The 144,179-nt window shown below is 39.6% G+C and overlaps 1 long non-coding RNA gene across 1 annotated transcript; it reads right to left on the reverse strand.

Annotated features, from left to right (window-relative positions):
• Positions 1-28,828: 28,828 nt before the first annotated feature.
• LOC113619646 (uncharacterized) lies at positions 28,829-84,704 on the reverse strand. Its single transcript, XR_003432484.1, has 3 exons — positions 84,654-84,704; positions 58,359-58,494; positions 28,829-28,876 (listed from the first exon to the last, which is right to left on the reverse strand). It is a non-coding gene; the product is annotated as an uncharacterized LOC113619646 (long non-coding RNA).
• Between the last annotated feature and the right edge of the window lie 59,475 nt (positions 84,705-144,179).

The raw sequence follows: 144,179 nt of genomic DNA on the forward strand, positions 1-144,179 counted from the left end.
AAAGATGGCCACATTACATCTCTGCGGTAATAAAAATCAATCAAATCCAGCCTAAGTCACTGGGTTGAAGAAAAATAATGTATCCAATAAATTCACATAAAGGCCTATATCTTATTAAAGTTATTGATAGCCTTGTCTTACTAAAATTAATAATTATATTTTATTCATTTTATCAAACGTTTCTATTTCTTTGTGAAAAAACTATTTGAAGAGTATACCAAATTAAAATTGAAGAGTATTCCAAATTAAAAAGAGAGAGAGAAAAAGGATGGGGAAAAAGAAGGAAAAGGGAAAGTACAATATTTTGAGCAGTAGATAAGTCACATTGAGAGAAGGACTCATTTGCAGTCTTACACAACAGACCTCTTTGGTTGCATTTTCTAGAGAGTGGAAATCAGGTCAGACAGAGTTATAAAATAACACCAGATGATAACCAGAGGCAATGACTAGGTGTTTTTAATAAGAAGCAAATTAGGAACCACAGCTAATAAATACATACACATACATTAACTCACCAAATATTTATCATGAAATGCGATAGACAAGACACTGTTAGATTGGCAAGTGAGGGATGGAAAAGGTGAGAAAGACATAGTACCTCTCCTCACAAACTTGAAATGTAGTGGGGATGTCAGATAAGTATACAAGTGAAGGAAATAGAAAAGAGAAGAGAAGAGGAGGGGAGGGGAGAGGAGGGGTGGGGAAGGGAGGGAAGGGAAAACAGATGGAGAAAAAGATACTGAAGAACTGAAATTTCCTGACTGAGTGAAGAAATGTGGTATAGCTGAGATCTGAAGAAGCAGTGTTTTAAGGCAAAATTAAGAATGTCTCCACTGTCTGGGCAAGATCATACTTTGGATTATGATGAAATGGAAATTCAGGGTACTCAGGGAGGAAAACCATAAGGTTTTACGTGCTTTTATGACCCATCCAATGCAGTGCCAAGTCATCCCCCGTGATTACTCACAAGGTTTTCTGCACTCTGCCTGAAAGCAGGCTTCTTCATTTCTACAAAGGCTCTGGGCCCCTGGCCTTGCCTGGCTTCCTTGGCCACCTGAGGCAGAGGCAAAAGAGGGCGGGCCTTGCGTAGCATGAGGCTTTCCAATAACTACTCTCCTGTCTAATCTGGAATACCATGAACAGGTTTCTCTTTCCTCTTTCAGAGACACAAAAAGCAAGCAAGCGGAGTTTATACGCCAAAAAGACCTTTTAATAGGGAATTTGCCAATATTACACATTCTGTCCTCGGTGCAACATGTAGCCCGACTCTTATACACCTACAGTGTAATGGTGAAAAGAATGGATTTGGGAGTTAGATAGTCTGTGTATAAATTTCGGTTCTACCACCTATCACTGTGTGATCTTGGACAAGTTTATTAACTTATCATCAGATTCCTCACCTATAAAGGGGAGATAATTGTAGTACCTACTTCACAGGGTCATTATGAGAATTAAAAGAAGTAAATAAATAAATTAGGAGTTTGGGATTAAAATATACATACTACTATATATAAATTAGATAACCAAAAAGGACCTACTGTATAGTGCAGGGAACTATACTCAATATCTTGTAATAACCTGTAATGGAAGAGAAATTTAAAAAGAGAATATATGTATATATGTATGTAAAAAAAAAATATATATATATATATATATCTGAATTACTTTGCTGTACACCTGAAACTAACACATTGTAAATCAACTATATTTCAATAAAATTAAAAAAAATTACTAAAATTAAGACGTAAATAGATGCAAATAATTTATAATGATACCAGGCCCACAATAAGAATTCAGTAAATGCTGCTCATTAATAACATTGCTTTAGAAAAATAGCTAAAAATAATATCATGCTAATTCCTAATGCTTCCCATGAGAAGAAAAAATTATGGGTGTCAGGGCATCTCATGTCCCTTGGAGGAATCTTCCTGAGTCAATAATAGCCCATAGGCAAACACTGAGTCAATAATAGCCCATACACCCAGGAATACAGTCCTGTTTTCTCTAGAAGGCTGGCATCATAAGCCCAGATTCTTTCTCTCCAACAAAATATCTTATACATCACCATCAGAGGAAGATAGTGGCCCTAAGCTTGGATGCTACTATTTCTCTGGCTACTCCCAACATGTTATCCCTGATTTTCATTATCCAAAAGAGTGACAATTTATCCCAGATCTGTGTCATAGAAAGTTGATGAGCATTCTTCCCTTTGCATCTTTATGCAGGTTATTGATAAAATATCAGACAGGATTTGGTCACAGACAGACGTGGATTTCTCTACAAGTGTTATTAAGTCCTTCATGCTCCGCAGAGATGCTATTACTTCCCTTCTATCAAAACTCCCTCTCTCCCTCTCTCTCTTTCTCCTCCCTCTTCTGTATAATTTGAACCCATTAGTTCATGACATGTTATCTTATTAGTTTGTCCAAGTTTTTTTTTTAATCACCATACCCCAACCTCCCCACAAAAGCAATTGCTCTCACATGTTTAATGGATTTGTGTGTGTGTGTGTTGGTAAGTGTACTTTCGAAATGTGTGTGATTTTTTTCATGTTCATGTATTATTTGAATACATGATTGATATTGTGTTATCTATCCCATCCTATTTCTTTTTTTTTTCACTCAGTACCAACTTTTTTAGTTCTATACAGGTTGTTATACCTACATCCAATCTGCAGTTTCTAATGACTGTATGATGCTCCGTGGTATTCAACCACCACATTTTGATTATCTACTTTCCTCCAGTGGACACCTTGGTTGCCTCCAATTCCCTACCACCACCAAAACACCTGCAATAAATCCTTATGGACCTGTGTAAGACTCTCTGAGATGTATATCCAAAAACCAAACTGCTGACTTCTCAAAAAACATATAATAAATCTAAGAGCTGTCACTTTGCTTCCCAGCATGGTTGCACCAGCTGGAGTAGTCTTAGTTATCACACTCCATAGTACACATCACAGTCATGAGCCCCGTCCCTCTATGTCATCAACTCATGTTCATGAAATCACATTACCACTTAGTACTAAATGTTCTATTAGTTTGTACCCATTCTTTATGCAGTGGGGTACAGACTAAGTCAGAGCTATAAATTTACTTATTGATTCTCTTCCCTGATGTTTTCTTGTTAGAATAACTGAACAATTTGTTATGTTTTTTCCAACGTCCTACCAGTTAATCACCAAATTTTACAGCTTTATCTATACTTTTTTTTTTCTCATTCTCATTCATATTTCAGGTTAAACCCTTTTGAACAGGTTAGGAATTCTCCAGTCAGACACAGTTTTCCTATTCTCATGGGTTAGACTTCATCCCTTGCCAAGGCTCAGATGTTCTGGCATGAAAAGACATGGTCTAAAACACTTTAAAACCATTTCTGTGGCCAATGGTTCACTTCCCCAATGCCTCTTTCTCTTTCAAATGCTTCAATTTGCAGCCTGGACTTCAAAGTCACCAGCAATACATTCCAGATTTCTTTGGCTCTTGTATTATTCATTCCCAAAAGATCAGCAAAACAGCCAAATAGTTGGTGAGTTTGAGGAGAGAGTCAATTGCTGCTACTTTTTCAGAAGATTCCATCACCCCTTCCTGAGTCACTTTCTCTATACATTAACTTCTTGATATTGGCTTCAATTCCATTTGATTGCTTGGGATAATTTTTCCTCCTGACTTCTCCCTTGGATTACTTTCTTCATCCTGTAGAAATATATGATGTTTCCCAATTACAACTGTCCACATAACTCAGTATTTTAAAAACATAGTTTGTTTCATAACTTTATAACTTTGTATAATTCATAACTTTGTTTCATGAATCTTGTGATTCCAAATCCCCATCTGTGATGATGGCAGAAAACTAATTCAGCCACTTTCAGATACTTACTCTTATCCAGTCAAATTCAAAATTATTATCTCACGAACAGTCCAGTTTACACAACTGCTTCTTTCTCTTCTTCCCCAAGCCAATTTGGGGTTAACTGCCTTGGAGAGAAGAGAGGGGAGTACCTCACTTTCTCATATCTGTCCTGCACTATCTCTCTGCAGTTTCTCAAGTCTCACATAGTCTGGTCCTGGGCTCAGCACCTGACATTGACTAGCAGGTGAAAATTGTCTGGCTGTGACAGCCATTTTCTTTCCAAGAAGATTTTTGGCTTCAGTTGATCCCAGACAGCTATTTCTGTCTCTTCCCCCAGGTAGAAGTCAGAGAGCATCCTCAGGTGTCTCTCTGTCCCATTGGTTGCCCAGGCAGCCTTTTAGAGTTGATAAACGAATAAACACCACCAACTAACATCAAAGGCTTTCTGAAGCCACTAGGAAATTACAAAGTCCCCCAACTGCCAACCTTGGAGGGAAAGTGGGAGTGCCAAGTTGGAGAACCTTTGCTCCCTTTAAGCCTAGATACCCTGCTTCCATGTGGCCTGCAGTTCTCGGGCTGTGCTCAGCAAAATTCATCCAGGGTGTGTTATTCCCTATCTACTGCTCTTTGCAGAGAGACCTTTCCAGTAATCACCCCCGCCCCCGCCTGAAACACACACACACACACACACACACAATCACCACCTCCACCACCACCACCACCACCACCAACTCCCCTCTCTGTTTTACATTTTAAAGCACTTTGTCTTCAGCCTTCTCCTGAAGCTTGGCAGTGTCTCCTTCCAGGACAGGACATGGAAGGGCAGGCTCTGATTCCAAACAAAAGCAATAAGACATCATCTCTCTTAAAAGTTTGAAGAAATGTCCAGATTTTTAATAATTTAATCCAAATAATTTGAATTAATTCTTTTTACTGAACTTGTCATTTTCCTATTTGATATAGATTTTAAATATCTTTGTTTATATTAACATGCACTCCTATGCACTGAAGGAGGCATTTATGGGGTTTTAAAAATTCATTTGTTATGAAGTCCAGTACTTCCCCTTATTAGGAAAATTTGTAAGACTTTTAAATGGACAGAGATTACTAGGTGTTTCTATTTGTTTTCTCTTACTATTGTAATAAGTCACCCCAAACCTAGTGGATTAAAACAACACAAATTTATCATCTTATACTTCTGGAGGTCAGATGTCAGAAATGGGTCTTATTGGGGGGCTTCCCTGGTGGCGCAGTGGTTAAGAATCCACCTGCCAATGCAGGGGACACAGGTTCGAGCCTATTGAGCCTGCACTCTAGATCCCATGAACCACAACTACTGAGCCCATGAGCCACAACTACTGAAGCCCACGTGCCTGGAGCCCATGCTCCACAACAAGAGAAGCCACTGCAATGAGAAGCCCACACACCGCAATGAAGAGTAGCCCCCGCTCGCTGCCACTAGAGAAAGCCCACGCACAGCAACGAAGACCCAACGCTGCCAAAAATAAATAAATAAACTAATTTTTTTTTTAATTAAAAAAAAAAGAAAAAAGAAATGGGTGTTACTGGGCCAAAATCACGGTGTCAGCAGGGCTGGGGGATCCAGAGGGGAATCTGCTTTTTCCAGCTTCTGGTGGTCACAGCATTTCTTGGCTTGTAGCCTCTTCCTCTCTCTTCAAAGCCAGCAGCCCAGTATCTTCAAATCTCTGACTATGATCTCCTCCTCCCCTCCCTTTTCCACTTTAAAGGACGTTGTAGTTCCATTGGACCCACCTGGATAACCCAGGACAATTTTCTTATATAAAGTCATCTGATTAGCAAACTTAAGTCTCTGTGCAATCTTAATTCCTCCTTTCCACATAACATAAGATACTCACAGGTTCCAAGAGTTAGGACATGAGCATCTGGGGCAGGGGGCATTATTCTGCCTACTACAGTGTCCTTTCAATGGAATGCTCATTGTTATCTATCTACTGGACACTCGGGTTATCTGATTTTATACGAATATTCTCCTTGTCTTTGACAAGGCTATTTCACAACTCTGTAAACTGGAAAAACTGAGAGCAGTGCAAATAATTCTTCTCTATAGAAATACAAATGAATTATATCTAGTAGATATATAATTTATTTCTTCCCTGTAGAAAAGATAATTCCAAACTATATCTCATTGCCATATAGATATTAAATAGTTCTACATCAATTAGTAAATTAATTTTAGCATTGCTGAGTACCTAGATATGTCTGCTCTTCAGAGTTTCCTTTGAATCAGTTTTAACATCTTCTCATTTCTTATTAAATCTTTGACAGGTATTCATTTTTTATCAGTATGAGAATGACGATTTTATCTTTTAAAAGTTAAATTTTAACACCCTTGAAATTACCCAATAGCTGAGAACTATCTGTCTGGAAAATATACCAGAAGCTGATACTGTTTAGAATAGTATTTTCCAATATGTGCTCAATCTAACACTAACTCTGCTAGTGTTAATAGATGTTCACCGAAAAAAGGGTTTCATTTTAAAATAATTTGGAGGAAGATTTTTATTTACAGAGCCTCTCACAGGGCTAGTATTCCATGTCAAACATTTCAGATAATTCTATTTCAGATTATTGGATTTTTGTCACATTGTAAGCTAATAACAAACCAGTAGCCAAGACTCTCATAAAATTATAATGTTCATATCAAAACAAAAATTTATTTTCTCAGTTCCTTTGCCTCAATTTACCCAACTTCAAAGTGCTCTTGAGAGTGTTTAACTAAAACCTGCTTGCAATCAGGAGGGTTGTTGGTATTGCAGGTATATCTCAGAAGTGAGGCTATCTCTGATTTTCGTTTGATCTGATTTTTTTAGATATTCAAGAGATTAAGGTTGGAATTAGAGTGCCAAATTATTGATTTTTAATAAACCATCAGTGACTCAAAAACTCTTGTTCATTATCCAAACTTCCACCTTCCTGCTAACAGAGGGCCTGGTAGCTGATAGGCAGATAACTCCTTGGTGACCATGAATGAGAGAAAGGTGAGGCATGTAGTCTTTCAGATCAATTAAGATAATAAACACTAATATCATTAGATGTTTACCATTTTCCAGGCCTTGTGCTGAACACTGCGTATAACTTCATTTAATGTCTGAACTTGTAATATCCTTATCTTGCTAAAGAAGAAACCAAACCGTGAAGCCAGTAAGTCACTTGTTCCAAGTCACATGACATGTGAGTAGCTGAGCTGGGATTGAGGCCCACACATATACAGCATCATGACACACAGACCCCCAATCCCTTAGCTGATTGGGGCCAGATGTAGTTCAGATTTCACAATTTTTAAGATTTTAGAGAAGTAAAAGTTCATTTGCTGTATATGACAACACCCCTAGCTAGCGGGGTTGGGAAGCAGCTCACGATCAAACACATGAATGTATCTACAGCACAACATAAATATATTCATGCTGAGATGAATGGAGGCTATAAATTACCTTATATCTATCTACTCAGGTCACATTTCGTTGCCAAAGGAATTGTAAAACAGCTTCCATTTTCGGAGATTTTTGGATTTTAGGGCTGTTCATAAAGGATTTTGGACCTGACTTCTTTTCAAGCGCCCATCTCTGTTCACTAAATTTAGTATCTCTCTCTTTCCTGGATAGTGCGGACAGAACACTGCTGATTCTTACCGTTTTATTTTAAGTTTTGTGAGCCACCAGCCCTCTAACACCAGGTTCCTTTTTCAGTCAGGGTAAAACGCAATTAGCCTGTAAGGGGAGCTCCAGGCCTCCAGTTTCATTCCCCTTCTTCACCACACCCCAGTGCACAAGCATCTGGATGTGTCAAGAGGTCTTTCATTGAGCCACTGTACTAAGGCTGTGGTCTCTTTGCCCCAGTATATTCTTTCTGGGGAGTCCGTCTTGCCTCTGCATACCTGATGCTCCTGCCTGTGGCCCATCCTGCCCTGAGAGAGCACGGGGTGGGGAGCTTAAATAGATCAGCCTCCCATAGCCCTTAAGGAGATGCAGACTGGCCCTCCTTTTTCCTTGGCAGGCTCTTGTACTGCCTTTCCTTGCTGTCGGTGTGGTACACTTGAGAAGTCAGAGGCATTAATCTAAGCCCAGAAGAACATGGGCAAAACAGATCTTCATTAAATGTAGCAGAGAGAGGCCTCCACATCCTCAGCCTGTTTCACCAGGTCACCCCATTGGCATCTGGGATACAAGTTCACGGAAGCAAGCGTATGTGTTCTGGTCTTGTCCTTGATGCATATCTCTCACATGAACTTCAGAGGGAGGTGGCCATAGTAAGACTGTTTAGTTAGGTCCCCCGACAAACACTGTTTCATTATCATTTGGACACAATTTATAAATATGGTTCTCTAGGGGTGGGCTTTCTTAGTTTCAGTCACATTCCAGGCCTGTTCCCCTCTGTTACACCTTGAATTTGGGTGTTTTCATACTTTCTCAGGCCTACGTTTATAGGATCGTTCTGGGGTTATTTCTGAAGATAGCTCATTGCATCCATTTATGTCTTATATTTCACCAGTTTAGCTTTCAGAGGGTAACTGTGCACCCAGAGTTGGTATTCAAAACCCTGAACAACTGGAATGGCACAGGCACCAACCAATCAAAACAGACAACAGATACAAACAACAGAACGGGCTGTGCTGAGCTGCGCTGGTGGAGCCTCAGCCTGGCTCATGTGTGTCTGTATAAGAAACTAGCCTATGATTCTATTCTAGTTTCTACTCCTTATTTGGCCCACTTGTGAACTGTATCTTCAAGTAACATTGAGGAAGGGCAGTCAGAGAAAATTTCTATGGCAATAAAACCATTCTAATACATGCTGCAGTGGGAAGAAATAAATAACAAGCCAATGACAGTGCTAATTACTCTTTCTACCCACTTATGTGTAATAAGAAAGGAACTCTTTTCAAGTAGAAGCTGATATCTCTCTGAAAGGCAGGCTGTGGCCTCTAAGAATCCGCTTTTACTTCTAAAAGGACAGGTCCTAAGAGACTGCATCAAGCCTTCAGCTCACAAAGAATTGCTGCTTTCACCATTCAAATTATTCAGTCTAGAAAGCTCCCCCAATATATTTCCTAAACCTGCTGACTGTAACTGTTACCGATCCTCCTGAGTTGGTCCCCAACAATGGTCCTCCTGCCCAGTGCCGCTCGTGCCAACAGAACGAGACAGAGTTTGGTTCAGAAGCAAAGGACAGCTTTATTCTTTGATCAGAGAATGGAAAGATGCGACCTCTCACCCTCGAGCATTTGCCCTCCCCTCTGGAAGGCCGTGGGCGGGGCTGCTTTATCAGGACGCCAGCAGCGGGGAGGGGGCTGAGCTCTCGCGGGGCTGCGCTGCGCTCCAGACCGCAGGGCGGGCAAAGCGTGTCTGCACACGGCCGCCTCCGCCATCTTGAACTGCAGTGTCGGGTCCAGCCGTTTCGCAAAAGGAAATCTGGTGTGAAGCGCCGCAGGTGAGGCGTCTGCCCGTGGCACCCTATGAGCAAGTGAAACTAGACGAAGCACTGAGGAAAGAAAAAAGGTTAGAACCAATTTTATTATCTAGTTTCTTTCTTTCTTTCTTTCTTTCTTGCGGTACGCGGGCCTCTCACTGCTGTGGCCTCTCCCATTGCGGAGCACAGGCTCCGGACGCGCAGGCTCAGCGGCCATGGCTCACGGGCCCAGCCGCTCCGCGGCATGTGGGATCTTCCCAGACCGGGGCACGAACCCGCATCCCCTGCATCGGCAGGCGGACTCTCAACCACTGCGCCACCAGGGAAGCCCTCTAGTTTCTATTTTTATTCCCCAGGATTTGTTAATAGGCTTGGTCAGTGACAAATGTCTCTTCTGTCTTTCGCCCTGTGCCTCCGTCTTGAGGAGTGCTGAGGGGCGAAGGTCCATATTCTGTAACTGGTTCCCGCTGATTTGGGGTGTCAGCCATCGTAACCTTGGGTAGAAGAGCAGAACTTCTCCCCAGCTGCCTTTAGATATGTTTCGTTGTCACCAGGCCGGAGCCCAACTCTTTGTGTCCCTGAGCACCGCCATTTGGAGTTTTATAGTTACTCATGGCCCAAATATTAGCAAGAGAATAATGGTCTTAAGGGACCCAGGAAAGGGAAAAACCACGTGATACCAGGGAGGGCCTGTTTTACCCAGCTGCAAGTTTGTTCAGTCAAATGAGGCTGAATAGCTTGAAGTCGAAGCCGGTGTCACTGGCCACCATTGCCACAGTGCCTGTTACCTTTTTTATGGTGATAGTGTGATATATGGTTCCCCCCGCCAAGGTCACTAGCACCCCTATAAGTGCAGTGTTTCCTGCAATTAGGAGTCCTTTCCTGTTTTAGGTTGGGTGTGACAGATCCAACAATCAGTGAAGTTCCATCCTTCCTGAATATCCCTGGTCACATTTTTGTTGTTTTTCGGAAGAGAAGCTTCAGGTCAGAGGGAGGTTCACACAAGTAGTCGTGGGGGTCCATTGCCCCAGGTTGTCTCTCCGGAGGTTGGGGCTGGGGAGGCCCCTTCACTCGAATGTGATGTGCCCCTGGAGTGATCCCCTGCAACTTCAGGGCAGAAGGGGTGGTTAGGATACCCAAGTGGGGTCCGTTCCACTTAGGAGTAAGCTGATCTTGTGGGCTGCCTGTTTTCCAGGTTTTTAGCTTCACCCAGTATCCTGGCTGGAAAGAGTGGAGGGCCAAATTGGTGGGTGTGGGCAGCACCTGGTTACCATATTCTGTGAGAGCTTTCATGTTTTCTCCTACCTGGAGGGCATACTGAATTGTTCCATTTCAAGGGTGTTAAGGTGTCCCTTCTCTCAGGCTTGGCAAATGGGTCTACCACATAAATTCAAGTGCACTTAACTTTAATTTATCCCTTGGGGCTAACTGCAATTGAGAGTAACTTAATCCAATTTTCTTGAGTCTCCTGGCATAGTTTGACTAAGGTTCATTTTAAGGTCTGATTGGATCTCTCTACTTTCCCAGACAATTGGGGTCTCCAGGCTGAGTGCAAGGTGCATTTTAAGCCCAGGGCACTTGTTATCCGTTTTGTCACTTGACACACGAATGCTGGGCCATTATCAGTTTGTAGGGATCCTGGGAGCCCAAACCTGGATATTATCTCTTTTAGTAATACTTTAGCCACTTTGGCTGCCATTTCACTTCTAGTGGGGAACACTTCTACTCACCCTGAAAATGTATCCACTAGCACCAAGATATACCTGAAGTTGCCTGATGCACTTGGTGTGACAGTGAAATCAATCTGCCAGTCTTTCCCAGTCTGATGGACCTTATGTGGAGGCCTCTGGGGGGTCTGGTATTGGGGTTGTGGATTGTACAGATGGGGCATGTCTCAACTAACTGATTGATAATGCTTTTCGTGCCAGGAGTTACCATGACCTCAACTGAACAATTATATAGGGGTTCCTTCCTGTAGTGAGTTCCTTGATACAACTTCCCTGATGGCTTGACAAGCTGCAGTTTGGGGAAAGAAGGATTGCCCATATTTATTAACTAGCTATCCAGGGTCTCCTAGATCTCTACTGAAGCCCTATTTCTGGGCTGTGTCTAATTCTTCCTTTGTGTAGACTGGGGAGTAATTGGCTGGATCTGGCCTTTTAGGTATGAAGGGTAATTGTCAACTTACTGGTTCTAGGGCCACCCTTTCAGCCCCTACGTTGAATCACTACCACTGTTTTTGGAAGCTGCACTGCTTCTAGGGATCTCAATATGTTTAAGCCATTTTTTACCTGCTTATTCTCTGCAGTAAGCATACCTCTTTCTTTCCAAATAGGCTGTGTGCATATAGGATGGCATACACATACCGGGAATCTTCATAAACTTTTAAGATCTTCCCTGGGAGGTCACTGCATATTCCGCTAATCTTTTTCCCTTTCTCATAAAACTGTTCCCATCTGTGAACCATTCCTCATCAGTGTTTCGAAGAGGCTCACTTCCTAGGTTGGGGCAACTGGAATAGATCATGTCTGTGGTTTCTATACAATCATGCTCCATCCAGGAGCTCCATTTCTGTGGGTAGCAGGGTGGCAGGATTTAGCATGTGACAAGTTCTTATGGTAGCCACCGGGTTGTCTAAAAACATAGCCTGAACTTGAATTCACCTTCCAGGGGATAGCCATTCTGTCCCCTTAGAACTTACTAAAGCCTGAACCTGGTGTGGAGTCCATATAGTGATTGGCTGACCAAAAGTTAACTTTTCAGCCTCTTTTAGTAGGGTTGTAGTAGCTGCTACTGCCCGTAGGCAAGGAGGCCATCCCTTAGTTGTTTGATCTAATTGTTTATAGAAATAAGCAACCACCAGAGTAAGGGGTCCTGGTTTTTGAGCTAATATCCCAAGGGTGATTCCCCTTCTTTCGTGAATGAAAAGCTTAAAGGGTTTAGCTAAATCTGGGAGGGCCAGGGCAGGGCCCTGAAGTAATTGCTTTTTCAATTCTTTTTTTTTTTCCGTTGGGGCAGTAAAGACCAGATAATTTATCTGGTCCCATTTATAATGAAGAGACAGTGGGTTCACACTCATAAGACTTAATTACAAAGTAACATACCGACAAGGAAAAAATTGTCCATCTGCCTATCTATCTATTCATAAAATCACTTAATCTTTGTTTTTGGTGGAGACCTTAGAAGTCTTCTGTCCCAACCAGGCACACAAAACATTTTTTTTTCTTTTCAAACACACTTGACAATTTATTTATTCAAACATATCCTGTTTCTACTTGAATGTTTCCGATTAGGGGCAACTCACTTCTTTTCAAGAAAACCTAGTTCAGCAGCCAGCACATATAGACAGCCAGTAATGTTTGCTGAATGACTACTTGAAGTAACTTACAGCCTTTTAGGGTTTTGCAGCGGGAAAGGACCATAGAGTGTGGAAAAATGAGACTTATATTGGTTAATGAGATGTATGTTGTTATTTAGTTATTAGTGACAGGTTGGAATAACAACTCCGGCCTCTCATTTCCGGAGAGACAAGGAGAAGCCAGGAGAAAAAAAGACTTCCTGGGGTGAATGGGCGTCATGTAGAGAAGGGATTCACCTAATTTTGACTTGTTCCAGAGAGGGCAAAGCCAGGGGTAAGAAAACTGGTAGTTGCTTATAAGCCAATTTCAGCTGAATTCAGGGAAGAGGTTTTTAATTGTTAGAATTGCTTTTTCAATTCTTGAAAGGTCCCTTCGCATTCTGAATTCCATTCAAAAGGATCATCGTCCTTTCCTTTCAACTTTTCATATAGACGTTTAGCATAATTAGAGATCCAGTTGGGCAAAACCTGGCCGCCCCCAGGAAACCCCTAAGCTGTCTTCTAGTTTTAGGAGCGGCAAGGCTGCAAATGGCTTCTTTCTTCTCCTGAGGTAGGCTTCTCTGGCCTGCGAGAATGAAGCCTGGATAGGTCACCCTATTTTGTGATATTTGAGGATTTTTCTTGGACATCTCATATCCTTTATCAGCTGAGCTGTTCAGAGTGGTTACAGTGTTTTTGTCAGAGGCTTCCTTAGTAGGGCTGGTGGTCAGAATGTCATCTACATACTGAAAGAGGATTCCCTTCTCCAGATGTATAACTTTTATGTCCTTAGCTAAAGTTTCCTCAAAGATGGCAGGGGAATTTTTGAACACTTGGGGTAAGACTGTCCAGCAGTGTTGTTTTTGTTGTGTGTTTGGTTCCTGCCAAATTTTTCAAAAGCAAAAATTTCGTGTGATTCTGGGGCTAATGGAATACAGAATAACAGAAGAAGGCAATTTTTAAATCTAATAATACAGAATACCAGGTCCTGGTGGATGGTAGCGTGACCAGCAGGGTATAGGGATTAGGGACAACTGTATATATATCCCAGGTAGCTTCACTGACTGCCCTGAGGTCCTGTATTATGCGGTATTCCCCACTGGCTTTCTTTATGGGGAGAATTGGGGTATTACAGGCTGATTGGCCTGGTCTAATAAAGCCTTGATCAGTTAGGCCCTGTATAACAGGGACAATGCCCAACAAGTTCTCCTGATTGCCATGTATGTCCAGGTTTTAGTTGGACTATCACGAGACTGGCTTCTACAGTTTGTCCCACACATCCATGGGCCTGGGGAGGTCAACTTGCTCTGTCCAGGGAGGTTTGTCCTCAGCCATTAACATTATCACCTTGTGCCTTTTTTCTGATGCCGATCTCCAATTTGTCTCCCATTAGGTGGATAATAGTTCTCAATTTATGTAAGGTATCTCTTCCTAACAGGGATGCAGGGCATTCAGGAATGTATAGGAAGGAATGGCTGAGAGTATGCTCTTCCAATTTGCATTCTAATGGCTCTATGAATGCCCATCCTTGGGCTTTCCCTGATACCCCCATAATTTTACCACTCTTGTGACTGGGTTTGCCTGATCTGATATTCAGAACTGAGTAAGTGGCACCAGTGTCGACTAAGAAGTCAACAAGCTTTTCCCCTATGTCCAGCGTCAGCCAGAGCTCCTTGGGGGTCAATTGGAGTGTCAGATTAGGAGACCCCTGGCTCCATCATTGTTCATCTATTTGGACCATCTGCCTTTGAGGGTAGTGGCCAGGATCTGCCATTTCCAACCCCCTCCAGGGGTGGTGAAGCCATTCTCCCTTCCAGTGTTCCTCTGGTTTACATATGACACAGTGATTGGATCCTAGTTTCCTTGGCTTGCTATCCCTTGGTGGGGACCAGTGTTGACCCCTGGAAGTCAGCAGGAGGGCAAAGAGCCATGGTGCAGCTGCTACTGCCTTGTACAGGGGTCAGGAGGATAGTGCTACTGGTGAGACAGTGGGCAAGATTTCCTCGGCTTCTTCTTGCCCACAAGTTCCCATCACCCCTGGGCCGCCTGGCACTGCGGGAAGGCCAGCCAGAGGCAATGGGCAGGCAGGCATGAGTTTTAGTCTCCAGTCCCCAGTGATGGCACAGTATGATTCCCTCAAGGGGGCACAGTCCAGATGACCCTGGGGGCTATGCAGTGTGCGTACCGCTCCCGACTATCAGGTTGTTGGGCAGAGTCACTCTGAATTCAGTGGAAGGCTGCCACCATTCTACCCTGTCAGAGTGTACCCAAGATCAGAGGCAATCATTCCCATGCAAATCTCCAAAACGTCCACTGTCCTCCAGCTGGATCCAGAGTGAGTCTGAAGCCTAGTAGGTTGGTATAGGCAGCAGGGCCATGGTCAATACCATCTGGGCTGCCAAAAATTTGTTACCGAACTCCCTGAATTGGTCCCCAGTAAGGGGTCGTCTGCCCTGTGTTGCTTATGCCAATAGAACAAGACTGTTCAGAAGCAAAAGAAAGCTTTACTCTTTGGTCAGAGAATGGAGTGGTTCAAGCCTGTGCTCTAGAGTACATGCTCTCCCTGAAGGACCCTTGGCGGGGCTGTTTTATAGAGTCCTTATGGGGGTGGAGTTCTTGTGGGTCAGGTACAGCTATGCTGGTCACTTCACTCCAGATAAAAGTGCTGGGTGCAGCATCCCTGCACACGGTCCACCATGCTGAAGTGTCGGCTGCAGCCATTTCACACTAGGAACTCTGGTCTGAAGGGCCAGGTGCAAGGCCTCTGCACGCAGCACCCTATAAGCAAGTGAAACAAGACTAAGCACAAAGGAAAAGAAAAAAAGGTTGGACTTTATTTTATTACCCAGATTCTATTTTTATTTCCCTTGAATTGTTAATGTGCTTTGCCAGTGACATAACCTGCCCAGCAATGGAGAATACCAGGAGCCAAAAATACACATTTCATCTAAACAGTCTTGAACTTTCTGAAGTGTCAGCTACCAAGCTGCCCTTTGTACATGACCTATAGTGTCTCACTCGGGAGTTTTTTCTGCACACATCAGTCAGTGGCACCCTTTGACAAAGTATGACACTCCACTGTGGATCTATGATACGTCCTAAATAGTAGAAAAAAGAAGAGACCTAAGATATGGGAGTTGTTGCAAGAAAACTCTATTGTGAGCAGTAGCAAGAAAACAGAATTGGAAGAGAGGCCCCCTGGCCAGGAAGATGCAGCCAGGAGCTCCCACCAGAAAGATTCCTCTGGTTCATTACAATATTCAGACATGGGGTTGGCTTCCAAGGCAAAAGCACAAAGCATTAACATCAGAACAAACATTAATATAGCCTCCCACTCTACAGAGAAGAACACAAATCTTTCAACTTCATCTCAATTTCCGTTAAGTCCTTTAGAGAAGTTTTCTGATGAATCTGCATAAAACCCGCTTTATAAAAATTGGTTTAATGGCCTCTTTGATTGGGACATTTCTGTTGCATAAAACATGGGATGACTGCCATTGGACAAAGTGTCCCCTTTATATTTCTCAAGACTAGAGAGAATAGAGTACAAAGTATGAAGAACTTTTTCTCCTCTCCCATTCTCTTTCCTTCAAGTGCTTATTTTAGGCTCATATTTATAGGTTGAAGGACAGCTCTGTACAGAAATTTGAAAATCCTAACTCCCCCAATTCCAGATCTCCTAACCCAGCACTATTGAAAGTATGTTCACATACCACTGCTGACTTTTTTTTATCAGTCCCTGACAAGATTATACAGCAATTGAGAATAGCATTTAGAAATTTTTTCAGCCATTTGTCACAATAATTTTAATTTTCTTGAAGCTAATCATAAAAAGAGAGGGGCTTATATTTTGAGTATTCATCCATTAAGCAGTGGGAATTTTTAAAAACTGGTTTTTTGTTTTTTTTACTTCTAGATAGTTTGATAAGCACTATCCTGACTTGTAGTCTTTCCAGTTGCCATGCCCTAATCCATAATTATGACCTTCCAATTAGCAATGCCTAGAGTGCAAAATCAGATACAGTGTCCAATAAAAATAATCCATCACCTAACATCAGTATACTTTTTGTTTCTGTTTTTTTAACCTTGAAAACACATTAGCTCATTTTAATTTTTGCAGTCATATGAGATGGGAAAGAAAATATTATCTGCATTTTATATGTGATTCTACTGAGCTCAGAAATAGTGTGCCCTGTGTGAATGACAAGCTGGAGAGGACCAGGAGAGAGTAGAAAGACTATTTATTGTGTTAGTGACTGTGAAGAAATTGCTTAATCTCTCTGAGGTTTACTTTCCTTATCTGAAGCAAGCAGATAATAATACCTTGCAAGTTGAAGACTTGATGAAAAAAAAGAGAAAATATGGTAATCACTTAAAAAATTGTGTTATTTGGACTTGTTAAAGATCTCTTCACTAGAACTACAGGTAAAACAATGGTATCTCACAAAAGTAGGACAGTTTTTCCAGAACCTGGCACAAATCTAATTTTCAATAAATATTAGTGGGATGAATGACTAAATGAACAAGCACAGATTTTTTTCCTTCTGTACTGAATCCTTTCTAATGCTCATAGAACTTAACCAAGAGGGACATAATCACACCAATTTTGTTCCTTATTACTATATCACTTAGGATTTCAGGGGCTGTGTCCAAGTATACATAGATTTTTGGATACTCAGTTTAGAGATCTTCAAACTCATTCTAATTAAAGAACTCCTTTCTCCAAACTTTTATCCAGAATTCCATTTTTAAAACAAACAATAAATATTCTGTTGGCATAAATAAGGTGGTCTGGTTCCTCACTCACTTAGCCTCCCTCAGGCCCCACAATAGCCCTTGAGACACCTTCTTAGACCCGTAGGGCACAGTCTGAAAACCACTGTCTTTCTAATAATGGTGACTGGGTGACCAGAACTGACAAGAACTTAGTAAGTTAGAAAAAATAAAGGGTAAGCATATAGACTTTTAGGAGCATAACTATCTCTCCTGAAAATCTCCAAGAAGTGGCCAAGAATCAATTACTACATTTACCTTTGAAAGTCCAACCTATAGTGAGTTACTCATAACCTTCCATTGTTCCACCCAATTATGCTTGCTATATGCTTTGAGAGAAGTGCAAAATTAACTGTTGGGTACAGTGGTTTTAGTTGTTTGGTTGATTTTGTGATCATCCAGAGTCAGCTTTCCTCGAATTCAAAAACAGGAAAACACAAGAAATCAATGAAGAAGTTACAAACCTCTTGATAATCTTTGGCTCTTACAAGGGTCAGGTTGTTGCAAACACTGATCTGATGAATCAGAAGAAGTGTACTTTTGGGGAAGTAGAATGAGACCTCTTCAGCAAAAATATTTGAAAGAACATGCTGCAACCTCAGGTTAGGTTCTGGGCAAGACATCAGAGGTCCCAGGAAATTTGCCTTGGCTACAGTGGTTGGTACTGCATGGGGAGCTTGGGCAAATAAAGACTGAAAAGGCAGCATCCCAAGGGCCCGTCCACAATTCAGAGTGGGTTCTTATTCCCCTTGGGTCAGCTGTCAAGATGAGGAGCTTAGCTTTAGCCTTGTTGAATTCATAGAGAAGGTGGGGTATGTAATTCATTCAAGAAAGTGCCAAAATGTTGAAAGAATCACAGCCTTTTGTTCTGGGTTTCCTGGTTGAGTTCTCTTGTCTACACGGTGAGAGATGCCCCAATGTGCTGCCAATTAGTATGGTTTGAATTAGCAGCTACTGCACCAAGGTATTGTCATTCCATTTGTCCTCCCCCATTGATTCCTCTCTCTCGCTCTCTCTTTTGTAATTGAGGAAACTTTAATATACAAATTGGAATATTTTAATCTCTCTATAGACAAATTTTTGAGTCCTGGAGAGAACGGAGGAGGTGGGTAGGAGGACACAAAATACTCTAACGAATCTAGGAGGACATCTCTTTAACGTTTGAGGTAGCAGTTACATTTGACTTTGTTTTTCTTCTGCTCCAAAGGAATTTTTCCTTCAAATCACGTGGACTTGTACATCTTAGAGCAAAGCTGTACAAAGTGACTTGTGAGATAGAGACAGATAATAAAGGAGTCCATGATTGCCACATGAATTTCATCTAGAATAATCTCAGTGCAATTTACAAGGTCTGTATCACCTTCTAGCCATAGGTTATAAGTTAAACAATAATACTTTTGCAATAGCAATTTAGAGAGAGATAACCTCAACATTTCACATAAGAACTTTAAAATCACACGTTTGAACATCAACTCTGACGTTAGTAAAGAAACTTGACAAATACGTTCTTAGTTTGAAGCCGTAGGATATTTCATTGAGACTCTAGGAGGGGCTGAAGACTATTTTTTTTTCCGTTTTATATGTAAGCAAAATTTAGGCCCAGAAATGTTAATGGCTGTTGTAAATTCTATGACTAGACCAAAATTTCCACATTACTGACTCTTGAACTAGCCATTAAGTCAAGCCTTTATTCTAGTGGGATTCTTTGCAGAAGTAAGATTTTTTCATAGTCTTTCATAGCAATTAATTTTCTGAGCCTACATACAGAATCAAAAAGCAGGTAAAATTAGACATATTCTAGGACTAAGAAAATTGAACCAACTTTCAGTGTGTGGGGGTTTCCAAACCAAGTCTACACTGTTCACAGATTTTCTGCTACCCATAATATTTTTGAGGAGAAGAGCTTTTAAATTATTAGCTGTCTTTTTGGATTATTCTTATTTCAACTAGAAGAACTAGAAACTGCATGTGGACTCAGTAAAGACCCCAGCTGCTGCTAGCCCTATAATTGAGAGTGTTAGAATTTTTAAATCATTTGACTTTGATTAACTCCCTGGGAAAGATGACATGGGGTGAGATAGAGAGATGTGTAGGTCACAGGGTCATGATAAAATGTTCATTTCCATATGGACAGCCAGAAGATGGACACTGGGAAGAAGTAGTGAACGGCTTGATGGAATATCTTTTTTTTGTTGTTGGAATATCTTTCATGGAAGCAATGTGTCTGTTGGGCAGTTGGTAACCTGAGAGGAAGTACACTCAGGTGGAGCAGAGAAGAAATCCGTAAAGATCGTGTGAATTTTATTTTCATTCTCCTAGGCCAAGGGAAAGGAGCCAGGAAGGGAAGAAGCAAACTGAAGTTTCCTCCACTAGAGTAAAGCAACTCATGCTGCAAATTATGCTGCAAATTTTTGATTACCATCATATAAAAAGATCTGTGTACTTTTGATGAAAGCCTAGGATGGGCTTGGGGTCAAAGAGAGGTGAAGACTTTGGGATTCTTGTCAACCTTTATGCTCCCCTCCTTTGGATCACAGTCTCTAAAGCCAAGAACTAATACGTTTTGCCAAAACTAATTCATCTTGAATAATAATGGGTATGAAACCCCCAAATTATGACTTTCTAGTGGCTTTCCACAGCCATTATTTAAAATAGGATAATTATACCATATAGGCAAACTAACCAGGGTTTATACTGTTAGATTTCAGTTTGTAATATGAGCAACATGATCAGAAGTCTTTTCATGAAAGACAATATTCTTCGTATTAAATTGCTTTAAAAAGTGTTCAGATATCACAGTTGTCTGTTTCTAGTTACTTCAGTGGTTTAGGGTCCCAGATTAATTAGTGCAATATCAAAAATTTGATCTCAGAAGGTCTTTCTTAATTCCATGTCATTGCCAGGGTGAGTAAGAACTGCTTGGCCCTAAAATATGTATAGTTTTTGCTTCCTTATAGATCAGCTGTCCCATAATTAATACCCATAATTCTAGCTAGACGTTTTGCTTATGCATTTATTCAACAAATATTTATTGAGCAATATGCTTGGCATCATGCCCAGTACTGAGGATTAGAAGATAAATAAGAAAAAAGGAAACAAACATTTAAGAACCTAGGCTGTCCCAGGCATTATGCCAACCAATTTACATGTAAAATGTCTTTTCATTCTAAATCAACCACACAGTGTACACATCATGACTTTTTTCCTTTAAAAATAAAACTCATTGTTTTGAAAGTTATGAGTAATGTATGATCATTATAAAGAATATGGAAAATACAGAAAGGTACAAAGAAGAAAATTATTATCATCTGTAATGGCAATCCCTAGAGATAATTATTATTAACTTGCGGAATCTTTTGTGTATGTGAACTAAGACTGTTCTGTGTTTGAAAAATTGTAGTGTGTCTTGAGGAGGTGTATTTTCTGGCAGAGGTGCTGAGGGGATTAGAAACAGAAGGCTTAATGCTAACTTTGCTGTTTATATGAGACTTTGTGAGATTCATCCTCCTCCCCACTCTCACCCCACTTCATCCTCAGCTGGACAATTGCTCATCTTCCTTTAAGTCTAAGGACATATTTCCTCTAGGAGCTTTTCCCTGACATTTCTTCCACACATTCACCCATAAGTTAGGTTCCCATTCTCTGCTCTTGGGGCACCCTGACTTCTTGTATGTTGCACTCTTATAATTGTAACAAAACAGTCAACTCCTATTCATCTAATGTACACTTCTCTCTTATTTATTGTTACAGCTTCACTCCTAGCAAAGTGTCAGGTATATAAAATATTCTTTGGATTAACTGAATGAATGAAAGGTTATGGTGTAAAGACCAAAGGTTTTATAGGAATTCTGTCAGCACCAGAGGCTGTGAAAGTGGGCTAGGACCTGCTGCTCTAAACTTGGGTTCATATGTTGATGGGGGCAGAGGAGTGAGGGAAGTGCATGCCAGGATGAGGAGCAACATGACACAGAAGCTTGCTGTGGAACCTTGGGGAAGAGACTAAAGGATATGCCAATGAGCCTAATTTACACAATAGATTAACTTCTGAAATTTCACTTTTGTTGGCAATTGATTCATTTTCCTGTTCATATACACTAAATTCCAACACATGGATACACACATACACAGACACACACACAAAGATGTAAAATTAGCATTTAAAAATTGTATTTAAGAATGCCTAAAGATTTTCAAATACAAGAGTATCTGAAAATAATACTGTAATAGTCTTAATCTCATACAGTCAGTCAAATACTTGAGCAAATAGTCAGCAACACAAAGAGCCTAGAAACTTCCTGGAATTAGGAGGTGTGGAAAAGAACAAATTTCTTATTTGAGACACACTTAGGACATTTTTTATTGTTTACATCTTTATTGGAGCCTAATTGCTTTACAATGCTGTGTTAGTTTCTGCTTTATAACAAAGTGAATCAGTTATACATATACATATGTTCCCATATCTCTTACCTCTTGTGTCTCCCTCCCTCCCACCCTCCCTATCCCATCCCTCTAGGTGGTCCCAAAACACCGAGCTGATCTCCCTGTGCTATGCGGCTGCTTCCCACTAGCTATCTATTTTACGTTTGCTAGTGTATATATGTCCATGCCACTCTCTCGCTTTGTCACAGCTTACCCTTACCCCTCCCCATATCCTCAAGTCCATTCTCTAGTAGGTCTGTGTCTTTATGCCTGTCTTACCCCTAGGTTCTTCATGACATTTTTTTTCCTTAAATTCCATATATATGTGTTAGCATACGGTATTTGTCTTTCTCTTTCTGACTTACTGCACTCTGTATGACAGACTCTAGGTCCATCCACCTCATTAAAAACAGCTCAATTTCGTTTTTTTATGGCTGAGTAATATTCCATTGTATATATGTTCCACATCTTCTTTATCCATTCATCTGATGATGGACACTTAGGTTGTTTCCATCTCTGGGCTATTGTAAATAGAGCTGTAATGAACATTTTGGTACATGACTCTTTTTGAATTATGGTTTTCTCAGGGTATATGCCCAGTAGTGGGATTGCTGGGTCATATGGTAGTTCTATTTGTAGTTTTTTAAGGAATCTCCATACTGTTCTCCATAGTGGCTATACCAATTCACATTCCCACCAGCAATGCAAGAGTGTTCCCTTTTCTCCACATCCTCTCCAGCATTTATTGTTTCTAGATTTTTTGATGATGGCCATTCTGACTGCTGTGAGATGATATCTCATTGTAGTTTTGATTTGCATTTCTCTAATGATTAATGATGTTGAGCATTCTTTCATGTGTTTGTTGGCAGTCTGTATATCCATTTTGGAGAAATGTCTATTTAGGTCTTCTGCCTATTTTGGATGGGTTGTTTGTTTTTACGTTATTGAGCTACATGAGCTGCTTATATATTTTGGAGATTAGTCCTTTGTCAGCTGCTTCATTTGCAAATATTTTCTCCCATTCTGAAGGTTGTCTTTTCATCTTGTTTATGGTTTCCTTTGCTGTGCAAAAGCTTCTAAGTTTCATTAGGTCCCATTTGTTTATTTTTGTTTTTATTTCCATTTCTCTAGGAGGTGGATCAAAAAGGATCTTGCTGTGATTTATGTCATAGAGTGTTCTGCCTATGTTTTCCTCTAAGAGTTTGATGGTGTCTGGCCTTATATTTAGGTCTTCAATCCATTTTGAGCTTATTTTTGGGTATGGTGTTAGGGAGTGAACTAATCTCATACTTTTACATGTACCTGTTCAGTTTTCCCAGCACCACTTATTGAAGAGGCTGTCCTTTCTCCACTGTACATTCTTGCCTCCTTTGTCAAAGATAAGGTGACCATATGTGCATCGGTTTATCTCTGGGCTTTCTCTCCTGTTCCATTGATCTATATTTTGTGCCAGTACCATACTGTCTTGATTACTGTAGCTTTGTAGTATAGTCTGAAGTCAGGGAGCCTGATTCCTCCAGCTCCGTTTTTCATTCTCAAGATTGCTTTGCCTATTCGGGGTGTTTTCTGTTTCCATACAAATTGTGCAATTTTTTGTTCTAGTTCTGTGAAAATGCCAGTGGTAGTTTGATAGGGATTGCATTGAATCTGTAGATTGCTTTGAGTAGTAGAGTCATTTTCACAATGTTGATTCTTCCAATCCAAGAACATGGTATATCTCTCCATCTATTTGTATCATCTTTAATTTCTTTCATCAGTGTCTTATAATTTTCTGCATACAGGTGTTTGTCTCCTTAGGTAGATTAATTCCTAGGTATTTTATTCTTTTTGTTGCAATGGTAAATGGGAGTGTTTTCTTGATTTCACTGTCAGATTTTTCATCATTAGTGTATAGGAATGCCAGAGATTTCTGTGCATTAATTTTGTATCCTGCAGCTTTACCAAATTCATTGATTAGCTCTAGTAGTTTTCTAGTAGCATCTTTAGGATTCTCTATGTATAGTATCATGTCATCTGCAAACAGTGACAGCTTTACTTCTTCTTTTCCAATTTGGATTCCTTTTATTTCCTTTTCTTCTCTGATTGCTGTGGCTAAAACTTCCAAAACTATGTTGAATAAGAGTGGTGAGAGTGGGCAGCCTTGTCTTGTTCCTGATCTTAGTGGAAATGCTTTCAGTTTTTCACCATTGAGGATGATGTTGGCTGTGGGTTTGTCATATATGGCCTTTATTATGTTGAGGAAAGTTCCCTCTATGCCTACTTTCTGCAGGGTTTTTATCATAAATGCATGTTGAATTTTGTCAAAAGCTTTCTCTGCATCTATTGAGATGATCATATGGTTTTTCTCCTTCATTTTGTTAATATGGTGTATCACGTTGATTGATTTGTGTATATTGAGGAATCCTTGCATTCCTGGAATAAACCCCACTTGATCATGGTGTATGATCCTTTTAATGTGCTGTTGGATTATGTTTGCTAGTATTTTGTTGAGGATTTTTGCATCTATGTTCATCAGTGATCTTGGCCTGTAGTTTTCTTTCTTTGTGACATCCTTGTCTGGTTTTGGTATCAGGGTGATGGCGGACTCGTAGAATGAGTTTGGGAGTGTTCCTCCCTCTGCTATAGTTTGGAAGAGTTTGAGAAGGATAGGTGTTAGCTCTACTCTAAATGTTTGATAGAATTTGCCTGTGAAGCCATCTGGCCCTGGGCTTTTGTTTGTTGGAAGATATTTAATCACAGTTTCAATTTCAGTGCTTGTGAGAGGTCTGTACATATTTTCTATTTCTTCCTGATTCAGTCTTGGCAGGTCATGCCTTTCTAAGAATTTGTCCATTTCTTCCAGGTTGTCCATTTTATTGGCATAGAGTTGCTTGTAATCTCTCATGATCTTTTGTATTTCTGCAGTGTCAGTTGTTACTTCTCCTTTTTCATTTCTAATTCTATTGATTTGAGTCTTCTCCCTTTTTTTTCTTGATGAGTCTGGCTAATGGTTTATCAATTTTGTTTACCTTCTCAAAGAACCAACTTTTAGTTTTATTGATCTTTGCTATCATTTCCTTCATTTCTTTTTCATTTATTTCTGATCTGATATTTATGATTTCTTTCCTCCTACTAACTTTGGGTTTTTTTTTTGTTTTTCTTTCTCTAATTGCTTTAGGTGCAATGTTAGGTTGTTGATTCGAGATGTTTCCTGTTTCTTAAGGTAGGATTGTATTGCTATAAACTTCCCTCTTAGCACTGCTTTTGCTGCTTCCCATAGGTTTTGGGTCGTCGTGTCTCCATTGTCATTTGTTTCTAAGTGTTTTTTGATTTCCTCTTTGATTTCTTCAGTGATCACTTCGTTATTAAGTAGTGTATTGTTTAGCCTCCATGTGTTTGTATTTTTTACAGATCTTTTCCTGTAATTGATATCTACTCTCATAGCATTGTGGTCGGAAAAGATACTTGATACAATTTCAATTTTGTTAAATTTACCAAGGCTTGATTTGTGACCCAAGATATGATCTATCCTGGAGAATGTTCCATGAGCACTTGAGAAAAATGTGTATTCTGTTGTTTTTGGATGGAATGTCCTCTAAATATCAATTAAGTCCATCTTGTCTAATGTATCATTTAAAGCTTGTGTTTCCTTATTTATTTTCATTTTGGATGATCTGTCCATTGGTGAAAGTGGGGTGTTAAAGTCCCCTACTGTGAATGTGTTACTGTCGATTTCCCCTTTTATGGCTTATGTATTGAGGTGCTCCTATGTTGGGTGCATATGTTGGGTGCTCCTATGTTGGGTGCATAAATATTTACAATTGTTATATCTTCTTCTTGGATCGATCCCTTGATCGTTACGTACTGTCCTTCTTTGTCTCTAATAGTCTTTATTTTAAAATCTATTTTGTCTGATATGAGAATTGCTACTCCAGCTTTCTTTTGGTTTCCATTTGCATGGAATATCTTTTTCCAACCCCTTACTTTCAGTCTGTATATGTCTCTAGGTCTGAAGTGGGTCTCTTGTAGACAGCATATATATGGGTCTTGTTTTTGTATCCATTCAGCCAATCTGTGTCTTTTGGTGGGAGCATTTAGTCCATTTACATTTAAGGTAATTATCGATATGTATGTACCTATTCCCATTTTCTAAATTGTTTTGGGTTCGTTATTGTAGGTCTTTTCTTTCTCTTGTGTTTCTTACCTAGAGAAGTTCCTTTAGCATTTGTTGTAAAGCTGGTTTGGTGGTGCTGAACTCTCTCAGCTTTTGCTTGTCTGTAAAGGTTTTAATTTCTCCATCAAATCTGAATGAGATCCTTGTTGGGTAGAGTAATCTTACTTGCAGGTTTTTCTCCTTCATCACTTTAAGTATCTCCTGCCACTCCCTTCTGGCTTGCAGAGTTTCTGCTGAAAGATCAGCTGTTAACCTTATGGGGATTCCCTTGTGTGTTGTTTTTCCCTTGCTGCTTTTAATATGTTTTCTTTGTATTTAATTTTTGACAGTTTGATTAATATGTGTCTTGGCGTATTTCTCCTTGGATTTATCCTGTATGGGACTCTCTGTGCTTCCTGGACTTGATTAACTATTTCCTTTCCCATATTAGGGAAGTTTTCAACTATAATCTCTTCAAATATTTTCTCAGTCCCTTTCTTTTTGTCTTCTTCTTCTGGAACCCCTATAATTCAAATGTTGGTGCATTTAATGTTGTCCCAGTGGTCTCTGAGACTGTCCTCAGTTCTTTTCATTCTTTTTTCTTTGTTCTGTTCTGCTGTAGTTATTTCCACTATTTTATCTTCCAGGTCACTTATCCGTTCTTCTGCCTCAGTTATTCTGCTATTGATCCCATCTAGAGTATTTTTAATTTCATTTATTGTGTTGTTCATCATTGCTTGTTTTATCTTTAGTTCTTCTAGGTCCTTGTTAAATGTTTCTTGCATTTTGTCTATTCTATTTCCAAGATTTTGGATCATCTTTACTATCATTATTCTGAATTCTTTTTCAGGTAGACTACCTATTGCCTCTTCATTTGTTAGGTCTGGTGGGTTTTTATCTTGCTCCTTCATCTGCTGTGTGTTTTTCTGTCTTCTCATTTTGCTTATCTTACTGTGTTTGGGGTCTCCTTTTTGCAGGCTGCAGGTTCGTAGTTCCCGTTGTATTTGGTGTCTGTCCCCAGTGGCTAAAGTTGGTTCAGTGGGTGTGTAGGCTTCCTGGTGGAGGGGACTAGTGCCTGTGTTCTGGTGGATGAGGCTGGACTTTGTCTTTCTGGTGGGCTGGTGCACGTCTGGTGGTGTGTTTCGGGGTGTCTGTGGACTTATTATGATTTTAGGCAGCCTCTCTGCTAATGGGTGGGGTTGTGTTCCTGTCTTGCTAGTTGTTTGGCATAGGATTTCCAGCACTGTAGCTTGGTGGTCGTTGAGTGAAGCTGGGTGCTGGTGTTGAGATGGAGATCTCTGGGAGATTTTCCCCGTTTGGTATTATGTGGAGCTGGAAGGTCTCTTGTGGACCAGTGTCCTAATGTTGGTTTTCCCACCTCAGTGGCACAGCTCTGACTCCTGGCTGGAGTACCAAGAGCCTTTCATTCACACAGTTCAGAATAAAAGGGAGAAAAAGTAGAAAGAAAGGAAGGAAGGAAGGTAGGAGAAGGGAGGAAGGAAGGAAGGAGGGAAGGAAGGAAAGAAATAAAGAAGATAAAATAGTTATTAAAATAAAAAATAATTATTAAGAAAAAATTTTTTTAAAGAAAAAAAAAACGGACGGATAGAACCCTAGGACAAATGGTGGAAGCAAAGCTTTACAGACACAATCTCACACAGAAGCATACACATACACACTCACAAAAAGAGGAAAAGGGGAAGAAATCATAAATCTTTCTCTCAAAGGTCACCTCCTTAATTTGGATGATTCGTTGTCTATTCAGGTATTCCACAGATGCAGGGTACATCAAGTTGACTGTGGAGCTTTAATCTGCTGCTTCTGAGGCTGCTGGGAGAGATTTCCCTTTCTCTTCTTTGTTCTCACAGCTCCCGCGGCTCAGCTTTGGATTTGGCCCCGCCTCTGCGTATAGGTCGCTGAAGAGTATCTGTTCTTCGCTCAGACAGGACGGTGTTAAAGGAGCAGCTGCTTCGGGGGCTCTGGCTCACTCAGGCCGGGGGGAAGGGAGGGGTACGGAGTGCGGGGCGAGCCTGCTGCGGCAGAGACCGACGTGACATTGCACCAGCCAGAGGTGCGCCGTGCCTTCTCCCGGGGAGGTTGCCCCTGGATCCCGGGACCCTGGCAGTGGCGGGCTGCACAGGCTCCCCGGAAGGGAGGTATGGATAGTGACCTGTGCTCGCACACAGGCTTCTTGGTGGCGGCAGCAGCAGCCTTAGCATCTCCTGCCCATATCTGGGGTCTGCGCTTTTAGCCGCGGCCTGCGCCCATCTCTGGAGCTCCTTTAAGCAGCACTCTTAATCCCCTCTCCTTTCTCAAGAGAAAGTCTCTTGCCTCTTCGGCAGGTCCAGACTTTTCCCCGGACTCCCACCTTGCTAGCCGTGGTGCACTAAGCCCCTGCAGGCTATGCTCACGCCGCCAACCCCAGTCCTCTCCGTGCGCTCTGACCGAAGCCCAAGCCTCAGCTCCCAGCCCCGCCTGCCCCGGCGGGTGAGCAGACAAGCCTCTGGGGCTGGTGAGTGCCGGTGGGCACCCATCCTCTGTGCGGGAATCTCTCCGCTTTACCCTCCACACCCCTGTTGCTGTGCTCTCCTCCGCGGCTCTGAAGCTTCCCCCCTCCGCCACCCGCAGTCTCAGCCCACGAAGGGGCTTCCTAGTGTGTGGAAACCTTTCCTCGTTCACAGCTCCCTCCCACTGGTGCAGGTCCCGTCCGTATTCTTTTGTCTCTGTTTATTCTTTTTTCTTTTGCCCTACCCAGGTACGTGGGGAGTTTCTTGCCTTTTGGGAGGTCTGAGGTCTTCTGCCAGCGTTCAGTAGTTGTTCTGTAGGAGTTGTTCCATGTGTAGATGTATTTCTGTGGGGAGGAAGGTGATCTCTATGTCTTACTCTTCTGCCATCTTCCCCTCGTCTCCTGCCATAGCCTAGGACATTTTTTAAAAGGAATTCATTAAAAGGAACACTTTTGAGCAAGTGCTTTCTTGTGATATCTTTTGCTTTTTGGCTTCTTTCCAAACCAGATGAGAAGTATCAGTTAAGAAGTCTGAAGTCTGCTGCTTAGAATTTTCTTACATTTGCAGTAAGGAGATGTAGTTGCTATATGAGTTCTGCCCTCCCTACTGTCATTTGCCTTAGCATTCTCCGAACCTTGCTGATTCAAGGGTGTCGGCAGAGCCGGCACAGCCTTTGCGATTACCTAGTCCAGCTCCATCATTTTGCAGTTGAGGAAAACAGAGGGATGAAGAGACTTCCTAAGCATTCATGCTAGTTGCTGGCAACTAGAACTCAGGCTTCTGGAGTCCCTTTCCCTCCAGTGTCCTTTGCCTGATCATACAGTCTCCCGGGATGAGCTGTCTTGGTATGTGTTTTGAGAAAGGAGGGTGAGGTAATGTTCAGAATTTGAGACTGACCAATCACTTATGTGACCATGGCCACAATTAGTCCAAAGGGACCCAGACTTCCATGCATTGTAAAGAGCCAAAGGAAGTATAATGTTCTAGCGCAGAAATAAGCAGGCTTGCAGTGCTGCCAGGTATCTGCAAAGGAGCTTCATACAGCCTGATGGACCTCAGATCTGGAATCACTATCACTATCCTGAGATGAAAAAAGAAAGTTACAGGAAAGGGATTTGGAATGACATTAACTGGTTATTTAAATTAAATTTACAGAACTGGATCTGCATCCAATCAACATTTGGAGAGTATATTTTTCACCTTCTTTAGAGGGTATTTTGAGAATATCAGCGATAACAGATAAAAGTAATATTAGACGAAAAGGGAAGACCTCCCCATACATGTACCACTCCCATTAAATTCAGAAAAGAGGAAGAAAAGATATAAAAGCCACACTTTGAAAAGAAACAATCGGGTCATTTTGCCACTTCAGTTACATCTTGTGGGATGTTCAGACACAAATGGAACTCTTGTAAAACATGCAAATGACTGAAGACTCATCACACACGACCTAATGAAGATGAACATATGTGAAACAACCTAAGTGAAGGTAGCCTATAAAGAATGGCAATGCCCTGAACCAGGTTCTCCTGTGCTAGGGGAATGTAGAGAACAGACTTTAATCCTTCTGTGAAGTAAAAATAGAGTCGAGGCTGGGCTATGTGCCTGGCCAACTCACCCCTGGAGCTCAGCACATTTGGGCTCTTGCTTTATAGAGAAAAGCAAGGAATAATATAATCCTCCTAGTCCTCGGGCCACAAAGATCCTCAAACCCATTCTCAATCTGTCAGGGTGCTAATCTGTTTTGAATATTCAGTCCTTCTTTCCAGAAAGGTTTTTTTTTTTTAAATAAATTTATTTATTTTATTTTTGGCTGCATTTATTTATTTTATTTTTGGCTGCGCACGGGCTTTCTCTAGTTGTGGTGAGTGGGGGCTACACTTCGTTGTGGTACGCAGGCTTTTCATTGCAGTGGTTTCTCTTGTGAAATGGGCTCTAGGTGCGTGGGCTTCAGTAGTTGTGGCACTCGGGCTCAGTAGTTGTGGCTCACGGGCTTAGTTGCTCCGTGGCATGTGGGATCTTCCCGGACCAGGGCCCGAACCCATGTCCCCTGCACTGGCAGGTGGATTCTTAACCACTGCGCCACCAGAGAAGTCCCAGAAAGTTTTTCCAGCCTTCCTCCAAACTGCCAACACAGCCTGACTTCTATGTTCCTTCAGTTGGAATTTTATTGCCATACATCTGGCTGCCTGGTTTGTTTGTTTCCCCACTAATTTAGAAGCTGCTTAACAAAAATCTGACTCTTGATGTGATATTGGCCTGTCAGTTTCTTTTTTGTGCAGTATTTTTTTCTGCTTTTGATATCAGGGTGATGGTGGCCTCATAGAATGAGTTTGGAAGTGTTCTTCCTCTGAAACTTTTTGGAATAGTTTCCAAAGAATAGGTATTAACTCTTCTCTAAATGTTTGACAGAATTTGCCTGTGAAGCCATCTGGTCCTGGACTTTCGTTTGTTGGGAGTTTTTAAATCACAGATTCAATCTCAGTACTTGTGATTGGTCTGTTCATATTTTCTATTTCTTCCTGGCTCAGTCTTCAGAGATTGTATCTTTCTAAGAATTTGTCCATTTCTTCTAGGTTGTCCATTTTATTGGCATATAGTTGCTTGTAGTAGTCTCTCATGATCTTTTGTATTTCTGTGATGTCAGTTGTAACTTCTTTTTCATTTCTAATTTTATTGATTTGAGCCCTCTCCCTTTTTCCCATAGCTGCCCCCTGCCTTCCCAGGAGACCCTCCAAGACCAGCAGGTAGGTCTGGCCCAGGTTCCTATGGAGTCATTGCTTTTACCCTGGGACCCGGTGCATGTGGAACCTTGTGTGCATCCTCCAAGAGTGGAGTCTCTGTTTCCCCTTGTCCTGTGGAGCTCCTGCAATCAAGCCCCACTGACCTTCAAAGCCAAATGCTCTGGGGGCTCCTCCTCCCAATGCCAGACCCCTAGGCTGGGGAGACTGTTGCGGGGCTTAGAGCTCTCACTCCTGTGGGAGAACCTCTGCGATATAATTATTCTCCAGTTTGTGAGTTGCCCACCTGGGTGGTAGGGGGTTTGATTATATCACAAGTACACCCCTCCTACCATCTGGTTGTTTCTTCTTTATGTCTTTGGATGTAGAATATCTTTTTTTGGTAGATTCCAGTCTTTTTTTTAATCAGTGGTTGTTCAGCAGTTAGTTGTGATTGTGGTGTTCTCTGGTGTGTATATCTGTCGGTGGTCTGCAGCACTTTGCTCTGTGGTGTTCATAAAGTGGCCACGTATATGATATATATAAGGAGAGCTGGCTTCTACAGTGTAGAGGGTTATTGTACTCTCTCTACGCTCTCCTAAAACTATGGCTGCAATACAGACCCTGAGGTAGTGAGGGCTGTGGTGAGCAAAGAGTGAGAAGAAGATTATGGTTTAAAAGTTCCTAAGAAACTAATTTACATGATCCGTATTTACTCTCTTATGTGATTATAACCCATATAAAATGAGACCTGGTTAATATTCTTGCTGTGAAACCAGGTGCAGCCAAGACATTTAAACCACATCACCCTGCCTCAGAAACTTGCAAATATTTACTAGATCTTTGTTGTAATTTTCTTAAAACTTTCTAAAAATCCTCTTTAGGCAGCTTTTCTTCTCCCCAAGTTTCATATCGCCAAGGGCACCTTTCCTCAAATTTTCATGAATAAACTCCTCCATCTAGTTATATGCTGATAGATTAAAGAACAGGTTAAAGCTACAAAGAGGATCCATATACATTACCTCACTGTTGAGCTTGATGAACATTTATTGAGCACCTGCTATGTACCAGTAACTGTTCTAAGCGCTGTGGGTACAAAAATAAATACAACACAGTCCCTGCCTATTGAAATGAAAATAGCAGAGCAGGCAACATAATTGTCTCTGAGTGTAGATTCTTTCTGCACTCAGAGATTAAAGGAGGCTGTATAGCTGGTAGTGATGACATCTGAACTAAACCCAGGACTATCTAAATTTTGGATCATAACTCTCTAGTTTTCTATCTAAGCGTTTGTTTTTCACAGATTGAAAAAAATGTGAGCTATTTGGAAAACAAAAACAAAACAATATGACAACAACAAAATCCTTTTAGTTATACCCAAATAGAATTCTTAAAAATAATAGTTAATTAAAAATAATAGTTACAGCCAACTGGAATTTGACATATCTTTCTATATGGCATTTTACTCAATTGAGCCTTTATTCAATAGAACTTTCTGAAAAGATGAAAGTGTTCTGTGCTGTTCAGTACAGTAATCACTAGCCACAGGTAACCAGTGAGCCCTTAAAATATGGTTAGTGCAACTGAATTATTTAATTTATCTTATCTTATTTTAATGAATTTAAATTTAAATAGCTACCTGAGGCTCTATCATGTGCAGATCATGGCTACATTGGGATGACATGGGAATTTTACATCTTTTACTAGAGGAGACTATTTCCCTTAACAGATAGAAAAGATATTTAACCTGCTTTAATATTTTGTGGCTTGGAGGTAAAAGTGCGGTAGAAAGAGAAACAGACAAAGATGCTGACAGGCAGAAGCACAAAAGGATGCAGCCTTTCACAAAACAAAATAAATGAATGAAAATGGTCATGGCCATCCCACATGCTCATCACTGGTAGGAAAACGATCCTCTCTCTACAGAAAGAGACAATTACACTTGCACCAGTGGGGAAAATAAGCTTGTGCTTACAGAAATCTGTTTCTAAATGAAACAGCTTGGCTATTTTTAATCTATTTAAGCCTAGACATATTACTGAATATTAATAAACTCTGTGGTCTAAAATTAATTGGTTGAATGTGAGAGAGAATTTTCTCTTTTTCTCCTCTTAATAAGAGACAAGCAAAAGTGAAACCTTAACTCTTTGGCTTGTGCATACCAAGTAAAGATTTCAGCCCTTAAAGATTCAGGTGTCTGCCCAACAGGTGGCAAAATGTTCTTTTTCTATCATTAATTCCCATAATCGTCTGACTTGCACATGGTAGTATCTATGGATTTTTCTAATAAAAATACAACTTATTCATTTTGCATTTCCACAGTATAAAATATCCAAGCTGCTCAGGGTGATAAAGTTCTACCATTAGCTGTGCTCCTACACTGAGGCTGCCTAGGAGATTTGGTGAGCAGGGTCCAGATAACTTAATAAAAAAGAGAAATTTATAATGGAATCACTGACAATAGTTTTAATTCCAATAGCCCGCATAGATACTGTCAAGCAGAGGGCATATAGAGGCCAAGACTCACGAAATTCTCACGATGCCATAATTTTCTCCCTTAATTATAAGGAATTACTCTAGAGATACAAGATACAATATAAATATATAGTAATACAAAGGTAACAGGATATGAATTTTTAATATGGAAATTATTCCATGTTTTAATATGGAAATGTCACTACGTGTTTTCTGTTTTTCTTTGCTTCTGTGCATTGGAAGGAGTGATTCAACCCATTCTAGGATGGAGGAAACTTTCTCTGCCCTCCTTTTATTTCCATCACTCTCCACCCCTAGGAAGAAAAGCAAACATTTCTCCTTCCCCCCAGGAAGTGTCTAATGACTAAGCCTTCCTACACTGTAAAGAGAAACTAGTGTTTAGTTGCTAGTAATTTGAGCTCTGGATTTCATAGCTATTGAAGATTATTGCGTGAAAGAAAAGTAAATAGTATAGGACTTTGAGCTTAATAAAGGGTCTAGGGCTGAAGCTCTGGAAAGTACTAAAATTTTGGGGCAGAAGGAAAGAGAAAAGGGAGTCACTGGATGGGGAGAATTGTCTGGGAAAAGGATGGGCTGGAAAGGGTGGGGAAAAGGGGCACTGACCTTAAAATACAGGATGAGTAATTGGAAAAAAGTACTGAATATGAGAGGTATCATAGTCCTGTCCACCTACCACCCAGTATTCACATAAATGAGAATCATCCCAAAATCGTTATCTAGGACCTCGGGGAATTTTTCTCCATCTGTACCAGCACCTCACTAACTTGACTTCCCTGTGGAAACAACAGCCATCCTTGCCACAGAACTTTCTTTGTTATTTGAAGTGACAATGTATGGACTGTCTTGCCACTATATCTCTCCCAGGACATCTTAAGCCCAAGGGACTCCCTGGATTCTTCTGAGTCATGGGATGGAACTTCTCTAACTTTACTTGGGAGGGCTGAATTGTACAAACTTACATCTCAAGCTGAGACATTAATTTTTAAGTGGAAAGCTCGGTGATGTAAGGATAGTGGTTCACTGATTGCCCCTCTAGTATCCATTCCCTCTCCCATCTTCTCCAAAAAGATTCCAAATATTTATTAGGTGTCCACTATCCCTTTCCTTTTCAGTCTGTATTACCTAGGGGAAGCCGACCCTATCTCCAGTTCAGGGATGCGTTCTTATTGATTGACATGAAAAGGACTTTTATTTCATGATTGGAAGAGATGCTATCACTCTCTCCTGCTGGACATGAATAAAGAAGCATATCACCTTGATTCCTAATGACAGCCATTTTATAAACACAAGAGAAACCAATCTTAGGTTGATGCAATAGCTTTGACACAGAGGGAGATGGAAAATATTTTCATGTTTGAAGACATTGTTGAACCATTAAATCAGCCATTCCTGAAACACATCTTATCTATGGATTTAGTCATTTCCTTATCACTTAAATCAATTTACTTGGAGTTGTCTATTATTTGCAGCTGAAAACTGGCTTAAAATCTTATTAGAAGAATTCAGGAAGTTGATGAGGAAGCTTCTTTACTAAAATAAAACCCAGAATGTTCAATGATTAGATAGAAAGGAAAATCATTTCCTGTAAAAGAGGTGGGTAGCTAACTGATACATTCCCAAGGATCTCAGTCTTCTGCATGGAGTTCTCTGAAGTAAGACACTGTAGCCACCACCACACGTTGCCCTAGAGGTATGTAAATTCCCTCTTAAGGCCAGATGTAGACACAGTCAAGCTGAAACTTTAAAGAAGACTTTGTTACATGCCAAGGGAGAACAATAGGGACACGAGCAAAGAATATACCAATAAAGTTTATCTGACTTTTAAAGTATATAACCACACCATAGCTAGATGGTGCCTGGGTTTGCAGACCTTATCCTGTTTCTTGTCCTAATATCTGAGCTGGTCCAGATTCACATATCCCACTCAAGTTTCTAACTTCTTCCCTATTGGCCTCAACATGGATGGCACCACTGTAGATTCTGCCCACCTGGAGCTCCTTCTTAGGCTTTCGATAAACTTCAGCATAAGAGTTCTATTCAAGTTCTATTCAGGAAAGCCCATCTCTGGATGTGTTTCTCAAATTCTGACCCAAGAACCCTCCACATTAGAGTCAACAAGGGTGACTACATAAAACGCAGCTTCCTGGACCTTGCTCTAAGGGATTATGATACAGTAAGTGTGTGGCACCCAGGAATCTGCATTTAAACCAATTTCCCAAGTGATTGTGATCAAGATAAAAATGGAAAACACTGCTCTAGGAATACCCTTAACTTTTCCAAAATTAGCAGTAGGGGTAGCCTATCAATTATACCATCATGAACCAAACATCATATAAATGCAGTTCCTCACAAATGCATATGTAGTGGCTATTTTGAACTTTCAAATCTAGCTTTTAACTACAATTCTAGAAGCCATTTTCCATATCCATTTTTTCCTTAACCAATCCAAACAAAAACTTTTAACTACAATTCTAGAAGCCATTTTCCATATCCCTTTTTTCCTTAACCAATCCAAACATAAACTTTTACCCAGAAGGATAGGTACAATACTACAGAATATTTGTTTTATTCCTGCTTTTAAAGAATTCTATTTGAAGTTCAAATATACATTTCCTTATAAAAAGAGAATGTCACAAGAAGAAACAAATGAAAACATACACTGTCAGTGAAAAATAATTTTAGTTTTTCAATAAACTCTAAAAATTGCTAAACACATGCAGAATCAGGATGCTAACACATTCGAACTCAAAGACGACTAAAAATAAAAAGGAGGAGTATTTCAAGAAGTAACCCATCCACATGTCGAGTCACTCCTACCCATAACAGAATAAGAAAGTCCCTCCTGTTCCAAAATATCTTCCCCACCCATTTAGTCACACATTCAGCCACCCACTGCCTTCCATTTCTACATCACATTTTTAAATTTAGTTTAGGGCTGCTGTAACTTCAAATCATTATGTGGAAAGAGTAGCATATAAATCAATTGTATACTCTTTCACTAGAATGTATGTAACAATTACTTAGAATAACTGATGTAATGACACCCAGGTCAGGTAAATTTCAGTGGATAGGAGGTTGTCTTAAGTTGGATTCTATTTATTTGAGGTCATATCAAATGAGTCACAGGTAGGGCAATGAGGAAGTGAAACAGGGAAAAGAAAAAAGCAATAGAGGGTGTGATAATGAGCAATTTACTACTGTGGCAACTGGGGCTTATCCCATAGGAGACCTCAGAGTTTTCTCAAACAAGGCGTAAGGAGCTAGGGGATTTTTTCACCAACTCCACCATTGTTTGAGGGATGCTGCAGGCTATTATCTCCCCCAAGCACTTCCAGTGTTCCACTTGTATGGACTAAGTGACTTGAGTCTCAGGGGCTTGGAAGAGAAATCCATCAGTATGTAAGAAACTGATGAATGCTTAGGGGACATGGGTTGGGTTCCAACAGTGTTTGCTGCATTCTACCCTTTGCACCACTTAGATCCCCTTGGGGGCCCTATGTTAAATTGACTCAGTCCCATCATAGATTCCTCAAGGAGGTGATTCATTAAAACTTAAGGAGAGAAAAGAAAAAAAAGACATTAGTAAGGTTGATGGGGCAAGATACAGTCTCCATTGGTGCAGTTGGTCCCAGATTCATAATTGGTAATCATCATCTCCATCCTCTACTACGTGTTAAAACAGTTTGGCTTGTCTTGGTTGCTTGGTGTGATAACCTAGACCGTCATCCCTGAGGGGTCTAAGCCCTTGATTACCATGGTCTTGTTAGACTGAGACTGCTTAAAATGCCTGTTTATGATTATTACCATATACGAAATCAATAAAGAGTGACCCAGTGGATTTCCTGGGTTCCAGATATTTTCTTCCCTGTTGGTATTAAATATTAGCAATCCTATCTCCTATCTCCTGATGGTAATCAGGGCCAGTCACCCCTCCCACTGTAGAACTCTTCTTTGTCTGTTAGTCAGCATGAGAAGTCCAAAATGACTATGTGGGAGTCATAACATTAGGATAGGGAATCTCAAAGAGAGGACTGAAGAGTCCTGGAAGTTCCCAAGACTATTTCAGGGGGCTCATAAAGTTGACTATTTCCAACTACATATCTGTAAGAGACCAGATTTTCTTCATATGCTTCAACCAAAATATCATCTCACAGTAGATTTAATGCTGAAGCAGATGTGAGAATCCACCTATCTTCTGTTACATCAGAGACTTGCAATGATGTAAAACAAGGCCATTTTCCCCTTAAATTTTTTTCTTTGGGAAATATTTGTTCTTCATTAAAATGTGTCATTTACTTTAACATGTAATGGGTTTGCAATTGTTATTTTTTAATAAATTAATACTATTAAAATTCTTTAGTTTAATGGGCAGAGAACCTAAATAGACATTTTTCCAAAGAAGACATACAGATGACCAACAGACACATGAAAAGATGCTCAACATCACTAAGTATCAAGGAAATGCAAATCAAAACTATGATGAAATATTACATCATACCTGTTAGACAACAAATAGCAAGTGTTGGTGAGGATATGGGGAAAAGGGAACCTTAGGTACTGTTGGTGGGAATGTAAGTTGGCCCTGCAAAGGAGATCATCTTGCTGGTCAACAGCAGCCCCACACTTACCTAGCAAAGTGCTCTAGCAACTGTGGACAAGGAATGTTGCCTGTCATTACAGTAAACAAAGGATGTTGTCTGCCATCCCAGTTCTACAAGAATCAAGCCATTAGCCACTGCAGCTGCCACTGACAGTGCACCTTGAGGAGAATTCAGGATGGAGAAAAACAGGAAGCATGCTGTGCTTTGGATACTGGCCCTAGATAGTTAATATGCATATCTAAGGAATAATTTCAATGAACCCAGACTCTTGCATTGTCCTATACATAGAAAGCACTAAAATCATTAACTTGAGATGTTTGTTCTTTGTGATTAGCAGTAATCTTTTGATGTTCAACTACACGTTTTGTTTTGTTTTTTTTTCCAGCACAAAACTCCTATATATCCTGGTTCCTCCCTTACCTCTTCAGAGCAGTTTCTCAGAGCTCTCTGAGAGGCTGTCTCCCGGGCTATAGTCCTCAGTAAGACTCCTGAATAAAACTTAACTTGCAAGGGGGCTCAAGATGGCAGAGTAGGAGTACTGAAGCTCATCCCCTCCACAAGCACATCAAAAATATATCCACAGGGGCTTCCCTGGTGGCGCAGTGGTTGAGAGTCCGCCTGCCGATGCAGGGGACACGGGTTCGTGCCCCGGTACGGGAAGATCCCACATGCTGTGGAGTGGCTGGGCCTGTGAGCCGTGGCCGCTGAGCCTGCGTGTACGGAGCCTGTGCTCCGCAACAGGAGAGGCCACAACAGTGAGAGGCCCGCGTACCGCAAAAAAAAGAAAATATATACACACACACACACACACACACACACACACACGTGGAACAGTTCTCATGGAAAACTAACTGGAAACTGGCACAAGAAATCCTATACAACCAAAGCTGCAAGAATGATCTCCACATAACCGGGTAGGACAGGAAAAAAAAACAGATATTGGGTTGGGAGCTGTGACCCTGTGAGGGATCAGTAAGGAAGAGGAGGTCCACATGGGGGCACCCTCACCCTGGAAAATGAGCAGGTTGACCCACAATCTGGGCACCCCAGTTCTGGGGTCCTGAGTGGATGAGACAAGCCCCCTTGCCTGCTGCAGAATCTGCAGAGACAGATAGAAGGGCTGGAGAAGCCTAGACTCTACTCATGAGGAGTGCACACATGCTGGCTTGCCAACAATCAGGGTGGAGAGAGCTTTGCACTGGCAACTTCTGCCTTGCCACACCTCCCAATCTGAAGGGGCAAACACCCTGGCCTCACTCGCTCACTCCACACCACAGCCTGGTGTGAGATCTGGGCAGAGATTTGGTCTAGCTATGCAAAGACAGACCAGAGCACCTGGGGTGTGGTCTGGGCAGAACCACAGAGGCCATTGTCAGTGCACGCATGGCACAGTGGGTCTAAAGAATGTGCAGTAGCTAGGTGCTGGCTGAATCTCTGGCAGATAATCCGTGGGAGAGGACTCAGTATAGCTACACAGAGACAGCCCGGAGGGCCTGTGGTGTGAACCAGGTGGAGCTGTGAAGCCCATTGTTAGAACCCCCACAGGGCAGCACCATAAGAGGGTGCAGCAGCTAAGTGCTGAATCTCAGGCAGACAGGCCCTGGGCAGGAGTACACACCAGTTTGTTTCCCAGCAAGAAGACCCTGCCCTGCCCACTCCATACTACAGCTTAACACTGGATCTAGAGCAGACAGGTCCTGAGAGAGGTCTGACACAGAGGCAACCCAGATCTCAGGCAGCAGCACAGCTACCTCAATTCCTGCAGCCACAATGCCCTAACCCATAACCCCAGCCTACTCCACACCACAGACTTGCACTAGATCTGGGACAAACACAACAGAGAAAAGGACATGACCTTGGGCTGCTTCTGAGGAGAACCGCAAGTGCCTGCACAGGCAGTGCATAGATCCTCTGTGACCCGCATGCACCTCACTTCCTTCAGCAATCACCTCCTTTGGGGCAGGGCTTTCAATCAAGGGCAATGGAACCTGATTAAACATTACTCTCAGGCTTCTACTCCAACAACTGGGGAGCAGACCCCACCCCTGACAGTGCAGCTACAGCCACAAAGCAGAGAGTAAGCCCACCTCACATCCTTCACAGGTTTTAAATGCTCCAAAAAACCTACACCCCCTAGCAAGGGGATAACTGCCAGCACACTCTGCTCGACATCCATAATGAAACCAACTCTCAGACCAAAAATACTGGACACACACTGTCTACACAGGGATGCTCCCACATAAAATACCCCTTCAAGACCACAGTAGTTAACTGTTTCTTCTAAATTCATAGAGACAGAGAAAGCGAAGCAAAATGAAAAGGCAGAGGAACTATTCCCAATTAAAAGAACAAGAGAAATCCCCTAAAAGAACAATTATTGAAATAGACCTCACCAGTCTACTAAACCCTGAGTTCAAAAAGGTAATAAAAATGCGAAAGGAATTAAGAAAGATTATCAATAGAAATGGAGATCACAGTAACAAGGAACTAAAAACTATAAAAAAGAAACAAAGCTAGACAATTCAATTGCTGAGATAAAAAACAAACTAGAAGCAATGAATAACAGACTAAATGACACAGAAAAATGAATAAGTGATCTGGAAGATAGAATAATGGAAATCACTCAATCAAAAGAGCAGACAGGGCTTCCCTGGTGGCGCAGTGGTTGAGAGTCCACCTGCCGATGCAGGGGACACGGGTTCGTGCCCCGGTCTGGGAAGATCCCACATGCCACAGAATGGCTGGGCCCGTGAGCCATGGCTGCTGAGCCAGCGCATCCAGAGCCTGTGCTCTGCAATGGGAGAGGCCACAACAGTGAGAGGCCCGCGTACCAAAAAAAAAAAAAAAAAAGCAGAAAGAAAAAAAATGAAAACAACATATGAGATCTATGGGGAAAATATAAAGCATGCCCACCTGTGCATAATAGGGATTCCAGAGGAGGAGAGAGAGAGAAGGGAATCAAAAATGTATTTGAAGAAATTATGGCTGGGGACTTCCCTGGTGGCACAGTGGTTAAGAATCCACCTGACAGTGCAGGGGACATAGGTTCAAGCCCTGGCCCAGGAAGATCCCACATGCTACAGAGCAACTAAGCCTGTGCACTACAACTACTGAGCCTGCATGCCACAACTACTGCAGTCTGCACACCTACAGCCCGTGCTCCACAACAAGAGAAGCCACCACAATGAGAAATCTGCACACCACAACAAAGAGTAGCCCCTGCTCACAGCAACTAGAGAAAGCCCACACGCAGCAACAAAGACCCAATGCAGCCATAACTAAATAAATAAATAAAAAGAAATTATGGCTGAAAACTTCCCAAACCTAAAGAAAGAAACAGATATCCAGGTACAGGAAGCACAGAGGGTCCCAAAGATAAGTACAAGCAGACCCACACCAAGATTTATCATAATTAAAATGGCAAAAGTTAATGATAAAGAGGGGATTCTAAAGGCAGCAAGAGAAAAAGAGTCAGTTACAAGGGAACCAAAATAAGGCTATCAGCTGATTTCGCTGCAGAAACTTTGCAGGCCAGAAGGGAGTAGCATGATATATTTAAAGTCCTGAAAGTGAAAAACCTGCTGCATAGAATACTCTACCCAGCAAGATTGTATCATTTATAATAGAAGGAGAGATGAAGAATTTCTCAGATAAGCAAAAACTAAAATAATTCAGCATACTAAACCTACCCTAAAAGAAATATAGGATCTTCTCTAAATAGGAAAAAAGCAAGAATCTATAGGAAAGGGAAAATCGCAATAGGAAAGGCAAACATACAGTAAGGATTGAAGATGACTGAAATAAACCAGTACTTAGATTAAAAAACAAAAAAATTTAAAGCAATCATAAATACAATTAACAGTAAAAGGATAAGCATGAAGGTGTAAAGTAGGACATCAAAATCACAAAATGTGGGGGAGAGGAGTATAAAAATATAGATCCTTTAGAATGTGTTTGAACTTGAATGGCTAGCAGTTTAAAGCAAGGAGATATAGTTATGAGTCAACATACATGAACTGCTAGGTAACCACAAATCAAAAACATACATCAGAGTCACAAAAACCAAAACCAAAAAGAAAGGAGCTCAAGCATACTACAAAAGAAAATCATCAAACGACAAAAAGAAAAACAAAAAGAAGCAGAAAAGAACAAGGAAGAACTACAAAAACAACTTGGAAAACAAGGATTAAAATGGAAATAAGTACCTACCTATTGAAAATTACTTTAAATGTCAGTCAATGGACTAAATGCTCCATTCAAAAGACATAGAATGGCAGATTGGATTTAAAAAAGCAAGAACCTGCAATATGCTGCCTACAAGAGACTCACTTCAAGGTGAAAGACACACACAGACTGAAAGTGAGGGGATGGGAAAAGATATTTCATGCAAAAGACAATGTAAGGAAAGTGGGGGGAGCAATACTCATATCAGACAAAATAGACTTTAAAACAAAGGCCATAAAGAAAGATGAAGAAGGCATTATATAGTGACAAAGGGATCAATGGAAGAAGAGGATGTTACACTCATTAACATATATGCACGCAATATAGAAGCACCTAAATGTATAAAACAAATACTAACAGACATAAGGGGAGAAATTGACAATTATACAATAATAGTAGAATACCTTAACACCCCACTGACATCAATGGACAGATCATCCAGGCAGAAAATCAGTAAAGCGACAGAATTCATCAATAACACAATAGACCAGTTGGATTTAATTGATATCTACAGGACACTACATAAAAAAAAAAAAAAAGAATATACATTCTTTTCAGTTACTCATGGAACAATTACTCATGGAACATTCTCTAGGACAGACTACATACTAGGTTACAAAACAAGCCTCAATAAATTTAAGAGGATAGGAATTATTTCAAGCATCTTTTCTGACCAGAACAGTATGAAAATAGAAATCAACCACAGAAAGAAAAACAGGAATAGAACAAACATGTGGAGACTAAACAACATGCTACTTAAAAAAACAATAGGTCAATGATGAAATCAAAGAAGAAATCAGAAAATACCTTGAGACAAATGAAAATGAAAACACAACCTTACAAACCTATGGGACGCAGCCAAAGCAGTTCTAAGAGGGAATTTCATAGCAATACAGGCCTTCCTCAAGAAACAAGAAAAAGCTCAAATAACCAAACCTACCACCTAAAAGAATTTTAAAAAGAACAAACAAAGCCCAAAATCATCAGAAGAAGGGAAATAACAAAGATCAGAGAGGAAATAATAAAATAGAGAGCAAAACACAATGGAAAACATCAACAAAACCAAGAGCTGGTTCTTTAAAAGATAAACAAAATCAACAAACCTCTAGCCAGGCTTACCAAGAAGAAAAGAGAGAGGACTCAAATAAACAAAGTAAGAAATAAAAGAGGAGAAATAACCAATATCACAGAAATGCAAAAAAATCATAAGAGAATACTATGAACAGTTATATGCTAACAAATTGAACAACCTAGACAGAATGGACAAGTTTTAGAAACTACAGCCTTCCAAGACTGAGTCAAGGAGAAACAGATATACCCATGCACTGATGGTCAATTAATCTATGACAAAGGAGGCAAGAACATACAATGGAGAAAAGATAGTCTCGTCAACAATTGGTGTTGGGAATGCTCGACAGCTACATGTAAATCAATGAAATTAGACCACTCCCTCACACTATATACAAAAATAAATGCAAAACGGTTTAAAGACCTAAACATAAGACATGACATTATAAAACTCCTAGAAGAGAACATAGGCAAAACATTCTCTGACATAAATAATAGCAATATTTTCTTACATCAGTCTCCCAAGGCAAAAGAAATAAAAGCAAAAATAAACAAATGGGATGTAAAGTTACAAGCTTTTGCACAGCAAAGGTAACCATCAACAAAACAAAAAGACAGCCTATGGAATGGGAAAAAACATTTGCAAATGATGCAACTGACAAGGGGTTAATATCCAAAATATATAAACAGCTCATGCAACTCAATTTCAAAAAACAACCCAGTCAAAAAGTGGACAGAAGATCTAAATAGACATTTTTTCCAAAGACAGATGGCCAATAGGTACATGAAAAGATAATCAACATTACTAATTGTTAGAGAAATGCAAATGAAAACCACAATGAGATATTCCCTCATGTAGGTCAGAATGTCTGTCATTAAAAATTCTACAAATAATAAATGCTGGAGAGGGTGTGGAGAAAAGGGAACCCTCCTACTCTATTGGTGGGAATGTAAATTGGTGCAGCCACTATGGAAAAGAGTATGAAGTTTCCTTAAAAAACTAAAAATAGAGCTACCATATGAAACAGCAATCCCATGCCTGGGTATATATCCAGAAAAAGTGAAAATTCCTATTTGAAAAGATACATGTACCATAATGTTTATAGCAGCACTATTTACAATAGCCTAGACATGGAAGCAACCTAAGGGCCTATCAACAGACGATTGGCTTAAGAAGACATTATACATACACACAGTGGAACATTACTCAACCCTAAAAAAGAATGAAATATTGCCACTTGCAGCAACATGGATGAACCTAGATAATATTATACTTAGTGAAGTAAGTCAGACAAAGACAAATACTATATTATATCAGTGATTTGTGGAATCTAAAAAATAATACAAATGAATCTATGTACAAAACAGAAATAGACTCACAGACATAGAAAACAAACTTATGGTTACTTATGGAGGGAGGGAGGGACAACTTAGGAGTATGGGATTAATGGATACAAATTACTATAGTAAAATAGATAAGAAGGATTTACTGTATAGCTCAGGGAACTATATTCAGTATCTTATAATAACCTATAATGGACTATAGTCTGAAAAAATATGGGACTCCCCTGACAGTTAAGACTCCTTGCTTCCACTACAGGAGAGCGGGTTCAATCCCTGGTTGGGGAACTAAGATCCTGCATGCCTTGTGGCATGGCCAAAAAATTTTAAAAAAAGAAAAAAAAAAAAAAAATATATATATATATATATATATATATATATAAAATTGAATCACTTTGCTGTACACCAGAAACTAACACAATATTGTAAATCAACTATACTTCAATAAAAAAAATAACTTGCAACTGTTACATTGTGCATTTTTGTTCAGTCGACACAGCAAGGGACTTTTGTTTTTGTGCGGGTAGCTGGACTTTGGCTCTTGGTTGGTTAAGCCAGCTCTCAAGAGAACTAACTTGTAGAAAGATACACCTCAACAAAATTAGGACTTTATTCCTTTCATATCCCCCTTGCCTGAATCTGTTACCGAACTCAGATTTGGCTGCTCACTGCTAAAAACCCAATACTCAAGAGACAAGTGTTGGTTGGAAAGGAAAGGTTATTTATTCAGGGGGTCAGAAACCTGGGGAGAAAGCAGATTCATGTCCAAAAACCAACTCTGAAGATTCTGCTTGACCATAAAAGTTTTTAAAGGGAGTATCATCTGGGGAGAGGGTCAGAGTCTTCCACTGTGTGGAGACTATCTCCTGGTTGGCTGGTGGTGAGGTAACAGGGCAGTGTTCCAGGAACCTTGTGCTCAGCCTGAAGTTTCCATCCTCCACCTGGGTGGGGCCTTAGTTCCTGCAGAACTCAAAGATATTGTTATGTATATTCCTTAAGGAGAAACCAGGACCCTGCCCCATGGCTGTACCCTTGTTTCTTGACTGCTCGTCCTGTTTCTGCATTCACTCCCTTCCCTGATAAGCAACTGTTTGAATCTGCCCTTTGAAACTGAGGGGAGGTCAAGGAGGCTGAGTGAAACCTATGTCCTACAAATAACAAATGAGAGACACAGAAAGGATTTGTATCCAGGAGGGCCCTACAGGGTCCTACTCGGTTTCAGAACAATAGGGTGATTAATCTCTTACTAGTTTGGTGTATGTCATTTCTTTACTGACTGATTAAGATACATTATCCTGTATGCTATCAGCTTGTGAAATTATATAACTCCCACAGCAAACCTGTGTTAAATAAAATATTGGCAAAGACAACCTCAGTTTCTGAGGGAAACACCTTGACAAATGGAGGCTTCCCTTATAAATGTTAAGGGAAACACCATTTAGAAAAGGGTAACTTCTCAGTTTTCAGAGCTTCATTTGTGATGATGCCTAATGCAGATACACAGTGCACAGTAGTGGGCAGAGAGGAGGCCAAAGGGCAAAGAAAACTTTTTTGTTTAAATTTTCCTTGTCTTGCCATAAAATATGATTTTATTTCACAATGTCTATTAGGTCTAGTTGGTTTATACTGTTCTTACAGTCCTCCATGTCTTTAGTGATTTTTCTTGTCTTTTTTTGGTCTATGGTCCTTAGCAATTACTGACAAAGGGGAGTTGAAATTTTCTGCTGTGTGTTGAGTCTTCCGTTTCTTTTATTCTCTCAGTCTTGCTTCGTGCCTTTTAAGACTGTTATTAAGTACATGCACATTTGTAATTGTTATATCTTTCTGATGAATTGTTCTTTTGATTATTATGAAATTTCCCTCTTTATTTCTGGTAATACACCTTGGCTTGAAGTCTATTTTATTATCTGACCCTCCAGCTTTCTCATGCTTATTGTTTGCATGGCTTACCTTTTTCAGTGATTTACTTTCAACCCATCTGTGCCTTCATATTTTAAGTGTGCTCTTGTAGGAAACATGTACTGTGTTCTTGCTTTTTAAAATCTATTCTGTCCATCTCTGCCTTTTAACTGGAACATTTAGACATTATCCAATATCTCCCACTAGTAGCCCAGAGCTGTTCCCAGGGTCATTAACTCCCTGACATTCTTGGTCTGTCCCTCCTGATAGGCTGTGCATGGTCTTACAGTAAAAAGACGTCCACATGCAGAGGAAGGATGAGTGTCAAAGTGGTGAAGGGAGGGTCTTAACAATGTCCCCTTCAAAGGAAGTAAAGAAAAAAAGGGAAGGGTATTTTATTTCTTTGTCTGAGGTGTGCAATGTTGTTAATTAGAGGAAGTAAGTCGGGATATTAGAAATGTGTGTGTTGATAGGTTGAGGACTGTGAGCCCTGTAGGAAGACAACAAAAAGAGGGAAAAAGGATATAGAAATCAGCTTTTTTAAAAAAAAAAAAAAAAAAAAGCTAACATTTTCAAGTATTTACCATGCCTTATGCCTCCACTTTCAGTGCGAAGCCACTCATTTGTGTTATTGGATTTAATATTTACAAAAATACCATGTGTTAGATGGTATGATTTTACAAATGAGAGACTGAAACTGAGAAAAGTAACATCTCACAGTGAATAAAGACAGAGCCAGGATTCTAACCCTAACTATCAAACGTTAGATCCTGGGCTGGGAGGGGCTATGTGGGATAGGCTTTGCCTGCTTCACAGACCTCTGTATGTTTGCCAGGAATGCTCTGTGGAGCGTATCCTTCAGAAATTAAATTCTGTTTACAGACTGTCCATAAACTGGGTGATCAAGGAAATGGTATTCAGCCCACTTTCACAACTCCCTGGCACCCAGACAAGGACCAGAATAGGATTCTCACGGGGACTCAGAATCACCTCCTGTTGTGAGCCCTCGAGGGCAGGCTCCCACGCCTGCCTGGGTGCTCCTGTGCCCCCCCCCCTTTCGGATGAGTAAGGGGGGCTCTGCAGCATCCCTGTCACTTCACACAGCAGATGCTTGGGCACAAGCTGGCCGTGGAACAGTAAGAATGGCTCAATAAACAGGGCCCAAGAGAAAGTTCTAAACTTCCACGTGAAAGCTCAAGGCCCCAGGTGGCCTCTCTTGGGACTGATGTTCTTTTAGAGTGGACCATTTTTCTGGCTTATAGTATTCTTGGTTACAATTTATATTGACTCAGCTGCAGGCACTCTAGCTGACACAGCTGTGTCGTCACCTGAAGACTTATAAATGTAATGATATATAAGCATTGGTCTGGATTGGTCTGAAAAATAATGCCCCCCCCAAGAGCAAAATGCCCCCTCTGCAAAATTACATAGGAGCCACAAACCTACTGGTAGGAGACTATTACTAAATCTAGACATCTTCTACTGTTCAATGCTCTACTAGCCAGGCTTCAAATTGTGCCACTCAAGTTATTCTCTCTCACAAACACCCATTCTGCTAACTCATGCCTCTCCACCCTGCTTCATACACTTCTGTGAGGTATGAAGGTGCTCTTGTTGTACCCCATACGTGGGGTACAACAAGAGCACCTCCATTTTGTAACAAGGTAATTGAAGTCCAGACAGAAAGAGTAACTTGACCAAGGTGAAGCTGGACCAGAAGTCAGAAGCAGGAAGTCCTTGTGGGGTGAACTTTGCAGTAGAGTATGGCACCAGGGGTGAGACACTGTGGCCAGTACATGTTTGGCTTTTCTCTTTATCCATACTGTAGGATGAGGACAGTCAGCTCAGCAGGAATGTACCACCTTTGAAAAGTAAATACTCTGCTTTCTACGGACTTTCTGGAGATCTGTGTTTGATTCCTGTGGCTTCCATAAATAATTATCACCAACTTAGTGGCTGCAAGCAACAGACATTCATTCTCTCACAGTTCTGGAGGGCAAAGTCCGAAATCAAAGTGTTAGCAGCATTGATTCCTTCTGGAAGCTCTGAGGGAGAGTCAGTTCCAGGTCTCTCTTCTAGCTTCTGGTGGTCACCAGCAATTACTGGTGTTCTTGACTTAGAGATGCATCACTCCAACCTCTTCCTCTATCTTCACATCACCTTCTCCACTGTGAGTGTCTTCCTCTGTGGTTCTCATAGGACACTTGTTATTGGACTTGGAGCCCACCTAGATAATCCAGGATGATATCATCTCAAAAACCTTAACATAATTATGTCGGCAAAGACGCTTTTTCCAAATAAAGTCATATTCACATGTTCCAGGGATTAATACATGGACATATCTTTTTCTGGGGGGTGGGGTGGGCACCTTCCACCCCACTACAAATCCCCTGTGTCCTATTCCTTTGGATTTATTTGAGTCATCTTGGTCTTGCTATAGGTTGGAACTGAGCAGAAAACCAGAGTCCAAAATAAATTTAAGTAAGAAAATGCTTCTGGAGCTTCTATTATGTGAAATTAATTGAGTTAGGAGCTGGTAACATAAAAACAAATAACCTCCCACTGCCCACCTAACTGTAATATACTAACAGGTATATGAGTAACTGATCCAGGACATTAGCGAGGTACAAGTACAGTAGCAGACATTACGCCATTATCTTCTTGGAGATGTACTTAGCATATGTGAGTAGTTTTAACAGCAACATAAAGTCTCTCCTAAAATCTCACTCACAGTTCAAGGAAATGCCATCATTTCCTTTGCCTTTGGTGTGGACTCACAGTAATGTCACAGAGAGATGACATTACAGGAAGTGAGTAAAGACATGTCAAACTTGGGACCCTTTGAAAAGATTTGTGTGGTAGGTATCAGAACTTTGGCCAATTTCATCTCTGATTCCTGCGGCCAGACACTCTTACGGGAATGTGGAGCTCAATAAAACCATTCACTGTATCAAGTAATCAACATTCTAAATAATTCCCAAAAGCATTATTTTTGAAGAATCCAAAGATGGGATTCAATAAATGAGCTCTATAGGAAAATTAGTACTTCCAGTCTTTCTTCTCATGAAGCTAACTAAGCAGCCCATAAAAATAAGGACCAGTTCCCGTAGAGCTCTGCATTCTCTCCTAATTAAGAGACTGCCCCGTTCTGCTAATATTTTCTGTCAGTATGGATTTCAGGACTGATCCACTAAGCGAAGACCCTAAACCACCGGAATTTACAAGAATCAAGGTCACTGAATAAATTGTGTCTAAAAATATAGAAGTGCTAAATGCTTTTAATTCCACTCCATATTTCATTCTGTTACCTCAGATATGGAATTTGGTGTATTTTTCTTCCTATTATTCTGAACCTTCAGCTCAGCAAGCCTGTGCAGTTTTATAAGCTGATGCTGTTCGATACTTTCTTAATGTAGCAACTTCTGAAAGATAGTGTTTGTGTGAACAGAAAAGAAGAAATAACAATTTATACCTTTACGGATGCGTATGCCTCAATTTTACAAGAAGCATTAGAAAAGGTCTAAACTCCTATAATTCTGGAAGAGTAAAGCTTAAGAGCAAGACTTGAGCAAAGTGGTGTGTTCTACCACCATGCTGCTGGTGTGGGCCACAACTGAGATCAGAGCCCAGGACTTCTTGGTTTGAGCTTCCCAACAGGAGAGGGGGGTGGGGAGAGAGAGAGAGAGAGAATATGGATGAATGAATGAATGAATGAATATGAATGAGAGAATCTTTTGAGTTAAGTACATGTCTGACCTGATTCAAGGCCCAACTTGCCAAAGCAGCCAGCCAGGGCCTGGTGTTTCAGAGAGAGGAATCAGGATGAATGCGCCCACAAGAAAGATCTTGATTCAGATTCCAACTTAAAATTGCATTTCCAGACATAAGACGGGGATGGCCTGCTGGTTGATTCTTCCAGCTATTGTCATGACCAGAACTCTTCTGGTCCTCATACATGCTTAATTGGTTGGTTGGATTTGGCTTAAGGACACAAATTCACTCCATGATTATACCCTTAGAATGATTGTCTGTGGGAACTACAGTCTGGTGTTAAACTGGATGGGAAGCTGACTTGTATTTTTTACTCCTTCTACAGCAATGCATTTCTTGCCCCCAAAGTAAGTCTCATTATGCCCTTCCCAGTCTCCCTTATAATTCTTCTTTGGCCCTCTCTCATATATGCAGAAGGCTTCCAAATTGTCAACTGGAGATTTCTTTACTTAGGATTGTTTATCCCCAAGGAAGGTCACAAGAATATGGGAGACTTACCTAGACCCTGAGCGCTTTTCCCTTCTAGGGTGCATTCCAGACACCCTCACAGCAGCATTTCTTATGCATGTGGCACTGCAGTTTTATTTGCTTAATAACATTTGGCAATACGTATTTTCAGATGCTTAGTTTTCTTGCAACACTTTCCAGATGCTTTGTGCCCTCAGATTTGGTTATTCAGCCCACAAAATATCTGCTCCTTAGACCTATCTGGGATCTTTGCTTTTAGTCTCTTTTGTCTGTGGGGAAATCAATAAGTCTTGGGCCACAAGGAATGATTTCCTTTGCTTAACCCTTCATGATGCCAAAATTATCCATCAAAAGATTGGAATAGGCTATCAATATCTCTCTCCTTATTGTATCTTGAGGGCCAAACTAGCACATGCAGAATAAAAATTTTTTTGAAAGCAAGCTATAAGTACAAACAAGGAGAAGTACTTGAAGGAGAAGTAGGGAGGGGTGGAAGGTGGTGGTTTCATTTGAACAAATTATCATGCTTATATGTACCAGTTTGGTTAAGGCACATTTGCTTCCTTTTCCTCCTGTGTATTCGTATTAGTGAGTTTGTCTCAGAGGGCCAGTGTTATAGAGTCCAGGAAATGTTCTTCTTGGATGACTTTTGGATCCAAGTAGCACGAAGTCATGACTGCTCACTTCACATGGGAAGATGATAGCAATGAGAAGATAGCCCAGAACTGAGACCAGTTAAAAATAAAATTGTGAAGAAGGTAAGTTTTGAGGTCAAGCCCAACTTCTCTGTTTCTGTAGCCCTCTTCCTGAAATTTCTTGGAACTGCTTTACTATAGCACCCTTTTATTACAAAGAGGAAAGCTGCCCTATGTATATATGCCAGAACTCTTCAATCACTGGTACTTTGAACACTCTTCACCCTCAGTAATAAGACCCTTTCACTCTTGTTACTTTCTTCCACTGGGGAATTTACGTCAATCCCCCCCACCAAAAAAAAAAGTAAAAGCTAGAAAATTCAGCTGTGTTTTGCCTAATGGGGAGAAGAGAGAAAATGGAATTGAGCTTAAAAGGATGGTTCTAATACAACCAAATGAAGGTGGCTACTAGAGTAGGGAACTTCTCAAACACAGAGTGCATTCCAACCTGAAAAAATATTTAGAGATAGAATAAATCAGCGCTGGCAAAATTGTTTGAAATAGTTGGAATGTTGTTTCCTTCTGAGACTGGAAATAAATCCCTGGTGGGTACTTTTTTTTTTTTTTTTTGCGCTACGTGGGCCTCTCACGTTTGTGGCCTCTCCCGTTGCGGAGCACAGGCTCCGGACGCGCAGGCTCAGGGCCATGGCTCACGGGCCCAGCCGCTCCGTGGCATGTGGGATCTTCCCGGACCGGGTCACGAACCCGTGTCCCCTGCGTCGGCAGGCGGACTCTCAACCACTGCGCCACCAGGGAAGCCCTCCCTGGTGGGTACTTTTTTAAAAAAATAGAGTATATTGCATTCACTTTTGTTTAAGAAAGCAATTCATGATCATTAGAAAAGGTTTGAAAAATATGAAAAAAGAAGGAAGAAAAAAACCTCACAAAAGCCATCCACCTACAGTCCTATTGGACTGGAAGTAATTTTGGGAATCATTGGGTTTTTGTGAAAAGGACATGGCCTTTGGGATCAGAAATACCTGGGTTTAATTCCAGTTCTAAGTTGTGTGTCCTTGGGCAAATCCCTTCAGGTTGAGCAAATACTTAATAAATGGAAGTTGAACAACAACAAAAACTGATCATTTTTACGTATGAGTCACTAAGGAGGAGAACTCCCCTTTCCTTTTCATATATGGCACTGATTTAGGATCAATGTTTAACTACCAATAATGTTCTTGTTTGGGTTTATTTTTCATTGTTATAAGCTGAACTCCACATTCCTAGCTTTCCCATTTGACACTACCATTACAGCCTTACTTTTAGCTATGGCCATGACTCCTCTCAAGGCAGCTCTTGCCTTCCTTCTCCAGAAGCCCTTCTTTAACCTTTTATAAGACACCTTCAGTCTCTACCTACTAGCCTCAGTCATGCCAATGATGTCTCTCCACCTAGAACGAAGGTGGGCAACCATGAGCTTGAGCCTGCAAGCCCTTCTTCATTCTTGAAGTAAATGAAGGTTAAATTTTAAATGGCTATGATAAATCATATTGATGCTGTGTTTCAAGAACTGCTGTGGTATTTTGTCCACATGCTAAAGTAATTCAGAATTCAAATATTGGAAGAACTATTGCATCTCATGTCCATTGCACCCTCTTATCTGACTTCTGTGTACTTTGGAAGAGCACCCACTGCTCCTGCAAGTCTCTTTCACACCGTGTGCAGGGCAGAACCCAAGAGTCCTGGGGTCTTCCCTCCCAGGTGGGAGAAAACTGAGGGTCTGTATAGAACCTCTCTCTTTTACCCAGGCTGCTGAGAGAGCCTTATGAAGCTCAGGGGTAAAGTTTAAAAATTTCAAACAGTGGTGAAACATTAATGCTTATCAAAAACCAAAGCAAAGCAAAATAAACATCTACCTTATTTATCAATAACTTTCCTGGATTGAGACGGAGTAATACTTTATGAAAATACATGGATTGTGAAAATTAGTTTGGTGGGTGGAGTTCAGCATTTTTTTTTTTTTTTTTTTTTTTTTTTGCGGTACGCGGTTCTCTCACTGTTGTGGCCTCTCCCGTTGCGGAGCACAGGCTCCGGACGCGCAGGCTCAATGGCCATGGCTCATGGGCCCAGCTGCTCCGCCGCATGTGGGATCCTCCCAGACCTGGGCACGAACCCGTGTCCCCTGCATCGGCAGGCGGACTCTCAACCACTGCGCCACCAGGGAAGCCCGAGTTCAGCATTTTTAGGTGAAAGAATAGAATAAAATAGAAAATATCAAAGTACAAAATAGATGATGCAAGAAGATTTTTTAAATGTGTGTGTGTGTGTATGTCTTCCATGATCACAATCAAAAATGTTAAAGAAAAACCCTTGGAATAGGAACCTGGCTTGAGAGTGGACTGATAGACAGGTTGGGAAGAGTAGGGTAGTGATGGAGAAAGGTGGGTGCTTGGGCAGGTACCAAAAATAGACTAGTCCTTCACAATTCGCCAAACTCACACACCACACCATACCACACCCTGCATACACACTCTTCTATCCCTAACATCACTCTCCTAAATGCCTAAAAACTCCCCAGTTGCTGCCCCTGGCATAAATGCCATAGTCTCTACCCTTGGTCTGAAGGAGTCTTCTTGGAAAACAGCAGTCCAGGCCAATGCCCTCAAGAAGAAGATCAAAAACACCCAGAGACTTCTGCTTCTTTCATGGGCTGGTATAAACAGTTTATGAAGGGGTGATCAACCCAAGTATTCTTTACATAGCATCCTATTTTAGAGTCTCTGCTTTGAAATATTTAGATGAATAACATCATACATAGATCCCCCAGTTTTAGGTTAGATAATAAGCAGTTATAATTCAAACTTGAGAAAACCTGAAGTTTAGTGTTCTTAGTCACCTATATCACTTGTTGTACAAACACTGCAACAGTCTCTCCTAAGGAAGTGTCCATTTAAACCACATCCACTGCATGGTTCTCTCTAAATTGTGCAAGGACTGTACTCGCATGGTTCCTTCACCTCGTGTTAGATCTCAGACAGTTACTTAGGCTGCAGCCCAGGCAGCTGAGCTAAAGCCACAAGCATCTCTTCTAAGTTTCCTCATTTGGGTATGCTTGACATTTTCTCACCTTTCTTGCCAACGGGGAAACCTCACAGAGAGAGTGTGAGAATGAGGTTAAGAGTTTGAGGAGGGGAAACTGAAAAGCACTCAGCTGTGGAGACAATATACCGCCATGGCATCAGTGTGGGTAGGAGGCTGCAGCGGCTTCCAGGGTCTCCTCAGCTGCTCGGGCTGCCCAGGCCCTTCCCAGCCCCTTCTTCTTCCTATGGGGCTAAGAGGCAGCTTCTTTCCATTCTTTGAGCTTCTCTCCTGCCATTGCATCTCTGATTCCCTACCCTAGGACACTTTCCTCTGAGTTACCTGCACTAGGCAGCTAGCCAAGGCACCTCACCTGGGAAACTTCTTTCAGTGACCTTTGCTTCTTTCATTACCCTCTGGAAGTTTAGTTTCTGCAACTATTTAGCTTAATTTTGGTCTACCTTGTAGCATATTTAATTGTTAGCACCCCAATCTCGGGGGCAAAAAGAGGGCTGCTAGATGCCCATATTGTTCTGTTTCTTGATCTAAGTGGTGATTTCACAGGTGTGTTTGCTTTGTGACAGTTCATTGAGCTGAACACATGATTTTTGCATTTCCTGTGCATATGTTATATTTCAATAAAAGGGTCTTAATATTCCTATCTTGTCCACTAGACTCTATCCTGAGGACAGTATTCTCCATATGTTCCCTAACTTACAGTAAAATGCTGACACTTAAAGAGTTATCAGGAGGCCTTGATTTAAATTTTAGTGACCCTTTTTATGGAGGCAGCAAGGTCCAGTAGAAAAACACTGGTATAGAAATATGGAGACTTGAATCTAATCCTGCCCCTATCATCATTTACCTAAACTAATTTAGGCAAGTTATTTGGCCTCTCTAGTTGTCGGCTTATACAACTATAAAATAGACCCCACTGCACCTGCCTTCCTGACCTTACAAGGATTCCTTCTAGGGATTAGATGAGGTCATGGTATAAAAGCATAAAAATGTGGAAAGTGTTAGACAAATGTGAGGTTGATTTTCTCAGGAGCCTCCTGCCTGCATCCATGTCTCCTGGTCTGGATTAGATTGTAGGCATCCAGGGATGAAGCTTTTGTACCTCTCTTTGTGCAGTAGCAATAGAAATGCTTTTATACTATGAAGGATCATTTTAAAAGAATGTCCACTCATCCCCCAGCCTGCATCCCCAAGTCACCTCAGAAAGCCTTCCCCAGTGCTCTCTCTGAGCCCCTGTTTGCAGTTTCCCATGGGGTTTGACTCATGAAGATCGCTTCTGCCTTCCCCCTGGGGCCACACCTGGACTCGCTCACCCTGCAATACGCAAAGAGCTGTAGCCTGGCAGGAAGCAGCTGCAGTGGACCTAGTAAGTGGAAGGTGGTGGGGCAGGAGGGAGGAAAATGGGGTGTTAGAAGTGTGAAGATCCTGCACAGAAAAGGGCCTGATCACCTCCACCATGGGCTGAAGTAAAAAGGAGGTGCTCCCCTTAGACAGGAGCTATTGAACTTCTTGCTCAGAAGTTGACTGGTCGATCAAAAAACAATTCTAAGACTTTCTGTCCTAGATGGAAAACGTGGGACCCCAACCAGAGCTAAATATCTAATCTAAGGGCTAGGAGGGGCAGTATGATGTGAAGGTTCATGGCACCAACTTTGGGTCAGGTAGACCTCAGACTGAAATCTTGGCTTTGTAGCGTTCTAGCTAGAGACCTTGACCTCCCTAAATCTCACTTTTTACATCTGAAATGTGCTAGTAGGTACCTGATGAGTTTTTCACGTGAGTAAATGAGAGAATGCATGAAAAGCACTTAGCACTGTGCCTGGCACATAGTAAGCTCTCAATAAATATTAGTATTTTTTTTTTCCTATTAAATACAAAGGAGAGCCTTATGAATGTTTGAAATAAAAAATAAAGGTAGCCCAGGTATGGGGTGTGTGAGTGCCAAAAGGATGGGAAGGAAAAACAGGGAAAGACCACGAGCAAGCATTTGAATTTGAGTGTGAGGTTTGGGGAGTAAACAGGAGAGAATGTGACTCAAGGGACAGAATTTGTGACATTTAGAAGAATAACACAAATGGTGTAGTGCATCAAATGGTTTGTTAGTTTGTTAATATGGAAAGTTCTTGTTAGTTTTTAGCTCCAGCACTGTGGTATGGATTGAGGAAATTTACTAACTTTAAACTGGCTCTATCAGGTAGGCAAAGATTTCTTAAACAGATTACAAAAATAACTCTTACAGGAAAATATTGATTAGGCTTCATTAAATTTAAGAAATGTTCATTAAAATGCACCATTAAGAGCATGAAAATTCAGGCTACGGACTAGGAAAAGATATCTGCAACCCATGTATCCAACAAAGGATTTAAATTTGAAGTATTTAAAGATATCATACATGTCAATAAGAAAATGATAGTCAACCCAAATAAATAAGATTTTAGGGGGAAGGGGAAAGTGGTAGTAGACTTGAACTAAACAAAGAAGATACACAAATGACCAATAAACATATGAAAAGGAGTTTACTCCTCAGGGAAATGCAAATTAAAACCACTCCTTACCTTCCAAATGGGGGGAAAAAAGGTGTTGGCAAAGGTATGGAACATCTGGAATTCTCATGCATTGCTGTTGAGAGTGGAAATTGGTACAAACCCTTTGAAAGTGGGTTTAGAAGTATCTACTATAGCTATACACATGCATATCCTATATCCGCCAAATTCCACTCCTTAGTGCAAAAGAATGCTCATAGCAGCGTTGTTCACAATAGTCCCAAACTGAAAACAGTCCGAATATCCATTAATAGTGGAATGAATAAGCAAATTGTGATAAATTTATAGAAATGGAATATTATTCAGCAACGGTAATGAACAGACAACTGCTAACATAACAACATAGATGAACCTTGTAAACATAAAGTTGAGTGAAAAAAGTCCAACACAGGAGTACAATTTCATTTACCTAAAGCTGAAATGGAAAAAACTATCTATGATGATCCATGGCAAGACAGTGGTTATCTTTAGGGAAGAGGAGGTAACTGAGAGGGACCCTGGAGTGGGGGTGGAGGAAGCCCTGGAATCACATTTCATGTTCTGTTTCTTGATTTTTATGGAGGTTACAAAAATTTCAATTTTAAAACCTCATCGATTTGACTATGAATTTTGTATTTTTCTGAATGTGTTATAGGTCAATAAAAAATGTTTACTTGTAAACTAAGCAGAACCTGCTCCCCACTCCTATGTAACCCCTGAAAGAGGAATGCATCACCGTCACTTGTGAGATGTGGCCCTGTGTGTGCAGGCGACTTTGCCAGATGACTTGGAAATCTGAAGCCCTTCTGGGAGGGGGCACATCCCCGTCTGGGCGTTGACAGGTTGACAGAAAGATCAGGTGGGCAATGAAGAGTTAATCAGGCACAACTCTGAGAAACTCTGTGAATTAATGAAACAACTTACACACCCTAAAAGAGAGTCAGGGCCATGTGTCCTGCTAGAAGGACTCAGGCAGCAGGGTGTAGGAGATCCTGGTGAGGCAGGGACCGGGACTGTTGCTAGAAGAAAATTGAGGCATGGAGAGATTAAGTTACCTCAATCCAGTCACCTGCTGTGAAGTATCGAGATATGAATCCAGGATTTGAACTTCTGCAGCCTGGCTCCAGAGCTTGGAAACTTGGCCACCAACCTGTATAACCACTCAAAGGATGCATGAAATTTCAGGCAGGGCTGTCCAGTAGACATGCAGTGGGAGCCACATATGAAAAAGTAAGAAGAAAGGGGTGCATTCATTTTAATGTTATATTTTATTTAGATAGATATATCCAAAATATTATCATTTTCACATGCAATAAATATAAAAATAATTATTGATGAGCGAGTTCACATTTTTTTTGACACCCGATTTTGAAATCCTGGGTGTATTTTACACTCACAGTATATCTCCATTTCAGGTGCACAGGTGACTTGTGGCCAGCATTTTGGACAGCACAGGTCTGGAGAGCAGGAGAGGAACAGGAAGACTACCCAGGTGAGAGGAATGGCTTGTGAGAAGGCTCAGGGAGAGGAGTGCTCTGAGCGTTTCGGGCATCTTTCCAGGAACTGCCAGAATTTGAGCATCCCAATAGCTGCTCCCAGGGAAATTTGCTCTGCGGCATGGCAAGACCCCTTTCTGCCTCTAGTGATTAAAGAGAGCTGAGAACATACATCCAAAACGGCCTCTGCCAGAATTCTCTGGGGGCAGGCTTTCAGACCCACAGTCTATAGGAGTCAATATGAGGCCTTCTTTCAGCCATGCCTCCGTAAGTCTCAGAGTAGGAAGCCACGCCTGGCCACCTTCACCTCCTATGCTATCCCTCCACTCCCCTTCAGGCACACCCTCCTCAGGCTCTTTCTTCACCCTCTTCTCTTCTGCACTCCCTTCCCCCTCCTCCTCATGCCTGACTCACAACTTGGGGTCTGCTACTCAGCCTTTTTCCTCCTGCTCTCTGCCTCTCTAAACCTCCCCACTCTTTGCTCGCAATCCTGGTACAGCCTCTTCACATAATTTATGAAGTGCTCCACTCTAACTAGCAACCACAGTTTGGGCTGCACAGTCCCGTATGTGTATCTCCACATACACTTGTCCAGTCAATTTCATTGTCAGTTTGTCCTCTGATCAGAGCTGTATCTTCTATCAGTGTCAGATAGACAGTGAGCAACTTATAAATAAGTGTTGTGAGAATAAAACTGTCAAGGTGTTCAAAGAAGCTGAATTCTCACGCCTACCTGACTCTGAAAACAGGATGAATGAGATAACTACATCTTAACAGTCATTGCGCATTTGCCAAATAACGGCCTGTTGAATCATTCTCTGAAGTCTTTCTGATTACAACATTGAATATGAATGAATTCTCCATCTGTATAGGAAACAGTGATACACGATAATGTGAGCTGTGCGTGTATTTAACTCATTTAGAAATGCTGGAATTACATTTTGAGATGCTCCAGGAATAACGGACTGAGTGATGCTCATTTGCAGACAAGCCTGCCATGGAGGCGTGAGCAGGTCCTAACAATGCCAAATGTTAGGATCAGCCACTGCCAGAGGTACATGAGATGCAAATAAATAATTTTCTCAAAAGATTTGCAATAATGCTCTATTCCTATGTAACACTAGGAAAAATTTAATTAAAATAATTGTATTATCGTCCCTGAATATATAGTCATTGCTTTGAGACCTTCATCAAACAAAACCATGGAAATCCCTTTGATTCTTGGAAACAATGGCTGTTTCTACAGAAGAAACTGGTGGTTTCCAGGACCATGTCCATGGGTATGTTGTAAAGCATAGGATGGAAGCTCTACACTGACCTGGGTGAGGTGCCAGTTCTGCTGAAAATGAACACGAGCAAGTACAGGTCACTAGCTCTCTGAACTGCCTCTCTTTTCATCTGTAAAATGGGAGGAAGTAAACTTACTTCTTAAGGTGGAGTCAAACACTGGGCAGAATGCACATCTATCTCAGGGCTTTGCTACTCCCAGGGGTAAGAGTGTCGAGGGTGAGTGGGGGAACCCCGAGGTAGAGAATGAGAATGAACTTGCCTGCTCTGATTCTCCCAGAAGTGGGATGGAGCTTTGCATCTAGTTTCTTGAAGGGAATTATAGGGGAGAAATATGAGTCTCAGGAGAAGAGAGCAGAGTTAAGTCACTCCTCAATTCATGACCCCCAGTCATCACCATTCTGGGCAAGGCCTTCTCTCATTTTGTTAGCTTTTGTTTTATTTTTTCTTTTTTTATACATTTCCTTTTCATCCCTGACTTCTACTTGCCCCCACCCCAGATACTAATACGTACTTGGTTGTGTACATATATTAATACATTTGAAATTTCATGATGCTGTATCATCATTGTATACATTTAAAATATATATGTATGTAAATATATAAGTATATATATGCATATATGACAGTGGACTATGGAACTCATTCCTTTTTTTCCTTCTCTTTTCACTCAGCTCTATGCTTTTACGAGTTGCCCATGTGTTTGATGAACAGTATTCCACATTTATCTATTCATTCCCCAATGATGGACACAGAGGTAGACCATAAAGCATAATGGTTAGGAGTGCACACTCAGGAGCCAGACTGCCTGGCATCATTTCCATTGACCAACTGTGTGAGCTTAGCCCATTTACTCCACCTCCCCATACCTGTGTTCTCATTTCCAAAACAGAGATAGTAATAGTGCCTACTTCATGTAGAGTACTGAGAACATGTAAAGTACTGAGCACACATAAGCATCCAGCAAGTGTGAGCCATCAACATCATCATCGTCATCGTCATCATCGTCATCATCATCATCATCATCATCATTATAATTCCCACACCCAGTGGTGCATAGAACACCCTCATATACATCTCTTAATGGACTTGTGCCTGAGTTTCTCTGGGGTGTAGACTCCAGAGAGGGATAGCTGGGTCACAGGGCATAGGCGCACTTAATTTCACCAAGTACTGCCAAACTCCTCTCCAGAATGACTGCTCCAGTCTACATTCCCACCATCAGTCCCTGAGGGTTCTGGGAAAAGTTTTCTCAGCCAGTGAGAGCACAGATTTTAACAAGTCTCCTCTCCAGTTGCACTGACATCATCTGTCTGGGAGACTTCTGTCCAAGTTGGGTGGAGAAACAGCTCTAAGCCATGAGGCTGATTTAGAAGTCTGTGCGGTTCTACTCTCCAGAGCCCTAAATTCTGTAGTAATTATCAAATAGTAAGCTCATAACCTTGGGGGAGGGTATCAGAATCACCCTGGAGGAATGCGGTTCAAAGTGCTTCACCAGGGAATTCTGACTCGCACACCGTAGGAGAGCATGCATCTCTCACTCCATAATCCCAAGTAAGAGTCCCTGCCTCTGGGAGCCACTGTGCTGATGGATGGATGTTGTCAGCACAGGACAAAAGGTGGAGAACCACTGTGGGAAGGGTAGGCCTGCAGTGACCCAGGGCCCAGGGTTGCATCAGGGCTGATGCAGCCTAATGGAGCGGGAAGGTCCCTTTGTTCAGAAAATTCTCCTACTGTCAGACAGCCCTCTATAGCCTGGATAATACCAGAAATGTCACTACTCAATTTAGTCTTTTGAGTTAAGCCCATATTTTCTCTTGAAGACCATGCTCTATCAACATGTTATCTGGGCTCGATGTTACTTGGGCTCTATTGCCTACAGCCCAATACCTGTTAGTACCAAAAGGTGTAAACATCTAGGCAGGAGTCCTTGAGGGACTTGGAAGTTTGGTAGGCAAAGTATTATCAACGTTTGATAGATTTGGGAGATGTGTGTCCAGGGTCCCCTCTCGGGGATAGTAAGTACAGCTCTAGAGGAGATTCTGAGGCCCACTGAAGGCTGTTATTTAAATCCATCCTGGCACCCACATCATGATAAAGATGATAAACCTTACACTTAATAACTGCCAGGTTGAAAGCTAATACTGGGGGTAGGGTTTGGGCACAGGAGGTAAGGGCAGGGACTAGGTGTGTAAGGGTAGGAGAGGTTAGGATGAGGAAAGCAGCAAGCAATAAAAGAGGTTGAGGCTTGATAACTGGGTCCAGATGCCAGAGAAGGAGGTTCAGTGCCAGTTTCCCCGTATCCATGATTTCTCCCTTACAGCATATTCCATTCACATCCCGTTCCCACTCCCACATAGGGAAAGCAGGGCTGAAGCTAGACCCCATTGCATCCAGGGGAGGGAATGCATCTTAGGTTTTGTCTCCCCAGTTTGGTGCCAAATTGTTATTGATGAGTGTCCCTGTCTTGTCCTTCTGGGACTAGGCCCTAGTGGATCCAGCATCCATGGCCCTACAAATGAGGTTCCTCAATCCCCATCCACAGGTTTGCCCTGCTCCAGAAGAGACAGGCCCAAAGGAGAAATTTAAGCCTGAGTCCTGTCCAAAATTACTGTGGCCTCTGATCTATCCCTGACTTTGACCCCCAATTCTGAAAACTGGGTCAGCCTTAGCTCAAAAATATTTATGGAACACCTGCTATGAACCAGGCACTCTGGTCCTTATTGGAGATACAGTTATGGATAAGATACTGGCCCTTGTCTCATGAAGATTACAGGCTAGGGTCCAGTAAGTAGGAAGTTGCAGTAAACTGTGATGAACATTGGGATAGAGAAATGGAGGCATGTATGAAGACAGCTAACCCGAACTTGGGGAGAAGGAGTGGGGCAAGAAAGACTTCCTAGAGGAAGTGATAGCTAAGCCCTGATGTAAAACACAAGTAGAAGTGAACCCAGCAAAGAAGAGGGCTGTGTATATTCGTGGGTCAGAGATTTTGGAGGAAGGAACAGCAAGTTCCTTCCTCCAAATGGCCTAGAGATTAAAGAAAGCAGGATAAGTTCAAGGGTTTAAACATAATTCTATATGGTTAAAGCCACAGAGGATCATGGAGGAAGGGCAAGAGATGTGACTCAAGTAGTAAGGAGGAGTCAGATGACCATGGGCCTTACAAGTAGAGAGATCATACACATTTATTGTCCAAATTGAAGACTCAACAGTTATAAACTGGGACTGTTCTGGCAAACCAATTCATATCATCACTTTAATTATAAATTGATTTAAGAGATTCAGCTCTAACTGAATCTGGGTTTATGTTTTTCTTTACTGAGCCTCACCTCAGTGGCCTGCCTGAAACCTAAGTCCCTCCTGTACAGAGGCCCTGACTTGTTCTTGCTGAACTTCTCCTAGGAGGAAACCTGCCTTTCTGTATATTTGGATTCACATACTGCCCTCATTTCTGGGTAACCCACAAATATGCCCAGTCCCGTAGTCAGTCATAAGCCTCCTGATCCTCCTTCTACTAGACCAATTGGCCTCCTTCCCAGAGGCCAAAACTTCTCCTATATGTGCCCTATGCATGTGAGTGGTAATAATTTTATATTCTGCTTCTCTAGTTGATCTTGTCCCAGGGCAGTTAACCAGGGGCTTCCAGAAGAGATGGTATCTACAATCTTGAAAAAGCTACTTATTTGAGTTATATATCTTCTAATAAAACAAACTTATTATTCACATTAAGATAGTTTCATGTTTTACCAACACCTAAATATGCACTGAGTCAGCATCAGAAGGCTAGAGTTCACATCCAGTCTGCTCTATTAACTTAGACAAGCTACTTGACTTCTTTGAGACACATTCTCCCATTTGCAAAATAAAACAGTGCCAATATCATACAGTTGTTAGGAAAGAACACTGGTGATAGAACCTAGCTCAGTGTCTGATTTGTGCCAGAGGCTCAATATAGCTTGCTTGCTTTATAATTTTTTTTAAAGAACCTGAACTTGGCAGTAGTCATGAACAAGTACCAATATCATTTATTGAAAAGGCTGTCTTCTTCATTGTATATTCTTGCCTCCTTTGTCATAGATTAATTGCCCATGTAAGTGTTGGTTCATTTCTGGACTCTCCATTCTGTTCCATTGACCTATGTGTCTGTTTCTGTTCCATACTGTTTTGACTACTGAAGCTTTGTAGTATAGTTTGAAATAAAGGATTGTGATATCTCCAGCTTTGTTCTTGTTTCTCAAGACTGTTGTGGCTACTCAGGGTCTTTTGTGTTTCCATAGAAATTTTAGAATTATTCTAGTTCTGTGAAAAATGCCATTGGTATTTTGATAGGGATTGCATTGAATCTCTAGGTTGCCTTGGGTAGTATTGTCATTTTAACAATATTAATTCTCCCAATTCACAAACACAATATATATTTCATCTGTGACATCTTCAATTTCTTTCATCAGTAACTTATAGTTTTCCAAGAACAAGTTTTTTCCTCTTTAGTTAGATTTATTCCTAGGTAATTTATTCCTTTTAATGCAATTGTAAATGGGACTGTTTTCTTAATTTCTTTTTCTGATAGTTTCTTGTTAATATAGAAAGACAACAGATTTGTGTACATTAATTTTGTATCCTGAAACTTTACTGAATTTATTGATAAGTTCTAGAAGTTTTTTGGTGGCATCTTTAGGACTTTCAATGTAGAATATTATGTTGTCTGCAAACAGTGACAGTTTTACTTCTTCCTTTCTAATTTGTACTCCTTTTATTTCTTTTTCTTGTCTGATTGCTAAGGCTAGAACTTCTAAAGCTTTGTTGAATAAAATTGGCAAGAGCAGGCATCCTTGTCTTGTTCCTGACCTTAAAGGAAATACTTTCAGCTTCTCACTGTTGAGTATGATCTTAGCTTTGGGCTTGTCATATATGGCCTTTATTATGTTGAAGTATGTTCCCTCAGCCCATTTTGTTGAGTTTTTATCATAAATGGATGTTGAATTTTGTCAAAAGCTTTTTCTGCACCTGTTGAGATGATTGTATGGTTTTTATTCTTCAATTTGTTAATGAGGTGTATCACATGGATTTGTGGATATTGAACCTTCCTCACATCCCTAGGGTAAATACCACTTGATCATGGTGTATGATCCTTTTAATGTATTTTTGAATTCAGTTTGCAAATATTTTGTTGAGGATTTTTGCATCTATATTAATAAAGGATATTAACTTGCATTTTGTGTGTGTGTGATATCTTTTCCTGGTTTTGGTGTCAGGGTAATGCTAGCCTTGTAGAATGAGATCAGAAGCATTCCTTCCTCTGCAATTTTTTTGGAAAAGTTTGAGAAGGATAAATGCTAACTCTTAAGTGTTTGGAAGTATTCACCTGTGAAGCCTTCTGGTCCTGGACTTTTGTTTGGGAGTTTTATTAATAACTGATTCAATTTCATTACTGGTAATTTGTTCATATTTTCTGTTTATTCCTGACTCAATCTTGGGTGATTGTACATATCTAGAATTTGTCCATTTCTTCTAGGTTGTCCATTTTATTGGCGGATAATTGTTCATAGTAATTTCTTATGAAGCTTTGTATTTCTGTGGTGTCAGTTTTAACTTCTCTTATTTTATTGATTTGGGTCCCACTCTCTTTTTTCCTTGATGAATCTAGCTAAAGATTTACCAATTTTGCCTATCTTAAAAAAAAAAACCCAAGAAACAGATCTTAATTTCATTGATCTTTTCTTTTTTTTTTTAGTCTCAATTTCATTTATTTCTGCGTGGACCTTTATGATTTACTTCCTTCTATGAAGTTTAGGGTTTGTTTTTTCTTATTTCCCTTGTTACTTTAAGTGTAAAGTTAGGCTGTTTATTTAAGATTTTTCTTGTTTCCTGAGGTAGGCTTGTATTTCTATAAACTTCCCTCTTAGAACTGTTTTTGCTATATCCCAAAGATCTTGGATCATTGTGTTTTCATTTTCATTTGTCTCCAAGTATTTTTTTTATTTCTCCTCTGATTTTTCAATGGTTCATTCGTTGTTTAGTAGCATATTCTTTAGCCTCCACGTGTTTATGGTTTTTGCAGTTTTTTTCTTGTAGCTGATTTCTAGTTTCATAGCATTGTGGTCAGAAAATATACGTGATATGATTTTAGTCTTCTTAATTCTACTGACACTTGTTTTGTGGCCTGATACATGACCTATCCTAGAGATTGTTTTGTGTGTACTTGAAAAGAATGTATATTCTGCTGCTTTTGGATGAAATGTTTTATATATATATATCAATTAAGTCTATTTGGCTAATGTGTCATTTAAGGCCAGTGTTTCCTTATTGATTTTCTCTCTGGATGATCTGTCCATTGATATAAGCGGGATGTTAAAGCCACCTACTCTTATTGTGTTACTGTCAGTTTCTCCCTTTATGTCTGTTAATATTTGCTTTATGTATTTTTGTGCTCCTATTTTGGGCACATATATATTTACAATTTTTATATTTGCTTCTTGGATTGTTTTCTTTATCATTATGTAATGTCCTTCTTTGTCTCTTGTTATAGTCTATAGCTTTAAAGTCTATTTTGTCTGATATAAGTATTCCTACACTGGCTTTTTTTTTTTTTTTTTTCTATTTGCATGGAATATTTTCTTCCTTCCCCTCACTTTCAGTCTGTGTGTGGTTTTATATCTGAAGTGAGTCTCTCTTGTAGGCAGCATATATATGGGTCCGGTTTTCATATCCATTCAGCCGATCTATGTCTTTTGATTCAAACATTTAGTCCATTTACATTTAAAGTAATTATTGATAAGTATGTACTTATTGCCATTTTGTTCATTGTCCTTGGTTTGTTCTTGTAGTTTATTCTTATTCCTTTCATCTTCTTTTGCTCTCTTCCCTTGTGTTTTGATGACTGTCTTTAGTGTTATGTTTGGATTCCTTTCTCTTTTGTGTGTGTGTATCATAAGTTTTTGGTTTGTGGTTACCATGAGGTTTATATATAGCAATATAGATATGACTGTTTTAAGCTGCTGATCTCTTAAGTTTGAACACATTTTAATGACCCTGCATTTTTACTCTTCCTTCCCTCCATTTACTGTTTTGGGCATCATATTTTACATCTTTTTGTTTTGTGTATCCCTTAACTACTTATTGTGGATATAGGTGATTTTACTGCTTTTGTCTTTTACCCTTCCTACTAGCTTTATACATGGCTAATTTATAATACTACCTTTACTTTATATTTGCCTTTACCAATGAAAATTTTTCTTCTATAATGTTTATATTTCTAGTTGTGGCCTTTTCTTTTCCACTTAGAGAGGTCCCTTTAACATTTCTTATACAGTTGGTTTCGTGGTGTTGAACTCTTTTAGCTTTTGCTTGTCTATAACATTTTGGAGTTCTCCTTCACATCTGAATGATACCTTGCCAGGTATTCTTGGTTGTAGGATTTTCCCTTTCATCACTTTAAATACATTGTGCCACTTCCTTCTGGCATGAAGGGTTTCTGCTGAAAAGTCAGCTGATGATCTTATGGGATTTCCCTTTTATGTAACTTGTTCTTCCTTTGGTGCTTCTAGTATTCTCTCTTCATCTTTAATTTCTGCCATTTTAATTGTCTTGATGTGGTCCTCTTTGGGTTGATCCTGTTTGGGATTCTCTGTGCTTCCTGGTCCTGGGAGTCTGTTTCCTTTCCCAGGTTAGGGACCTTTTCAGCTACTGTGTCTTCAAATATGTTCTCTGCCTCTGTCTCTCTCTCTTCTCCTTCCTTCAGGGACCCCTATAATGCAAATTTTAGCATACCTGATGTTTCTTCAGAAGTCTCTTAAACTGTCCTCATTTAAAAAAAAATTTTTTTTCCTGTTCAGCTTGAATAATTTCCACTACTCTGTCTTCCAGTTCACTGATCCACTCCTCTATATCATCTAATCTACTGTTGATTCCTTCTAGTATATTTTTTATTTCAGTTTTTGTATTCTCCATCTGTTTGGTTCTTCATTATACTTTCTATATTCTGTTTATCAGGTAGATTACTAATCTCCACCTCACTTACTTCTTCTGTAGTTTTATCTTGTTTCTTTGTTTGGAACATATTCCTCTGTCACCTCATTTTGCCTAATTCACTATTTTTATTTCTAGGTATTTGGTAGGTTGGTTACATTTCCCAATCTTGGAGAAGTGGCCTTATGTAGAAGGCATACCATACATCCCAGCAGCACACTCTCCTATGGTCACCAGAGCTATATGCTCTAGGGGAGTTCTCTATATGGGCTCTATGGGTCCTTCTGTTGTGGCAAGCTGACTACTGTGGGCAGTCTTGCAGGTGTGTCTGGCTCCTGTTCCTGTTGGTTGCCAGGCCCTGCCTCATGTGGAGGCTGCCAGCCATTGGTGGGTGGGGCTGGTTCAAGATGTGGCTGGCTGTGGATCCCTGGGGGGTCCCAGTGCTAGTGCTGGCCCACTGGTGGGTGGAGCTGTGTCCTGGGGTGGCTGGTTGGAAGCATGTGTCCCAGATCTAGTGTCAGCCTGCTGGTGGGTGAGACCAGTTCTTGACGGCTCGCTATGGGGTCTGGGGTGTCCCAAAGCTGGTGTCAGCCCACTGATGAGTGGGACCAGATCCCAGGGCAGCTGGCTGAGGGGCCCAAGGTGTCTTGGAGCTGGTGTGTACCACTTGGTGGGTGGAGCTGGAGCCCAGGGGATCCTGGGGCTGGTGTCAGCCTGCTGATGGGTAGGGTCAGGGCATAGAAGATCCTGGGGCTAGTGCTGGCCCACTGGTAGGTGGAGCCAGATCTTGAGATGGCTGATTGCAAGGGCAGGGGTCCTAGATATAGTTGGCCTGCTGTTGCATAAGACTGGTTCCTAACATAGTTGGCTATGGGACCTGTGGTGTCCCAAAGCTGGTGCTGGCCTACTAGTAGGTAGGTCCTACCGAAGGGTTCTGAGGCTGTTGTCAGCCCACTAGTGGGAGGAACTGGGTCCTAGAGTCTCTGGCTGCAGTGTCTGGGTTTTCACAGAGTTGGTGTTGGCCCATTGGCGGGCAAGGCCAGGCCCTGGGCCCTCTGGTGGTTGGGGCCGTGTCCCAGGGCACCTGGGGTTTCAGGAGGTCCTAAGGCAGCCAACCTATTTTTGGTGAGTGGGGCTGTGTCCCCACCCAGGTAGCTGCTTGGCCTGAGGCATCCCAGTATTGGTGCCACAGGCTGGTGGGCAGGGCCAGGTCACAGGCTAATTAATAAGCTAGAAGGATTCCACAATGGCACTTGCCAGCATTAGTTTCCTCATGGTAGAAAGAGCTCCCAAATTTGGCTGCCACCGGTGTCTGTGTCCCCAGGGTGAGTTCCAGTCACCTCCTGCCTCTCTGGAAGGCTCTCCAATATCAGCAGGTGGGTCTGATCCAGGCACCTTTCAAATTACTGTTTCTTCCCTAGGTCCCAGAGCATGTGAGTTTTTGTGTGTGCCCTTCAAGAGTGGAACTTCTATTTCCTATAGTATTCTGGCTCTCAAATTAAGTCCCACTGATCTTCAAAGTCAAATGTTCTGGGGCTCATTTTCCCAGTGCAGGACCCTCAGGCTGGGGAGCCTATTAGGGGCTCGGACCCCTTGCTCCTTGGAGAGAACCTCTGTAATTGTAATTATTCTCCTGCTTGTGGATCGCCCACCAAGGGTATTTATCTTGACTGTACCACATCTCCACCACTCCTACCTGTCTTGTGATTCCTTCTTTATATCTTCACTTGTAGAAGGTCTTTTCTGCTAGTCTTCAAGTCTTTTTCATCAATAGGTTCTCTGAAAATAGTTGTAATGTTGGTGTGCCCATGGGAGAAGGTGAGCTCAGGGTCTTTGTACTGTACCATCGTGGCCACTCCCATGCATCTGTTCTTCTCGATTGCTTAGCTGGATTCATGCCCAAAACCCAGTAACCAAATGTGAACCCTAGAGTGTTGGCGCCCAGGGGTGTGGCAGGTACACAGAGGGCAAAAGCATATTGCTGGTAGCCTGATCCTCTTCACATCTACTGCACTGATACAGATACATTTAGTTCTTCCTCCAACCAAACGCATGCCTTATTGTCCTGAACCACTGGGCTCTACATGTCCCCTCAGCAAATCCAGCCCCTAAGTGCAGAGCCCAGGATCATAACCTAAATTCCACTTTGCTTTGGATTGTGTTTGCCATAGCAGTACCACATCGTGGCAGATCATCACTGCCTTCGTTATTATCTTGGAAGTGCTATATCTGCTAAAGGGAACTTTCATTTCCATAGAACTTTGGCTTCTTTAATATACCTCACAATAGAAAACAACCAGTGTTATAAGACATAGCTTCCTTTCCCCTGGAGCCTGATAGCCTTTGAATTTCAGTCCATAAGGTGCTGCTCCATTCTCTGGGGCCAACCTTGTACTTGGATAGCATGGTGGTAGTGAGGAGTATGGTTTATAATGAACATTAACTACACATATGATCTGTCTTTCTGATGGCCCTCTTCTTCCCTTGGGATTCCCAGGATTAAATTAGATGAAATGATTTTGAAGGAGAGTTAATAAAAAGAGAACTGAACTGACAAGGGGCTATAAACTTTGAATGGTGCCAACAAATCACTTATACCCATCCAAGTCATTCTACACCCCCCAATGCTCTAGCCCTTGTCTCCTGTTCCAGGGACCAGATTCACCACACTGAATAAAGGAAGCAACAGTTACCCCAGGACACCTTCTTCACAAGGAGCACACACCAGTCCTTTACATTACCTGATCTTTTCTTGATCTTCACAGAAAATAGCATAGAAGTAAGTAAAGCGCACTTCCTGAGAAATAAGATTAGTATCAAATTAGAGGTTTCAGGCAGGTGAAAAACCTGCCCATATTCCATCTTTAACCTCATATTTTCACACGTATGACTCTAGGAACACATAAGCTTATGTACATATTCATTGTACATAATGCTTTTACTTGATCTTTCCCAAATTTTATAATACACTTACTCCCAGAGAGCTGAACCACAAAAGGTAACTAAACTTTTTTTTTTTTAAGAAGATGTTGGGGGTAGGAGTTTATTAATTAATTTATTTTTGCTGTGTTGGGTCTTCGTTTCTGTGGGAGGGCTTTCTCTAGTTGTGGCAGGTGGGGGCCACTCTTCATCGCGGTGCGCGGGCCTCTCACTATCGCGGCCTCTCTTTTTGTGGAGCACAGGCTCCAGACGCACAGGCTCAGCAGTTGTGGCTCATGGGCCCAGTTGCTCTGCGGCATGTGGGATCCTCCCAGACCAGGGCTCTAACCCGTGTCCCCTGCATTAGCAGGCAGACTCTCAACCACTGTGCCACCAGGGAAGCCCCGGTAACTAAACTTTTACTTTGTTCTCCAGAAAAAAAATCCGTAACTTTCCTTACGAGGTCTGAGTTGCCCACTAAGAACCCATTGTCACATGGTTGAATCCATTTTATTCAATGTCCCACTCTCTATCTGCCTGCCTGCTAGGAAACTTCCTTCCTGTCTCATTGAGGCTCACAGTGACTCCATGGATCTTAAAATCAGCTTGGGTCTTTGATAATATTTGTGGCCTGAATCTACTTTCACAAGAACCTGTAGGTGTATCCTTCTAATGACTTGGGCTTGTCTTGAAGTTCCAAAACCCAGTCTTTGCTAAATCTGGAATAACAACCTGATCCTGTCAGCCTAAAGCCACAGTCATGATAATCAAAGCCACTTCTCTTTTAGGTTGTGGGACATGGACCCAGAATAATGATATAGTAGCAGTGGTAGGCACAGAGCTGGATCCCACTTCAGCAAGTCTCCTGAGAACAGCATCCTCTGGCCAGATCCACTCCTAAAATTTGCAGAATAAAGTCCCCAGGATAGAGTTCTAGAGTTAAAGACCAGGATACTTATTCAGAAAGGTAGAATATCAGGTCCATGAGATGGGAAACTTCTTTCCTACTCACTGCCATCTCCCAATGTCTAGTCCAGGGGTTGGCACTTAGTATTTGTTCAATAATACTTGCATGCACAAATAAAAAGAATATCTGAAAGAGTTATAAGTTTGAAAAAGAAAATATAAAACACGAAGTATAACAAAGGAATTTAATTTCTTTTATTTCAAGAAGAGAAAAAATTAAGTGAAATTTACATTAAAAGAGTTGAAGGACTTAATTAGAGAGGGACTATAAGGAGCAGTATTAAATAGTATAAACAATTTGATACAGACTGCTGCCTCGGTTCAAATCCTGGCTTTGACGTTTACCAGCTATGTCGATGTGGCAAGTTAGTTTGTCTCTCTAAGCCTCAATTTTCTTATCTGTAAGATGGGAATAATAATAATACCTGCCTAATGGAAGTGTTGTGGAAGTTACATGAGTTAATTTATGGAAATGATATAGTACCCTGGCTACAGAGTCAGCCCCCATCATCGTTAGCCCTTATTAGGAGTAATATAATACTATTATAATCTTGTGTGCCAACACCAGTTGTTTGCTGATGGCTTCCTAGAGGGCTGTGTGGAAGAGTGTATCCACTGAGCACCTAAGCTTGGAGGGAAAAAAGTGTTATGTCTGCTCTGGAAGCAACTTGAAGGAGTAGTTGATCACATGCCATATATTTGCAGTTCTTGATCTGGCCTGTACATTTCTCAAACATGGAGACTGTGCTTATTCATCTCTGTAACCCCAGTACGTGGCAAAGTATTTGACACATACTGGTTCTGTCAGTAAATCTTTTTTCAAGTGTTCAACCTTGTCATTGGCTGGCTAATATCTTTTCTCTGCTGTAATTCCATATGATGGATCATTGCATTGATAACATTATAGTCGCATAGTAAATACTGGAGCAAACTCTGGTCTCAGTCAAGTGGTGGTGGTATATTAAGAATGAACACAGGCTCCATCAAAAATGTTCCACATTCCATAAATTCAGTACATTCCAAGAGGGATTAATGCTATACCAGGATTCCCCCACATGGTACCACATGTGGACATTCTGTTGATTTATGTGTGTCTCTCTCTTCAAAAGTCCTTTTTTCAACCTCATTTAAAATCTTATATAAAAATTTTTTGAGAGTATTGCGGTCTTGTAGCAATAATCTGGCAATGACTCACCTCCATTTCACAATTAAATACTGTAAAAAGCAACACCCGGATCGTGCCAATAAATTCCTCAGCTGTCTTCTCTATGACTTGTTGAAATAGCAGTGGCTTTTTCTATCATCAGCACATAGATAATTGAAGACTCAGCAAGCAGTCCAGTTTTTAAAATATTATACAGCACCAGAATAATAGAGCAGAACTCAAGTTACTTTGGTTTTTATCTCTAAATATAAATTTCAGATTACTTCAAAACATACAAGTATTCCTAACATACTACTAGGGTTATAGAAGGAAGAATAATCCTAATAAGAAGTCCTAGGAAAGAGAGAGTGTATTTAGAAATGAGATGGTGTTCAGTAAACAAAGGTCAAAGTGAATTGGGATAACACCATGGCTTTGGATTAATGTGAGGATTGCTCTTAGTCTTCTCAGAGAAGAATGGATTACCTACAAGTCTGGACTGCCATGCTTAGGATTCAGCAGGGACAGCTGGTTACATATTCAGGATAGGGCAGGTAGGGTAGGTCTAGGGACCTAAGCTCTGGAATTGTGACAATGGGGAAGGATAGGAATAGGATGAAAGAGGAGGGCTAGCCCAGTTGCAGTTGATGAAAGGAGGTGGGATATAACAGATAAGGGATGAATATTCACACAGAAAGTCAGCAACTCTTAGTCTTGTAACCGAGTAATCGTCTTCACACAGCCCCACCTTCTTGGGAAAAAATTGTACTCAGAAAATAAAAAATTTTGATCAGAGGGTTTATGAGGTTAAGCACAAAATTAGCATGAAGTCACTGATTGGGACTTACTAAGGTGTATCTCTTATTTCACAGTAGCGTATCTATTTTTAAGAACTATTTAATTCAGAAATATTTAGATAAAGGATATGTTGATAAAACTAATAAAACTCTACAACTGCTGGTGAAAGCAGATTTTTAAAAATCCTGGGTGATATAGCTGTTTAACCTGTCCTCTTCAGCAATCTAGAACAAAATAACATAAATTCTAGCTTCAAAGAACAGAGAATTATTACTCTTTGAAAGATAGAGAAATTCTGAAAACAAAACAAAACAAAACAAACCTCTCATGGCTTTCATCTAGATCCAGAGGAAGTATGAGGGTCCCTAACTATGAGAAAGACCAGTCTTTTTCAAGAAGAAATAGAACCATTTGAGTTAAAGTCAGATGAGGCTACAGCATAGAATAGTCCTGCCCTGGATACCCTACTTAAAATTGCAAACACCCCTACCCTGGAACTTCCAGTCCTCTTCACTTTGCTCTATTTGTTTTTTCCCATAGCACCGACCTCCTTCTAACAGACTATATTTACTTTTTATTGTTTGTCTCACCTCACCAGAATGTAAGCTCTCGAAGGGGTAAGGATTTTTTGCCAGTTTTGTTCACTGATGTAACTCAGTTTCCTAGAACAGTGCCTACCTAGTACAGGGTAGATGATAAATAAATATGCGTTGAATGTTTATTCAGTGAATCTTATGTAAACAGAACCAGAAGTATACCAAGTAAGGAAGGTCGCATCAGCATGTTAAGGGTATTAATGATTCAAACCAAGTTATGGGGAAATAGTGAAATATCTAACAGAGATGGACCAAGGGTTGAAACTCAGTGAGCCTCAGGTTTATGAGCTGCTCTGAAGCTTTGAAGCCAGAAGCAAGTCAGCATGAGTGGGTGTCCAGATGACTCCTGACCCTGGGAGACACTGTCAGCTACCTATCTGCTTTCCATTCCCCACCCTTAATTGCCATTGGAAACCCTGTTTTGTTTATAATGACATTATACACAACTGTGGATGGGGAACCATTAATGGGTCGAAGCCAACTATGACCATTCTTTTCCCTTTTTCTCAGCCTTTCCATCCAGGCCAGTGAGAACTTAACAGGAAGTCAACTAGGCATTTCTGAAAAATAAAAATGAGTTTTTCTGATAGAGACATAAATGGTTGCCATGGTTCTTCCCTCTTCTTCCTTCTTCTGAACAAAGGGCATAAGAAATGGACCTGCACAAGCCCATGTCATGTGTCTGAGCGACAGTCAAGAGAACTTCATGTTCATCGGCCTTTACCTCATAGACACTGAACCAACACTAACAAGTGTCTACCTCAGGATCTTTTATTAAGTAGGAATTACCCTATTTTTAAAGTCCATTCTACTGGTCATTTACCTGTTTATTCCCAGATTTACTTCACATCTTTCTCTGTAATTGATAGAAGATAAATTTTCTTGGCAGTTTATGTCCAACTAGGTATAGTCCATTGGCAGCATTAGCAAGAGACTGGAGATTGAGAGGAAAGGAGAAGCCAAGGAATTACTCCTTTTCCTTTGCTTCAGGCAGTATCTCCAGCATTGGCTGTGTCGCCTCCATATCTCAATTCCTGCTGACAACCCCTCTTCCATGGTCCCATCTTCCACCAAGCAGCCATCCTGTAGATCTGGCTCCATGTGGCAATGACTCCTATGCTCCAGTAAACATCATCTTCTTTTGTCCCTGCATCCCTGTGAGTGGTAATGTCTTCCGCTATAAGTAATCTTTGAGTTGCTACTCTTTGAGATAAGTTATTTAGCTTCAAAGCTTTTCCAGCCCCTTTGTAACTAGTTCCTTGTATTAAATTATTAATATTGAACTACCTAGCATGGACTGGGCTTTCCTGACTGATGTAGCACCTTAGCTGGATTTTCCTTTACTTGACAAGTCACTCTCTGAATTGATCCAAACCTTAAGAAATAATTAAAACTTCTTTACCTTGTGGACTGGTAGATTTGAGTAAAGTCCACCTTCCACCTTCCTTTTTAATATATATGAGAACCACACCAAGTTGTTGTCTTTACTCTGTCCCTGCCCATACTGAGGCCATAGTCACCCTGTAAACTTCATGGCCACTCTCTGCCTGAGATCTGAGGATTACTCCAAAATGTGATTTTCCCACACTATACTTGGAACATTCTTTCTTATTGATCTCCAACTCATTCCATTCCAATGGGTCTGTACCCTGATTCACCCTCTCTACCAAGCCTCTTAAGATTGATAACACACTTAGATTGTCCACATGTCTTCTCAAGATTTACTTCCCCAGCTGCTTCCTTGGGTATGCTTACCTTTAGCCATAAAGCAAATGATGTACTGCTCTGCATTCAACCAATGGTCTCTAGGAACCAAAAGCAGCCTGGGCCTAAGAACCTCTGGAAATAAACCCTGCAGAAAGATCCAAACTGTGTATGTGTATATGTGTGTGTGTGTGTGTGTGTGTGTGTGTGTGTGTGTGTGCGCGCGCGCGCATATGTAGTACAGAATGAATTTTAAAGTTCTTTCTGCTAACGGGTAGAGGGCAGGATGGAAATTTTGGAAAATAAACAAATTCATTATTTCAACCAATATATATTGAGCTATACTTTGTGCTTAGCCCTCTTCTGTATGTGAGGGATATGGCAGTCAACAAGGCAGGAAAAACCCTGTTCTCTGTCCTCCTAGAGCTGCTTCTGACTTTTCAGAATGGCATAGAGAGCCTACAGCCAGCAGAGTATGTCATTAAGGTCATTAAGGCAATGTTTTCACAAGACACACATCAAAGTCTTGATATCAAAAGGAATAACTTTTCATTCTATATGATTAGATTGTGTTGTCTTCCACCAAAATGAGTGCTCATGCTGGCAAGGAGTGCTTGCTTCTAGGGCAAAACAGCAAGAAAATAAACCAGCACTCAGGTGATAAGTACACCAAAATGAAACGGAACACCCCCATTTTGCTCCTCTCATTGACTAGAATTCAAACCCTCCCCCTCGTATAGTCAGCAGTACCTGAGTTGAAGGGCATCAGCATACAGTCCAGGACTGAGACACCTAGAGCATGCTGAATGCAAGAAGGGTTTGGGCAGTGAGGAGAAGGGTGACAGAATCTCTTTCTTATCTAGGGAGAGTAGAACCATCAGAGGAGAGGGAGACACACACACACACAGAAAGACAGACAAAGACAGAGATGGGTCTGGTGGTAGCAAGAGAGATATTGTCTTCATGGAACTCCCTACTTTTGAATGCTTGAATGTGTCAGAAAAGCAGCTACATCTGAAAAGATGCTCTTTATGGTTTCATTTAGTACTAACACTCCACAATTCTAAGATCTAAAGCAAGATGGGAAAAAAGCCCTAAATTCATTATTTGGATTGTATCATATTTGATAAGGCTCAACACTTCTTAAGGAAGATGTAATGTATCTTTACTAGTGTTCCTAAAGAAACAAAAAATGCACTCTAGTTTTCAAAAGCAGTAGTAAATTTCAATGTCTTATACTTCTCAAGAAAGATCTGAGTTTAGTCAACACTACCAGAAACTGGTGTCTATAATCAACATAAAATTTCCTTCTAAAAGCAAAAAGTAGTGTCTGCGTTAAACTGAAGTGAGCTCTTCGAAATATTCTAACAATACTAACTTAACTTTAATGATCTGGTTTAACTTTCACATCCACCCTATGAGGTAGATAAAATTTGAAATCCTATTCATAGGTGTGGAAATTGGGACTTGGAAAACCTGAGTAACCTGTTCAAAGTTACCTGGCCATTCAGTGACAGAGCCTGGATTGGAACTTGCACATCTTGGTTGCTGTCCATTTTTTCCACTATCCTGTAGTGCATCAGATAGACTAGAGGATTTCATAGTAACAAAGGAATAAGAAAAATCTTGAACTCAGCTTGCTTTAATAATCTTGAAGGAAGCTTCAAGTGTTCCAGGAGCTAATGCAAAGGCACTTGAAGATGGTCCCCACACGCATTCTGCCCTTTAGTGAGCTGATCAGGTGCAGCCTCATGGAACTAGTCTGAGAGAATGCTGAAGAGCTTTCAGTTTTCAGGGCCCTTGTTTCCAAGTTGTTTGCGTTAGGAGATAAGTAGCAACAAAACTATGCCTATCACTTCTTACAGAATCCTTACTCTCTTTTTTCACATCCCTTCATCCAGTTTCCAAAAGGAAATACAAGGGACTTTACCATCCTCACTCAGTGGCCCCATCACAGGGAGCCTTTGTAGTCCACAAGCATAATTGTCCTTGATCAGTTATTAGAACAGATCCAGTTTCCACATCTTTGTGAACACTGCTGCTGACTGCCTTATCAGAGGGGCAAGAATTAGGCGGCATAGCCCACAAGTTTATTTTTCTTAGTTAAGCCAGACAGCAGTCTGGGGCTGGGGTGGTGAGTGGAAGGAGGTAGAAGACCACAAAAGAAAGGGGAGAGAGAGAGAGAATAGCTGCACTCAGCTCTAGGGGGCCTGGGTATTTTTGTTATTTTCTAATGCCTGTGAATTAATAGCCGTTAATGGAATTTTGAGTTCAGCTGATTCCAGCAGTGTTGAATCTACAATGAAGAAGATCAGTCCTATTCTAAATTCCCAAACTCCTACCTACAGTACATTTCCCCAAACCTTATCAGGGCCTCCAACAAAGTGATAAGTGCCACAGGTTAGATTGACAGGTTAGATTGGTTCACAAACATTAATGTGGAACTTGACAACAGTGGTTCTCAACTTGACTTGCATATAGGAATCTCTTGAGAGCTTTAAAAACTACTGATGCCCCAGATCCAGCCCCAGCAAGCATTTCTGATTTAGTTGAGTTCAGTAAGACTGGGGACAGAATTTTAAAACTCCTCCCAGGTTTTTTTAGTTGTAGACAAGACTGCAATCCCCCTGCTGTAGAACACCATATCTGAGGTCCAGACCCTCTGCCTGCATATCAGAGGATTCTGCAGGGCAGGGTTAGGTAGGGTGCCAGTGAACATAGTCTTGGCCATGTGAGGCCTTCTGCAGTTCCACAAATCCTCTTCTTTAAATGATGACTGGGGCTTGAAAATAGAAGTCCACCCTAGCATACCCACAAGCTATACTTTCCAGCAATACTGAACCTCACAGATTTGAGTCAAAACTTCAAAGACTAATCAAAGTCTCTCCATCCTGCCAACCAACAGGTAGAATTATTGGGCCAAGGAAGAACCCCTCTTGATCTTCTCTTTGCTTCCAGGACATGATTTTCAGTCAAACTAAACTTACACTTAACCCAAACATGAGAATACATCTTCTGCCCCATAATTCAGGTTGACCTGGAAGATATACTATCTATTCCCTTATTTTGTGCCAGCCACATGCATCTGACTCTCAGAGGAGTAGGAATGGGACAAGGACTTCAAATTTCTCAGAATTAGAAGTATATCCAATTCACCTTTAAAGGTTTGCTGAAATCATGCACGTAGCAAAGGGCCTATCATTTCTCCCTGTAGTGCCCTTAGGAATATGTGAGTAATAAATTTATTGCCCATGTTACATGGAAGTCCTTTGTGGACTTTTCCAGAGTCTCAAATCTAATCACAGTTAAGCCAGTAAAGGGATTACAGCCTTATCGGGAGTTTATTTTGCAAGGCTGCCACATAGCTCTGCCAGGATCCTGTTTTTCCCACTATGCTGAGCTCAAAGATCCCATTAAATAAAGTTGAACTCTTCAGTTATGCAGAAATATAAACAGGCTGCTCAGTGTGATTTGGAGTTATATTTTCACTTGGAAAAAGATAATGTTCAAATACTAAACAGTGTTGACCCCCATAACTCAAAAATCTGGATGCGATAGAAGAAGAAATTCTAAAATTTCTCCAGTGAAAAAAAGGCACTACATATTCAAAACACAGGCATACACACACACACACACACACACACACACACACACACACACACACACACACACACAGGCTTTGCCATTTTCTGTATCCTAGCCATGGAGTCTACTTGATAATCGATGGCTGAAGAGTTTCTCAGTGGATAAACCATTAAGGACAGCATATACCCATTCATAGCATGGGACAAACCCAGTAGAAAACTTTGTAGAATCAAGTCTAAACCATTCGTCTGATACACAGCTAGTTCAGCCTAATCTGAGCATATGGTATTTTGTAGGCTTAGTAACAGTGTAGCTTGAGAAAGATAGTACAGATAGGGTTGGACATTTCTACTATGTAGGTTTCTGTAGACTAAAAATCTAATACTTGGTCCTAGGTAAGCCAAACTAGTAGAATAAAAGGTCCCTGTCCATATACAATTAGATCCAATCAACCACTTTAACCATAACAAATAATTCCCATTTCTATGTAAAATTGTGAACTGAAATGCCAAAGAGTAAATCTATTGTATATCTCAGAAATCTGTACACTATCTTTCTACTGACAGATAGGAATTCGAGCCACATCTCCTCAGGTGCATTTCTGACAGTGCAATGAGGAGTGATTTAGGAGGAGATGATGGAAATGAAAGAGGGTTATGGGATTTACTCTTCTGAAAGGACATTGATAACCCTATTCCACATTGCATTTTTGTTCACTCACGTTATGGCTATAAAAGCAGCACGGTTGAGCCTCTGGCTATAACTGCCACATAACTGAAGAGATTGTATTTTCCAAAATGGCTGCAAAAATATCTCCCATCCTTCCTACTCTTCTACTATGTGGTATTGCCACTCCCCACATCAAGAGGAGAGTCTAGTTCCCTTTTGTTTGAATCTGAGCAGGGCTTGTGGCTGCTTCTACTGGTAAAGTATGGCAGAAGTGATGCTGTATAACTTCCAAGACTGGGTTATACAAGGCAATGTAGCTTTTGTCTTGTTCACCAGCACACTTCCACTTGGAGCCTGGAACTGCCAAGTAAGGAGTTCACCTACCATGAGTTCACCATGCTGTCAGGAAGCCAAACCACATGAAGGCCATAAGAAGGTGCTGCGTTCAACAGCCCCAGTGGCATTCTCAGCAAACCGTCATTACCAGCTGCCAAACCTATGAGTGCATCCTCTTGATCATCCAGCCCAGTCTAACCTTCAGATGACAGCAGCCCCAGTGAATCTGATTCCATCTGCCTGAGAGACCCCAAGCCAGAACCATCCAGCCAAGCTCCTCCAAAATTCCTGATGCAAAAGATAACGAGTAAAACAAAATGGCTGTTTTAAGCCACTAAGTTTGGGGGTAATTTGTTATGCAGCAATAGTAGCCAAAACAGAATTATTTCAGAGTTAACCTTTACTTCCTACTATTCAGACTGCTTCAGAATCTAAGAAAATCAGAAGTTTCTGACCACCTTCAGGAAAGGAGTATCTTTTCTGAGGCACTTGACCTTGAACTTTCTAGCACTCTGGAGTTCCTAGAATTTGCTAACAGCTAATGGCCTTGACAAGCAGTCATGTAATGTAATCAGGCAGAGAAGATTATATTTACAAGAACTCTTCTAAGAAAAATTGTTCCATATATTTAGGAAAATACACTTTGATCAACTCATGGTAGAAACGAGATGAGAGTAGGGTGGAGTGAGACATTCTGTTCATGTTCAAGTAGTAATAAATAGTTGCTAAATTTTCTTCTAAGGGGGAAGGTTGCTATTCATAGCAGACCCTTTTGCTTTGTTGAATACCTAGCTGAGTAGTGATTGCAAGTTTAGGAAAAGAACTGAATAACTCAGCAAAATAGAGGAAACTGGACCATGTTTAGGAAAAGTGAAAAGGAGAACACCCTGTTTGCTCAGTAGCCGAAATGAGAACTTTGGGGAACAGAGATATTCAACAATATTTTGAAAGAGTCTGCTATTGAATGTGTAAGGGAAACTTTATCCTCTGTCATTCTTACCAGAATTTCAGTAAATATTACATTGCTTAATCATTCTCTTATTGCAAGTGGTTTAGAGAAATATGGAAATATTGAGGTTATCAAGATTAAAAAAGACTACATATAAGGACCAGCAGATATCTAGGTTACCCACATACTGGTAAAAATGTAGCAGGGACAAAACATTTTTTTGAAAAGGGAAAGAAAACTGCCAAAATAGTTAAGCTATCACCCAGTCATGGAAAGCCCATTTTAAAGGAAGAGTTTTATACACACACTGTACCCTAAAGACTGAGAGAGAGAACAGGCACACTCAGCGCTCAGGCACATTCTTAAGCACTGAATTTTTTTTTTTCGGTACGCAGGCCTCTCACCATTGTGGCCTCTCCCGTTGTGGAGCACAGGCTCCGGACGCGCAGGCTTAGCGGCCATGGCTCACGGGCCCAGCTGCTCCTCGGCATGTGGGATCTTCCCGGACCGGGGCACGAACCCGTGTCCCCTGCATCGGCAGGCGGACTCTCAACCACTGCGCCACAGGGAAGCCCTTAAGCACTGATTTTTATTTTCTTCCCCTGATGCTAATGGTTGTTTTGTTTTAAAGGAGAAGAAACTTGTGGGAAAAGTTGGTCTGTGGATATACAGAAAGGGTCATATCCCAGAGTCCCATAAAAATGGCCCAATGTTTTTACCAACTCTTGTTATCTCTTTCAACCCTTTCAAAATTTTGTTTATTGGTCCCGCTTTTGAGGAATAAGCTCTAATGTGATTCTGATCTGATGAACAAATATACACTAACTTGTTCATAACTGGTAATAAGTGAATGTAGTTTATGTATTTGCATTTATAACCTATGTGAACTTTACCCCACAATCTTGCATATGAGAAAAGAGTACCATTTTTTCACTTTCTTCAAATTAAATCCAAGTTTGAGCCTCTTTCCTCCTGCAGTTGTAGAAAAATTCGACTTCTATCATTATTGGGATTGGTAGAGAGAAGTCTTCTCCTTCTTAGATTCCATCTATAATCTAGGAACCTGATGTGGTTCCTGAAAATAGATGGAAAAGTCACCGGCCTTCAGTCCGTCCTACCTGCTGATACACATTGTACATATTTCATTGCTCTTTGGAGTCTGGTGGCTCCAAAATTTCCTCTGCTGTGTGTAGGTAGAGAGAATGTACCTAAGGCAGGGGCCCTGTGCTAGTGTCCAGCCTCCTTAGGTGCAGCTTTCCTGCCTCCCACCTGTGGGAGGTGCGGGTGCGGGATTCCCAACACAGAGTTCCATTCTCTCCAATTTTGAGGAGTCTTCCTTCTGAAAGGACACTCACTTCTCTCCATTTCCCTAGTATACTGTCAGCCCTCTGTATCCACATGTTCCTTTTTTGTGGATTCAACCAATTGCAGATGGAAAATACTTGAAAAAAAATCCCGAAAGTTCTAAAAAGCAAAACTTGAATTTGCTGCACCAGCAAATATTTACATAGCATTTATATTTTATTACATATTATAAGTAATCTAGAGGTGATTTTTAAAAAATACGGGAGAATGTGCATAGGTTACATGCAAATACTCCGCCATTTTATATAAGGGACCTGAACATCCACAGATGTTAGTATCTAGTTGCAGGTCCTGGAGCCAATCCCCCACAGATACTGAGGGATGACTGTAATCCTCTCAAGGAGATCAGCCCTTGGGGACATAAAATCTGGAAAGAGCCAATGTCTATAGTCAGTTTTATTTCCTGAACCCACAACACAATCCTCCCCTGAAGCAAGGGAGAGACTCAGAGGGCAAAGCTACCTTCCTGGGAAAGTTACAGAAAAACATACCGCAAAAGGAGAACACAAAGTAATGTTTCAACAGAACACTCAAACATGTATTCGACAAGATACTTCAGAAGGAGTAATATTTTTACCCAAAGGCATGGGACTTTTAAAATGGGTCCTTTAGCACTCTTCAGGTCTGGGAAAGGTCCCTCTCCAGGAAGGCTCTGCCCAAGCACAAAGAATTTGAGGAAATTCTGAGTTTAGGGGCCTTGGGTGCAGCCCTGAATCACCTCTGGGCAGTAAACATCAGGAAGACATTTTCCAGCTCCAGCCTCCACCTCCAGGAGAATGTCAGCAATAATTCTGGGTGTGTTACCCAAAGGCAGGCCTTGCCCTAACTGACTCCTGCCAGAAGCAGCTGCCTTTGGAAACAGCAGAAATAGCTTTCTGTGTTAGGAGGAAGCAATAGGAACCCTGGTGTTGAGCAGACCTCACACTTCCTTCTTACCACTAGTTTACAGGCAGCATGGTGTAGGGAAAATGAGGTCAAGGAGCTGTCGCCCTCTCTATAGGCCTGGGTGACTAGGGAGATGATCTTCAGAAACAGATTCCTTGATCACTTCCCATGGTACCCATAAGACTTTGACTCTGACACATGACTTCAGAGGGGGTCTGCTGAAACCCCCTGTTAACCTTCTAAGAATGGCAAACTTAGAAGTCCAAAAGGATATAGATTTTCATATCCAAAATAAGAGGTATTATAGCAAAGCACAGGTTACATTTCCATAGGACATTTTTTTTTTTTTTTTTTTTTTGCATTTCACTTAGATCAAGAAAAATCAAATCCCATAACTGCTGGGTGGGTGACTCACAGACCGGAGAACACTTATACCACAGAAGTCCACCCACTGGAGTGAAGGTTCTGAGCCCCATGTCAGGCTTCCCAACCTGGGGGTGGGGCAATGGGAGGAGGAATTCCTAGAGAATCAGACTTCAAAGGCTAGTGGGATTTGATTGCAGGACTTTGAACGGACTGGGGGAAACAGAGACTCCACTCGTGGAGGGCACACACAAAGTAGTGTGTGCATTGGGACGCAGGGGAAAAAGCAGTGACCCCAGGGGAGACTGAAGCAGACCTACCTGCTAGTGTTGGAGTGTCTCCTGCAGAGGCAGGGGGTGGCTGTGGTTCACCGTGAGGACAAGGAAACTGGCAGCAGAGCTTCTGGGAAGTACTCCTTGGCATGAGCCCTCCCAGAGTCTGCCATTAGCCCCACCAAACAGCCCAGGTAAGCTCCAATGTTGAGTTCCCTCAGGCCAAAGAACCAACAGAGAGGGAACCCAGCCCCACCCATCAGCAGTAAAGCAGATTAAAGTTTTATTGAGCTCTTCCCACCAGAGCAACACCCAACTCTACCTACCACCAGTCCCTCCCATCAGAAAACTTGCACAAGCCTCTTAGATAGCCTCATCCAACAGAGGGCAGACAGCAGAAGCAAGAAGAACTACAGTCCTGCAGCCTGTGGAACAAAAAACACATTCACAGAAAGATAGACAAGATGAAAAGGCAGAGGGCTATGTACCAGATGCAGGAACAAGATAAAACCCTAGAAAAACAACTAAATGAAGTGGAGATAGGCAACCTTCCAGAAAAAGAATTCAGAATAATGATAGTGAAGATGATCCAGGACCTCGGAAAAAGAATGGAGGCAAAGATCGAGAAGATGAAAGAAATGTTCAACAAAGACCTAGAAGAATTAAAGAACAAACAGAGATGAACAATACAATAACTGAAATGAAAACTACACTAGAAGGAACCAATAGCAGAATAACTGAGGCAGAAGAACGGATAAGTGACCTGGAAGACAGAATGGTGGAATTCACTGCTGTGGAACAGAATAAAGAAAAAAGAATGGAAAGAAATGAAGACAGCCTAAGAGACCTCTGCAACAATGTTAAACGCAACAACATTCACATTATCAGGCTCCGAAAAGGAGAAGAGAGAAAGGATCCGAGAAAATATTTGAAGAGATTATAGTCGAAAACTTCCCTAACATGGGAAAGGAAATAGCCACCCAAGTCCAGGAAGTGCAGAGAGTCCCATACAGGATAAAGCCAAGGGGAAACATGCTGAGACACATAGTAATCAAATTGGCAAAAGTTAAAGACAAAGAAAAATTATTGAAAACAGCAAGGGAAAAACGACAAATAACATACAAGGGAACTCCCATAATGTTAACAGCTGGTTTCTCAGCAGAAACTCTGCAAACCAGAAGGGAGTGGCATGGTATACTTAAAGTGATGAAAGGGAAGAACCTACAACCAATATTACTCTACCCAGCAAGGATCTCATTCAGATTCGATGGAAAAATCAAAAGCTTTACAGACAAGCATAAGCTAAGAGAATTCAGCACCACCAAACCAGCTCTACAACAAATGCTAAAGGAACGTCTCTAAGTGGGAAACATAAGAGAACAAAAGAACCTACAAAAACAAACCCAAAACAAATAAGAAAATGGTCGTAGGAACATACATATTGATAATTACCTTAAGCGTGAATGTATTAAATGCTCCAACCAAAAGACACAGGCTTGCTGAATGGATACAAAAACAAGACACATATATGTGCTGTCTGCAAGAGACCCACTTCAGACCTAGGGACACATACAGACTGAAAGGGAGGGGATGGAAAAAGATATTCCATGCAAATGGAAATCAAAAGAAAGCTGGAGTAGCAATACTCATATCAGATAAAATAGACTTTAAAATAAAGAATGTTACAAGAGACAAGGAAGGGCACTACATAATGATCAAGGGATCAATCCAAGAAGAATATGTAACAATTATAAATATATATGCACCCAACATATGAGCACGTCAATACATAAGGCAACTGCTAATAGCTATAAAAGAGGAAATCGACAGTAACACAATAATAGTGGGGGACTTTAACACCTCACTTAGACCAATGGACAGATCATCCAAAATGAAAATAAATAAGGAAACAGAAGATTTAAATGACACAATAGACCAGATAGATTTAATAGATATTTGTAGGACATTCCATCCAAAAACAGCAGATTACACTTTCTTCTCAAGTGCGCATGGAACACTCTCCAGGATAGATCACATCTTGGGCCACAAATAAAGCCTCAGTAAATTTATGAAAATTGAAATCATATCAAGCATCTCTTCTGACCACAATGCTATGAGATTAGAAATGAATTACAGGGAAATAAAAGTAAAAAACACAAACACATGGACGCTAAACAATACATTACTAAATAACCAAGAGATCACAGAAGAAATCAAAGATGAAATCAAAAAATACTTAGAGACAAATGAAAATGAAAACACAATGATCCAAAACCTATGGGATGCAGCAAAAGCAGTTCTAAGAGGGAAGTTTATAGCTACATAAGCCTACCTCAAGAAAGAAGAAAAATCTCAAATAAACAATCTTACCTTACACCTAGAGGAATTAGAGGAAGAAGAACAAACAAAACCCAAAGTTAGCAGAAGGAAATAAATCATAAAGATCAGAGCAGAAATAAATGAAATAGAAACAAAGAAAACAATAGCAAAGATCAATAAAACTAAAAGCTGGTTCTTTGAGAAGATAAACAAAATTTATAAGCCATTAGCCAGACTCATCAAGAAAAAGAGGGAGAGGACCCAAATCAATAAAATTAGAAATAAAAAAAGAGAAGTTACAACAGACACCACAGAAATACAAAGCATCCTAACAGACTATTACGAGCAACTCTATGCCAATAAAATGGACCACCTGGAAGAAATGGACAAATTCTTAGAAAGGTATAAACTTCCAAGACTGAACCAGGAAGAAATTGAAAATATGAACAATCAATCACAAGTAATGAAATTGAAACTGTGATTAAAATTTTTCCAACAAAGTCCAGGACCAGATGACTTCACAGGTGAATTCCATCAAACATTTAGAGAAGAGCTAACACCCATCCTTCTCAAACTCTTCCAAAAGATGGCAGAGGAAGGAACACTCCCAAACTCATTCTATGAGGCCACCATCACCCTGATACCAAAACCAGACAAAGATACTACAAAAAAAGAAAATTACAGACCAATATCACTGATGAATATAGATGCAAAAATCCTCAACAAAATACTAGCAAACAGAATCCAACAACACATTAAAAGGATCATACACCATGATCAAGTGGGATTTATACCTGGATTGCAAGGATTCTTCAATATATGCAAATCAATCAATGTGATACACCATATTAACAAATTGAAGAATAAAAACCATATGATCATATCAATAGATGCAGAAAAAGCTTTTGACAAAATTCAACACCCATTTATGATAAAGACTCTCCAGAAAATGGGCACAGAGGGAAGCTACCTCAACATAATAAAGGCCATATACGACAAACCTACAGCAAACATCATTCTCAATGGTGAAAAACTGAAAGCATTTCCTCTAAGATCAGGAACAAGACAAGGATGTCCACTCTCACCTCTGTTATTCAACATAGTTTTCAAAGTCCTAGCCACGGCAATCAAAGATAAAGAAGTAAAAGGAATACAAATGGGAAAAGAAGAAGTAAAACTGTCACTGTTTGCAGATGACATGATAGTATACACAGAGAATCCTAAAGATGCCACCAGAAAACTACTAGAGCTAATCAATGAATTTGGTAAATTTTCAGGATACAAAATTAATGCACAGAAGTCTCTTGCATTCCTATACACTAATGATGAAAAATCTGGAAGAGAAATTCAGGAAACGCTTCCGTTTACCATTGCAACAACAAGAATAAAATACCTAGGAATAAACCTACTTAGGGAGACAAAAGACCTGTATGCAGGAAACTATAAGATACTGATGAAAGAAATTAAAGGTGATACCAACAGATGGAGAGGTATACCATGTTCTTGGATTGGAAGAATCAATATTGTGAAAATGACTATACTACCCAAAGCAATGTACAGATTCAATGCAATCCCTATCATCCCAATGGCATTTTTTACAGAACTAGAACAAAAAATCTTAAAATTTGTGTGGAGACACAAAAGACCCCGAATAGCCAAAGCAGCTTTGAGGGAAAAAATGGAGCTGGAGGAATCAGACTCCCTGACTTCAGACTATAGTATAAAGCTACAATAATCAAGGCCATATGGTACTGGCACAAAAACAGAAACATGGATCAATGGGACAAGATACAAAACCCAGAGATAAACCCACGCACCTATGGTCAACTAATCTATGACAAAGGAGGCAAGGATATACAATGGAGAAAAGACAGTCTCTTCAATAAGTGGTGCTGGGAAAACTGGACAGCTACATGTAAAAGAATGAAATTAGAACACTCCCTAACACCAAACACAAAAACAAACTCAAAATGGATTAGAGACCTAAATGTAAGACTGGACACTGTAAAACTCTTAGAGGAAAACATAGGAAGAAACTCTTTGACATAAATCACAGCAAGATCTTTTTTGATCCACCTCTTAGAGTAATGGAAATATAAACAAATGGGACCTAATGAAACTTCAAAGCTTTTGCACAGCAAAGGAAACCATAAACAAGGCGAAAAGAAAACCCTCTGAATGGGAGAAAATATTTGCAAACGAATCAATGAACGAAGAATTAATCTCCAAAATATATAAACACCTCATGCAGCTCAATATTCAAAAAACAAAACTGAATCCAAAAATGGGCAGAAGACCTAAATAGACATTTCTCCAAAGAAGACATACAGATGACCAAGAAGCACATGAAAAGCTGCTCAACATCACTAATTATTAGAGAAATGCAAATCAAAACTACAATGAGGTATCACCTCACACCAGTTAGAATGGGCATCATCAGAAAATCTACAAACATCATATGCTGGAGAGGGTGTGGAGAAAAGGGAATCCTCTTGCACTGTTGGTGGGAATGTAAATTGATACAGCCGCTATGGAGAACAGTATGGAGATTCCTTAAAAAACTAAAAATAGAATTACCATATGATCCAGCAATTCCACTACTGGGCATATACCCAGAGAAAACCATAATTCAAAAAGACACATGTACCCCAATGTTCATTGCAGCAGTATTTACAGTAGCCAGGTCATGGAAGCAACCTAAATGCCCATCGACAGATGAATGGATAAAGAAGATGTGGTATATATATACAATGGAATATTACTCAGCCATAAAAAGGAATGAAATTGGGTCATTTTTTGTGACGTGGATGGATCTAGAGACTGTCATACAGAGTGAAGTAAGTCAGAAAGAGAAAAACAAATATTGTATGTTAATGCATATATGTGGAACCTAGAAAAATGGTACAGATGAACTGGTTTGCAGGGCAGAATTTGAAACACAGATGTAGAGAACAAATGTTTGGACACCAAGGGGGGAAAGCAGCGGGGCGTATTGGTGGTGGTGTGATGAATTGGACGATTGGGATTGACATGTATACACTGGTGTAGATAAAATTGATGGCTAATAAGAATCTGCTGTATAAAAAAAGAAATAAAATAAAATTCAAAAATCCAAGAAAAACAAGAAAACAGCAACCCACACCCTTAGTCTCTTGCTTCTTATTTCTTTCAGTAGCCTTACTTTGCAGATAAGGTAAACTGAGGCTCAGAGAGATTAACTGACTCTTTTCAGGTCCCACAGGTAGTAAATTGTATAATTCAGGATTAAAAGCTGACATTTCTGGTTGACTTGACCCATTTGTGGCCTTTTTGGATATATATTTCAGTAAAACATTTTTAGGTTTATTTGGTATTTTAAGATAGATACTTGAAGAAGACTGGAACTTCTTAAAATTAAGAGAGGCTGCATCCCTGTTAGGAAAACCAAACTTGTCTTTATTAAATTCTAAGCAAATTATCTGTCTCTGGCAGACACTAGTAGATCACAGATGGCAAGAGAAGTCTAAAGAAGTCTCCTAATTATTTTACAAAGAATTGCTTTCTGTTTATGAGCTGTTAGCTCAATTTAAGCATTAGTGTGTTACACTGGGGGTGTTTGTGTATGTGTGTATGTGTTAGAGGTGTCCATGGGGTAAACAAATAAGCTTAATATAGAGCTGGGTAAAGCCAAAGAAAAAGCACATTGTATACAACAGAACAACTAGAGTGTTCTGTAGCTTTGAAAAACATTGTGGCCAAACAAAGTGTTCTGCCAGGGGAAACATGGGTTAGCGTTCCATCATCTTAGTATGAGCAGGTTATTTTCAGGTTCTATTGGCCTTCAAGATCCAGCCTAATAAACTCTGTTCTTGTGTACCCGTGTTGTATAACAAAACTAACAGTTCATTTGGGGTGCTGAGAGGGGAGGAGCTTTTTAATTCCTTTCACAGAAGTGTACATTTTTCAGAAAAATTCTTAGTCCTGAACAAGTGCCTCTAAAGAGGGAAATAAGAGGTATGTTTCCTTTTGAGAAGTTATAGTATCCTTAAAGCACTTTTTTCAGTTGATTGAGGGTTTCATTAGAACGAAATAATAGTAACCACCGTTAACTGAATGCTTACTATGCACAAGTACCATATAGACATGATCTCATTTAATCGCCAAGGAAGTCTCAGTGTATAGGCAGCATTTGTCACGCATTTGGACACAGAAACTGGGGTTGAGAGATTTTAAATAATTTGCTTTAAATAACCTTGTGAAAAGTGATGGAGCTTTCTGACCTCAGCTTGAGCCCTAACCACTACACTATACTGCCTCCAGCTTGACACTAGGGAAGGGATAAATTATCCACACAGGAGAGGTGGGCTTTGGCACTAGATGACCAAGGACCAAGCTGTGATCAGCCATCCCTCCAGATTAGAGGACAACTGTAATCCTAATCTTTGCTTTGAAGGGAACTGTTTTCCGTAAGCAGTCTGTATTTTTTCAGCTTTCTGCTGGGTACTTTAGAGAAAAAAAAGATACTAAAATTTAATTGCTTTACAGAAAACACCTCTTTTTTCATCTCTTGGGGCCATGAAAAAAAAAGCCACATAAAATTAGATCATATGCAAGAACTTCTTCTGAGCTAATCATGTAAAGATTATTCTGTCCTAAAGAAAAATTACATTGAAGTTCAAATGTGTCTAAAATGAAAGTATCTACAGAAACTTTGCTACAAGTGACATTGATGGCTTTAAATCACAGTGGTCTTCACAGAAAGCTCATTTGAATGTTGAAAAGTAAAAATGGTGGCACCACAAATTGTGAAATTGTGATTAATTTGTCTACTTGGCATTAACATGGATAAATATTGTGGACATAATGAGAAGCAAAACAGAAATTGTAGAAGAATACATAAATATGAGTCCATTTATATAAAATGTAAAATATGTAAAATTAAATAATATATTTTATAAGGATACATACATATGTGGAAGCTACTGTGAATTTCATGACAATGATACACCCCAAATTCAGGACAGTGGTTATCTCTGGAGGGAAGAGAAGGAGGTGAAATCTGAATAGGACACAAAGAGAGCATTAACTGGGTTTGTCAAGTTTATTTCTCAAGCTAGGAGATGACTGAGGTGTTTCCCTTTTACTGTTTACATCTTCTGGTTTTTTGAAACATTTCATGATTTTTAAAAATTTCCCTGAGATCAACATGGCCCCTCCAAGTGAACAAAGCAAAGGTGTGCCCATCATTGGAATGCATTGCCTTCTTTTGACCTGAGAACTTATATCTCAGATGAGACAATGAAGACAACTCACAGGATTCCATTCTGGAAGAATGTGAATCTGTCCTAAATCTGAAACCTGGACCCTCTTCAGCAACACTCAGAAACTCACTATTGTGGATTCCATGCCTTTGCCCTCAGTCCTGGGAGCTGGTGGAGAAGGGGCACTGATATTCAAAGAGGGAGATAGATTTGGATTTCAATTCTAGCCTTGCCACTTTCTAGCCTTGATTTCTTCATCTGTAAAATGGACCTAATAAGACAAACCTCCTCACTGGATTTTTATACGGATGGAATTAGTTACCACATGCCAAGTGTTTTTGGCATGCAAAAAAACACTCGTAAATAATGTCGCCATGGTTTATATAAATCACCAGTCTAGGATTCTTTTTCTAGCTCTTAACTTTCTCCCAGCTGTCTGACATTTTCAAATTTGCCCTGTAACTGAATGTTTTCATTCAAATCACTTTCCCGAGACTCATGGTAACATGCATCCTAATTCATTGTTTGGATAGTCCACTTTCCAGTTACTTCTGAACTTTAAAAAAAAAGAAATAAAAATGTTCTACTTATTCATGTTTCTGTCGTTTTTAAAAGTACTAGTTGAGGTCATGAGACCATTACCTCAGAGTGCTCAGACATTATTAAAACAAATTACACTGGGTCACTGTGAGGAGAGCCCTAACAGTCATTCTGACAGAGGAGGCTGGGAGGCCCCTTGAGGAGGAGTGAAAGAATGGATATTTTGTTGACTCACACATGACATTATTTAGAAATAGCTCTTTTTGCTAATATGACCAGATGTCTCCCAGCCATATATAAAAACATTCTAACCTACACTGATTTGCTTAAGAAGTGTCCACAACAAGGTAGTTAACAAGACCGAAGAGCCTTTGTCTATTTAGGGGTAAACTTTGTTCAAGGATTGCATCATCTGCTGATGAGAGCTCTTCCTTGGGAGTACTAGAACCCTAATGTTAATGGGAAAAGTACTTACTTGAGCCAGAGATTAGAGGTTTGAAATTTTACTCTACCACTTCCTGGTGATGTGGCATGAGTATACTGTTTAATTTCTACGTCTCCCTTTCTTCATTTGTAAAGCAGGCATAATAATATGTATCCCAAGGAGTTCTGATAAGATTTAAGGGAATACCATGAAAGAATTTGGAACAGAGGCAGATGCACAGCAAGCATTCAACAAATGTTAGGTGAAATATTAGTTGACTCAGTAGATCAACTTGGACATGTATCTTCAAATTTCAGATCCTAATTTCAAGATGATAGGGATGATAGTGGAGTGGAAAAAGTGTTAGACTTTGAGTCAAGAAAAATAACTAAATTGAGCTATTATTTGCTGTGTGGCTTTGGACAAATTTCTTAGCTTTTCTAAGTCTTATTAACGTGCAAACTGGACATAATAATATTCTCTCACTCCACTTTCCAGGATTTTGAGAGAAGGAATGTTTGTCTGTGTTTCCTCAATCTTCAGATTCTGTATTTCTTCTGTTTCTAAAAGTAACAACAACAATTGTTAAGTATGTATTTTTCTTTTCTCAAATCACTACTTCTAATGGAATGAATAGCCTTCAAAAGAACCCAGTGAAAGAATTACAGCTAGGTTCTGGAATTCTACAGTTCTCTTTGAGGGGACACTTTATATGCAAAGACAAACAGAATACTAGTCCCTCCACACAGAACAGTAGTAACAGCCATGATTAAGATAATTATCCATCTCTGGAGAAATGCTACCACCTTCTGTGACCTTGTGCTTTCAAGTTCAATAAGATGGAATAATCCATAATAATTTAAATCCCAGAACTACCTTTACTAAGAGTCTGAGTAATAGTTCCTGACCACTCTACAAATCAAAATTTATAGTTAATTGGCTGCATTATTGGATAAATCAAAGGATAATGCTTATGAAAGCCTGAGTTCTTTAAGAGTTCAGACCCAGTGAATTGGGTGGTATTCTAGAACATGGGGGTATGCATGAAAGTTTACATAATATTGCCTAGAGGACAATAACTTGAGTTAGATTTTTAGTTTGATGAGTAGAAAATGCTTAAGTTAATTTGTCTTCTTCCATTGGAAAAAAATTAACTCTCTTTAATTTCTAAATAATACATGAATACATTCTTACTTGAAAAAAGTTTAAACCCTATAAGGTTTAAACCCCTTTCATTAGCACTTCCCTTCTCAAAATAGTAGTCAGTCCAAAAACTGACTACTGTTATCAGTTCATTGTATATTCCTTCAGAACTCTTTTCTCTGCATTTTCTTTAATACAAATAGTTTCATTAGTGTATATTCATACATAAATAATACAGTTTATCCTTAAATAACTTTTTACTCTACAGTGTGTATTAATCAACATGAAGATATCCACCTCATTCTTTTTAACTGTTGCATAGTACTCCACAGTATGAATGTGCTATCTTTGATTTACCCATTTACCTATTGTCTTACAAGTGAATCATTTCAAATATTTAGTTCTTTTTATCTTTTTAACATCTGTATTGGAGTATAATTGCTTTACAATGGTGTGTTAGTTTCTGCTTTATAACAAAGTGAGTCAGCTATAGATATACATATATCCCTGAATCTCCTCCCTCTTGCATCTCCCTCCCAACCTCCCTAGCCCACCCCTCTAGGTGGTCACAAAGCACCGAACTGATCTCCCTGTACTATGCAGCTGCTTCCCACTAGCTATCTATCTTATATTTGGTAGTATATATAAATCCATGCCACTCTCTCACTTCATCCCAGCTTACCCGTGTCTTCAAGTCCATTCTCTACGTCTGTGTCTTTTTTCCTGTCCTGGCCCAGGTTCTTAAGAACCACATTTTTTTTAGATTCCATATATATGTGTTAGCATATGGTATTTGTTTTTCTCTTTCTGAATTACTTCACTCTGTATGGCAGACTCTAGGTCCATCTACCTCACTACAAATAACTCAATTTCATTTCTTTTTACGGCTGAGTAATATTCCATTGTATATGTGTACCACATCTTCTTTATCCATTCATCTATTTATGGACACTTAGGTTGCTTCCATGTCCTGGCTATTGTAAATAGAGCTGCAATGAACATTGTGGTACATGACTCTTTTTGAATTATGGTTTTCTCAGGGTATATGCCCAGTAGTGGGATTGCTGGGTCGTATGGTAGTTCTATTTTTAGTTTTTTAAGGAACCTCCATACTGTTGTCCATAATGGCTGTATCAGTTTACATTCCCACCAACAGTGCAAGATGGTTCCCTTTTCTCCACACCCTCTCCAGCATTTATTCTTTCTAGATTTTTTTGATGATAGCCATTCTGACTGTTGTGAGGTGATACCTCATTGTAGTTTTAATTTTCATTTCTCTAATGATTAGTGATGTTGAGCATTCTTTCATGTGTTTGTTGTCAATCTGTATATCTTCTTTGGAGAAATGTCTATTTAGGTCTTCTGCCCATTTTTGGATTGGGTTTTTTGTTTTCTTGATATTGAGCTGCATGAGCTGCTTGTAAATTTTGGAGATTAATCCTTTGTCAGTTGCTTCATTTGCAAATATTTTCTCCCATTCTGAAGGTTGTCTTTTCATCTTGTTTATGGTTTCCTTTGCTGTGCAAAAGCTTCTAAGTTTCATTAGGTCCCATTTGTTTATTTTTGTTTTTATTTCCATTTCTCTATGAGGTGGGTCAAAAAGGAGCTTGCTGTGATTTATGTCATAGAGTGTTCTGCCTGTGTTTCCCTCTAAGAGTTTTATAGTGTCTGGCCTTACATTTAGGTCTTTAATCCATTTTGAGTTTATTTTTGTGTATGGTGTTAGGGACTGTTCTAATTTCATTCTTTTACATGTAGCTGTCCAATTTTTCCAGCACGACTTTTCAAAGAGGCTGTCTTTTCTCCATTATGTATTCTTGCCTCCTTTTTCAAATATAAGGTGACCATATGTGCATGGGTTTATCTCTGGGCTTTCTATCCTGTTCCATTGATCTATATTTCTGTTTTTGTGCCAGTAGAATACTGTCTTGATTACTGCAGCTTTGTAATATAGTCTGAAGTTCAGGACCCTGATTCCTCCAGCTCCATATTTCTTTCTCAAGATTGCTTTGGCTATTCGGGGTCTTTTGTGTTTCCATACAAATTGTGAAATTTTTTGTTCTAGTTCTGTGAAAAATGCCATTGGTATTTTGATAGAGATTGCATTGAATCTGTAGATTGCTTTGGGTATTAGAGTCATTTTCACAATGTTGATTCTTCCAATCCAAGAACATGGTATATCTCTCCATCTATTTGTATCATCTTTAATTTCTTTCATCAGTGTCTTATAATTTTCTGCATACAGGTCTTTTGTCTCCTTAGGTAGGTTTATTCCTAGATATTTTATTCTTTTTGTTGCAAAGATAAATGGGAGTGTTTTCTTCTTTTTTTTTGCAGTACACGGGCCTCTCACTGTTGTGGCCTCTCCCGTTGCGGAGCACAGGCTCCGGACGTGCAGTCTCAGCAGCCATGGCTCACGGGCCCAGCTGCTCCGTGGCATGTGGGATCTTCCCGGACCGGGGCACGAACCTGTGTCCCGTGAGGCAGGCGGACTCTCCCTGCACCACCAGGGAAGCCCTGGGAGTGTTTTCTTCATTTCACTTTCAGATTTTTCATCATTAGTGTATAGAAATGCCAGAGATTTCTGTGCATTAATTTTGTATCCTGCAACTTTACCAAATTCATTGATTAGCTCTAGTAGTTTTCTGGTATCATCTTTAGGATTCTCTCTGTATAGTATCATGTCATCTGCAAACAGTGACAGGTTTACTTCTTTTCTGATGTGGATTCCTTTTATTTCCTTTTCTTCCCTGATTGCTGTGGCTAAAACTTCCAAAACTAAGTTGAATAAGAGCGGTGAGAGTGGGCAGCCTTGTCTTGTTCCTGCTCTTAGTGGAAATGGTTTCAGTTTTTCACCATTGAGGATGATGTTGGCTGTGAGTTTGTCATATATGGCCTTTATTATGTTGAGGAAAGTTCCCTCTATGCCTATTTTCTACAGGGATTTTATCGTAAATGGGTGTTGAATTTTGTTGAAAGCTTTCTCTGCATCTATTGAGATGATCATATGGTTTTTCTCCTTCAATTTGTTAATATGGTGTATCACATTGATAGATTTGCGTATATTGAAGAATCCTTGCATTCCTGGAATAAACCCCACTTGATCATGGTATATGATCCTTTTAATGTGCTGTTGGATTCTGTTTGCTAGTATTTTGTTGAGGATTTTTGCATCTATATTCATCAGTGATATTGGCCTGTAGTTTTCTTTCTTTGTGACATCCTTGTCTGGTTTTGGTCTCAAGGTGATGGTGGCCTCATAGAAGGAATTTGGGAGTGTTCCTCCCTCTGCTATATTTTGGAAGAGTTTGAGAAGGATAGGTGTTAGCTCTACTCTAAATGTTTGATAGAATTTGCCTGTGAAGCCATCTGGTCCTGGGCTTTTGTTTGTTGGAAGATTTTTAATCACAGTTTCCATTTCAGTGCTTGTGATTAGTCTGTTCATATTTTCTATTTCTTCCTGATTCAGTCTTGGCAGGTTGTGCATTTCTAAGAATTTTTCCATTTCTTCCACGTTGTCCATTTTATTGGCATAGAGTTGCTTGTAATCTCTCATGACCTTTTGTATTTCTGCAGTGTCAGTTGTTACTTCTCCTTTTTCATTTCTAATTCTATTGATTTGAGTCTTCTCCCTTTTTTTTCTTGATGAGTCTGGCTAATGGTTTAGCAATTTTGTTTATCTTCTCAAAGAACCAGCTTTTAGTTTTATTGATCTTTGCTATTGTTTCCTTTATTTCTTTTTCATTTATTTCTGATCTGATTTTTATGATTTCTTTCCTTGTGCTAACTTTGGGGTTTTTTGGTTCTTCTTTCTCTAATTGCTTTAGGTGCAAGGTTAGGTTGTTTATTCGACATGCTTCCTATTTCTTAAGGTGAGCTTGTATTGCTATAAACTTCCCTCTTAGAACTGCTTTTGCTGCATCCCATAGGTTTTGGGTCATCGTGTCTCCATTGTCATTTGTTTCTAGGTATTTTTTTTATTTCCTCTTTGATTTCTTCAGTGATCACTTCGTTATTAAGTAGTGTATTGTTTAGCCTCCATGTGTTTGCATTTTTTACAGCTCTTTTCCTGTAATTGATATCTAGTCTCATAGCGTTGTGGTCAGAAAAGATACTTGATACAATTTCATTTTTCTGAAATTTACCAAGGCTTGATTTGTGACCCAAGATATGATCTATCCTGGAGAATATTCCATGAGCACTTGAGAAAAATGTGTATTCTGTTGTTTTTGGATGGCATGTCCTCTAAATATCAATTAAGTCCATCTTGTTTAATGTATCATTTAAAGCTTGTGTTTCCTTATTTATTTTCATTTTGGATGATCTGTCCATTGGTGAAAGTGGGGTGTTAAAATCCCCTACTATGAATGTGTTACTGTCGATTTCCCCTTTTATGGCTGTTAGTATTTGCCTTGTATATTGAGGTGCTCCTATGTTGGGTGCATAAATATTTACAATTGTTATATCTTCTTCTTGGATTGATCCCTTGATCGTTATGTACTGTCCTTCTTTGTCTCTTCTAATAGTCTTTATTTTAAAGTCTATTTTGTCTGATATAAGAATTGCTACTCCAGCTTTCTTTTGGTTTCCATTTGCATGGAATATCTTTTTCTATTCCCTTACTTTCAGTCTGTATGTGTCTCTAGGTCTGAAGTGGGTCTCTTGTAGACAGCATATATATGGGTCTTGTTTTTGTTTCCATTCAGCCAATCTGTGTCTTTTGGTGGGAGCATTTAGTCCATTTACATTTAAGGTAATTATCGATATGTATGTACCTATTCCCATTTTCTAAATTGTTTTGGGTTCGTTATTGTAGGTCTTTTCCTTCTTTTGTGTTTTCTGCCTAGAGAAGTTCCTTTAGCATTTGTTGTAAAGCAGGTTTGGTGGTGCTGAACTCTCTCAGCTTTTGCTTGTCTGTAAAGATTTTAATTTCTCCATCAAATCTGAATGAGATCCTTGCTGGGTAGAGTAATCTTGCTTGCAGGTTTTTCTCCTTCATCACTTTAAATATGTCCTGCCACTCCCTTCTGGCTTGCAGAGTCTCTGCTGAAAGATCAGCTCTTAACTTTATGGGGATTCCCTTGCATGTTATTTGTTGCTTTTCCGTTGCTGCTTTTAATATTTGTTCTTTGTATTTAATTTTTGATAGTTTGATTAATATGTGTCTTGGCCTGTTTCTCCTTGGATTTATCCTGTATGGGACTCTCTGTGCTTCCTGGACTTAATTAACTATTTCCTTTCCCATAATAGGGAAGTTTTTAACTATAATCTGTTCAAATGTTTTCTCAGTCCCTTTCTTTTCCTCTTCTTCTTCTGGAACCCCTATAACTTGAATGTTGGTGTGTTTAATGTTGTCCCAGAGGTCTCTGAGACTGTCCTCAGTTCTTTTCATTCTTTTGTCTTTATTCTGCTCTGCAGTAGTTATTTCCACTATTTTATCTTCCAGGTCACTTATCCGTTCTTCTGCCTCAGTTATTCTGCTATTGATCCCATCTAGAGTATTTTTAATTTCATTTATTGTGGTGTTCATTGTTGTTTGTTTCATCTTTAGTTGTTCTAGGTCCTTGTTAAATGTTTCTTGCATTTTGTCTATTCTATTTCCAAGATTTTGGATCATCTTTACTATCATTATTGTGAATTCTTTCTCAGGCAGACTGCCTATTTCCTCTTCATTTGTTAGATCTGGTAGGTTTTTATCTTGCTCCTTCATCTGTGGTGTGTTTTTCTGTCTTCTCATTTTGCTTATCTTACTGTGTTTGGAGTCTCCTTTTTGCAGGCTGCAGGTTCGTAGTTCCCGTTGTTTTTGTTGTCTGTCCCCAGTGGCTAAGGTTGGTTCAGTGGGTTGTGTAGGCTTCCTGGTGGAGGGGACTAGTGCCTGTGTTCTGGTGGATGAGGCTGAATCTTGTCTTTCTGGTGGGCAGGTCCACGTCTGGTGGTGTGTTTCGGGGTGTCTGTGGACTTATTATGATTTTCGGCAGCCTCTCTGCTAATGGGTGGGGTTGTGTTCCTGTTTTGCTAGTTGTTTGGCATAGGGTGTCCAGCACTGTAGCTTGCTTGTCATTGAGTGAAGCGGGGTGCTGGCGTTGAGATGGAGATCTCTGGGAGATTTTCGCTGTTTGATATTACGTGGAACTGGGAGGTCTCTTGTGGACCAGTGTCCTGAAGTTGGCTCTCCCACCTCAGAGGCACAGCACTGACTCCTAGCTGGAGCACCAAGAGCCTTTCATCCACACGGCTCCTGAATTTGGGATGATCCATTGTCTATTCATGTATTCCACAGATGCAGGGTACATCAAGTTGACTGTGGAGCTTTAATCCGCTGCCTCTGAGGCTGCTGGGAGAGATATCCCTTTCTCTTCTTTCTTCTCACAGCTCCCAGGGTCTTAGCTTTGGATTTGGCTCCGCCTCTGCATGTAGGTGGCCGGAGGGCGTCTGTTTTTCGCTCAGACAGGACGGGGTTAAAGGAGCCGCTGATTCAGGGGCTCAGGCTCACTCAGGCTGGGGGAGGGAGGGGCACGGAGTGCGGGGCGAGCCTGCGGCGGCAGAGGCCGGCATGACGTTGCACCAGCCTGAGTCGCGCCGTGCTTTCTCCCCGGGGAGTTGTCCCTGGATCCCGGGACCTTGGCAGTGGTGGGCTGCACAGGCTCCCCGGAAGGGAGGTGTGGATAGTGACCTGTGCTCTCACACAGGCTTCTTGGTGGCGGTAGCAGCAGCCTTAGCGTCTTCTGCTCGTCTCTGGGGTCTGCGCATTTAGCCGCCGCTCGCGCCCATCTCTGGAGCTCCTTTAAGCAGTGCTCTTAATCCCCTCTCCTTGCGCACTAGGAAACAAAGAGGGAAGAAAAAGTCTCTTGCCTCTTCGGCAGGTCCAGACTTTTCTCCAGACTCCCTCCCGGCTAGCCGTGGTGCAGTAACCCCCTGCAGGCTATGCTCATGCCGCCAACCCCAGTCCTCTCCCTGCGCTCCGACCAAATCCCGAGCCTCAGCTCGCAGCCCCGCCCGCCCCGGCGGGTTAGCAGACAGCAGACACCCCGGCGGGCTGGTGAGTGCCGGTCGGCACTGATCCTCTGTGTGGGAATCTCCCCGCTTTGCCCTCCGCACTCCTGTTGCTGTGCTCTCCTCCGCGGCCCCGAAGCTGCCCCCTCCGCCACCCGCAGTCTCCACCCGCGAAGGGGTGGAGACTAGGAATAGTGTGTGGACAACTTTCCTCCTTCACAGCTCCCTCCCACTGGTGCAGGTCCCGTCCCTATTCTTTTGTCTCTGTTTTTTTCTTTTTTTCTTTTGCCTTACCCAGGTACGTGGGGAGTTTCTTGCCTTTTGGGAGGTCTGAGGTCTTCTGCCAGCGTTCAGTAGGTGATCTGTAGGGGTTGTTCCACGTGTAGATGTATTTCTGGTGTATCTGTGGGGAGGAAGGTGATCTCCGCGTCTTACTCTCGCCATCTTCCCCTTGTCTCCGAACACTAGTGATTTATAAATGAAACATTCTTTTTGTTCAGTAGCTTTATAATTATAGGTTTATTAACTTACTAAAATTATTTCAAACCTTTCATGTACTTCAAAAAAAGGAGGCATCAAAAGTGAAAAACAAAACTAATTTTAAAGCCATACTGGTTAAAGCAAGGACTCTTAGAAAATTAAATTTTATTTACACACAACTTAAAGTACTTGAATTGAAACCAGCTATAAAAGTATTAGACAGTCATAAATATCAGATTTTTATACTGTTTCCCAAATAATTAAAAAGGCATATCCATGACAGAACTTGGATTCTTTGTTTCATCTTTATCCTCATATGCCTTTGATTAATACTTGAGTTAAAAATTCTCATAAATTCTCATATTTTTAGGCTGGTAAACAGATATGTAGGAGGCCAGAGAAATCACAGAAAATTAATAAGAATGCAGAATCATAGCTTCCTGTATGTTAGAGTTCACCTGCTTCACCCCAGCCTTATTGGGCTCACCCTTAGTAACATGTCAGTTCCAAACTCACCCCCTCTCCATGGCCTTAGCAAATCCCTATAAGTCTTACCCTGCCTTTTGGCAAGAAAGTGGATTGGATTATCTTACTCTTTATTTTTTAAATCTTTCAGAAATTCTTATTTTTAACTACTCGGAGTACATGGATACATTGTGGGTACAAAATCCAAACATTACAGATAAGCTAAGGCCTCCCTTCACTGCTACCCACAGTCCTCTGTGCATGCTTGTAATCTTCCAGACATTTTTCTCTGTATCTACTGGAATATGTAGATACAGCTGTAAAACTCAGCCTCTACCCTGGGTTGCAAAGAAAAATCACTTATATTTAGAGTACTCATTCTAATAGCATGAAAAAAGTTACTTCAGTCCATCAGCCCCTTCTGTCCTCTATTTCACCATGGCTGAATTTAAATTTGGTGTTAGTTAGAGAAATATCTGGTCCTCTAAGTCATCTGTCCCATAGGCATTTGTGGAGAAAACCCTTGTTCCTACTCGTCCAGCTCTTTAGAATGAAGACTGCCTTTGCCACATCAATATTGGTGTAGTAAGAATCAGTTTACCTGTAGTGCCTGTAGAACGAGAGAATTCCTGCAATGACTTCCAAGGTCTCTTCTGTCTGAACTCCCTCAGGTCTTTCACCTCCTGGGCTCTGCCTGGGGGAGAGTTTCCCCCCTTCAAAGGAATCTATACTCTCATCACTTGCCTCATTTACCCTTCTCCTCAGCTCAAGGTGGGGTGTTGGGTTTTTTTTGTTTTGTTTTTTAGGTTGTGGAGTAAGGTGGGAGGAGAAGACTCAGAATTCTCTCTGTTCCCCTAAGAGAATTTACACTTTTGAAAACCAGCCTTAGAAAGAAACATGTATGTGACATTTCTACCTTCTGCCTAAATATATCTTTCTTCTGAGATAATGAGCCTGGGATGGCCAAGCTTGCCATAGGAAGGGATGCGGACAGAGCGGGGTTATTAGAAGGATATTGCAAAAAAGAAAAAAAATAATTTTGTACTTACTGTACATAAATTATATCATCCTATATGTATTATTCTATAACTTGCTTTTCCTTAATCAATATGCCTTGAAGTTATTTCCATGTTGCTATACATAGCCCTATGTTATTCTTTCAATGATCATTTATTGAGACTCTGTTGTGTGCCGGAGTCTACATATGTGGCACTGGAAAAACAAAGTATCTATTCTCATTGGTCTTACATGTTGGGGGAAAGATAACAGTCAACTGTACATGTGCATAAGTAATATAATATGAAGTGACTGGAATTAAGAAAAAGAAAATGGGATAAAAGGATAGAGACAGGGGTGGTTTTTTAGATAGAGGGGACCTCTCTGCAGAGGCAACTTCATTCTTTTCAGCTTCTATATAGCATTACATTCCCCTAAAGAAGGATAGTGAGGTTTGTTTCCCATTTTTGTTATTACAAACCATGTTGTAATATTTACTTCCTTGTGCACATGAACAATAGTCTTTGAATAGATACTAAAAGCTAGAATCACTGGGTCATGCTTGCAAACTCTCTCTGAAATGGCTATATGATTTATACTCCCATCACAAACTGCTTGTTCCCTGTAACTCTCTTAGTTGAGTCTATCAAAATTGTTAATTTCACCAATCTGATATGTGAAAAAAAAATGGTATCTTGGATGTTTTAGTAATTGGCACTTTGCTGATTCTTACTTAGGTTGAATATCTTTTCATATGTGTATCAGACATTTATATTTCCCGTCTTATAAAATGGCTTTTTGTATCCTATGTCCATATATCTATAGGATTTTTGTCTTTTTCTCTTGATTTTTTGGCATGAATGTGTTCAGGATAGTAATATTTTATCTTATATATGTAGCAAATATTTTCTCCCATTATTTGTCTTTATCTTCATCATATAAAGCTTCTTTTATTCACGTAGTCAAATATATCCATATATCCCTATAATAATCATACCTCTTTTATTATTTTGAGTGTGTAAATTCAAATTCAGCATTCATTTATTGAGTATTCAGTGTGTGTAACTCACTGTGCTAGGCAGTTTAAATAGAGACGTGACATCTGCCTTCATGGGTCTCACAATTTAGTGTTGGAGACACATGTGCACAAATGCCTATAAAGCCAATCTGCAAAGTCCTATAAAAAGAATTAATTTGGTGGAGCAATGCCTAGCTCAGAACAAGGCACCTGGAAAGGTTTCACAGATGCAGTAGCATTGAAAGGCAGGAGTGAGCACAAAGGAGAAAGGCACAAGCCAGGCAGAAAATGCAGCTAGGAAGTGCTGGGGAGAAATTTCTGGGAAAGCTGGATAGTGGGTATGTGGGTAGGAATAAGAGAAGTAAACATAGTGGAAGACCAGATTGAAAAGGTAAGGTGGAACTATCCTAATCTTTACCCATAAATAGGAAATATAGTAATAAATTCCACATCTTCTAGTTTCCTTGAAAAGTATCCATTAAATAAAAGAAGAAGACTGTCGACTATGAGAATTGAAGTAAAGATTTGTAGTGATTGAATGAGCATAGATAGCCTCGCCCTCTGGCTTGATGACAGCCTGCAGATGGATTGTTCTGTGAACCTTCAGCATGTGTGTGTGCACTGCCAGTGTATCTGCTGGTTTTCGCTTGCCTGAGCCCTTGCCTGACAACAGCTGCAGTTTGCAAGTCTTAAGTCTGTTTTACCATCCTGCAGAGGTAAGAGTTGGATAGTTTATGCATTATGACCTCACAGTCCTCTGGGGAAGCTGCCAAAGAAAGCATGTTTTGGATAGAAATCTGAAAAAAAAAGGAAAAATTTTAAAAAACCAAAAAATTTAAATGCCCAAGATGAATTTGGCATAGGGATAAGTTTTCATATTCAGCTCCTCTCTAGGCTCTTCCATTTAATCATCCTCCAGGATGCAGGGGCTGCCACGGGGAACCATGGATAGAGATTAGACCCCCTTGGACCGCATCAGCAAACACCCTCCTCTGATAGGCAGTTGGAAAGTAATGGGATTTGGGTTTTTGTTGTAAGGGAACGGTGGAAAATGTTACAAACAGCTGACCTCCTTCGCCCCCACTGAAATGACTGCCTTCCTCTGCACATTTTATGTTGCTTTGGGGAGAATGACAAAAGACAGATGCTTCTTGTTGGAATGCTAGTTGTTTAATCATTCTTTCTAGTCCCAAGACATTTACTGTAGTTTCTTGGAGCTGACATCTTGGGCAGTTCCTTGGTTTTCAATATCTTGTAAATGTGTTGTGTTGTGATTTTCCATCACATGGAATATGAAAAAGTCTGTGGGTGAGTTTTTTCTAAAATGTGTTATGTAGCAGATGGTGTCCTCGGGTCAAAAGCCTTAAACTGGAAGTGCATGAACTGTAAACAAACTGTAAGCTCTTGTATTCAGACACAAAATACACAACCTGGTCCATCTCCTGTCTCCCACAGTGCATTATTCAGGTCTACAGAGATGCTCCCGTCCTTTCCAAGGGTCAGCAGCAACATATAAAATTGGTCTTTCCGGTAGCATGACCTGCCCACACAGCACCAACAAAGGAGGAGACTGCTTCCTTCCCAGGTTCTGTGGCCCCCTTAGAACCCCAGGAAGCTTCAAAGTAGACACAATGCCCTTCAGAAACAAAGTAAAACTCTTGTGTTAGCCACAAACCACCTGTTCAATAGGTCTCTTGCTCCTGTTTTCATAAAGGTAACATAGAAGAGAAGCTGAAAAGATGCACATTTTCATCATCTTAAGGAAGAAGGTAAATGATTAATCTCATAATCATATACAACTTTTTCCAGGAGGATCACATTCTTAACAACAAGCAAGTCATAATAGCAATTTGGAAAATGATTCATTTCTCCTCCCCTAAAAATCTTAATATTTGTTTTAGTGTATCTTGTTTAAATTTAATTTTTTCTGATTTTGAGCCTGTGTATTTTTTTCACTCTTTTGTTAAATTTGCGATTTCTCTTGGTTAGTCCCATGGCCTCCTTCTACCTGTACAGAGGTGATCATTTCTTTCCTCTCTGGTGATTACCATACCTTTGAGGAGCTCTCCTCCATATGTGGGAAGCTTAGTGTAGAGAGGACATGATTGGAAATGGGAATCTATGTCTGAGGTGTCCCTGTGTGGGGGTCTCTATGTCTCAGGTAGAAGAAAAGTTTCAGGGAAGTCTACTTCATTCAATTTTTTCTACATACCAATGTGTGCATAAGGACCATTTGAAAGCAGGTAAAATGAATAATAAGACTTTGTGTTTCTATAGCACCTTTCCCAAGGACATATATAAACATAGGAGGATTATGCTCAAAACCCTCTCTTCAACTGTGTTAAGAGCACGAATTATTTTCAGAGATTGGTTCAAGATGGCGGAGTACAAGTACATGTGCTCACTCCCTCTTACAAGAGCACTGGAATTGCAACTAGCTGCTGAACAGTCATCGACAAGCAGACACTGGAACTCACCAGAAAAAATGCCCTACATCCAAAGACAAAGGAGAAGCCACAATGAGACGGTAGGAGGGGCGCATTCACAATGAAATCAAATCCCATAACTGCTGGGTGGGTGACTCACAAATTGAAGAACACACCACAGAAGTCCACTGACTGGAGTGAAGGTTCTGAGCCCCACGTCAGGCTTCCCAACCTGGGAGTCCAGCAAAGGCAGCAGGAATTCCCTAGAGAATCAGACTTTGAAGGCTAGCAGGGTTTGATTGCAGGACTTCGACAGGACTGGGGAAGATAGATACTCCACTCTTAGAGGGCACACACAGAGTAGTGTGCTCATCAGGATCCATGGGAAGGAGCAGTGACCCCATAGGAGACTGAACCAGACCTGCCTGCTAGTGCTGGAGGGTCTCCTACAGACGTGGGGGGTGGATGTGGCTCACCGTGGGAGCGAGGACACTTGTCTGGCAGCAGAAGTTCTGGGAAGTACTCCTTGGTGACAGCCCTCCCAGAGTCTGCCATTAGCCCCACCAAAGAGCTGGGTAGGCTCCAGTGCTGGGTCACCTCAGGCCAAACAACCAACAGGAAGGAACCCAGCCTCACCCATCAGCAGACAAGCAGAATAAAGTTTTACTGAGCTCTGCCCACCAGAGCAATACCCAGCTCTACCCACCACCAGTCCCTCCTATCAGAAAGCTTACACAAGCCTCTTAGATAGCCTCATCTACCAGAGAGCAGACAGCAGAAGCAAGAAGAACTACAATCCTGCAGCCTGTGGAACAAAAACCACATTCACAGAAAGATAGACAAGATGAAAAGGCAGAGGGTTATGTAAGAGATGAAGGAACAAGATAAAACCCCAGAAAAACAACTAAATGAAGTGGAGATAGGCAACCTTCCAGAAAAAGAAATCAGAATAATGATAATGAAGATGATCCAGGACCTTGAAAAAAGAATGGAGGCAAAGATTGAAAAGATGTAAGAAATGTTTAACAAAGACCTAGAAAATTAAATAACAAACACCTAGAAGAATTAAAGAACAAACAAATGCAGATGAACAATACAATAACTGAAATGAAAACTACACTAGAAGGAACCAATAGCAGAATAATTGAGGCAGAAGAACAGATAAGTGACCTGGAAGACAGAATGGTGGAATTCACTGCTGCAGAACAGAATAAAGAAAAAAAAAATGAAAAGAAATGAAGACAGCCTAAGAAACTTCTGGGACAACATTAAATGCACCAACATTCGCATTATAGGGGTCTCAGAAGGAGAAGAGAGAGTGAAAGTACTTGAGGAAATATTTGAAAAGACTATAGTTGAAGACTTCCCTAACATGGGAGAGGAAATAGCCTCCCAAGTCCAGGAAGTGCAGAGAGTCCCAGGCAGGATAAACCCAAGGAGAAACATGCCAAGACACATAGTAATCAAACTGACAAAGATTAAAGACAAAGAAAAATTATTAAAAGCAACAAGAGAAAAACAACTTGTTTTTCTCCCATAAGGTTAACAGCTGATTCCTCAGCAGAAACTCTACAAGCCAGAAGGGAGTGACATGGTATATTTAAAGTGATGAAAGGGAACTTACAACCAAAATTACTCTACCCAGCAGAGATCTCATTCAGATTCGTTGGAGAAGTCAAAAGCTTTACAGACAAGCAAAAGCTAAGAGAATTCAGCACCACCCTACCAGCTCTACAACAAATGCTAAAGGAACTTCTCTAAGTGGGAAACACAAGAGAAGAAAAGGACCTACAATAAACTAACCCAAAACAATTAGGAAAATGGTAATGGTATCAATAATCGAACCCAACATAGGAGTACCTCAATACATAAGGCAACTGCTAACAGATATAAAAGAGGAAATCGACAGTAACACAAAAATAGTGGGGGACTTTAACACCTCACTTACACCAATGGACAGACCATCCAGACAGAGAATTAATAAGGAAACACAAGCTTTAAATGACACAATAGACCAGATAGATTTAATTGATATTTATAGGGCATTCCATCCAAAAACAGCAGATTACACTTTCTTCTCAAGTGCACACAGAACATTCTCCAGGATAGATCACATCTTAGGTCACAGATCAAGCCTCAGTAAATTTAAGAAAATTGAAATCATATCAAGCATCTTTTCCAACCACAATGCTATGAGATTAGAAATCAGTTACAAGATAAAAAACGTAAAAAACACAAACACATGGACGCTAAACAATACATTACTAAAAAACCAAGAGATCACTGAAGAAATCAAAGAGTAAATAAAAAAAAATACCTAGAGACAAAGACAACAAAAACACGATGATCCAAAACGTATGGGATGCAGCAAAAACCATTCTAAGAAACAAGAAAAATCTCAAACAATCTAACCTTACACCTAAAGGAACTAGAGAACGAAGAACAAACAGGACCCAAAGTTACTAGAAGGAAAGAAATCATAAAAATCCAGCAGAAATAAATGAAATAGAAACAAAGAAAACAATAGCAAAGATCAATACAACTAGAAGCTGGTTCTTTGAGAAGATAAACAAAATTGGGAAACCTTTAGCCAGACTCATCAAGAAAAAGAGGGAGAGGACTCAAATCAATAAAATTAGAAATGAAAAAGGAGGAGTTACAACACCACAGAAATACAAAGCATCCTAAGAGACTACTACAAGCAAGTCTATGCCAATAAAATGGATCACCTGGAAGAAATGGACAAATTACTAGAAAGGTATAACCTTCCAAGACTGAACCAGGAAGAAAGAGAAAATATGAACAGAGCAATCATAAGTAATGAAATTGAAATTGTGATTAAAAATCTTCCAACAAACAAAAAACCAGGACCACATGGCTTCACAGGTGAATTCTAACAAACATGCAGAGAAGAGCTAACACCAATCCTTCACAAACTCTTCCAAAAAATTGCAGAGGAAGGAACACTCCCAAACTCATTCTACAAGGCCACCATCACCCTAATACGAAAACCAGACAAAGATACTACAAAAAAAGAAAATTATAGACCAATATCACTGATGAATGTAGATGCAAAAATCCTCAACAAAGTACTAGCAAACAGAATCCAACAGCACATTAAAAGGATCATACACCCTGATCAAGTGGGGTTTATCCCAGGAATGCAAGGATTCTTCAATATACACAAATCAATCAATGTGATACATCATATTAACGTATTGAAGAATAAAAACCATATGATCATCTCAACTGATGCAGAAAAAGCTTTTGACAAAATTCAACACCAATTTATGACAAAAACTCTCCAGAAAGTGGGCATAGAGAGAACATACCTCAATATCATAAAGGCCATATATGAAAAACACATAGCAAACTTCATTTTCAATGGTGAAAAACTGAAAGCATTTCCTCTAAGATCAGGAAAAAGACAAGGATGTCCACTCTCGCCACTATTATTCAACATAGTTTTGGAAGTCCTAGCCACAGCAATCAGAGAAGAAAAAGAAATAAAAGGAATACAAATTGGAAAAGAAGAAGTAAAACTGTCACTGTTTGCAGATGACATGATACTATACATAGATAATCCTAAAGATGCCACCAGAAAACTACTAGAGCTGATCAATGATTTTGGTAAAGTTGCAGGATACAAAATTAATGCACAGAAGTCTCTTGCATTCCTATACACTAACAAGAAAGATCAAAAAGTGAAATTAAGGAAACAATCCCATTCACCATTGCAACAAAAAGAATAAAATACCTAGGAATAAACCTACCTAAGGAGGTAAAAGACCTGTACTCAGAAAATTATAAGACACTGATGAAAGAAATCAAAGATGACACAAACAGATGGAGAGATATACTGTGTTCTTGGATTGGAAGAATCAACATTGTGAAAATGACTATACTACCCAAAGCAATCTACAGATTAAATGCAATCCCTATCCAATTACCAATGGCATTTTTTACAGAACTAAGACAAAAAAATCTTAAAATTTGTATGGAGACACAAAAGACCCTGAATAGCCAAAGCAATCTTGAGGGGAAAAAATGGAGCTGGAGGAATCAGACTCCCTGACTTCAAACTATACGACAAAGCTACAGTAATCAAGGCCGTATGGTACTGGCTCAAAAACAGAAATATAGATCAGTGGAACAGGATAGAAAGCCCAGAGATAAGCCCATGCACCCATGGTCAACTAATCTGTGACAAAGGAAGCAAGGATATACAATGGAGAAAAGATAAGTGGTGCTGGGAAAACTGGACAGCCACATGTAAAAGAATGAAATTAGAACACTCCGTAACACCATACACAAAAATAAACTCAAAATGGATTAAAGGCCTAAATGTAATACCGGACACTATAAAACTCTTAGAGGAAAACATAGGAAGAACACTCTTTGACATAAATAACAGCAAGAACTTTTTTGACCCCCCTCCTAGAGTAACGGAAATAAAAACAAAAATAAACAAATGTGACCTAATGAAACTTAAAACTTTTGCACAGGAAAGGAAACTGTAAACAAGACGAAAAGGCAACCCTTAGAATGGGAGAAATTATTTGCAAATGAATCAAAGGACAAGGGATTAATCTCTCAAATATATAAACAGCACATGCAGCTCAACGTTAAAAATACAAACAACCCAATCCAAAAATGGGCAGAACACCTAAATAGACATCTCTCCAAAGGAGAGATACAGATGGCCAAGAGGCACATGAAAAGCTGCTAACATCACTAATTATTAGAGAAATGCAAATCAAAAGTACAGTGAGGTATCACCTCCCACCGGTTAGAATGGGCATCATCAGAAAATCTACAAACAACAAATGCTGGAGACGGTGTGGAGAAAAGGAACCCTCTTGCACTTTTTGTGGGAATGTAAATTGATACAGCCACTATGGAGAACAGTATGGAGGTTCCTTAAAAAACTAAAAATAGAATTACATATAACCCAGCAACCCCACTACTGGTCATATACCCAGAGAAGACCATAATTCAAAAAGAAACATACACCTCAGTGTTCACTGCAGCACTATTTACAATAGCCAGGTCATAGAAGCAACCTAAATGCCCATCGACAGATGAATGGATAAACATGTGGTAGTATATACAATGGAATGTTACTCAGCCATAAAAAGGAATGAAATTGGGTCATTTGCAGAGATGTGGATGGACCCAGATACTGTCATATAGAGTGAAGTAAGTCAGAAAGAGAAAAACAAATATCGTATATTAACACATATATGTGGAATCTAGAAAAATGGTACAGATGAACAAGTTTGCAAGGCAGAAATAGAGACACAGATGTAAAGAACAAACGTATGGACACCAAGGGGGGAAAGCCTGGGGGGGATGGTGGTGGTGGTGGGATGAATTGGGAGATTGGGATTGACATATACACACTAATATGTATAAAATAGATAACTAATAACCTGCTGTATAAAAAAATTAAATTTAATTAAATTTAAAAATAAAGAATTATTTTCATATTTCATGAGGGGACACCAGAATAAGGAGAAGTGCCTCAATTCTGCCAGCTTCACCCAGCTTGGAAACCAAGTCTTCCCGCTTCAGAGGTGAGGGACATCAATCAGTCGACCCTCTGCTGCTCCAGCCTGAGGTCCCCTGCCTCTCTTTGGTTCTCCTCTGTGAATAACCAATGTTCTTGGCTCCTTGTTTGATCTTAAAATCAGTGTTGGGTGAATCAGTCAGAAGACTTGGACATTCTGTTCAGAAAACAAGTTTATAAATTCATCAGGTTTTGCTGGATCTGCAAAAGTATCCTGGCATTCTCAATAGAATAGCAATCTTCTGTCCCCAGATGACTTCATGAAATGTGGGACTTGTGTGAGGAGATGATACAGACAGTTTCCCATTGCCCTGAAACAGACACACCCTGTCACAGCTCCCTGCCTTTACCCATGCTGTCCTCTCTTCCCTGCCCTTGTCCACATGTAGCATTCCTATGCATCTTTTAGAGCTCATTTTGACTGTTATCATCTCCTTCATCAAGGCTTCACATGCATTCTCAAGTTCTGCTTTCATAACAAAGTCCCAGTTTTGTTCAGGTCTCCACTTACTCCTCTCCCACCCGAATGAGTGCCTGGTGAAAGGCACTGACTTTAGCCCAGCTCCCTGGAAGGCCTCATCAGTGTAAGCATAATCTCAGCCCCTTTGCCAGAGATTGGATCTGTAGCTTTGACCAATCAGACAAGAGTGGAAACATATAAGGGCTCTTGGTCCTCACAAGTAGGATGGGATTTGAGGAAGAAGTGCTCAGCCCTCTTCCTCTGGACATGCTGTGTCTGGCTGTGGCCTTGGGGTGGCTGCCATCTCCTCACTTCCAGCCTGAGGATGAAGCAAACACTGATGATAACAGAGCAGAGACAAGGACAAAAATCTGAGTTCTTCAAAGCTTTGTAGAGCCATTGAAACAACCAGACTTGAGGTTGGCCCTACTTCTAGATGCCTTCATATATAAGATAGTAAATGGCCTTATTAACTGCCAGAGCCCTACTTTCTGTTTCTTGCAGCAGCTGAAAGCCTCCTAATTTATCCAATGCTTTTCCTTAACTACAAGCCACACCTTCAGTCAGAATTGGGTATTTCTTCCTTTGATTGCTATAGCACTGTGTATATACCTCTATCAGTACATCAATTCTGGGTTTTAATGATCCGCTTATATGTCTATCTTCCTTACTATGAAATCTTCAAGGATCATATTTTTATTTGATTCACATTTTACTTATTTATTTTTAGAGTTTAGTGTTATGGCTGACACATATCAAGTAATTAATGAATATTTGATGACTGAAGGAATGGATTTACTCAGAATATGTCAAGTGAGTGCCATAGGCAGCCTTAGGCATAAGCAATTTAAATAACTCCTTGAGATCCTAGCCCTTTAGGCGCTGCTTCCAGGACTGACTGATTTTTCCGTCATCTGTTCATCTGTCCATCCAATGCACAGAAATGCCAGGCACCATGCCAACCCCTAGGAATTCAGAGAGATACCCTGTCCTCTGCTGGTATAGATTCCATTCTGCCCTCCACAATGTAAATTGGGGGCCCTCTGGCCCTTTGATACCACTTCAGGTATAAACTCTTTCTGGGGGCATGTGGGAAGCTGGCAATGGACAGAACTACAGCTCTCAGTATAAACATATAGGCCAGCACTGACAAGGAAATGCTTAGTTTTCTGTCCAGGAAGTACAGGTGGACACACATCCAAGAGAGAAAAATAGCAGAGGGTGCTGCTTCCCATCTGAGAGCTGGGGGCCCTGATTCCCACTGGGCCTAGTTACACAGAGTCACTGGGCACATCTGCTGAATTGTCTTTCTGGCCGATTGTGGCTGTTTAGTAATGGAGAGAGCTTGCAGCTTCCTAAAAAGAGAACACTCTCTAGAAATTTAAGGATTTCTGAGTATTCCTATTTGATTCCCCGTTTTTTCTTCTAGTCCAGAAAATTACACGCTGCAAGCCACTGGGAAGAAGGCAGGAGAAGGTCAGACTCTAGATATAGCCAGGACCTTCAAAGATTCTGGAGTTCTCCTTGTTATCAGGACATAATATGTTTAAGTGTTCAGAGTTCAAGTAGTATCTCTGTTGGTAGACTGTGAACTTCTCCTAATCATCCTTGCAATTCCCAACGGTCCCTAAGAGTTCCAGTCTTCTGGGAAAATCTTTTCCTTTAATGTTCAAATAAAATAACTCAAATAACTGGCCACTATAGTTTGGGGAAGTACAACACCCTCTCCAGCATTCTGAAAATGCCTAATGGAGTACTTGCCTTCCTCTGCTGGCTTCTTGTCATCTCTCTCCCTCAACTTCGAATTCCAACTAATTCTTGGTCATCCTTGGTTTCTCACCAGCACTCCTGCCAACTGCTGCCCTCTTTGTTCTGTTTCCCCCAGGATGTGGGCAGAGTTCCCTCTTCCTTCATTTCTAAAGCACCGTTAATCACATGAAGGCTATTGTATATAACAGATTTTAACTAAATATTAACAGAGAGGCATCTTTAATTCTAAAATTCTTTAGCTATCCCTTCACAGAGAATTTATGACCAACCAATTCTCTTGTTGTAGCTAAGACCTGTTCTATTTCTTCTTTTACCTGATTCCTCAAGAGATTCCAAAATTCCTATTACTGGATCTCAGAACATTTTTTAAATTATGCTGATCATTTTAGTTCCCTTTATTTTGGTATTTCCAGTGCAATCTACAACCTGACCCCTACCATCCCTGTCTAAACTGTTGGTGTATTTCCCTAAAAAGACAAATTTTTCTCTCATGTCTCTTTTCTTGCATCCAGATTGTAGAAAAGACTAAAGTAAGATTTAAATGAGCAATTTTTAAATCTCCTCATTGCACTTGTTTCTCAGTTTAGATGCGATATACTTGGTATGTGAGGTTCTTGGCATGTGGCAAAACTCAATCTTTAACAAGAGTAATATTCGATATTTCCTTGAAGATAGTGATTAATCTCATGAATATTTCATGTGTTGTTTCCCTTTTTCATCTTGTGATCCTTTTGAAGACTCCCATAAATTCTCTCTTGAACCCTAATTCTCAATCCAAACAGAACAAACTGTAAAGTCCACTTTGTGAATGCTCTCATCAGCAAGCAAAGCAATTTCACGCTCCAGCTGGCTTCTGAGTAACACCCAATTGTCACTTTACTCTGAGAGTCTTAGTTTCCTCTTTTGTAAAATGAGGAAGTTTGCCTACTTTTTCTGTAGCTTCCTTCCAGCTTTAGAATACCATGTATGCCTCTTAAAGATGATGGGGGAGGAGATAAGGGGTTGGATCCAGGAAGTGGAAAAGGCCAGCTAATCTTATTTGTATCTCGGACCATCTGCTGCCATTAACACTAACAGCCGCTATTTGTTTTTTAGTAATCGAGTGATCTCAACTCTCCAGTTTAAGAAATAAGTGAGTACTAATCTTGATTTAAGCACTGAGAGCCTCATATTTCCCCTTTCCCTGAAATAAGACTATTAATACTGACCCCTATCTGGTTTGATAAACAAAATGTTTCAACTAAAATTAAGTGATAGGGGTAATACAATTCAAGTTTGAAAAAAAGATTTTTCTCCTTAATTTTAATTTAAACCATCTTCCCTTTCTTCTGTAACTGTTTCAAAACTACCCAAGAAGACCTAAGAATTAGTAAATGGAGGGACAGTTGTACGGAAGAATTAAAGAAAAAAATGCAGGATTAATGTCTGAGGTTAGATTTTGGCTTGCTTAATGTTAAAAAAATTAAGTTGAAGCACCATCTAGTGGCTCTCAATTGTGTTTTATAAAAGTTGCTCCCAATTTCCCTCAGTTTAGGACCACAATTAATTTGTTGTGCATGTATATGTGTATGCACATATGTGTTCAGAAAAGAAAAAGAAATGTTTTTTGTCTTATGTAGGGGTAGGAGGTTGAGAGGGAGTAGCTTAGCTTTTTACTCTGCCCAGAAAATCTTGGCAGTGAGAATGGAACAGACAAGAAGCATGAACTTGGATTAATCTCTTCAGGGAATGATGGAGTCTTTTTCATGGAAAAAGAATTAACACAATAAAGTCCCATAGATTTCAGTTCCTCTGTTTTCCTTGCTCACATCCTCTCTAAGAGCCCACAACAGTATCTTTATCTTCCCAATCCTATAATGCAGACATGTCCTCGCATGTCTAGGGATTAGCTGACTATTAGGTCATCTTTGCACACCCCCAGATTCCCACGTCCTTTCCTTTCACAAGCCTACAGCATTCCTTGAGCTTACACAGACAGCAATTCCTCTGGAACTGCCATAGAGATGGCTCTCATACCTATGATTACTATATTCTGAAGTTACATCTGTTTCATTATCTCTAAGGGAAGAACAAAAATAGGCCATGACAATGCACATGAATAGAACATAATCCATGTTGCAAGATTGACAGCAAACCTTATGATTGGTAAACTAGATATTTGTATCAATCAGATTAAGTTCAACTACACATGGATTAAAACCCAAAACGACAGTGCCATGAACAAAATAGCTTATTCTCTCTCACACAAAAGTTTAGAGGTAGGTAGTCTATGGCTACTCCATGCTCATCAGGGACCAGGATCCTTCCATCTTTCTTTTCCACCATCTTAATGAGTAGCTTCCATCCTCAGTGTTACCTAAGACCCATGTTGGCTGCTGGAATTCCAGTCATCACACCAATGTTGCAGTCCAGGAGATAAGAAGAAAAAGCAAAAGAGGACCTCTTCTTTCTCTTTAAAGAGCTTTCCTAAAAATATCACACAAAATGTTTGCTTACACTTCATTTTTGAAAATTTTTGTGGGTGGTCATACTGAGTTGCAAGAGAAACTGAGACATATCTTTTAGCTACGTATGTCTCCACACTGAATAAAATTGGAGTTCTATTACTAAGCAGTGTATCAGAAACCTAATGTCACAATAGTGCTCTGTAACAAACAACCACAAAAACCACTGTGACAATTGGTCAAATGTCAGGGATTAACTGGGGGGTCAGGTAGGCAGCTCCTCTGATCTTGACGGAGCTGCTTCTCACTTCTGGGAGATGGCTGACGACTATTGGATTGTGTAGGCTGGCCTCAACAGTGAAGTGGAGGATGAGCCTGGGGTGTCTCAGCTCTGTTCTGCATGTTTCTCATCCTCCAGAAGACTAGCTCAGGCATGTCCTTGTGGAGTAACAGAAGAAACTTGCAGGAACTCTTGAGACCTAGGCTCAAAACTGGTACATGCCACTTCTGCCTCATTTGATTGGCTAATGCAAATTACATGCGGTGGAAAAATATGCACTTTCTTTATGAAAAGAGCTCTAAGGTTATTGACAAATTACATGAGTAGAGGGAGAAGAGAAAATTTGGAATCATGAATACAATCATTTACTGTGAGGAGAAAAGAGAAAATGAGCATTGAACCAGGCAGTGGTTCAAATGCAATCTGTGCAACAGTATATTTGAGTCTGTGATTGAATTGTGGTACTAGGCTTTTTTCCATTTTATGCCCTGTCTTAAAAGTGAGGGAATTATGATTTAAAAAGAAAGAGAAAAGAGCAAATATGTTATACATGACATTATTTACTAATTTATTTCTTGACTCATGTTCAGTTAACTAATGGAGTAGGTATTAATCTCAGCATTTGTCTTACTGTTTACTGTAGGCAGAGACTGGATGTATAATATATGTACCCAAAACCTGATTCTATTTCTTCCAAGGCAGCTACACTACATTTTTCAGCTTCCATAGAAGTTGTGTGGCTATGTAACAAGCACCAGCCAATGGAATGTGACCAGAACCGATTACTACTAAAATCCTCCATCTCTCCATTTCTCCCTCTCTCTCTCTCTCTCTCTCTCTCTCTCTTTCTCTCCATCTCTCTCCCATTCACCAGCTGAACGGAAAATACTCTGAGAAGGGCAGAGCCATAGGATAAAATGCTAGCTTACAGCAGAATTCTTCCTGCCACCCGCCTTAGCCCCACTAACCTGCATTGGAACGTGAAGTGAGCAACAATTAAATTTTTGTGTATGAATACACTGAGATTTGGGGGTTGTTTGTCAACAGCTAGACTATCCTGCTTACGTTAGTATCCTCTAGGTAGTATGCATTCATTTTCTCTCTTAGAGTTTTGCTTAAAATAAAAGTAAAAACCCAAACCACCTGCCACTTTACACAATAAAATTTTCCTTTAACTAAAAGGACCATTTTTTACTATAGGATTGCCATAAATATCAATGAAGTGAAGGTTCTAGTTTACAGTGGCCCTAGAATATGTTAGAGTTTCACCAAGCACTCTTACTGTTACCACAGTTAACCCATTGTATAGTGCAGACAAGAAACTGAGACACTGGAGCTCTAAAAGGTGAGGTGACATTCAGCACTGTCTCCAGTGACTCTAACAGTTCCTTATGTGGGATCAACTTACAACTTCATCAAAAATGCAGGTGCTGCTAAAAACGACTCCTGGCCATTTATTTAATGATCAGGTCAAACATGCAATACAAATACCTCAGTAATTGCTAGCAAGCGAGAAAAGGATGTGAGGTCAGCTATGGGCTGACTTGAAAGCAGTGTTTGTAGTGGTTCCAGCCATTGCAACGTTGATTAACATCTCAAGTGGGAGATATGGGAATATATGTATATATATAACTGATTCATTTTGTTGTGAAGCTGAAACTAACATACCATTGTAAAGCAATTATACTCCAATAAAGATGTTAAAAAAAAAAAAAAAACATCTCAAGTGGGTAGAGGAAACAACTAGATAGGATGAAAGCACCATCCAAAGAATCCAATGGGTGTAGAAAAACTGCACAGTATTGTTATTTGCCTTTTGCTGAGCCATCTTCCTCTTTCCGCTGAGAAGCAGGGTGTTTCTCTTTTGCAAATAAGAACTCAGTAGGGCAAGGGGAAAGTAGATGAGTCATCCTAGGCATTTATAATGGAAGGCGACAAGCTTTTGCATGTGTATATACGTATACGCTAAGAATTTGAAACAGGTTTGACACCTATCACACGAATTCTAAACACAAATGTATCTAACAGTAACAGGAGCAGTTGAGCTAGACGTTGAACCCGAAGGCTGATCTCAGCTGGCTGCTTTTTCGTGATATCAAGTCTAAATTAACTTCCAGATTTTTTTATTTTCTTGCTCTAGGAAAAAATATAAAATTAAGCAGAAATGAATGCAAGCCTTCAGAAGTATAGAAACTGGGAAGTAAACACTGAAGGAGCCCCAGCTAAACTTCATTTCCCCCACAGAATTTTCAAAGGATGGTCTAGGACAGGTCTTTCCCAGGGAAAAACTGAAATGAAGCAGACTCTCTTGCCCCAGCAATGCAAGAATTTCTGCCTGGGATCTCACTTGTTAACAAGGCTTTTATGTCAAAGAAGGAGCTGGGGCACAAACAGTGTGCCAAAAAATGGGTCAAGCTTTTCCCACGACATTGTAAACGCAAAGTCTTATAATAATGTTTTCTTTCTAATGAGTCTGTATTTTTCACTCTTCATCTCCTACCTGCAATCATTTGTTCTCTGGAAGTAGATGAAGCCCACAGTGACTAGGATAACCAAGAAAAGAGAGAATTTCACATAGAGAATGATCAGTAAGCCTGATGCCGGAAATCCCAGGGTTCTGACGCCTTTAAGCATAGGCAACACAGACAGGGGTGAAGAGCCATTTCAAAAATTCTCCTAATGAAAAAATTAGAGTCTATAGTTTAAAAGAGCCTTTTACAATATTCCTAAAAGTTCACAGACTATCATAGTCAAAACCCCTTCTAAATTACAATTTGAATTCTGCTAGTGTATAATTCTTTCAAGACAGAATTTAGGAATGGTGTCTTTGTTTTTGTACATGGTATTTTTTTTTATAGTTTAGACTGTTATATTATTTATTACTTCTTGATATCATTCTTTATCAGATAATCTTTCCCAACTCCAGACATTTGAAGAATAGCATTTGTTTATAGCTTGATTGATTACAATGTCTTATAGGACAAAGAAGATGTTTTAAAATCACATTTCCATTTGCAATTTGAAACTCTTCTGCCAACTGGGTTTTTCCAAAGGACCTGCCTCTCTGAAATTCTGTTCCCTTTTCTATTAACTTCTGTAATAATCACATTGCAAAGAATTAATGAGATTAATTGAGGTATGTTTAAATAATCTTGTATAGTACCTCATTTGTTAATTTCCCTTCCTCTTGCTTTTCTTCAAAACCAAATTTAAGGCAATTTTAATTTAATAGCAAATCTAAGAGTTACCCTGAATCCATTTAAAATGCTAATTAGATGGGCTTCCCTGGTGGCGCAGTGGTTGGGAGTCCGCCTGCCGATGCAGGGGACGCGGGTTTGTGCCCCTGTCCGGGAGGATCCCACATGCCGCGGAGCGGCTGGGCCCGTGAGCCGTGGCCGCTGGGCCTGCGCGTGCAGAGCCTGTGCTCCGCAACGGGAGAGGCCACAGCAGTGAGAGGCCTGCGTACCGCAAAAAAAATTTTTTTTTTTAAATGCTAATTAGATAACATTTTGTACACACAATTAGCATTATATTGATATTTTATTTTTATGGTATTAGAGTCATCATGATTCATTAACATAGTATGTTTTTAGTAAATATTTTCTGAATTAATAAATGCGCAGTAAGCATTGTAAAAACTTCCCAGTTTTATATGAAAAAAGGAAATGTACTTTCTAACTTCCCGTGTAAATGTTAGTCTTTTGGGGCATTATTCTTAAATATTTTGAGCACTATTTTATGGTACTTTCTACACAGTGAAGTGGTTTTGTTACTGAGTTGCTGTCACCCCTTTAGTAGGGTATTTTATGTCTTCCTACTTTCATTTATCCATCTGTGAAATGGCCCCAAGAACTGCTGAAAAGATAAAATGGGACTAATTAGGACCACCATTCTGAAGTCTTTACTCCTATGAAAATGGCGGCCAAAGAGTGTGTGAACTCTAAGTACTAGTCTGACTCTTCACTCACAAGGTCATGTCATCCTGTTAAATAATCTGCTCAAGGCCTAAACTAGAAGACTATCTCCTAGGCACTGTCAGGGAAGAAGAAGAAGACACGTCACATCCCTCAAAAACCTCACAATCCAATTGGAGAGTCAGACCCAGACAAATGAAAAGATAACTTACAAGACACTAAACAGCGCTAAGTGAGCATTAAGGATTGTAAATCATCTAAGGAATAAGAAAGCTTAATCAACTCTAACTGGGAGGTCAGGGTGAAGTGGAATTTGAACTGAGCCTTGCCGATAACAGGATTAAATAGCTTAAGAGATGAAAAAAGACTTTTCAGGGGAAAGAAACAATATGAGCAAAGTTTTGAAGATGAGTTAACTTTAACCATATTTGGAGCATAGAGTGGGATATATAGAGATGAACTCTGTGATGATCTGAACTTAAGTCTGCAGTTATTTGTGTCAGGCACTGTGCCAAACTCGGGGGATATAGAAATGAATGATATGGTTCCCATTCTCAAGGAGCTTACCCAATACTGGGAGTCAGAGAAGTGGGCAGTCAATTAAAGGGCTGTAGAAGTACTCAGACAGAGGCATGCATGAGCCTTTATGTGAGCACAGAGAAAGAAAAGCTAACCAAACTTCAGGGCCAGAGAAAATTATCCCAGAGGAATTATATCAAACTAAGTCTTAAAACTTCAATAGCAATTGATCAAATGGAATGGAAGAAGAGAGTTGGGGAAAGAAGTATACTATGAAGAAGTAGAAATTGCTTGTAAAAGAGAAAGAAGACTTAAAGAGGATAACACTTTTGAGGAGCCCAAAGAGGCCCATATACATGGGGTACAGGCTGGAGAATAGCAAGACACAAGGCAAGGAGAGCAGCAGGCCAAAGTGATTTACTTTTCCATGAGGTAAGGAGAAGTCACTGGGGGCACTTAAATAGGGGAGCAGCATGTTTTTCAATTTGGAAGTCACTGGCCACAGTATAAGGGAATGGAGGGAGGTAAGCTGGGAGACAGAAGACCTGTTAAAAGGACACTGAAATAACCCTGGTGAGAGATGATCATGTGCTCAATTAGTGTAGTCAGGAGAAAGAAAAATGTCTAGATTTAAGAAAGAATTTAAGGTAAAATCAGCAAAACATAGTAACTGATTTTCATTATGGGAAATAAGAAAAGGTGCTATTGTGGGATATTTTTAATTTTCTGGCTTGGGTCATTTATCAAGACATAAAATATAGATATGGAGTTACAGAATGGGTAGAGGAGAGGAATTATGTTTCAGGAATATGCACATTGGGGTGTCTCTGATGCATTCCAGTGAACCTTTTCAATTGGAAATTGATTTTGATCATGGGGTAGCCAAGGAGAGAAATCTGGGCTAAAAATATAGATTTAAGAGTCAAGAATTAGACAATGGTGGAAGTCATGGGTAAGGATGAGACCTCTCAAGGAACAGGGGTAAAGGTGAAAAGAGAGTCAGTGATGGAACTCATAGAAATGCCTTCCTTCATGGAATGAGTAGTTGAAAAGGTATCTATTAAAGAAGACTAAGAAGTTGGCTGAAAGTTAATAAGAGAACCAAGTGAATATGGGAGGAAAACAGATAAGGGAAGAGAGACTGCATCAAATATCACAAAGAAGCTAATTAATAACAAGGAATTTAAAATTTATATTTTATTTGGCATCTGGGAGAACTTCAGTGCTTTTTATTAGAACATTTTATGTGCAGAGAGATGCATGTGAGTTAAGGAGTAGATGTGAGGTGGCATAGAAAAGACAGTGAATATAGAATCCTTTTTTTTTTTAGATTTTTAAAATTGAAGTATGGTTGATTTACAATGTTGTGTTAGTTTCAGGTGTACAGCAAAGTGACTCAGTTTTAAATATATACTTTTTGAGATTCTTTTCCATTATAGGTTATTACAAAGTATTGAATATAGTTCCCTGTTGTATACAGTAGGTCCTTCTTGTTTATCTATTTTATATATAGTAGTCTGTATCTGTTAATCCTAAACTCCTAATTTATCCCTCCTCCTTGCTTTCCCCTTTGGTAACCATAAATTTGTTTTCTGTGTCTGTGAGTCTATTCCTGTTTCGTAAATAAGTTCATCTGTATCATTTTTTAAGATTCTACATACACGTGATATCATATGATATTTGTTTTTCTCTGTCTGACTTACTTCACTTAGTATGACAATCTCTAAGTCCATCCATGTTGCTACAAATAGCATTATTTCATTCTTTTTTGTGGCTGAATGATATTCCATTGTATAATGGACTAATATATGTATTAGGTTGCTTCCATGTCTTGGCTATTGTAAATAGTGCTATGAACATTGGGATGCATGTAACTTTTCAAAGATAGAGTTTTCATCTTTTCCGGATATGTGTCCAGGAGTGGGTTTGTGTTTTTTTTAAGGAACCTCCATAATGTTCTCCATAGTGGCTGCACCAGTTTACATTCCCACCAACGGTGTAGGAGGGTTCCCTTTTCTTCACACACTCTCCAACATTTATTATTTGCAGATTTTTTGATAATGGCCATTCTGACTGGTGTGAGGTAATACCTCATTGTAGTTTTGATTTTCATTTCAATTTGCGATGCTAATTATTAGAGCTAAGAGCTTGAGGAAGTCATAGCATCTAGTTTTAAATATGGGAGGAAAACAGTCATGTTTATATAATCAGTCTTAGGGAAAGGATTTGTGAAACAGAAAAAACTGAACAAAACAGAGCAAGGATAATTAATGGAGCACAGCTTCTGAGGACATGAAAGAGGAAAATAGAGTATAAGTTGAATGTTTGGTCTACAGAAGAGAAGGTCAGGTGGAACTGGAGATAAATGCATGGGTCAGAGACAGGAAGTGTAAAATAAGAGCCTGAAGTTGGTGGGAGATGGATACTAGAAAATAAAGATTAGAAGTGAATATACTGATACATGCTGCAACATGGGTGATTCTTGAAAATATTATGCTAAATAAAAGAAGCCAGTCACAAAGGCCACATATTATATGGTTCCATTTATATGAAATGTCCAAAATAGGAAAATCTATTGTGAAAAAGTAGATTATTGATTGCCTAAAACTAGAGGAATGTTGGAGTTAGGGAGTGATAACTAAAGGGTAGAGGGTTTTGTTTTGGAGTGATGAATATGTTCTAAAACTGATTGTGGTGATAGTTGTACAACTATGTTCAAAGACCACTGAATAATGCACTTTAAATGGGCAAACTGTATGGTATATAAATAAGATCTCAATAAAACTGTTGCAAAAACACAAATAAATATGACAGATGTTATGATGAATAATAGATATGATTATTTTAATAATGTTATAATAATGAGCATAATAGCTAATGTGTACAATATAATTAATATAATAATAGTTAATATTTAATATAATACATAAAATAGCTAATATTTATTGAGTACTGACTTTGTGCTAGGCACCATGTTAAGTATATTATTTTATTTAATAAACACAGTACCTCTGTGAGGTGGGTACTTTCATCCTATTTAACAGATAAACCACGAGACATTAACTAGATCTATTTTGGTGATCATTTCACAATGTATACAAGCATCAAATATTATGTTGTATACCTGAAACTAATATAATGTTATATATCAATTAAAAAAACAAAATCATGAGACAGAGAAATTAAATACTGTTCAAAGTCACACAGTTGGTAAATGAGAAGCCATGTATCACCAAAGGCATTGCCATGTATTACCAAAGGCATTGCTCCTAATCAACAGATAATATTCCCTGGAACAATACGAAGGCATGGACTTTGTCTTTTCATCTTTGTATTGTCTTTTCATCTTTGTATCACCAGCCTTAAACACATAATAACATTCAATAAATGTCTGGCCAATGAATTGGTTTCAGATGACAAGGGAGAAAGAGAAGGAAAACTTGACTTTTACTCAGAGTAGCAAATAAAGTGGTGACTACTATAAGAAGCAAAAACATCAGGAGGGAAATAATTATTGTTCTTGACTATCTACTGGATAAGTATTGTTAAGTTATATAAAAGTACTGATATTTTATACCAATAATTAATCTCAAAGTAAAAGCCTGGATCACTAAATTAGCAAATAATATTTTTATGGCTGCCAGAATAAAAGGTATTTAGAGAATATATTAGTAAGGAGTTATTGAGTTAATTCCTTCTCTTTGATAAAGGAATACAAACAATTTCTCTAGCATACTGATGCATTACCCAGTTAAATTTTAGAGAATATCTTCAAATTAGGAGCATAAGCTTTCTTATCTTCTGCTTGGTTGTTCATAGTCTTCTGGAAAAGGCTGAGCATCAAGTTCACTACTCTAAAGAAACAGGTGCTTATCTTGATCCAGCTCTATGGACAAACTCTTGTTGCCAGTCAAGTGGGAGACAGAGCAGGACACATTAGGTACACGGCAGCCCTCCCAGTGGCATGTACTCTGGACAGTCACTGTGCCATTGCCCCAATGACATTTTTGCTCAGTGACACAGTCTCCCTCTGGGGTCCAGGAGATCTGCGCAGCTGGCTTCCCTGCAGCTGCCTTGCACACTGCAGTTCCATTCTCAGTTTGAACCAGGGTCACCTCAGGGGGCACTGCAGAAATGTAGGGGAAATGCTTCAGTCTTAACACACGGGCTCAATAGTCGTGGCCCACAAGCTCTAGAGCGCAGGCTCAGTAGTTGTGGCGCACGGGCTTAGTTGCTCTGCGGCATGTGGGATCTTCCCAGACCAGGGATCAAACCTGTATCCCCTGCCTTGGCAGGCAGATTCTTAACCACCAGGGAAGCCCTCTTTTTATATATTGTTGAATTCAGTTTGCTAATATTTTGTTGAAGATTTTTGCATCTATGTTCATTAAAGATATTGACCTGTAATTTTCCTTTTTTTTGTAGTGTCTTTGGCTGGTTTTGATATCAGGGTAATGGTGACCTCTTAGAATGAATTTGGCAGTGTTCCCTCCTCTTCATGGTTTGAGAAGGATAAGTATTAACTCTTATTTATATGTTTGGTAGAATTTCCCTGTGAAGCCAACCAGTTGTGAACTTTTGTTTGCTGGGAGTTTTTTGATTACTGATTCAATTTTACTACTAGTGATCTGTCTGTTCAGATTATCTATTTCTTCCTGATTCAGTCTTGGCAGACTGTCTGTTTCTAGGAATTTAGTCATTTCTTCTAGCTTGTCCAATTTGCTAGCCTATAAATATTTATAGTATTCTCTTATGATTTTTTTGTATTTCTCTGTGATATCAGTTGTAAATTGTCCTCTTTTATTTCTTATTTTGTTTATTTGCATCCTTTCTCTTTTTTTTCTTACTGAGCCTGGTTAAAGTTTTGTCAATTTTGCTTATCTTTTTCAAAAAACAGCCTTGGTTTCATTGATCATTTCTATTGTTTTCTTTCTTTCTTTCTTTCTTGTCTCTATTTTATTTCCTCTCTGATCTTTATTATTCTTCCTTCCTTCTGCTGACTTTAGGCTTTGGTTACTCTTCTCATTCTAATTCCTTTAAAGAAATTAGGTAGGTTAAGTTAGTTGTTCATTTGAGATTTTTCTGTTTCTTGAGGTAGACCTGGTCACTATAAACATCCCTCTTAGAAATGCTTTTGCTGCATCCCATAGATTTTGGAAAATTGTGCTTTTATTTTCATTTGTCTTGAGGTATTTTCTGATTTCTTCTTTGATTTCTTTATTGACCCATTGGTTTTTTAGTAGCATGTTGTTTAGCCTCCACATGTTTGTGGGGGTTTTTCCCATTTTCTTCCTGTAATTGATTTCTACTTTCATACTGTTGTGGTTGGGGAAAAAATGCTTGATATAACTTCTATCCTCTTAAAGTTATTGAGACTTGTTTTGTGGCCTAGTATATGATCTATCTGGAGAACGTTCCATGTGCATGTGAAAAGAATGTGTATTTTGCTGGTTTGGATGAAATGTCCTATAGATATCTATTAAGTCCAACTAATGTGTCATTAAAGACCATTGTTTCCTTATTGATTTTCTGTCTAGAAGACCTGTCCATTGATGTAATTGTGGTATTAACATTCCTAATATTACTGTATTATTGTCAGTTTCTCCCTTTATGTCTGTTAATATTTACTTTACTTTTTCAGGTGTTCCTATATTAGGTGCATGTATGTTAAAAAATGTTATATCCTATTCTTGTATTGAACCCTTTATTATATAATGCCTTTTTTTGTCTTTTGTTACAGACTTTGTTTTAAAGTCTACTTTGTCTGAGATGAGTGTTGCTACCCTTGCTTTCTAGTCATATCCAGTGCATGAAAAAGCTTTTCCACCCCCTAATTTTCAGTCTGTGCCTTTTTTTTAATTGAAATATAGTTGATGTACAATATTTTTCTTCTGAAGCTCTTCAGCAATTACATAAGTTACAGGTGTACAATATAGTGATTCACAACTTCCAAAAGTTATACCCCATTGATAGTTATTACAAAACACTGGCTATATTCCCTGTGTTATACAATATATCTCCATAGCTTATTTCATACATAATAGTTGTATCTCTTAATCCCCTACCCTTATTTTGTCTCTCCCCCTTCCTTCACCCCACTGGTAACCACTAGTTTGTTCTGTAAATCTGTGAGTCTGCTTCTTTTTTATTATATTCACTAGTTTGTTGTATTTTTAAGGTTCCACTTAAAAGTGATATCATACAGTATTTATCTTTCTCTATCTGACTTATTTCACTTAGCATAATACCCTCCAAGTCCATCCCTCTTGTTTCAAATGACAAAATTTCATTCTCCCCCATGTTTTCTGTTTTTGATGTCATATTTTACATCTTTTTTATCTATCCCCTATTTATTGTAATTATATTTGATTTTATAATTTTTGTCTTTTAACGTTCATACTCATTTAATTAAATGGTTGATACATAGCCTTTTTATATATTTGCCTTTACTAGTGAGAATTTTCTTTTTCTATCAATTCTTGGTTCTTGTAGCCTTTTCTTTTCTGCTTAAACAAGATCCTTTAACACTTCTTGTATGATCAGTTTAGATGAACTCTTTTAGGTTTTTCTTCTGAAGCTCTTTATTTCTGCTTCAATTCTGAATGATAACTCTATTGGGTAGAGTATCCAAAGTTGTAGATTTTTGCCTTTCAGCACTGTAAATATATCATGTCACTCCCTCTGGCTTGAAAAGTTTCTGCAGCAAAATCAGCTGATAGCCTTATGGGGACCCCCTTGTATGTGACCCTTTGTTTGTCCCTTGCTTCCTTTAAAATTCTGTCTTTATCTTTAACTTTGCCATTTTAATATGATATGTTTTAAATCATACCAATGTTTTCTTAGGTCAGTTTCCAAGGCAATAGAAATAAAAGCAAAAATAAACATATGGGATCTAATCAAACTTAAGCTTTTGCACAGCAAAGGAAACCATAAACAAAATGAAATGACAACCTCTGGACTGGGAGAAAATATTTGCAAATGATGTGACTCATACAGGATTAATTTCCAAAATAAACAAACAGCTCATACAACTCAATAACCAAAAAAACCCCAAATAACCCAATCGAAAAATGGGCAGAAGACCTACACAGTAATTTCTCCAAAGATACACAGATGGCCAATAGGCACATGAAAAGGTGTTTATCATCACTAATTATTAGAGAAAGGCAAATCAAAACTACAATGAGGTGCCACCTCACACTAGTCAGAATGGCCATCATTTAAAAGCCTACAAATAACAAATGCTGTAGAGGGTGTGGAGGAAAGGGGACCCCCCTACTCTGTTGGTGGGAATGTAAATTGCTCCAGCCACTATGGAAAACAGTATGGAGGTTCCTCAAAAAACTAAAAATTGAGTTGCCATATGATCCAGCAATCCCACTCCTGAGCATATATCTGGACAAAATTATAATATAATTTATCCAGATAAAATTATATGGCACTATTTACAATAGCCAAGGCATGGAAGCAACCTAAATGTCCATCAACAGATGAGTGGATAAAGAAGATGTGGTATACATATACAATGGAATACTACTCAGCCATAAAAAGAATGAAATAATGCCATTTGCAGCAACATGGATAGACGTAGAGATTACCATACTAAGTGAAGTAATCAGAAAGAAGAAAGAAAAATACCATATGATATCACTTATATGTGGAATCTAAAATATGACACAAATGAACATATCTATGAAACAGAAACAGATTCACAGATATAGAGAACAGACTTGTGGTTGCCAAGGGGGTTGGGAGTGGGAGAGGGATGGATTGGGAGTTTGGGATTAGCAGATGAAAACTATTACATATAGAATCAATAAACAATAAAGTCCTATTGTAAAGCACAGGGAACTATATTCAATATCCTGTAATAAACCATAATGGAAAAGGATTTTTAAAATGAGATATGTCTTCATGTGGGTCTTCTTGGGTTCATTTTGTTTGGGAATTTCTTCAGGTTCAGGAAATTTTCAGCCATAATTTCACCAAATACATTTTTAACCCTTTCCTCTCTCTTCTCCTTCTGGGACCCCTATAATGCAAATGTTAGTATGCTTGATGTTGTCTCAGAGGTCTCTTAAACTATCTTTATTTTTTTAATTTGTTTTTCCATTTGGTGCTCTGATTGGGTGATATTCATTTTTCTATCTTCCAGATTACTTATTCATTCTTCTCTATCACCTAGTCTGCTGTTAATTCCTTTTAGTGTATTTTTTATTTCAGTTATTGCATTCTTCAGCTCTGACTGGTTCTTTTTTTATATTTTCTAGTTCTTTGTTAAGTCTCACTGTGTTCATCTATTCTTTTCCCATGTTCTTTTAGCATTTTTATTACTATTGCTTCAACATTTTTATCTGGTAAATTATTTATCTCCATTTCATTGAGTTTTTTTCAGGATTTTTTTCCTGTTCTTTAGTTTGAAGCACAGTCCTCTGTCTTTTTATTTTGTTTAACTTTATCTGTCTCTATGAAGTTAGGTGAAACAGTTACCTATCCTGGTCTTAAAGGGATGTCCTTGGGTGGGAGCATTACTATACAGTCTGCTTGTGCCCAGTGGCTTTTGTGAGATAGTTGGATCTGAAGTGAGCATGGGTCACATCTACCCCCAGGGTATGCTGGCAACCACCACCTTGGTGGGAGGTAGGGCTGGAGGTGGAGGGGTAGAGCCAGAGCCAGATGTGAGCTGGGGTTTCTCCTGTGCCCAATGGCAGTCACCACCCTATCAGGGGCAGGGGCAGGGCCCAAGGGTTTGGAGCAGAAGCCCTGAGGGAGCTGGGTTTCTTCCCGTGTGTGATGGCAGTATCTGCCTTGGTTGGGGTACTGGAAAGGGCCTGAGGGCTTGAGACTGCATATCAATGCTGGGTCACTTTTTCCCCATTGTGCACACTTTGGTTAGAGACTGGTTCAGGCCCAAGGGTTTGGTGCCTCACTACTGAGCTAATTTTGCTCCTGCTGGCAATGTCAGTCTCTACCCTGGAGCTAGTTTAGCTCCTCCTAAAGGTGGACCGGAACATGTTTGCTGGCAAAGGCTGCCTCCACCCTGGTCCGAGGCAGGGTTGGGTCCGAGCTGGTTCTGTTTCCTCTAAGTGTACATACTCTCCTTGGTAAAGGCAGCCTTCACCCTAATGGAGAGCAGGACCAGAGCAGGAGGGGCTACAGCAGGCACCCAATGTGGCTAGGGTGCACACTGGGGCTGCCCTGGCAAGCTGGCCAGAGCCCCGGCAGTTTTCAATCTGCTTCTTCCATGCTGTGCCCGGGAGTAAGAAAGCATGTGCAGTGCTTTTCAAGAGTGTTATCTTGGTTTCTTTCAGCTCTCTAGTAAGTCCCATTGGTTTTCAAAGAGGATTCATCTTCTTGGTGTTGGACCCTTGTGCGGGGGTACCTCAAAATCCTTGCTTCTCAGGGAGGATCCCTCAGCCCATGATGTCCCCCTCCTCTTCTGTTTCCATGTTAAGGGTTGGGTCCTGACCTGATAGCTTCTCCTCCCTTCCTAACCAACTTCATGGGGATCTTTCTTTACAGTGTTGGTTGTAGAAGAGCCTTTCTACCGGTCTCCAAGTTGTTTTCAGTAAGAGTTGTTCCACGTGTAATTGTATTTCTGATGTGTTCACAGGGGAGGTGAATGCAGCATCCTCCTATTCCACCATCTTGATCTCCCTCTCTATGTTTAACTTATTGAAGACTCACCAAACTGCTGTTAACAATGACTGCACCATTATACATTTCTACCAGCAATATATAAGTGTTCCAATTCCTGGGACTTCCCTGGTGGTCGAGTGGGTAAGACTATATGCTCCCAATGCAAGGGGCCCAGGTTTGATCCCTGGTCAGGGAACTAGATCTCGCATGCATGTGACTACTAAGAAGCCCACATGCCGGAATTAAAGATCCAGCATGACGCAACAAAGAGCCTGCATATCACAACTAAGACCCGGCGCAGCCAAAATAAATAAATAAATAATTTTTAAAAAGAGTTCCAATTCCTCTACAACCTTGCCTACACCTGTTTTCCATTTCAGTAGTAGTAATAGTAGTAGCATCCTAGTGGGTGTTAAGTGGTATCTCATTGTGGTTTTGATTTGCATTTCCCTAGTGACTAGTGATATTGACCATCCTGTCATGTGCTTGTGCCTACTTGTATATCTGCCTTGGGAAAATGCCTATTCAAATCTTTTACCCATTTTTAAATTGGGTTGTTTGGTTTTGAGTAGTACAAATCTTCTGTATATTCTGAATACTTAAACCTTATCAGATATATGATTTGCAATTTTTTTTCACATTCTGTGCATTGTTTTTCACTCTTTTGGTAGTGTATTTTGACATAAAACTTTGTGTACAAAGTTTTTATTTTCGTAAACTCTGATTTCTCTATATTTTCTTTGGATGCTTGTGCTCCTGATGTCATATCTAAAAATTATTGCCAAATCTAAGGGGATTGAAGATGTTTTCTTCTAAGAGTTTTATAGCTTTAGTGCTCATACTTAGGTTTTTTAAATCTACTTGGGGTTAATTTTTTAATATGATGTGAAATAGGGATCCAAGTGTATTCTTTTTCATGTGGGGATCCATTTGTCCCAGCACAACTTGTTGAAGAGACTTTTCTTACATACAGTGAATGGTCTTTGCACTTTTGTTGAAAATCAATGGGCCGTGGGAGAATGGTTTTATTTCTGGACTCTCAATTCTTTTCCATTGGTCTACATGTGTATTCTTTGGCCAGTTCCAAACTGTTTCAATTACTGTAAACCTGTAGAAGTTTTAAAATTGGGAATGTCAGTTCTCCAACTTTATTCCTATCTCTCAATATTGTTTCGATTATTTGAGGTCCCTTGCAATTCCATATGAATTTGAGGTTTTTACATTTCTGGAAAAAAAAAAGAGGCTACTGGAATATTGGTAGAGATTACATTAAATATGCAGATGTCTTTGAAGAGTATTGTCATTTTAACAATTATTACGTCTCTTATACATGAATACAGAATGTCTTTCCATTTATTTAGATCTTCTTTAATTTCTTTGAACAGTTTTACAGTTTTCAGTGTACAAGTCTTGCAACTCCTTGATTAAGTTTATTCCTCAATATTCTTTTTGATGTTATTGTAAATAAAATTGTTTTCTTAGTTTTCCTTTAAGATTGTTCATTGCTAGTGCATAGAGATACAGTTCATTTTTCATGTTGATTTTGTATTGTGCAACTTTGCTGAATTTGTTTATTAGTCCTAATTGTACTGGTGGGGGAGTACTACGTTTAGGATTTTCTACATATAAGAAGATCATGTCATATGTGAACAGAGATAGTTTTATATCTTCCTCTCCAATGTGGACATCTTTCATTTCTTTTACTTGTTTAATTGCCCTGGCTAGAACTTCTGGTATAATGTTGAAATTCCAAAAAATAGAAGTAGCAAAAGTGGACATTCTTGTCTTGTTCCTGATCTTAGGGATAAAGCTTCCAGTTTTCATCACTAAATATGATATTAGCTGTGGGGAGGGGTTATAAATTCCCTTTATTATGTTAAGGACTTTCTTTCCATTCCTAGGTTGTTGAGTGTTCTTATCATGAAAGAGTGTTGGATTTTGTCACATGCTTTTTCTATATCAATTCAGATGATCATGTAGGCTTTTTTTCCTTCAATCTACTCAAATGATGAATTGCATTGATTGATTTTCATGTATTGAACTAACCTTGCATTCCTAGGATAAATCCCACTTGAACATGGTGTATCATTCTTTTAACATGCTACTGGATTCAATTTGATAGTATTTTGATGGGGATTTTTACATCTATATCCATAAAGAATATTGGTCTGTAGTTTTCTTTATTTGTGATGTCTATGTCTGGTTTTGATATCAGGGTAATGCTGTCCTCATAGAATGAGTTGGTAAGTGTTTCCTTCTTTTCTGTTTATTGAAAACAAAATTGAGAAACATTGGCATTAATTCTCCCTTAAATGTTTAGTAGAATTCACCAATGAAGCCATTTGGCCCTGGACTCTTACTTGTTGAGAGGTTTTATATTACTGATTCAGTCCTTTTACTTATTACAGATGCTCAGATCTTCTATTTCTTCTTGAGTCGGTTTTGGTAATGTGTGTGTTTCTAAGGGTTTATCAATTTCATGTACGTTATCCAATTTTTTGGTATACCATTGTTCATAGTATTCTATAAATAATAATACTTTTTATTTCTGTAAGTTTGGTAATACTGTGCCTTTCATTCCTGACTTTAGTAACTTGAGTTTTCTCTCTCTTATTTTTTAGTCAACTGGCTAATTTTATTGATCTTTTTAAAAAACTACCTTTTGGTTTTACTGGCTCTATTGTTTTCCTATTCTTTATTTTATCTCCACTCTAATCTTTATAATTTCCTTCTTCGGTTAGCTTTGGGTATAGTTTGCTCTTCTTGTCTTGTTCCTTAAGGTGTACATTTAGGTTATTGATCTGAGATTTTCTTCATTTTAAACATAGGGTTTCACAGCTATAAATTTGCCTCTGAGCACTGTTTTCATTTTCCGTAAGTTTTGGTATCTTACGTTTTTATTTTTATTCATCTCAATGTATTTTATAATTTCCCTTTTCTTTTCTGTCCCATTATTAGTTTTAAAAAATGATGTTTAATTTCCACATATCTTTGAATTCTCTAGTTTCATTCAGTGATGGTGGTCAGAGAAGATACTTCATGTGATTTCAATCTTTTTAAATATTGAGACTTGTTTTGTGGCCTAACACATAGTCTATCCTGGAGAATGTCCCATGTACACTCAACAAAAAATGTGTATTCTGCTTTTTGGGGGTGGAGTGTTCTGTATTTCTGCTAGGTCTGGTTGGTGTATAGTATTGTTCAAGTCTTCTATTTCCTTATTGGTTATCTGTCTAGTTGTTGTATTCATTATTGAAAGTGGGTTATTGAAGTGTCCAGCTATTATTGTAGAACTGCCTATTTCTCCTTTCAATTCTGTCAAATTGTGTATATGTTTATAATAATTATATCCTGCATATGTTATATCCTACATACTGACTTTGTTCTCAAAACTTAGACATTTTTATTTGCATTGGAGATAACCTATTTCCTATGTACCAAAATCTGTTTACTTTCAAGGTCACTTTTGGAGACTTTACAGTCTTTCATCAACATGGCTTAAGCTGCTTCTGCTTGGACCTATCTGGGGCTCCAGGTAGTCTGTCACCCTCCACAATCAGCTTGCCTCCCTGCACTTCTTCCCCAATTCTCTGGACAGCCTTTCTCATCTTTCTCTTCTACCTGCCTTTCTAAAGTGCATATTTAACACTGAAATAGTTACTTACATGAATTTCCTGTTCAGGCTGATTCTTATCACAGATATTTCCACCACTAATACAAACATTTTATCTAATATCTTTAAACACATGAATGGAAATATACCACATACACACAAACTAAATATTAGGTTTTCACAGTGTGGTCAATTGTGGTCATCATTAAACATCATGGCTCAGAAGAAATTGTTCTTTGCTTATTTCTCATCTGAACCACAGGCAAGGTGGTTGGTTATGTTAATGCTATAATTGCTATAACTGTTGTAACATTTTAGCAATATATTATTTAATCAGTAGTCTCTAAATTGTTGTGACTATGAATAAGACTTTGTTAGTATGTTTTATTTTATTTTGATCCTGAGAGGGTTTTTTTAATCTCTTTTTCTCAGAATGAAAACTAGCTCTGCTAATAACTCTATGATTACACTGTCAGATATAATAGATCCTACCACACATTCAGTGAGTGGCATGACAGAGAGGTAGACATATTCTGGACTAGGGTGAGCTACAATGGGTTATTGTAGGTGGTGATATCCCACCAAAAAATAAATAAATAAAAATTTTAAATCATGATTGGTGATGAACAATAAATCCATTTAAATATATAGTTAAAACTAAATACTTGAGAGAATTACATATAAAGAACACAAGTGTTTTAAACCTTCAAAATGTAAAAATAATATATAACCAACAAATCAGAAAGTGGGAGGAAAGGCTGTTTGAAGAAGTGTAAAGTTGGTCTTTATCTTATCTCCCTGTTGGCAGGGAGTCAACAGAAACAGTGACAGTGAAAATACAGGTTTAAAATGTACAGTTACATCATCCTCTTAATATTGTTCACAATCTTTTTTTAACTTACATAACTCCTTTAGAAATGAGTGTCTCATCTGGTAAGGATATTTTTTTTCAATATGTAGGGGGCAATAGTCCAAACTCATTGGAATAGACACTTTCTCTACTTGGCATGCTGTGCTTTTGTTTTGGTTTTTAGTTTATTGGCTGCCTTATACATCATGATGATAACACCAGAAAATACTGCTTCTGAAAAGGAGCTTACTTTTTTATATTTAAGCTAAATTTTTTTAGAGCAGTTTGAGATTCACAGAAAAATTAAGCAGAAAGTACAAGGAGTTCCTGTTTGCCCTCTACCCCCACATGTGCATAGCCTCCCTGATTGCAAATATCCCCAGCAGAGTGGTACATTTGTTACAATCAGTGAACAAGTAATGATGCAGCATTATCACTCAAAGATCATAATTCACATTAATGTTCACTTTTGTATGTGGTAGAGACATTTTTATCTCACATTCAGTAATGACTTCTGCTTCTTTCGCTAGCTTAAAATAAAGTAACAATAAACATAATAATTTTTATTTAAAGTAATTTTTATTTAAACATGCTTATATGAAATAATTTTTATAAAATAATTTCTGTCTTTCCTTCTTTTTACATATAGTCATAGAAAAGTGTTCAGCTAATGTTAACACTGGTGGTTTTGAGTGGTGGAATTTGAAGAAATTACATTATTCTGTATTGCCTGAATGTCCTATAATAAATGTTTCATCTCACAAAAATAAAATGTCATTATTTTTTAAAAAAAAACTAAAGAGAAAATTATACACCTTAGGGGCCACTGATAAATATTTCCACAGTAAGTGTTAATGCTGATTTATAACATATTTGGCAGAATTGACTTAGAAAGCTCTCCTGGAAAACAGCAGGAGACTTGGAAAAAAAAGAGAAAGATATAGTAAACAATTAGATTTGGTAAGATAAGAGTAAGTGGGATAAATGGAATACTTCAAATGTTTATTTAGGCTAAAAATGGAAAGTATTTACATCAAACATAACCCATACTTAAGGCAGGTTAGACCAAGTCCCATAGTGTACTCTTCTGCTATGGCAGCAGTAACAAAATACCACAGACTGACTGTTTGGCTTAACCACATGGTGTTTGTCCAAACGGCAGGTTATTAAGGTTGGAAGGTGTGTTTGTTGGTAGTCAACAAAAACTGAGGTTATGCTTGTGTTAATTTTAAAGAAAGTGGCTAATAAAAATCTAAATGTTTATTTATAAAACATGACAAAAACAAAGAAAGAGAGGAAGCTCTGAAGCTAAGGAATGAGTTTTAGTCTTAACTATCAGAACCTGTTATAACTCTAAAAAAAAAAAAAGAGAGAGAGAGACTCACAGCCAGGAACTCAGTAATTTACAATCAATTCAGGTAAACCAAATGATACAGCTTATGCATTTTCATTATTTTTTCACACTTGATAACATTTTATAATTTTATATAATTTTCTAAAGTTATGTTTTCCAAACTTAAAACTAATTCAGTCATAAGTGATCCTAATATGTATTTCATATTGGCTAAAACAGCAATTCTCAGGCTTTTTGGTCTCAGGATTTCTTTATACCCTTAAAAATTGTTGAGAATCCCAAAGAATTTGCCTTAGAAAAATTTGGAGACACACCCACACAAATACACAAATACTCCATAAGCCATTAAGGCAATATTATCAACATATGCCATGTAGCATCTAGAAAACTAATGTGCACTAATGCAAGAGAATGTAAGTGCCAAAAGCAAATAACTTATTAGTATTATTATGAAAATATAAACAACCTTGAAAACCTCCTGCAAGGGTTCCTTGGACCACATTTCAACTAGAGCTAAGCTAAAACAAGCTTGAAAGCTCAAAGATTATTCTTCTTTTATCCATTTGTGCGCCAAAAAATGTTAGGGAGGAGGAAAATGTAGAAAAAAGAAAAATGTAATTTCATTTATTTAGTCCCATTATTTTTCATTTAACAATTCTAGTTGGCAAAGCAACTGTGAATAAAAGGCTATTTACACTTTGAAAGAAAAACCTGCTTTTTTTTATTATATGTTCTTTTCCCCCCACAAAGATCACTGCTGTACCTTGACATATCGAAAAATGCATGCATATAAGACATAAAAGCTTTTCACATAAATGGTCAGTTACCCCCAATATTTAGTTCCATCCCTGTCAATAAGAAAAAAATAGTTTAAGTGACATGTGAGGCATATGGTATAGTGCCTGGAAGAGTAGTAAACATTCAAATAATGACAGCTATTGCTGTTTGTTGTAATTATTGAATACTAAGACTACAGGGGTAGCATAGCAGGATCACAAATTTTGTTGCCTATGAATTTCCCATTTCAATAAACGTACTTTGAATTCACAGTCCATTTTAATTAACTAATAGATAACTTACATCCAGTAAACTTCCAGAAAGCAGTGGATCCCACAACAGGCAGAATGCCCAGAAGGAAAGAGGGACTTATGCAGAGTCCAGGGGGTGGAATAACCTGGAGGCTCAAGACCTTTAAATACAAGCACAAGTAATGCCTTAAAGGTACATTCCGTACTGACAAGTCAGGTTGATCTATAGTGTATCATTGATACTAATAATGCTTTTTGCTCAAAGTAGCAAAGGAATCTGGAGAAAGGTGTTTTGCTTTTCTCTTAAAAATTTAAGAATTTCTAGTGAAATTTTGCCTAATGTTCCACAAAAGTTCCTTGGAAAGGAGTCTGTAAATAAGACATCAAATGTTAGCATTCTGATCAAAATATTTTTGACCAATGTGCTATTTAAAATTATTTAAAGAGTTTTATTCCTAGAAAATGAATATTATGATATCATAAAAAAGAACATCAGTAAGGTATTTTGGGATATTTCCTGATATGATTCACAATATTTTTTTAAAAAATAATCAAAAGCTGACTGAAAAGCTAGCCCTTCCCATTCCTACACAGTTCCTCTGCTCTTTCCACCCCCCCCCAAAACTGCTTTTATGACAGTCATCAGTGATCCACTGATTGATTCAAAGAACATTTAAAATTCCTATTCCACCTGACATCTTGAAGGAACGTGACATTTTTGCTTCTTCCTCCCTCAAACTCTTCTGTTGGTTTCCATAGATTTTCTTTCCCCATGGACTGCATTCTGCCTCTTTTATTAGATTCTCTTCTTTGGCCCACTCCTAAAAATGTGGTGTTCCCTAGATTCCATCTTGTGCTTGCTTCTCTATCCAACTCAACATCATTCCCTAGAAAAGTTTGATTCATTCCCATTGGCTTATCCATTGCTTGAAAGAAGATGACTCCCAAATCTGAATCCCACTTTAACTTCCTACGTTTCAAACCTGTGTTTCCAACTCATCTGTAAAACAGATTGAATCCAAACAAATCATCTTCACTTCCTTCTTTGCATTCCATATGTAAGCAATGGCATCATCATCTATATTTACTGACATAAAATACCCAGTCATGTAACTCCTACTTAAGTCCCATATTTAATTGATATAAAAATCCTATTGATCCTGCAACCAAAATACCTTCCAAATATTTTATATTACCATTATTTATGTCCAAGTCTAGCCCTTATTATCTATGTCCTAGACTATTAAAATAGACTGCAAACTGATCTCCTTGCCACTAACTTCTTTTAATCCTAGTCCATGAAAACCATATCATGTCATTCCCTTATTTGAGACCCCCTATTGCCTTTCTATTGCTTATTGAATAACATATTAATTCCTTAGAATGGCATAGAAGGCTCTTCACAACTGGGCCTTAGTTTATTTTTCAAGACTTACATCTTAGTCGAGAGATTAGAAACACTGGTCAAATCTAAACTGCAGATACTTGAATTTGTTTTGAGCTGATACAACAACATTTTTCAAATAAGAAAATTTTACATAAAAATCTAGATGTCAAGCTCTTTTGAGAAATTTTAAGATGTGGCCATATTGAGCCCTCATTTTCTAATGGAAATCATCTGCTGGACCTGAAGTGTTAAATTATTCTTATACATTCTCACATGCTTTACGTGGAATATTGCTCTCCATTTTGCCACAGTTTACCATCTAGCTCACTTAGATTCCTCTATGTTAGCTGTCTGTCTCCTAAAACTCCTTAACACCACTGACCTAGTCACCATCCACTCTCCCCACACTGCATTTCTTTCAAGTGATTTCAAGTAAGTTGATGATTCTAAGTCTTTGTATATTCAGTCATATTTATTTAAAATGCCCTCAAACAGATGGAGAGATACACCATGTTCTTGGATTGGTAGAATCAGTATTGTAAAAATGCAATCTACAGATTCAATTCAATCTCTATCAAATTACCAATAGCATTTTTCACAAAAATAGAACAAAAAATTTTATAATTTGTATGGAAACACAAAAGATCCCAAATAGCCAAAGAAAACTTGAGAAAGAAAAAATGAGCTGAAAGAATCAGACTCTGTGACTTCAGACTATACTACAAAGCTACAGTAATCAAAACAGTATGGTACTGGCACAATAACAGATCAATGCAGCAGTATAGGAAGTCCAGAGATAAACCGACACACCTATGGTCACCTAATCTATGACAAAGGAGGGAAGAATATATAATGGAGAAAAGGCACTCTCTTCTATAAGTGGTGCTGGGAAAACTGGACAGCTACATGTAAAAGAGTGAAATTAAAACATTCTCTAACACCAAACACAAAAATAAACTCAGAATGGATTAAAGACCTAAATGTAAGATGGGATACTATAAAACTCTTAGAGGAAACATAGGCAGAACATTCTCTGACATAAATTGCAAGCAGGATCTTTTTTGATACATCTCCTAGAGTAATAAAAATAAAACCAAAAATAAACAAATGGGACCTAATTAAACTTAAACACTTTTGCACAGCAAAGGAAACCGTAAACAAAATGAAAAGACAACCCTCAGAATGGGAGAAAATATTTGCAAACAAAATGACCGACAAGAGATTAATCTCCAAAATATACAAACAGCTCATGCAGCTCAAAAAACCAAACAACCCAATCAGAAAAATGGGTGGAAGACCTACATAGACATTTCTCCAAAGAAGACATACAGATGGCCAAGTGGCACATGAAAAGATACTCAACATCACTAATTATCAGATAAATGAAAATCAAACCTACAATGAGGTATCACCTCACACTGGACAGAATGTCCATCATCAAAAAATCTACAAACGATAAATACTGGAGTGGGTGTGGAGAAAAGGGAACCCTCCTACACTGTTGGTAGGAACGTAAATTGGTAGAATCACTATGGAGAACAGTATGGAGGTTCCTTTAAAAACTAAAAATAGAGCTACCACATGATCCAGCAATCCCATTTCTGGGTATATATCTGAAGAAAAACATAATTCGAAAAGATATATATACCCCAATGTTCATTGCAGCACTATTTACAATAACCAGGGCATGGAAGCAACCTAAGTGGCCATCGACAGAGGAATGGATAAACAAGATGTATATATATAATGGAATATTACTCAGCCATAAAAAAGAACAAAATAATGCCATTTTCAGTGACATGATTGGACCTAGAGATTTTCATCCTGAGTGAAGTAAGTCAGACAAAGACAAATATCATATGATATCGCTTATGTGTGGAATCTAAAAAAATGGTACAAATGAACTTATTTACAAAACAGAAATAGAGTCACAGATGTAGAAAACAAACTTATGGTTACCAAGGGAAAAAGGGGTAAGGGAAGGGATAAGTTGGGAGATTGGGATTGACATATACACACTACTATATATAAAATACATAACTAATAATAACCTATATAGCCCAGGGAACTCTACTCAGTACTCTGTAATGACCTATATGGGAACAAAATCTAAAAAAGAGTGGATATGTGTATATGTATAACTGATTCGCTTTTCTGTACACCTGAAACTAATACAACATTGTAAATCAACTATACTCCAATAAAAATTAATTGAAAGTAAAATAAAATGCCCTCTTTTTACTTTGTCAGTCTAATTAACTTTTTAAACTCTTATCTATCCTCCAGGCCTCATTCAAATTTTATCCCTTGTATAAAGTACTCTCTAAATTCTCCCCACTCCCATTTACCATTTAAGGGTCACTGTTTCTTCTATAATTCTGTAATTCTATTACAGCAACCAACAGGAGAATTGGCAACACAATAACTAGAAATAATAGGATAGTACCAAAATCACCATAAAATAACATAAGGTTAACAAGGTTAAAAAGGGAAAAGAGGAAACAGAAAATAAAATGAAAGAACTGAACTTTTAAAATGAAAAATACAATTATTGGAATTAAATCTCAGAAGGTGGATTAAAAAGCAGATTAGACACAATTGAAAAGAAAAATTGTAAAGTGGTAACATAACCTGATAATTAAAATGCATTGTCAGAATGCACTAAGAATTGATAAACAGATAAAAAATTAAAGTGGAAATTTGTTCTGAGAAAATCAACCTCAGTCCAATAATAAGACATAAAGCAAAGTAAAACATGAAAGAGGGAATAAAGTAAATGGAAGATAGAATGAAAAAATTCAATGTAAGTCAATTAGAATTTCCTGAGGAGATAACCGAGTACATAAATAGGTGATGACTTGTTTGGTAAGAAGTTTTCATAATCAGATCAGTTGCTGCAAGCCTACTCACCTATGGTTAGACTCTTATTCCCATACAACTGTAAAACAAAGCAAGTCACATAAGATACATTGTTGCTTACCCAGTGGCATGTGCTCTGGACAGTCACTTTCCTGTGAATCTGAGATTCATACTCAGTGGTGCAATCTCCTTCTGGGGCTCAGAAGATCTGTGCTGCTGGCTTCCCTGCAAGTGCTTTGCACACTGAAGATTTATTCTTCCCCAGAAGAAGGGTCACCTCTGGAGCTGCTGTAGATGAGGACAGAAAAAAATTGTTCAAGTTTAATATTAAAAAAGCAACAAAATTTTATCCATGAATATTTATTAAGAATCTACTTATAGTGCCTGTTGGTTAAGGGCATGGGCTCTGGAGTTAGATTATCTGGGTCCAAATTCTGCCACAACTGTTTCCTAACTCTGTAATCTTGAACAAGTTTCTGTGCTTATCAAATAAAAGAATAATCCTAATTTGTAATGTATTAATTATGTGACAGTAGGAAACAAAAATTCTGCCAATTACTCATGGCATGTTCTCTACTGTAAGGTGCATCTTGTGCTGGAATATCCTCCATTTTCTTCTCCAGATCCATTCTCCAATCTCTTCTGCCATTCTCTGGGTCCTAAGAGGCTGACTTATTGGAGGAATTGGCAGTAAATGTAGGTCAGAGGTGGGAAGAGAGTGAGGTCAGGGTATTATATCTTTCCTGTGGTGGTGTCAGGGTTTGTTTATATACCACTACAATAGCCATAGTCCTCTAGGCAGCCCTCTCAAAACCACTGCTTTCTTCAGCTTCCTTCATCGTGTAACTTCAGGCCAAGGAGTGGAATGTCTTCCAGAGGATGCAAGCCGCCAGGTCCTTCATTATCTCTTATTGGTTAGGGAAACCGCTTCTTTTTAAAGCATGCGTACTTTTATAAAACTCTCCTCAAGTTACTCAAAGTGTGCTGTTTGTTTATTGCTGCTGCTCTGACTGATACACATCCTACTTTGGAGATGTTAAAATGTGAAAAAAATATTGCAGCTAAGATATAGTGAAATATATCACTTAGCTTCTCTGTGCCTCAGTTTCATTTCTCTTAAATAGGAATAATATTCCTCTTAGAATTATTATGACTAAATGCACTAATGCATGTAGAGTACTTAGAAGAGCATGTAGCATGTAATAAGTTCTCAATAAATATCATCATTAGTATATTTAAAACATTGTGATAGGTGCCATGAATTATACAAAGATGGGTAAAAGACAAAGCATCCTGGTCATCTTAGTAAGTGACAGCTTTAAGTCAGTTATTTTGACCTAAAGCCCAGTATTCTTCTATCAAAACTTCCTTGATAATCCAAAATAACTGGAAAGAAGATCACTCTACCTTAGTGCAAAAGCACTTTTAACACTTTTTAGAATAAATGGTGTTATTAGTTTTAATTATGTACAGTAACACAATGTAATAATTAAAATGCATTGTCAGAATGCACTAAGAATTGATAAAAAGATAAGAAATTAAAATTATCTTGAATGTAAAAATGGTAGTTATTTATAAATAAATAGATTCTTCAAAAGATTAGATAGAAAAGAGATTAGAACACTGATCTTCATTGAGCATCCAGTATGTGAGAGGCACTTCAAGACTGAGTACTCACAAACTGTCTAACAGGGAGAAACGGCTATCCCGGTTGTACACATGAGGAATCTACCTCTGAAGGGCAGAGCAGAGACTCAAACCCAAACCTTCCACAGACAGCAGCGGGGGGCACAGGGAACAACCATGACTTTTCTGTATCACACTGCCTCTGGAATGCTTTAAAA

Source organism: Aethalodelphis obliquidens, unplaced genomic scaffold (assembly GCF_003676395.1).
Source record: "Aethalodelphis obliquidens isolate GAN/ISIS:26980383/991018 unplaced genomic scaffold, ASM367639v1 scaffold1, whole genome shotgun sequence".
NCBI lineage: Eukaryota > Metazoa > Chordata > Mammalia > Artiodactyla > Delphinidae > Aethalodelphis > Aethalodelphis obliquidens.